The sequence below is a fragment of the Amborella trichopoda genome, chromosome 1, assembly GCF_054954075.1.
Source record: "Amborella trichopoda isolate Santa Cruz 75 chromosome 1, AtrichopodaSantaCruz75HAP2 v2.0, whole genome shotgun sequence".
Taxonomy (NCBI): Eukaryota; Viridiplantae; Streptophyta; class Magnoliopsida; order Amborellales; family Amborellaceae; genus Amborella; species Amborella trichopoda.
Window position 1 is genome coordinate 30,935,718 of NC_142336.1, and position 131,256 is coordinate 31,066,973.

A 131,256-nucleotide genomic window follows, 5' to 3' on the forward strand; every position below is an offset into this window, starting at 1 on the left:
ACTAGAAAAAATATTCGAGGTTATGGAATGTCCTGATGATAGGAAGGTGGCCTTGGCAGTTTTTATGTGAGAAGGTGAAGCACAACACTGGTGGCGAATGGCAAAAGGAGTATTGGTCAAAGAAAATAAAACCTTGACTTGGGAAGTATTTCTAGAGGCATTCAATGAAAAATATTTCCCAGATTTTATTCGAGACCAAAAAGAAATGGAATTTCTAGAATTAATCCAAGGAAATAAGACAGTAGCACAATACGAGGCCAAGTTTACTGAATTGGCCAGGTTTGCACCACATATGATTAATAATGAGGCAAGAAAGGTGAAGAAATTTGAAAGGGGTCTCAGGCCAGCTATTAGAAGCATAATATCAGTCTTGAAATTAAGAACTTATGCTGAAATAGTGGATCGTGCCCAAATTGTCGAAAAAGATTTTGAAGATTACCAAAAGACAAAAAATCAGAACAGTCCTGTTAGACCTACATCATCTAATCGACAACAGTTTGAAAGGCCAAACAAGAAGCCAAGGCCCTCGCCATTTCAAAACCCAATAGAACCATGTAGAAAATGTGGGAAAAATCATGGATCAAGCCCTTGTTATTGGAATACCGGAGCCTGTTTTAAATGTAGAAAATTGGGACACCAGATTAAACAATGTCCTAGCTTACAGACACAACAGCTTCCAAAGCAGGGAGAGATAGGTCCGAAGCCTCAGATGAAGGGAAGAGTATTTGCGATTACCAAGCAAGACGCTCAGGCCTCAAAATCAGTGATCCAAGGTACTCTTACTATCTTCCAAAAAGTAGCTCATGTTTTGATTGATCCTGGATCTACTCATTCATTTGTGTCACAACACTTCGCATGCCACTTAAAGGTAGAACCAGAACAATTAGAATACATTCTAGAGGTAGCCACACCGATGGGAGATTCAATTAACACCAATATAATGTACAAATCATGTGTAATAAAGATAGAAGAAAAGGAACTGTTGGTTGATTTAATACTCTTGGAAATTCAAGATTTTGATGTAATCTTAGGCATGGATTGGCTCTCTGCATACCATGCAAGTATTGATTGTTATAAGAAAATTGTTACCTTTAGTTTTCCGAATCAACCAGTATTTTACTTCAATGGTGTCAAAGAAGACTCCCCATCATATTTAATCTCTTGTATTCGAGCTAATCGCCTCCTTCGAAAAGGGTGTCAAGGCTTTCTTGCCTATATCAAAGAAGATAGGAAGGAAGAAATAAATTTGGATACCACTCCAGTTATCCGAGAATTTCCCGACGTTTTTCCTGAAGAATTGCCAGGATTACCGCCTGACAGGGAAATTGAATTCTCCATTGAATTATTGCCAGGGGTAGCACCAATTTCTAAGGCACCTTACAGAATGGCTCCTGCAGAACTTAAAGAACTGAAACAACAATTGGAAGAATTATTAGATAAAGGTTTTATCAGGCCCAGTGTGTCACCTTGGGGTGCTCCAGTACTGTTTGTCAAAAAGAGAGATGGGACTATGAGATTGTGTATTGATTATAGACAGTTGAACTAAGTGACAGTGAAAAATAAGTATCCATTACCTAGAATTGATGATTTATTTGATCAATTACAAGGATCACAAGTGTTTTAAAAAATTGATCGTAGATCTGGATACCATCAGCTTAAGATTAAAGGTGAGGATATACTCAAGACAGCTTTCAGAACAAGGTATGGCCATTATGAATTTTTAGTTATGCCTTTTGGATTAACTAATGCACCGGCTGCATTTATGGATTTGATGAATCGAATCTTTAGGCCCTTTTTGGATAAATTTATTGTGGTATTCATCGATCATATTTTAATTTATTCCAAGAATCAGAAGGAACATGAGCAGCATGTAAGAATGGTATTGCAAATATTAAGAGAAAATAAATTGTATGCCAAACTTAGTAAATGTGAATTTTGGCTTGAACAAGTGACATTTTTAGAACATGTCATATCAAAAGAAGGTCTATCAGTTGATCCTTCAAATGTTGAAGCCATTGTTAATTGGAAACAACCAAGTAATGTGACTGAAGTTCGAAGCTTTTTGGGATTGGCAGGATATTACAGAAAATTTGTAGAAGGATTTTCTCGAATCGCAATCCCATTGACTCGATTGACACAGAAAAATGTCAAATTTGAGTGGACAAGTGAATGTGAGGAGAGTTTTCAAGAACTAAAAGTTCGATTAACTTCAGCACCTATTTTAACTATTCCTGAGGGGAGTGGGGGATTTGTGATTTATAGTGATGCTTCACATAAAGGTTTGGGCTGTGTATTAATGCAATATGGGAAAGTAGTGGCATATGCATCCAGACAGTTGAAAGAATATGAGAAAAAATATCCAATTCATGATTTGGAGCTAGCTGCAATAGTATTCGCTTTGAAAATATGGAGGCATTATCTATATGGTGAACAATTCGTAATATACACGGATCATAAGAGTTTGAAATACCTTTTCTCTCAGAAGGATTTAAATATGCGGCAGATAAGATGGATGGATTTCTTAAAAGATTATGATTGTACAATCCATTATCATTCCAGAAAAGCTAACGTTGTGGCCGACGCTCTAAGTAGAAAATCTACGGGAGTCTTAGCTCATCTAATGATCCAAGAAATGCGATTGTTAGAGGAAATAGTGGATTGGCATCCAACTCCGTCCATTAATGGTGTGGTAAGTATGATTGCCAACATTAAGGCGGAACCCCAACTAATCCAACAGATTCGATTGGCACAAAAGAAAGACCCTCAGCTTATAACAATTATAGAAGAGGTGAAGCAAGGAAAGAGAGATGAATTCTGTATATGTAGTGAGGATTGCTACGATTCAAAAGTCGGGTTTGTGTCCCGAATGATGAGAGTGTAAAGAAAGCTATCTTAGAAGAAGCACACCATTCTCGTTATACAATACATCCCGGAAGTATTAAAATGTATCAGGACCTGAAGAAAACCTTTTGGTGGAATAATATGAAAAAAGAGGTAGCACTATTTGTGTCTAAATGCCTAACATGCCAGCAAGTAAAAACTGAACATCAAAGGCCCGCTGGGTTGTTGCAGCCTTTACCGGTGCCAGAATGGAAATGGGACCACATCTCTATGGATTTTGTCTCTGGCTTGCCTAGAACAAATTCAGGACATGATAGCATTTGGGTCATTGTGGACCGGTTAACAAAAGCTGCCCACTTTCTACTTATTCGCACGACGTACACTTTGGATCGATTGGCTCAGTTGTACATTAAGGAAATAGTGCGGTTGCATGGAGTTCCTGTCAGTATTGTATCGGACAGGGATACTCGATTTACTTCTAAATTTTGGGCTAGACTACAGTCAGCCATGGGGACGAGACTCACCTTTAGTACTGCCTTTCACCCCCAAACTGATGGACAATCGGAGAGGACCATCCAAACCTTGGAAGATATACTGAGGGCCTGTGTTATTGACCTTACAGGAAGCTGGGATGACCATTTATCCCTGATTGAGTTTGCTTATAATAATAGCTTCCAAGCCAGTATTCAGATGGCACCATATGAAGCCTTGTATGGAAGGAAATGCAGGTCACCCATATGTTGGGACGAGGTTGGTGAAAGAAAGCTTTTGGGGCCCGAAATTGTCCAGGTAACCACAGATAAAATAACATTAATTCGTGAAAGGCTCAAGACAGCTCAGTGTCGGCAAAAGAGTTATGCCGATAACTGAAGGAGAGATCTTGAATTTGAAGAAGGTGATCGAGTTTTCCTAAAAATCTCACCAATAAAGGTATTATGAGATTCGACAAGAAAGGAAAGTTGAGCCCACGTTACATCGAACCATTTGAAATCCTGGAAAGAGTTGGAGGTGTCGCTTATAGACTTGCCTTACCACCCGAATTGGCAAATGTCCATAATGTCTTTCATGTATCTTCACTACGAAAATATCAGCCCGATCCATCCCATATCTTAAAATATGAACCTTTACCGATCAGGAAGGACCTATCCTTCATTGAGCAGCCAATTTTGATACTGGATAGAAGGGTGCAAGTGTTGCGTAACAAGGAGATTCCTTTAGTCCGTGTATTATGGCAGTACCATTCAAGAGAAGAGTCGACTTGGGAACGAGAAGACGAAATCAGAGAAAAATACCCCTATCTTTTTCAGTAATCAGGTACACAAATTTAGAGGACACAATTTCTTTAAGGAGGGAAGAATGTAACAATCCTATAATTTCAAAAAAAAAAAAAAAAAAAAAAAAGAGAAAATATGCTTATAAATAGGTGATGTTCTGTTTGAGTATGATGGTCCTTGGGGACCATCACTATTTTCAAAAACTTTTCCTTCGTTTAACTTTTGCTTGCCTGTTTTGCTTGCCTGCTTTTGCCTCCTGCTGCTTGCAGCTGGCAACGTCTTTTAGCGGACGTGGTTTTTGTACGATAAAAGTCTGCTTTTAACGCGACACCTCAGGTATGAGGTAGAGCGTAAGAAAACAATATAATAATACGTTATAAGAATTTAAATAGGGGATGTGAGCACTCCCACCCTAAAACAAAATTTTGAGATCTCTCTCTGTGGTCAAAACACAGTGAACTTCTCTCTCGAACCGAATTTTTTATCGGAAGCTTCCTCTCAAACATTTGTGGGTAAGTGACATCGTCTTTCTGAAAAATAGTCTGTTTTTAATAAATAGTGATATTTCCGTCCAGGATCTTTATTTTATAAGTTTTGTGTGTAAGTGACCCCATTGTCTCGAAAAATAATCCGTTCTTTTTAAAAATGAAATGAAATAATTATTTCTGCTTAATATCATGAAATTTAGGCACGATAAATTTTATGCGCACGTGACCTCATTATCTTGAAAAATAATCTTTTTAATAAAAATTGTGACATTTTATCTATGTTAGAAATTTTGAATGCTGTAAATTAGAAAAATAAATTTATTTATTTTTCTTGTCTATTGTTAGAAATAAATGTGATATTTATGCTTTTAGTAAAATTGTGATATTTCTTTCTACTGTTTTGAATATTTAGACATTGTAAAATTCATGTGCAAATGACTGCCTTATTATTTAAAAATTGACATTTTTGCAATTGATTATAGTATTGTTGTGAAATGTTTATTTGTGAATTGATATTCCATAAATTGTGATAATTCCGTATTCTTGAATTTTTGTAAGAGTTTTTCTATACATATTAAATTGGCAATTATGCTAGAATGCCTTTACAAACTGCTACCTTTCTAAATTTGAGCCCAAAATATTTGATTGGTTATTTTTGAAATATTATAGAGAGTGACTGTTATTAATGGTTTAAGTGAAATTCATATTAATGGTTTCAGTGATATGTTGAGTACATGATATTGCTGCTTTCGAATGTTTAAAGAGATTTAGAAATAATTTAAGTATGCAAGTGGACTCATCCGGTTCGCCGGTGAGGTATAAGTGGACCTGCAGGGATTAAGTGGACCTATCTGGGACGCCGATAGGGATTAAGTGGACCCATCAAGACGCTGATGGGGTATATAGGTGACCTACTTGGGACGCCAGTAGGGTATTTTGTGAAATCCTTTGAATTATGTACTGCCGTTAAAAGTGTTATAAGCATTTCAATTACTCGGATTATACTTAATTATGCATTTATTGAAAGTGAAACTGTTGATGCATTTCTGTTAATAGATCTCATTTTGGAAAATATTGATATCTTTCAATCATGATTATTTTTAGGATTATGATGATCACTTACTGAGTAGCCAAACTCATCAAACTATGGTAAACATTTTTTCAGGATAACTACGGATTCATTTTGAGTGCTAGTCAAGATCAACCTTGGAAGATACTGTTGTTGTGCTAGCTTTCTTTATTTACTATGTAAGACCTCGCCACTGTAAATTTGTCCTATCAATAGATGTATATATGTTTTGTCCGTCACATCTCAGGAATAATAGTATTGTAAATTCTTGGGGTGTGACATAACTATAAAAATAGTCACCATTAATGGTGACTTAGTGTCGGGAGGGCGCATGGGAATAGGGTGCGACCTACCCTTTTTCAGTGTTTTACCCATAACTTTGTCCTAGCAAGTCTGTTTGAGCCAAAACTTGTCTCATAAGGATTTCCGACCGTGACGGATCCATTGATGATGGGCCCACAGCTGTTTGATGCACTGAAAATAGAGTTCTAGTTACAGGGTCTGTTTCAAGGTGCTAGGGGCTAATTTTTCTGAAATTGTTTCTTTGTTTGCACTGCCTTAAACATGTCGGATTATGAAGAAACTTGGCAGGTGTTCTTTTGAAGTGCTTAAGAAGATTTCCACCCATTCTGGGGAAATTATGAGATTGTTGAGAGTTCCACTATGAACCAAGGCTTTATTGACCGGCTTCCTCTTTATTCCACATCGGGGACCCAAGGTGCTAAAAAATGTGTCCACCGAATGTTGTGCTTCGAGAGAAACGAGAAGGACAACATTCATAAAATTTCCTCGGCTTTATTAGTTTTTTCTTCCTAGTCACATGACCATATGAACTTCGAGGTGATATCCACACAATGCTGTACCTAGGATGCTCAGACGTTTGGATGCAATGTGCAGGTCCATCCGTGGAGTCTTTAGGAGGAGAAGAGACTTTTTTGAGGGATCCTTTCGAATTCCTCACCCTCAAGGAGCTATTTGTGATCCTGAAAATTGATGATTTGGTACGGACCTCGTTGGCCATAATCAGGCATGTTTAGCGGCCAATTGTCATGCTTTAGGGCACTCTTCCCATTTGGTATGGGTTTCTTTGTTTTGTTGTTTGTTTTGGATGGTCTGCTGAAGGGCCTTCGGTAGATGGCCGTCTACTTTGTGCACCAGAATGTCCTTGGTGGGCAGAGTACCTTAGTTTATCGAGGTGACCAGCTTTGGGTAGAACCCCTGCTTACGGCTAGCAGTTTCAACAATCAACATACCTCTCTTCTTCATCTGAGGCATCCCCTGAGGTCTCAATCCTGTTGTTGCATAACAGGTCCAAGATCTGGCTGACCTGTCTTTCTTGGGGCACTTTCAACATCTTGGAGTGCATTACTGACTTCTTGGGAATGGTGCTCTTCTTCATGAGACTTGTCTTGCCTTCTTAGCAAATCTTCTATCCTTCGAGTCCTTTTGCAAATGGACTCAGGCTATTGGAATCTTGCTTGATGCTCATATTTTTGTGTCCTGGTATTGTGAAACTAGGGAATTTTCTTTTGAATGCAAGCTGAAGTTGCCTATAAAGGCAAGCGCTACATCAACCTGCTTATTAGTCCAAACGTCCTTCATGAATTTTCACTTGGACTTGGGAAGTGGCGTTGTAGAAAAGGTTTTCACCAACCTCCTTTTATTAGGGGCTCTTTATCCCTAGACCTTGCGGTCATGTCCACCCTTATTCTTCCATTTTTACTCACAGTGACCTTTCAGGTGTGCCCTGGTTTTTATTTTCACGGTACTCTCTTACTCATGATCTTATGACCACGTCCGTCCGTCATTTTTACTCCTGGCGTTTCCTTATCCAGGTATACACCATTCCCGTTATTCTCTTTTTTTTTTCTTTTTTTTTGTGAGGGCGTGTTTAGGGTCATGCCACCGGGACCTGTGTGAAGCCTTTTATTCTCATGCGCCAAGGATATGCACTATAGTTGAAGGTCATACAACTAGACCATTATGGAGATGGATGGCAGTCTATGGAGGCCATGGAGTGAGTTTGGTGGTGGTTTGAATCACTTTGGGGAGATGGAACGAGGCTGCCTGTGAAGGATAGATGATGTATGGATGGATGGTGGAAAGTGGTGACCTACTAGCTGACGACGAGTATGGATGGCGGGATGGCTCGTCGTTTTGTGAGAGCGGGTAAGACTCACTGGGGGATGATGATGGTAATGAAGAATGATGGATTTAATGGGGGTTTGATGAAGATGGTGTGCACATGATTGGGTCGGTTAGGGAAGACGTGCGTGAAGACGCACATAAAGGGCGTGTTCGCGCATGTCCTAGACCTGTGCAAAGTAGTTTAACGTCATACAACCAGGATGTGTACTCTGGTTTAGGGTCACATCGCTTGGACTGTGGCTATGTAGTTTAGAGTCATGCAGCATGGACCATGCTGTTTAAGGTCATGCAACTAGACCTCCACTACAATTTAAAGTCTTATAGTTTGGACCATGGTATTAAGCCTTTTAACGTCATGTAGCCATGACGTGCACTATAGTTTATGGTCATACAACTGGACCATGGCTATGCAGTTTAAAGTTATACAGCCTAGACCATGCAGTTTAAGATCATGCAACTAGGCCTCTGCTACAGTTTAAGGTCGTATAGTTTGGACCATGGTGCAAAGTCTTTTAATGTCATGCAGCTAGGACGTACACTATAGTTTATGTCCATATAGCTGGACCATGGTTGCGCAGTTTAGAGTCATGTAGCAAGGACCATGCAGTTTAAGGTCGTGCAACTAGACCTCCGCTGCAGTTTAAGTTCGTATAGTTTGGACCATACAGTTTAGGGTCATGCATCTATACCACTGTGTGAGTTGCCATGTAGGTGAAGTTCCATGGGGAGTAGAAGTATGAATGACAATCCGACTCCCTGGGGTTAAAATGGTTAGCAGAGGGCATAGATGGAGATGATAAATGGAAGCAGACTTCACTGGGGATTTAGGGGAAAGTATGACTTCCTGGGTGTGAAAAATGAGGCTCTATAGAGAAAACGTTCATAAAAAGGTAACCCGATTCCTTGAGGATAAGGTAGCAAATGAAGAATGGTTTGGTGTGAAATAGAACCATTGGGGATTGAAAAGGTAAGAGCAACCCTAATTCCACTGGGGATAATGGGCTGCGGTACGAGAGTGACTTCTACTAGGGATGAGGGACAGTGGCCAGCTCCTGACTCCATTGAGGATGACAGGTCACGCCCTGGGTACAACTCTACTGGGGATGACAAGTCATGGCCTAGGTGCAACTTCACTAAGGATAGTGGTAGGACACACACAGTGGTAGGCTTGAACGGTTGCAGCATTAACACGTGTGGTGGCAGCACGAGCGGTGATAACACATGTGGTGCTAACGTGCACAGTGGCGACACACGATGCGGTAAACTTAAAAACACAGTTGGCGCTGGGCATAACCCGTGCTGCGCCATTGAGAACATAGTCGGCACTAGGTCATTGAGAACACAGCCGGTCCTGGGCGATTGAGAACACAGCCGACGCTGGGCGATTGAGAACATAGCTGGTGCTGAGCCATTGAGAAAATAGGCAGTGCTGGGCTAATGGGAACACAGTCGGCACTGGGCCATTGAGAACACAGTTGGCGCTGAGCCATTGAGAACACAGTCGACATTGGGTCTTTGTGAACACAGCTGACACTAGGCACAGGTTACACAGACGGCAGTGGCCTATTCGGGCCTTACACCCGAGCTTGACCGGGTCCTGGTCTCTATTGCTTGAGTTTTCATGGGTGACGATAACTTTCATTCAGGCCTCGGGTCCAAGCCCAACCCGGTCCGACCAATCGTTGTTTGGCATTCAGGGACTTGATTGACAGTCCTGGTTTGTTGGGGGCACTTCAGGGAAGCTTCGCTTATATAAGTGGATGAACCCCATTTTTATTGTTTTCACTGAAGCTTAAACGCTTAGTAGAGAGAGTAACATCCAAGCTTGGGAATTCTGACAGTGTACAGAAATGCAGGTATTCCGGCACCATTAAAGGCTCTAGCAAGGTGTTAGCAGGATTTTGCCGAGAAGTGTCGAGGTTTCTAGTGAAGAAAAGAGAGTTCAGGTGAAGGAGGGAGAACGCTGATGAGCTGCAGAGGTATTGCGGCAGAGGTTCTAGGTCACTTGAGAGGTGGAGAGAGGCTGACGAGGGTTGCGGTGCTTTATTCGTGGGTTTCTGGTCATTTTTCGATAGTTTTTGGTGTTGCGGAGGAAGGAAGAAAGGTCCACCAGCGAGTTTTCGGTGAGTGGAGGGTGGTTTCCCTGTGAGCAACCGCGAGGTCACAAGGAGTGAACGGTTGCTTGGAGACGAAGGGTTACTAGGAATTCGATCCGTTGCAGGAAGACTAGGGGTCTTGGGGAGGTGCACAGTCACCGGGGAGATGAAGAGTCTTAGGCTATCAAATGGTCAGGGGAGCCAAAGAGGCGCGAGGAGACGAAGGGCCTTGAGAAAGCTGGAGGGTCACCGTCACAACTGAACATGCGCGGTAATAAAGGACACAGTCGGTGTTAGCCCCTTGTTAAACACAGTCAATATTAACCCTCAAGAAACGCAACAGGCGCTGGGCTTTAAAAACACAACCGGCGTTAGTCTTTAGAAGACACAGCCGGCGTTGGCCATCGAGAAACACAGCCAGCGATGGGCCTTAGAAACACAACCAGCGTGAGTTTCACACGGTGCTTATCAGTGCCTCAGTTGTGCATAGCCAGCGACATGAGGCGCATGGTGCTAGCCACGTGCAGCGGTTGCCGTTCGCTCATGAATGTTAGCAAGTTATACCCGTCTGTGGTCATGCTTGGCGATGATTTGCATGAGAAGGTTATTGCGCACGATGCTGAGTCATGCACGATGATGTTCATGCACGGCGCTGACTTGGGTAGGCAAAGAGTGGTGACTGGCTTATGACGCCTGTTGAAAGCCAAGTCCTCAAGCACAATTGTGGACTCCATGTTGTTCCTTGGAAGGGCCCTTACTATGAATAGGGTATGCTCTCCATCATAGGCTAGTTCCTTGCCAGAGAAGTTTGCTTTGTATGTCTGATATACTCGATCAAAGCGCTTCCACCTTCTTCTATTGTGAGAGCCACATTTGGCCTATAACCGTCCTCTTCTCCTCGGATGCAAGAGCAGCGTTGTGGTCAGCTGTCCTCTTTTTTTTCTGATGCGAGAGAAATTTTTGGACTGTAAGCTTCCTCTTTTCCTCAGATGCAAGAGCGACGTCGTGGGTCAACTGCTCTCTTTTCCTCAGATGCAAGAGCAACACTTAAAGTCGACTGTCTTCTTTTCCTCAGATGCAAGAGCAACACTTCGACACATCTACTCTCTTTTTCTCTGATGCGAGAGCAATATTACATAATAAATTTGTAACCCCCCTAATAATGGACTTTTTGGCTTGTAACCTCTTCTAATGCAATAAAAGAGTTTAAATTTTGTTCGTACTTTTTTGCTTCTTTTTCTTCCCTTTCTTTTATCCTTAACTCTTTTCGATTGCACATTGGATCCTTTAAGAGCATATTAGGGATAATACTTCTTCAGGTATCACCCATTAATAAGGGGCATCATTCCTCTCCATTAGGATGTGCCAGTATTTGGCGAGACTTTCTTAACTATAAAGGGGCCTTCCCATTTAGGTTCAAACTTCCCTTTGCACCGCCAATGCATAATGATTGGCTTCTTAACAGTTAGAACTAGATCTCCACGAGCAAATGAGCGGACCTTGACTGATTTGTCAGAGGCTCTCTTCATTCTCCCCTAGTTGAGTTTGACATTTTTCTTATCTAATTCTTGATACCGAAGCTTAACTCTCTTGTCTCCGGTCAATCCTTGATGTATAGCAACCTGTAACAAGGGCAGTTGAATCTCAAGGGGCAAAACTGCTTTACTCCCATATACTAGAGAATAAGGAGTGGAATCAGTGGAATTTTACGTGGTAGTACGATAGGCCCACAGTGCTTCAGGAAGATTCTCATGTCAGTTCTTCTTCATCTTTGATACAGATTTTCTTAAAACACTGCACAGGGTCTTATTGAAAGCCTCAACTAGGCCGTTCGCCCGAGGGTGGTACATAGTTGAGTACTTCCACTCGAAACCGAACTGGTCTGATATAATATGATGACTCTGAATTGAGGGCCATTGCCTGATATAATCTGGTCAGGCACCCCAAACTAGTATAAGATGTGATGCTATACAAAATTGGCCACCGTAGCCCCAGGAACTTGCTTGAGTGGGACCGCTTTAGCTCATTTGGAGAAATAATCTGTCACTGTCAGAATAAAGACATGACCCATTGCAAAAGGAGGGTCGAGATGCCCTACAATATCCATACCCCATTGTGAAAAGGGACATGATGCCACTGTAGGGTGTAGAGGCTCTGAAGGTTGATGAATGAGGCTCGAATGCATTTGGCACACCTGACATCTTTTGGCATAGTTTAGGGAATTAGCAACTATCGCAGGTCAATAATACCCGAGTCTGCGTTTCTGTTCATAGAGCTTAGGGCCAAACTGATGCAGTCCACAGATGCCTGAGTGTACTTCTTTCAGCACCTTATTTGTCTCTTATGCATCTACACATCTGAGAAGAATTCCGTCAAAAGATCGACAGAAGAGAGTATCCCCTTCGAGGAGGGTGTACTTGGTAGACATTTGGTGCACATTATTGCGTGCGGTACGATTTCAAGTAGTTTACCATGCTTTATGAAATTAATGATTGTCTCTCTCCAATCTTCCACTTGCTCAACTTCTGCACACATAGGATCGAAGAATTCTGGTTCTAGCTTTTCGGCTCTAGTACTTTGGTTCCGTGCCATTTCATGTTCAGCTTTAATACCTTCTTTGGCTGATATGAGTGCCCCGAATGGGTAAGGAGAGCACTTAGGAAAGAGGATTCTTTCATCATCTGCATCTACCTCGGTTGTTAGGTCAATGTGTCTCCACTCTGCCACCGAGACAAGTGTAAGCCCTGGGGAGGATAACTGAATTGTAGCTCCAAGCTTTGCGAGTGCATCAGCTTGCGAGTTTAATCTCCTAGGGATGTGAGTCAGGGATACATCATCAAACTGAGCCATATATGATTTTGCCATATCGTGATAAGGCTTGAGAGTGTCCTTTCTCATGTCATACATCCCTTAAGTTGTCGCCATAGATTTTGAGCTGCTCCAAGTCTAGATTGAAGGCAATCTCCAACCCAATTATAAGGGCCCAATATTTCACCTCGTTATGGGAACCGGCTTCTGTGAGAGAGAATGATAGTGGAAGTATCCCTTCTTTCGGTGTCATGAACACCACTCCAACACCTCCGTGATCAAATTGGAAGGAACCATCGAAGTACATCTCCCACGGGTGAACAAGTCCTGTACAAATTATCTCTTCATCAGGGAAGGCACTTGATAAAGGAGATTCTGCCGGTACAAGATGTGCTACAAGAAAATCAACCAGGGCTTGACCCTTGACGGCCTTTTGTGGTACATATGTGATGTTGAATTTCATCAGCAATAATGCCAACTTAGGCAGACATCCTGGCAAGCATGAGCATGTCATGAAAAAATTTACAGGGTCAGCTTTTGATATGAGTTTCACTTCATGACCAAGAAAGTAGTGGCAGAGTTTTTGTACTGCAAACATTAGGGCCAGACACTTCTTCTCTATAGGTGGATAATTCTTTTTGGCCCCTTGCATCCTGTGGCTGAGATAGTAAAGTGTAGTTTCTTTCCCCTCATCGTTGTTTTGTGGCAATAGTGCCAAAAGTGACTTATCGAGAGCGATAACGTACAGGATGAGAGGTCTTCCCAACACCGATGTGGAGAGCACTGGAGGGTTGAGCAAATACTGCTTGATGTCATTGAGCGCTGCCTAGCATGCTTTATCCCATATGAATGGGTTATCTTTCTTCAACAGGTGCGTAAAAGGCTAACAACGACCTGAGAGGTTAGAGATGAATCTGCAGATGTACGCCAGCTGCCCTTAAAGATATCGCAACTCTCGCACTGTAGTTGGTGGTGGAATTTTCTTGAATAGCCTTGATCTTGACTAGCTCTAACTTCGAGGCTCCAGTGTCTAATAATGAACCCCAAGAATTTTCCTGAACGCAAGCCAAAAACACAGTTTAGCAGGTACATCTTGAGTTTATGAAGGCGTAACCATTCAAACACCTTTTCAAGATCTCTCATGTGAGCATCTTTCTCTTCGGACTTCACCACCAAGTCATCCACATAACATTCCACCTCCTTGTCCATCATATCCTTGAAGATGTTCATCATGGCTCGCTAGTACGTAGCGCCTGCATTCTTCAACCCAATGGGCATCATTGTGTAGCAAAAGACCCCTTTTGGGGTTAAGAAGGTCGTGGCCTTGTCATCTTTCAGCGCCATCCGTATCTGATTGTATCCAGAGTATCCATCCATGAAGGAGAAGATCTGATAATGAGTCGTGGAGTCGATGAGCATTTCCATAAACGCCAACAGGAAATCATCCTTTGGGCAAGCGGTATTCAAGTCGCGAAAGTCAATGCAGGCCGTTTTTCTTCTTAACTGGTACCACATTCACCAGCCACTTTGGGTATTTGATTTCATGAATGAAGCCTGCTTGCCTGAGTCTGGTCACTTCAGCATCTATCTGCATTTCAATATCAGTCTTGAACCTCCTTGATTGGCTTAACAGATGGATAGATACGAAGATGGTGGACTGCAACTTGAGGATCTAAACCAGGCATTTCATGGTAATGCCAGGCAAAGACGTCCTGGTTTGCTCGCAAGAAGGCAATGAAATTCTCTTTTTCCTCTGACAACATTTTACCGAGATGAAAGTAGGTCTGGGATTAGCCTCATCCCCTAGATTTATCTCTTCGAGTTCATCGGCTGTGGCTTGACCTCCTTCTTCCCATTCTTCTGGGGCCTCCTGTAACTCCTCATCATTGGCTTCAGAGGTCTTCTCATTAACCTCAAATGCAGAGACCAATGATCTCGACATCTCCGCTTCCAGTGGGGCTCCAGTGTAAGACATGATTTCTGTACTTTTCTCGAATTGAGGAACATAAGGGTTAACCTCAAATATGGACATCATATCAAGCTATGGGAGTTTGATCTGATAGTCACAGGGAGGTTGAGGTTCAGTAATTGTGAGGCTAGAGGTGACCTCACAGGAATCACTCAATCCTTGTACGGGTATCTGCAGCGTTTGCCCTGTGCTGGGTGATGCATATGAGATCTGCACCATGTGAGAGGCTTCCTATGAATAGATGTTCTGCCCTCTTGATTATCTCAACCTCTGCTCAAAGTCAGGCTCAGGGAGCTATTGGGGTTTCTTCGGCTTTGTCTTCTTGTGCTTCTTTATGGAAGAAGATGACTCTGACTTGGCTCGAGTTGCCAAGGCGTCAGCAACTGTTAAGAATCCAGCCTCCTGGGCTAGTGTATTTCTTAGCCGCCTCCGATGCGTCCTGCTTATATTGGTTCCTTCGAGTTCTCTGTCTACAGCCTCAAAGTCTGGACATTTCAAGATTATACCTATAGGAGACATAGAAGAAGAAGAGGAAGAAAAAGAAGAAGAAGAAGGGTTAGTAGCTGAGGGAGCTTTAAGGTCATTCCCCTCATTAGACCCATCTGGGTAACTTTTTAGGTTATCGCCTGAATTGGACATTTGCATAGAGTCTTTTAGGTCTTTCCCCTGCCTAGACCATTGTGGGGTGCTTTCAATATCGTCACCCTCATTGGACGTGCCCTAAGCAGAAGATGGCTCAAGATATCCTCTTGAGGAAGTGAAGGAGTAGGACAAATGATTGTGCCAGGGATGAAATCTTGTAAGGTCGGCAAGGGAGGAAGAGGCTTGAGAAACTCTTGCTCGTGCGACGGTTGAGGAGGCTTGTTCCTTCTGCGAGCTGCCCTTGGGGCTCGTCTCCTCCTGAGTACATTTGGAGGTGTTTGGTCCATCTCATTAGGTTTGTGAGCAGCCCTAGCATGACGAATTGCCTCATGTTTTAAGGACTTGAATCTGCTTCTCCCATGATAGATTCTCCATGGTTGGAAAGTTGAGGGTTCAGCAAGATCTGAATCATCATTACTCATGTCTTGTGTCTTGGGGCCCCCTCGCACCGATGAAGCAGTGACTTGGGGATAAGCTTCTTGTCATCCTTATATTTTATTTGCGATTATGCCATGTAAACTGGAGCACTTGCTCAAGTCGTGGCCCCATATCTGATGGTATGGGCACCAATGGTTATCAGTTCCCTGAGCAAGGCGTCGAGGCTGCCTTGCCGGCTTTAGTGTGATGAGGCCATCTTGAAGCATCATGACAAACAAGGCATGAAGGTGGCCGGGCGCTTCATCTTCCTCATGGACCGTCACTATGTGGGAAGCTTCTGCTGCCCCGAATGCCTTCTTTAGCTCTTCGAGTTTTATCTGACCCTTTTAGATCAGAGCCTCGATGATGTCCTTGAGCGTGTAGCATTCCTCTATAGGGTGGTTAATCCTTCGATGGTTCCTATGAGTGTCAAGACCAGCTTGCTCAGAAAACTTGGACTCAAGCAGCTCGATCATGTTTTGTTTTAGTAACAACCGGAGTAGTGTCGGAACCCGTTCTTTTTCTAAATGGTAAACCTTATTCTTATGCCTGGTCCAATAATCATCTCGATTAAGGTTCACAGGTGGAGGTACCCGGTTATATGATTGCTGCTCCTTGCTACCTTGAGGCATTGTCTTTGCTCTGCCTATCCCTTTGGAGAGGTCTAAAGTCTGAGAGGCAGCCTTCTTTGAATCGCTAACGGTGACAGCTACACTGATCACCCCTTTTTGCTGACAGCCCTATATTTACAGTGCAAAATCAGAGAGATCTTCAAAGGAATATCCCTCAGATTTGAACACCACAAACTGATTTTAAAAGAAGATGATAGAGAATGTGGGGAAAATAGAATTCTGATCTGAGGACAAATCCATCGAGAAACGACCGAATCTATTCTCAGATCAGTGGCAGTGCCATCATTGATACAAATATGAAACACGAAATAAAAAGTAATAAAAAAAAATTTAATCTAATTAAAATGAAATAAAAGCATAAAATAAATAATAAAAGAGTAAAAAATGATACCAAACCAGAGCAGATGGCCGAGGACTCCCGAGCCTTCTGGGGCTCGCCCGTATTAGATTTGATCCTCTTTTGTCTCTCTGAGTTGGATGTTCACCAGAAAGTCTCTGGTTGAAGAAGGTTTGAAGAAGGGTGGTTGTGCCCTAAGGGTAGATCTAGGGTGGTTGTGCCATAGGTTTAGGTTTTCTTAGACTTAGGTTTTCTCTCAGGAGGCTTGGGTTCCTGAAGCAGTTTCTAGGGTTTTCTCTTCTCTCGTGTAACTCTCTCTGGTTTTTCTCTCTCTGATCTCTATCTGTTCTCTTCCCTAGGGTTTTGGTCTCTCTAATTTTTTATCTCTATCTGCTCTCTCTTAGGGTTTGGTCTCTTTCTTCTCCCTCCAAATGACCACAAAAATATGGTTTATAAAATCCATTGGGGAGGATATACTCACATAATCTACACGTACTTATCCAAAATGGGTTTACTAAGTTAAGTGTGATCCTAAGGGTTTAGGAAACTACAGAATTTTCAGATTTAAAATTGGGTGTCTACAGTTGCCCCTCTTTGGCATTCGTTGTCTTTCGAGAGACAGGTGAGTGGCAAAGAAGTAGACACTCTGACATTCCCTGTCTTTCGAGGGCCAGGTGAACATCAAAGATTTCTTCCTGAGGTCGCGTGGTCAGAAGGCACACTAACTATCCCTCTAAGTCATTGCGCTCATTAAGCTCACCCACCTGGGGCATTTTTCCTCCTAAGGTTTTCGACGTGAGATGTCGATGAGTTACACAATCTTGAAACTCGAGTTAGATTTTATTGCCATGCCACTTAACTTCAGGGGTTTTACAATTAGAAAATTTATAACCTTGACATCTTCTTTGATCTCCTTAGAGTTTCTTAAGGTTGTCTATAGGAAAGGCTTTCTATAGGTAGAGACTTGTCTGGCGGAATCCGAAGTGAGAGACGAGGTAGCAACACGTCAATCATGGCAAATGCGGTACTCATCATGTACGGGTGTCCAAGCTCTTTCGTTTTAAAAGACGTTTTAGAAATTTTGAAGATAGGGGGAGATTTGAAATAGAACCCGGAGCAGGGACATGTTACGATTTTAACAAAGAAATTAAAGTTTTTGAAAACACAAGACATATAGTGAAAATTTTAAAAGGGGAAGATATTTCAAAAAACAAGGTTGGTTAGCAGTTTAAACTCCTGCAACCATAGAGCGGTCTAAGCAGTTAACGTCATGCAGCGATGGACAGTGTAGTCAACAATTATACTCATATGATCGTGGAGTTATTATTTTTTATATATATATTTCTTGCTGCCCCTGTTGGGGGGTGGTTTTCTTTTAATGTAGGTCTTACAGTTTGACCACTTGTGACCCCTTTGGTGGACCCTATATGAACGTATCGGGTCTTTGCTTGAACTTCGGAACAGGGAATCATCAAGTACTTCTTTATCTTCCAACCTCAGCTCTTGTGTTGCAATTAAAAAAGAGTTCTCTTGAGTTTCGAGCAAAACAGAGTCTTGAAAATACAGGACACTGTCCTTGGGTGTTCAGAATCTCTTTGGATTTCCGATTTCGCTCCTTCACGACCCACCTTTCAAAGTTTCAGGCGCTCTAGGTCCTTAACAATGTTTCGTCAAGCTAATTCTTATTGATTTTCTTTTAACACCACTTTGACTCAGGGGGAGGAAGAGAAGATGTTTAGAGAAAAAAGACTTTGGAGACTAGAAGGAAGGAGATAACTTCTTCTTTTTCATTGCCCCGGGGTCCCTTTCAGGTATTTAGCCCGGTATCTTTTTTTTCAGCGCTTGGGGTTCTTTTTAGATTTTAATCCCAGTAGATTTTTTTTTTTTTGGTTTTATCGCTCCCATGTCCCTTTCGGGTTCTAAATTTAACCAAATCGAGTTCACATTTCTATGAGAACGGGCTACCGTTCTTATTGGGTGCACGAATCCATGTGTAATGGAATTGGGTTCTTCATACAAGTGGAGTTCTGTGATGTAGGTGCTGAGCACTATTGTCCGGAATGTGATCCTACAATACTTGGAGCTCGATCCTAGCCAAATAAGATCGCGGTATTTTTTAGATAGGGGCGAGACTCAACATTAAATAGGACCTCATTCTAGTTGTCGATGGGACCGCAATTCTAATAGACATGGGATCGCGATCCCATTTTACATGGAACACGTTCCCATAAAATAGGGATCTCGATCCCAATATATCAGGATCTCGCTCCCTCTTAAATGGGATCTCACTCCCTATTCAAACAGGATCTCGGTCCGTAACTACATGAAACGCGTTCCGTTAAATAGGGATCTAGATCCCAATGTATCGGGATCTCGCTCCCTGTTCAATCGGAATCTCGATCCGTAACTTCTACCCTCACTAGAACTTGCTCTTGAGCTCCGGAGCTTTGGGTAGCCATCAATCCAATGCTCTCGCTCACAGAACCGGCACCGCTCCTACTCCCGGTAACTATGCTTTGTACAGGCCAACCTAAGCCCACCCACCATTTCCATTTCCATATGATGTAGCACGAAATTACATAAAATTATACTAAAAGCAAAAAATTAAAATAAGTACAGGAAAATTTATATATGGTGTCAAATTTATTGATCATCTTGAGCTCAAGATGTATAAATAAATAAATGATTAAAGTTATAAAAAATAATGCATCTTGTAACACATTTTATAGACATTTCATTTTCAGGATTTTTTTTAGTATTTATCAATCTACTCAATTTGCATCATTTTTTGTTGAGTCGATTAAAAAATTTATGGCTCCAAAACAATATCTTTTAGCAAAATTTATAGGTTCGCCTTACTTTATTTGCTTTATGTGCATCGGTGGACCTCACTTCGATTTTTCTTTTTCTTTCTTTTCCTTTGTTTTTGGGGGGGTCAACTCAGGAGCTCGGCAGGAACGGAGTATTGTATTGTAGAATACGCTTGGTCACACCTTTTTTGTGATTTTTTAAGGGATATCACAATTTTCCGATTTACATAAAGTAAACCAAAAGTCATCTAACAATCATACCATCATTCTCGGTTCATCAATATAAATATTTTAAACAATTGTTCTTTAATCACTTGCTATATTAATAAGTGAATATATTTTTTACTAAATTAGCCCAGTTCTTGGTTCTTCTCCACAACTCTCACCCCATCAGCACATCTCAGCTTGTCCGCCTGTGATCATCACCAACAGAGAAACTTCTCCAATAAAAGAAAAACAAGAGAAATACACAGGAAAGAGAATTAAAAAAAAAAAGGAACGAAATATATTATTTGGATTGCTAAGAAAAGGTACTGCTTTGAGAGTTCAAAACATCTTCAATATATTTCATTTTTCAACTCAAAGAAAATCATAAAAACAAAATCCCATTCCAACAAAATCCCATTCCAAAGAAATTATGACACTATTGGAATTAAAAAGATAAAAGGATTGCATTTTAGTTTTTGGGAAAATAATATCACGTCTTAAAATCACTAAAATAAAAGAAACTAATTTTTTTTGGTAGATCAAGACCTATCTGTGTTTCTTCACATTGCAAAACCAGAAAAATGGAAAAGAACCTAGAAGCATCAATTTTCTTTCTTTCTTTTGAAACCAAACCAAAAAACATATATCAATCCAAAATAAAAATGATCCTTCCATTTTTGCAGTTTTTGAAATTAACAAACTGAATATATACAGTGCTAAAAATAAATAAAAAGAAATGCCTTTTTATTTCCCAGAATAAAAGTGAAAACAGTGAATCAAACTTTACCTGATCACTTGTTAGTTCAGCAGCGAACCCATCAACAATGGCCCATGAGAACCTCTTCTGGTAACTCCCCGGCTCAAATAAGCGCCCGAGCAACATGTCGTGCTTCTTGCTCAGAAAAGAATCCAGCTCTTCCTCCCCTTGCACTGACCTAATAAATGAACATCACCCATATTTTTAAAAATGCTGCTAATAATAAATTTGATCATGAAAACCAAAAACGAAAAAATAGTTATGAAAAATAAAACCCACAACACAAGTAATATAATGGGATAATATTAATCGCCATCCTCATTGTGAGCAAGCCATTTCATCGAGAGTGGAAGGAAATGTAAGAATATATAATTCTTATTTTATGAACTTCTATATTTATGAACTGTGAACCTGATAGCTCGAAGGAGCTCATACTGGGGGTCGTAATCCATGAACACAAAGTAAAGTTCAGAGCAAGAGAAGGGATTAGTGTTTTCGGTTCCCATTTCCCTCTTTTATTTTTCTCTCTCTATCCTTCTGTGCTACTTTATTCGGCAAACCAAATCCCTTTTTATATGAAAAGCTGAAAACACATATGTGTATAGGTGTATAGCGAATCTTCTTAAATTTTTTTCCTTCATATATTTGTATAATCAGGCATTTTTAGTTCCTTTTGGGACTTTTTAGTTCCTTTTGGGTTAATATTTGGATATTTTGGCTAGATGGCCGGTAAAGCTTGGCATTTATTAAGATTTATTTGGATGAATAAAGCATTTACCATAAGTGTTTTAAAGCCTTGATATTCAAAGTACAAATTTATCTATATTCACACGGGTGGTGTATCATACGTATATAGTACATAAGCGTGGCAATGGCGGAGCCCGGGGCAGGCCAGCCATGTCCACATATGGCCGGCCCTAGCCCTGTTAGGGCTTGGCCAGACAGGACTGCCAAAAAATAAAAATAAAATAAAATAAAAACAAAAAAAAGGTTGAGCCAAATCGGGCAGGTACTGGCTCAAACCCGGCCTTCGGGCCACATTTCATAGCCAGACCCTATATTTTCAAGGGCTGTGACCATGGAGTACAGTATTATCATGTATGGTGTAGCACAGTTCACCATTTGGAAATCTTTGAGAGACGTGGAGCAGGAATACTTTCGAATTTACCCCTGAAGCATAGAATCCAAAACCTGCCAAATTGTGTGGCTGAGCAAAGGACGACACGTCTGTTTGGCCTCCCATCCAATCAGTTAACATCATCCCAAGAGATTGATTATTTGGTTATTTTGCAGGCAGGAAGGAACGTACATTGTTGTCATTCTTTTGGTTGCCCAATGCTCTACGTTTATGCTACTGTTCTACAGAAACCTAAAGGCTAGTGACCAATTTGATCAGACTCCTCAATTCAAAAAGGGTGCTTATTTGTATAGAGTTAGGCTATAAATAATAAGAGCCTACCTTCAAATAGTATATAGGTATGTTGTTTTAATATGGGAAATTTTTTTAATAGTTTTAAAATATATTTTTATTTTTTATTTATAAAGTTTTGAGTAATGATCCTGGGAGACCCTCCCTCACAAATGTGTATAGGATCTCAAAAGATCACAATTAAATTTAACACAGATCTCTAAAAAATTATCACATTGATGTGAGACTTGACTTTTCTAGAGACCTGTGTCAAATTTAATAGTAATGATTTGGGGTCCTACACACATTAGTTTCATCGTGGCATTTAGCTTAGTTTTATCATGGCAATTAGTTTAGTGTTCACAAGTATGTTGGCACCTCGACGTGTCGACACTAATTATATATAATGAATAAAATAATTCAATAAAACAATACAAAAGCATATCAATACTTAAAAAATATTTCATTCCCCAAGGGGTGGGATCCGAATAATAGTAACCCTCCCCTGTTTTCTCCGCCACAGAAGATCATGAGATAAAATTTTAAAGAGCAGAAAATGATTTTTCCAAAAAGAGAGAAAATACAATAAATACGGAGAAGCCATTTTACGAAGGAAACAATATTGTTAGATTGAGGCCCTCAGGAACTTTCTTTTGGCCAAATTTTATTGGTCACAATGTTATCACAAAATGAATTTTTTAGTTTTTTTTGAGAATGGGGTTTGGGTAGTGGTCGTAGTACCACTTGTACCCCAGCTAAGATCTAGGCTTTTATTATCATCTAATGCATTTAAAAACCACGAATAATTTAAAAAATAGTCAGGGGGTCGTTATCCTTACTGCATTACCCCAAAAAAATAAAAAGAATAACTTTCTATAAAATAATAACTTTTGAGTTTCTAAATAACTAGATCTAGCTCCCAATGAATTGGATGATCTACACCTATCCAATCCAAAATACTAATTTTTAATTTATTTTTAATTCTTTTTTATCCAATGAGTCCAAGGACAAGTATGTTCGAGGTGAAACAGATGCCCTTGAGGCCCATAAAATGGTGGATGGCAAACCAATCCTGCGCTCCTGTCAGGGGAAGCGAAATAAAAAATGTGGATATTGTGTTGTTACGATTTTATTTGTTTTTTATTTTTTTCAAATAGGCATGAATCGAAATAGTAAGAAAAGATATGTTAACTTTTGGCCTTACTGACAGTATGGTCTTTGTTAGAGAAGAATGGAGAACGTGATTCATATAGCGGATTCCACATAATTAAGATAAAGCTTGGATGATGTTGATACTAATAATTTTAAGTAAAAATGGCCTTTAGTTAAAACTTAAAAATCCTATAATTTCGTTAGTTAAAAATTGGAAAAAGATTTAATTACTTTTAAAATTGAGTGGTTCTTTCCATAAAAGGGCTAGGTCCATTTCTTAATGGCACTGCCCCTGGCTATTGATTAGCTATAATGGATTTCAAGACCATGTTATAACTTACATTTAAAGTCAACCAAAACAGGTATTGTTCTTCCTGTTACGTTATACAAGGATAATGGGCACATCGTATAAATACCAGTTATGAAAAGATACCATGCTTTTTAAAAAGGGTGCGGTTTCTATTAGGATGCAACCTTAAACAATCCAATCAAGGCGCACCTTAAAATTTTATCATAACAAGTAATTTTGTTATAAAAATTTCTTAGTATTATTTTAAAATTTATTTTCATACCTAATTAGAAAATTTTAAATTTCAAAAATGGTTAAAATCAAGTAGATCTATAAATATATGGAAATCTTGAAAATGGACGTTCTAGATAATGGGTTGCAAGATGCACTATTTTCGAGACAACCTTTTTTTTTTTTAATATTCATACATCTTAATATCGAGATGATCGATTAGAAGGTTTTATTAACATTAAAACAATATTTCCGACAGATTTTTGAGGTGCATCTGTGATTCTATATTTTGAGGTTGCAACCTTATATAAACTTTTCCATTTAAAAAAGGGTGTGGTTTGCATAAGGTTGCAACCTTAAAGAATCCAATTAAGGCGCTTCTCTAATATTTTATCATAAATATACTTTTGATAGAAAAAAATATTAGGATTGCTTGAGAATCTATTTTCATCTCTAATTATAAAATTTTAAACTCTAAAAATGGTTCAAATCAACTAGATCTATAAACACATGAAAATCTTGAAAATGGACAGTCTAGATAATGTGTTACAAGACATAGTGTTTCACGGACTTGAAATCCTTTTTTCTTTTCATATTCATACATCTCGATATTGAGATGATCAGGGTTTTCCAACATCTAAAGAACCTTTTATGGTGGATTTTTGTGGTGCATCTTTAATTCTATATTTTAAAGTTGCAACCATATTTAAACTTTTCCCTTTAAAAATTAGTTTTTGTCATGTAGCAGCAGTTAAAATGGGCTGTAGTTTTTGTTTTGTAGCAACAGTTAAAATGGGTTTCAGATATTAAAAACAAAGGTGTAGTTTCTATAAGGTTGCAACTTTAAACAATCCAATTTAGGCGCAGCCGCACCTCTAAATAATTTTGGTGTAAAAACTTATTGTGATTATTTCAAAAATTTTAAACTCTAAAAATTGTTGAAATCAAGTAGATCTATAAAACATATGAAAATCTTGAAAATACACGGTCTAGATAATGTGTTGCAAGATACATTATTTTTTGCACTCAAAATCTTATTTTTTTTTCATATGCTTATACCTCAATATCGAGATGATCAATTAGAAGGTTTTTCAACATTAAAAATACCTTTTCCGATGGACTTTTGAGGTGCAACTGTGATTCTACATTTTATGTTCGCAACTTTATAAAAAGTTTTTCCTAAAAACAATGTTACATAAGTTATGATACACGTTGTGGACCTTTGCTTTTTCAGAATAGCTGTTATTCTATTATGACATCGTTATACTTTACCCGTTATATATTCAAAGGATTATTTTCCAGTCATAACAGTGAAGACCTCTGCCCAATACGATCCGTTTTCTAATGATTCTTGAACCTTGATAAATACTAGAGTTTGAATGTCGTTGTAAACATTATTTGCTTTCGCTGGAGCGTTCTCTTATTCGTTGTCTTGGATAAGACCCAATTCGAGAATAATTGAAGTCCTAAAATTTTGGAATGTAATATATTCAACCTCATTTCTCAAACTCGGCCGAGGAAACTCGGACTTGGCCGAGTAACTCGGCCTCACCCTACCGGCGAGGTGAGTTTTGGGTGACTAGGTGGTATATCGTATTTTTAAGTTTAATTATACTAATACTTCAAAATTTAATCAAATACGTTAAAGTGGTGTTTAGGTTAGTGCTAACCCATAGAGTTCGTGCATGTTAGGGTTCGAATTATTGGGAGTCCCATCCTATGAGGGAGGGACACCGATATAATTGTTCTTTTTATATGAAGGGCAGTTCGGGAATATAGAAAAGGGTGAACTCTTCTACTCATAAGAATAGGATATAGGGAAGATATTCCTCTTATCTCATTCTAAATAGGAGATAGAGATGGACCACCCTTTTGGGTCATCATGTGGATACACTTTCAAATATGGTAGTTATACTTTGGCCCATACATAAAAACCAATTACTTAAGAGGCTATTGTGGGCTCCTGGTTGGTTAAACCAAAGCCACCTCTCTGAGCTATTTTTTGGCGTGAACCTTTCTAGGTCATTTTTTAACGTCCATCTCTCTGGATACAAGAAGCCTTCTTCTTTAGAGAAGAAAGAGATAGAGATTCATTATTCTCTATGAGAGAAGAAGAAAGAGAGAGAGAGTTATCATTCTTTAAGAGAGAAGAAGAAAGAGAGAGAGAGAGTTACCCTTCTTTTTAGAAAGAAGAAGAAGATGAAAGAGAGCAATTGATTCTTGCTCTTAAGGATTTTCTCTATAGAATGAGAAAAGAGAGTGAAGGGAAGAAAAATGAAAGAAAGAGGGAACTTTTTTTAGAGAGAGAAAACATTTAGAAAGAAAAAAAGTCTTTGAGATCAGAGAGGGAAATCTTAGAGAGAGGAGTCTCTAAAAGAAATCGGTGATTCCAAGAAAGTTGTTTCTTGGAAGATTATTATAGCCTTTGAGTTAATAATGGATTCGTCTCTTTCTCCCGTGGACGTAGCCTGAAAAGGTGAACTAGGTAAATATGGTGCCAGTATGATTTATCTCTTTATTTGTACTATTATATGTTTTCTCACTCATACACACACATCGGTTTTGGCATAATTATGTTTCCCATATTTCTTGGTTCCGCAGTGCGCATTCGCAATCATGTGAGAGAGCTCTAACTGGGTGAGCCCAACAAGTGGTATCAGAGCGTGTTTCCCTAGATGCTTTGGTCCTCCCTATCACTATTTGTTCAGTATACTGAACCTAGTGGTCGTAAGACGAGTAAGGAAGAAACAAATCGGGCTCCTTTAATCAATGTCACTGCACCGGGCTTTGCCTCGACTTGACTTTCGATTAATTGAGCTACAGAATTTTTTGGGATTCAAACCCTCATTCTAAAGCTCTGCTAAAATTTTGTGAAAATTTCTGCAAAGGCTTAATAGATGGTATATACTTTAACATTAAGCCGATAGCTGATTGTAACAAACAGGAGATAGCTAACTGCAATGCATGAGCGATAGCTATCTGCAATGCATGAGCGATAGCTAACTGCATTGCATGAGCGATAACTAACTGCAATACATGAGCGATAGCTGATCGCAACACACAAGCGATAGCTGATTGTAACACACGGGGGATAGCTGACCGTAACGTATGAGCGATAGCTAGCCGTAATGCATAGGTAATAGCTTACGATAACGCAGGGGTGATAGCTAACCGTAATGCACAGTCGATAACTAACCGTAACGCACGAGGGATAGACAGTATGTGTAGATAGATGGATTCCAATAGTGGGAGCAGAATTATATTGCTAAATGCGAATACCTGGATGATCTGACAGTCAAAGATAGAGGATCTACTATACTATTAGGATTTGTATGTACCCATTGAAGGGGTAGAACATAAGCTCGAAAGTAAGACAGATAATGAGTGGAAGAGACTGGACCGAAAGGATCTCAGAATAATCTGACAATGGTTGTAAGAAAATGTGTTTCACCATATGTCGATGGAGACATCCTTGAAGTCATTGTGGGATAAGCTACATGACTTGTACGAGAGAAAGACCGACATAAATAAGGTGTTCTTGATCCGGAAGTTAGTAAACATGAAGTTCAGGGACAAAGAATCCATTGCAGGACACCTGAATGAGGTGCAAAACATTGTTAACCAACTCGCCATGATGAAGTTGTTCTTGGAAGAGCTACAAGCTCTGTTTTTGCTCGGTTAACTACCGGACAGTTGGGAGACCCTAGTAGTCTCTGTGAGTAACTCTGCACCAGGTAGGATAGTGACTATGAGTCAGGCCACTAGTAGCTTGCTGAATGAGGAGATGAGAAGAAAAGCCTCTAACACATCGAACTCGCAAGCCCTTGTCACAAATCGAGGAAGGTTTAGGAATAGGGATCAAAACCGATCAAAAATGAGAAATGGGATCAAATGTTTGCATTGTGGTAAGGAAGGGCACATCAAGAAAGATTGCCAGAAGCTCAAAAATGAGGGTTATGAGGACAATGCTATGGATGATGGCAGAGAAACCACTGCAGTAACTACAGTGATGGTGTGGTTGGAAATTGTGATAAATGGTGCATTCATACTGCATCATGCAACTCAGATTGGGTTGTGGATACTAGAGCATCGGATGATACTCCACAAAGATACTATTTTGTTTCTTACAGAGTGGAAGAATTTGGCTCAGTAAAGATAGGGAACAACGGTTCCTCAAAGATTGTGGGTAGGGGATTCACATGCATCTCTAACCCTATGTGACCATTGTTAGCTAGAAAAACAACATAAATTCCCTTTCTCTAGTAAGAGCTCTAAGGAAATCACGGATCTGGTGGATTCAGATGTGTGTGGTCTCATGAATATCAAGTCGTTTGCCATATCAACTTCATTGATGATGCTTCATGAAAGTTATGGATGAAATCGAAAGATCGGGTGTTTGGGATCTTTCAGGATTTCCACGTAAGGTAGAAAGGGAGACACGCGAGTTGCTAAAGTATCTCAGAGTTAGGAGCATGTAATCCACCACTAAGCCCCATTCGGGCGAAAGCAGTCCTCACAATATGCTACCTAATATCGATCCCCATTGGCTCCTCTAAATTGTCAGATCACAGAGAGAGGTGCGACAGGAAAGTATATCTCTTATTCACACTTGATGGTGTTCGAGGCATTGGTGTATGTGTCAAGAAACACCGATCCAAGTTGAATGAGAAAACACTCTTATGCATCTTTTAAGGGTATTCAGATGAAAAGTTCCGTTGTAGGCTGTGGGATGCTGAGTATAGGAAGGTGATCAAGGGTATGGGTGTGGTCTTTCAGGAAGACCTTACTATTGAAGACGTGATGAAGGCAACAAAGCCAAGAATCTTCAATGATTGGGAACCGTTCATAGTTCCTCTACTATGTTAAATGAAGATGAGGGCGAAGTGAAACAAGAGGATGGGTCCAAAGAGTTGACATGTCAGTTTAGGGTAATAAGGAGTAGGGGGGGCATCAAATTTAAGAAGTGCCACACACAGTTGAACAGAGAAGGTCATTTAAGGGACATAAAACCTCTACCAACTACCTCGTAAGCATTGGATTAGAAATCTATCAAGAAGTCAGGCTGACAAACACAAAGGGATGTGGATTACAGCTATGTAAGATGAAATATATCCTTGCATAAGAATCATACCTAAGATATGGTAAAGTTGCCGAAAAGCAAGAAGGCATGAGAGTTAAGTGTCAGGATATCCCTTCAACCAAGAGAAGAAGGAAGAAACACAAAATTTCCCTCTGAATCGGCCATAGGAAGCACACGTATTAGAAGCATGGTGAGCACAGTTAGACACTGTCAGTGAGTGCGCATTGTGCAAAGAAGAACCAGACCAACTGGCCATTAGTCATCACCTTGACCAACAATGAATTGTCATTGTGCAAATAATGCATTGACTAATGGACCGTCACAACAGTGAATTACTTTAACCCGCCAATGACTCTATGGACTGATAGTGACACTGTGAACAGATTCAGGTGTCGATAATCTGGCATGGAATACTAGACAATAGTCAATTTGATATTCAAGTATCTCAAAGGAACATCCAAAGTGTGTTTATACTTTGGGGGAGAAATCATGTGTTACATGGGTACACAAATGAAGACATCATTAGAGAACTAGACTCCGCGAAGTCAATCTCGAAATACTTGATGATTTTTACAAGGGGAGTTGTTGCAACTAGGGAAAATACATATCGACAGGAGTGTGCCGGATATTGATGACGAAGACCTTGGCCACAGATAAGAGTCATTGAGAGGCATGACTGGCATAGGTGCCATTTGAGCACCTAGTTAATTTTCGAAGGGAGACCTCCTTTCTGGGATTGGAGGGGGAGATTGTTGGGCATCCCATCTCATGAGGGAAAGAAAGCAACGTAATTGTTTTAATTTTATGAAGGGCATTTCAAAAATATGAAAAAAAGTGATTTGTTGACTAAGTCTTCTTTCCATAAGAATAGGATATCACGTGATGGATTTTAGTATGAGAAGATATTCCTCTTATCTCATTCTAAAAAGGAGATAGAGATGAACCACCCCTTTAAGTGGTTATAGGATACACTTTTAAATATGGTAGTTATCCTTTGGCTCATTCATAAAAGGGAATAATGTGATAGGCTATTGTGGGCTCTTGGTTGATTAAACCAAAGCCACCTTTCTGAGCCATTTTTTGCCGTGAACCTCTTTGGGTCATTTTTGAGCATGAATCTCTTTGGGCCATTTTTGGGCATGCACCTTCTAGATACTAGAAGCCACTTTCTGTAGAGAAGAAGAAGATAGAGATTCATCATTCTCTGTGAGAGAAGAAAAGAGAGAGTAATCCTTCTCTGAGAGAGATAATTCTTGTTCTTCTTAGAGAGAATAAGAAGATAAAAGAGAGCCAATGATTCTCTTCTTAAGGCATTTCTTTGTAGAGAGAAAAGAGAGAGAAGGGAAGAAAAATGAGAAAAGTGAGAACCTTTTCTTTTAGAGAGAGAAAACCTCTAGAAAGAAAAGAAATCTATGATATCAGATAGGGAAATCCTAAAGAGAGGAGTCTCTAGAAGAAATCGGTAATCCCAAGAAAGTTATTTCTTGGAATACTATTGTAACTTTTGAGTTAATAGTGGATTTCTTTCTTTCTTTCGTGGACGTAGCCTAAAAATGTGAACCACTTACATCTAGTGCCAATAATATTTATCTCTTTATTTGTTTTATCATATGTTTTCCCACTTATACATACACACACATCGGTTATGGCATAATTTTATTTTCCATATTTCTTGGTTCCACTACGCCTATCCGCATTTGTGCGAAAGAGCTCTAATTGGGTGAGCCCTATACGAATCCCATGATAGACCCTTTTTTTTCACAACTTTAAAAGAAGTCCTTATTATTATTTAGTTTAAAACAAAAAAGAAACCGGCAACATCATGGAGCTTGATACCTCTTGTAGAGAGGTATTTTTTGCAAGTAGCGATAAGCACAACACCAATCTGTTGCTACGTGATAAATTGTGATCGCTATAATATATATATATATATTATGGTCTCTCGCTGAAGAAAAATTGGTGTGCCGACTTCTTAGTAACTGAAGTAATGTTTCTCTCCGTTTGGTCCAAGCAGGGTTTTAAAAAATGCTGAGTCGAACTGGACTCGCCCGATTCGACTCGAGAATCACCCAAGGACGTGTCGTTTCAGCACATAAAACAGGAATCACCCGTGTTCAGAGAGAACCGAGCGATTCCCAATAGTAGACTCGATATTCCGTCTGAGTCAGACCTAGTCACCCAGAAGAGCACGGGCTGCACAGTGTTCTTCACGAGATTTCGATTTTTTTTGACATTTTGTGATCGATTTTCAACGTTCTCAGCCTTATGAATGAATCTTATAGGCTTTAATTCAAATTTCGAATCATTTTCACTCAATAAAACGAATTAAAACCACCGTTTGTTATCAACAAATTTGGATCGAAGAGTGAGTTTTAGGGCTTCCGCCATTTTAGTGATTTCAATCGAAATAAAGCTTCATTTTTTGTAAAATTTCAGGCTGAGTGATTGTAAGAGTGTTGGTCAGAAGTTTGTGTTCATAATTTGTGATTATCATGGAGGAATACATATCAATTTTTAGTTTGAAGGCACGGATACACGAAGAATAGGTAAAAACTCTGTTTTTTTTTTTTCCCGCCATGCAATCAAATCCAGTCAATATTTTACAAATCATGTATTAAGTTTATAGTGGTTTTGATTCTTTGTAGTGTTGTTTATCATTAGATATATTCAATTTGATTATATTTATTCAATTTGAGTTGGATTTTATAGAAAATAAGAGTGATGTCTGTTAAAAAAAAAGTGGAGAGTTTTTTTTTTTTTTTTCCGCCATTTGATCAAATCCAATTAATATTTTACAAATCATGTATTAAATTTATAGGGTTTTGATTTTTTGTAGTGTTGTTTATCATTAGATATACTCAATTTGATTATATTTAATCAATTTGAGTTGGATTTTATAGAAAATAAGAGTGATGTCTGTTAAAAACAACGTTGACTGTTTTTTTTTTTTTTTCCGCCATTTGATCAAATCCAGTCAATATTTTACAAATCATGTATTAAATTTATAGGGTTTTGATTCTTTGTAGTGTTGTTTATCATTAGATATATTCAATTTGATTATATTTATTCAATTTGAGTTGGATTTTATAGAAAATAAAAGTGATGCTTGTTAAAAAAAACGTGGACAGTTTTTTTTTCCCACTTTTTGATCAAATCCAGTCAATATTTTACAAATCATGTATTAAATTTATAGGGTTTTGATTCTTTGTAGTGTTTTTTATCATTAGATATATTCAATTTGATTATATTTAATCAATTTGAGTTGGATTTTATAGAAAATAAGAGTGATATCTGTTAAAAAAAATGTAGACTGTTTTTTTTTTTTTTTCCGCCATTTGATCAAATCCCGTCAATATTTTACAAATCATTTTATTAAATTGATAGGGTTTTGATTCTTTGTAGTGTTTTTTATCATTAGATATATTCAATTTGATTATATTTATTCAATTTGAGTTGGATTTTATAGAAAATAAGAGTGATGTCTGTTAAAAAAAAGTGGACTGTTTTTTTTTTTTTTTTTTTTTTTCCGCCATTTGATTAAATCCAGTCAATATTTTACAAATCATGTATTAAATTTATACGGTTTTGATTCTTTGTAGTGTTGCTTATCATCTCATGTATTCAATTTTATCTGATTTATTCAATTTGAGTTGGATTTTATAGAAAATAAGAGTGATGTCTGCTAAAAAAAAAGTGGACTATTTTTTTTTTTTTTTCTGCCATTTGATCAAATCCTGTCAATATTTTATAAATCATGTATTAAATTTATAGGGTTTTGATTCTTTGTAGTGTTGCTTATCATCTCATGTATTCAATTTTATCTGATTTATTCAATTTGAGATTGAATGACTGATGTCTGTGAAGAACTGCGTTTTTTTTTTTTTTTTCCTCAATTCAATCGATTTTATTTAATATTTTGATAATAACGTGTTAATATTATAGGGCTTTGATTCTTTATAATGTTGTTTATCAAAACATGTATTAAATTTGATGTAATTTATTCGATTTGAGGTGGATTTTTGAGTTGGAATGATTGATGTTAGGTTGGTCTGTTAAGAACTGGGTTTTTTTTTTTTCATGATCAACTTTTTTGAGAAATCGTGATTTTTTGTAAAAAAAATTTTGATTATCATGAGGAATTAAAAAATATTTTTAATTTTTATTGTTAAATTCTAGTTCAAAAAATTGCATGTTGATAGATTATTTATGCAAAAAAATACATGTTCCTATATTTTTAATGCAAAACTGTATTTTTTAATTTGTTGTTAATGCAAAAAAATACATTAACAAATACATGCTGTTATTATATTTTTAATGCAGTTTTGCATTAAAAAAGTATTTTTAATTTTTTAAATTTTTAATACAAAAAATACATGTTGTTAAACTGTATTATCATGAGGAATTAAAGTGAATATCATTGTAGAACAAATGTGGCATGTTGTTAGATTTTTAATGCAAAACTGTATTTTTTAATTTGTTGTTAATGCAAAAAAATACATTAACAAATACATGTTGTTAAATTGTATTATATTTTTAATGCAGCTTTGCATTAAATTTTTTTTTTTAATTTTTTAAATTTTTAATACAAAAAATACATGTTGTTAAATTGTATTATCATGAGGAATTAAAGTGAATATCATTGTAAAAAAATCGTGGCATGTTGTTATATTTTTAATGCAAAACTGTATTTTTTAATTTGTTGTTAATGCAAAAAAATACATTAACAAATACATGTTGTTAAACTGTATTATATTTTTAATGTAGTTTTCCATTAAAAAAGTTTTTTTAATTTTTTAAATTTTTAATGCAAAAAATACATGTTGTTAAACTGTATTATCATGAGGAATTAAAGTGAATATCATTGTAAAATATCATGTATGATAATTATATTAGCTTGCAATTATCAATTTTATTATTAAATTTTTAATGCAAAAAATGTATGTTCTTGATAATTGAGTTGTAGGCATGTTTGAAGCTTGCATTTTTTATTATATTCTATTGCATATTTGTAATTGAGATGTCTGAATATTTGGCATGTGTGACTTATAAAGACTTTTTTTTATCTATAATGTTGCATAATTTTTTTTTTTCTCAGTAGGAACTAATTCATATTTGTCGAAATGAAGATTTGTGACAAGTCCATATGTATTGGCATTGTGAATTACTATATCATTGTAAATATATTTTTTATTGATACTATATCAATGTAAATTTATTGGTCTTTATGTAGTGGCTGATATAGGCTAGTTTTATCTATAATGTTGCATAAATAAATTATTTTTCTTAGTAGAAATTAAAATATTTTTGTCAATAGAAGTATTTTGCATTAACTAACAAATATAACTTCATGAACTACCCATACATATTATCACTACACATGGTGATTATTTTTCATGTTCAACTGTCAGGTTAATTTTTAACATTTTACATTTTAAAGTTGAACCATGGCAAGATCTACAGAAGACCTTGCATGGCAACATGGGGTCAGACTTGATCCCAACAAAAAAGACAAAATTATTTGTAATTACTGCCAAAGAGTGATAAGTAGTGGGGTACATAGGTTCAAGCAATACTTGGCAGGGGTTAAGGGAGATGTTTCTGCCTGTAATAGTGTCCCTAATAATGTAAGAAAGAAGATGGCGGCATTTCTCAAGGCTACCAAAAGAAAAAAAATTACAAAGCAAGAGATGGGTGAGGAGATAGCTAGTTTATATACGCCATATAGCGGAAATGATCTAGAAGAGCAATATATTAATGACTTGGAGATGGCCACAAGAATGAGTTTATATGAAACATACCAGAGGGAATGCGGGTTTAGAATTCCTGGTGGTTATGACATGGGCATGCATGGTGGGCCTAGCTCAGATATGCATGGCGGGCCCAGCTCAAGCATGTATGGCGGGCCAATATGTATTGAGGGGTTGGTGACAATATGTATCAAGAAGAATCAGACGTTGAAGAAATTGTGTCTAGGTTACCTAGGAGTGCCAGTATTGCAGGTCATGGTCGTGTAGACCCATTTCTCTCAAAGCCTAAGTCACAATAGATGACCCTAAAAGGCATGGTTAAAGGTACAAGAAACATGTTGGGGAGATATGTTGGTAAATGGTTCTACGATAAAGGGATTCCCTTTGATGCAGCCAATAGCCCATATTATCCACCTATGGTCAGTGCAATCCAGAGAGCTGGGCCCGAGGTAAAACCCCTGACAGCATATGAGCTTAGTGGGCTAATATTAAATGAAGAGGAGGTAGAAGTTACAAAGTGGATTGAAGAATATAAACAGAGTTGGCCAAGGACAGGGCTTAGTCTCATAAGCGATAGTTGGTTGAATAAAGTTAGCAAAAAGGAGTTTTTAAACTTCTTGGCCTATTCCCCAATAGGTACAATTTTTTTGTCTAGCAAAGACGTATCAAGGATAAAGAAGGATGCAAACTTCTAAGTACGACTATATGATCAGATAGTGGAGGAGGTGGGAGATAAGCATGTAGTCCAGTTTATTACGAACAATGCATGTGCATCTGTTTTTGCGGGCAGCAAGTTGATGGATAAGAGGAAGCATCTAGTATGGACCCCGTGTGCTGCACAGAGCATCGATCTATGTTAGAGGAGATCGGTGAGATCAAATTTGTGAAGGAGATTCTAGAGGAAGTAAGGTTGGTGTCGAGATTTATTTATAACCACTCTAAAATTTTACTTCAGTTTAGAGAACACTCTAAGAAAAAAGAGATAATCAATCCTGCCATAACCCGCTTTGCGATCGATTACTTAGCTGTAGACTCCATTCGAGAATCTGAAGGTGCATTAAAGAGATTGTTTACCTGTGAAGAGTGGTTAAATGACTGCCTCTCGAAGTCCAGTACCGGTATAAAAGTGGACGGCATAGTCTCAAATAGGAGGTTCTGGTCTTGATGTTCCAATGTCATAGAGGCCACTGCCCTTTTGGTCACGGTGTTAAGAATGATGGATACTGACAAGAAAGCTACCATGGGCATCTTTTATGAAGGTATCGAGAAGGCGAAATCAGCTATTGGGGATAAGTGTAGTTTTGCTAGCAAAGTGATTAAGATTATAGAAAGGAGGTGGAACACCAAATTTGGACGTCCAATTCATTATGCTGGTAAATATATATTTATATCATTAGAATGTTTTATTTTAAATCATTTTTTTATAAAATTGTAAATTACATTTTTCTATCTATATATGTTCTAGGTTACTACTTCAACCCAAAATTTTTCTATTTGACACCTGAACATCCCTACAAGATTATGGAAGGGGTCCGATACATTATTGCAAGGTTGGAGAGAAGCCATCGAAACCAAGTAGTAGTAATACAAGAGGGTATTATTTAATGTTTGGGTAAGAACTTCAATGAGTTGTTATATTTGTGAGGAATAATGTACTAAAACGAAATCTATTTGTTTTAGCTTGCTATGTATAGGGATGCTATAGGATCCTTCGAAACTAGACTTGCCAAGAATTCTAGAACTAAGATGGATCTAGGTTATCCTCCCGCTAATATTTTCTTCATTCATATATTTAATCTTATGAATTGTTCTTGCTCTTACAATGCTTTTTGTATTTTAATCCCGCTGAATGGTGGGAGATATATGGTACTGATGCACGTCACCTAAAGATGATAGCAATCAAGGTGCTCTCCTAGACATGTTCTGCTACTGGCTGTGAGCACAACTAGAGTACGTTCCAATGGTTGTCCACTACTAGGAGTAATCGACTCGCTTCGGAGAACCTTCATAAACTAGTCTACATTCATTATAACTTAAACCTCTGAGAGCGACAAATAAGAAGGAAGCTTGAAGACTATGGGCTGATAGACCAATATTTGTCACAGACACAGCAGACTAATGGGTAGTAGAAGAGGAGGAGCCAGTGTTGCACAAGAGAGCTTTCCTTGAGGCTTTCGGTGAGGAAGATATTGAAGAAGGTGATGAGCAGCTTGAAAGAGGAAGCAGCCAGCCAAAGTATCCACAATTCGTCGAAGATGTCGGTGATATTGTACTTAATGAGGGAGAGTGTGATGGGGGTCTAAGGGAATATGAGAGAGATGATGATTCTGAGGCCACCCTATCCTAGCCATATTATTCACATATCGAGTCCCAACAGCAACAGTGTAGGGATGAGCACGACAGTGTAGGTGAGCATGAAGGATGGACAAGCTTTGGGGATTTTGGATTGGGAACACAACAGAATACTAACACTCTGGGATTTGGGTATAGTCAGACGCCTGCTAATATCGATGATTTGTTTTTAGATCGAATCAATGAATTGTCAAACGAATTCAATCAATGGCATCAGCGTGACCAAGAAGAAGAACGACGTCGTCTGTAGTTTTATTTTTAGATCGTATGTTACTAATTGTATGCTTTATTGTAGTCCATGTATGTTGATATACTTATTCCATGATAATTCTATGTTTATCCTTTTGTGTGATGTAAATTAATTGATAAATAGTAATTCATGCAGGGAAAGAATATATCAATATTCGCATATTCATGCAAAGAAATGAAAATTCTTAATGGAGTACCCTCATTTTTTATTGAATTCTTAAAAAAAATATTTAGAATGAATTTTAATAATTTTTTCGAATTTTTTTGAAGCTTTAATCTAATCGATTCAGTCGATTCTCGATACGAATCTCCGATCCGAATCGATTTTTGAGGTACCCTATCCGGATCACCGATCCGCTTTTTAAACCATCGGTTCCAAGCCTTTTCAACCCACCAATTTTCAAAAGCGACGCTTAGAACATGTACTTTAGACCCATGGCTGCATGGATTCGCAATTTATGAAAATGCGGGATCAAGGGTATTGAGGTCATTAAAAGGACGAAAATGAGAATGTATAGAGAAAGATGGAGACATGCGTGGGCCACCATGTCATCGTCGTCGCGGCCTCGTGCGAGCAGATTCCTAAGACGACGCCGATTAACATGTTGCGGTCCTCTTTCAATCTTCTTCCCTCGAGATGTGAGCCCCAACTTTTAGCTCTCCAAGGAAATTCCCTCCAAAACTCATATCCCTCAAGATGCCACCCCAACTTATTCTTGTGTTGTCTCCCTCTCAAATTAATTACAAAGATATATTTTTCCATTTAAATTTCAGTGGTCGATAATCTAAACATGATAATAATTTTTAGAATTCTTTTTAAAAAAATATAATATTATTTTTTTGAAAAAATGTATAATGAGACCAGTTACCTTTGGTACAATATGGGTACAATTAATCTTGACCATTAGATGTGAAATTGGGTGACTGCATTTATTTCATTGACCCAATTCAATGTTCAAACGAATTTTTCTCAAATTTTGTGACACACCCAAGCTATGAAATTTCACATCGGATTGTTGTAAGTAATTGTGACCTCTTTATACAAAAGATGAATGGTCTCAATCCTGATTTTTTGAATTTCCTTTTCTATTGTCCATTTAATTTTTAGTGGATGTAACATTTTTTAACATCCATCTTAAGATGGCCGTTTGATAGACAAGGGACCGCACGGTAATAGATGAATCGACAGACTCACCAAAACCGTGTCCTTGACTCTTTTATGAGATTACCAAATTGTAGTTGAACCCCTGTTCCTCTCAAATCACTGTGCGTTTCTTGATCTTGGGTGGCAATTGGGTCAGGTCAACTCGGACCAGGTTTGGGTTCGGATCTAGGTTTTGAACCCAATGTCTAGTTCCAAATTACTTGGACCCGACTCAGGTGGGTCTCGGTTGACCCGATCTGTTGCCACCTCAGATCTACCTAAAAATGTCATTCAGTGATGGGTTTCGAATTTAAAACTTGTTATTTTTACCACCTCAACCATCCATTCAAAGAATATGGATTTCAATGTTAAATTTTAGAAATTGACGGGGTAGCAAGTTTAAGAGTCTAAGAAATACTTTGTGAACAAGGTATCTTTTTTGTTTTAAAGCATACATATTATTATTATTATTGTTATTATTGTTATTATTATTATTATTATTATTATTATTATTATTATTATTATTTTTTAACATTGAGTTTGTTCTATAGAATAAATGCAACAAATCAATTTTACATCTAGGGTTAAGATTAATTATGACCGCCTCGTGCAAAAAGTAAGTAGTCTCGTTATATACTTCACCATATATAAAAAGCAAGAGCAAGTTATATGGCCTCAGCCATAGTAATTGAAAGTGAAAGAACCTGTTCACTTTATAACAAATAGTTCGGAGAACGACTGCAACCTTTTTCGTTTCAAAGTTGAACATTCGTACTTAAAACTGTTAATTACAGTAAAATTTGTTTAACAAACCGGACTTCTTGTGTTCCAAGTTAGACTATTGCACTTAAAATCATTAATTAATTTAAATCAATAATTAATCGTGATATCCACATAGCTAAACAACACCTGGACAATCTTCATTTGTCAGAACAATGCTGTTGGCACTTTGCACTTCCTTCGCACAACCAAACATGTGATAGTAAAGTTGCAAAAGTGCACCTCAAATGCCATTGCAGCCACACACGTTCATAAGTTGCTTGCTCCACAAAGGCCTTCTCTTGTTTCATGACCGATAACAAAAAAGGTAAATTTTAAATACACTTGATTTTCGCTTTCTCATCTACCAATGTGAAACTAAAACTCATTTGTTCTCTCTACAAATATTACAAAATAAGTTTTGCAAAAGGCTATGGTTTTGATAGATATTATTTTCTAACAGCCATAATATTTTTCCTAAAAAAATATCAAAATCAACCTTAAAAATAGACTATTGTAAACTTTTAATTTTTTTTGGCCTTTCATCATTATCCATGTTAATCGCCATAAACTATTTTCTTTGATACAAAATCATCGATTTAAAGTGGAAGGGCATTTAGAGTACCTAATCATAAAAGAATCTCAAGTGCTCGTGCACCATAGGCGCTCACAACACAGGTATTCTCTCTCTGCTTGGGTGCAATATAAGTGAAGAGAATAAATGCATATTTAAATACTTATAATCTTTCAATATATATAATCCGGCAGGTCGGATCATTCAATATATAGGGAAATGTTTCTATACTTCTCCTACAGTATAGAAGATCTATGCTTCCCCTACCATCCAGCCGTCCAATTTTGATCAAGGCAGCCACTCACTATTTGATCTTAGATTCGACGTCTCAAAGTATTTTATTTTTGTTTTTTTTATACAAATTTTATGAATATGAAATTTGGTACGTGCCATCTTCTCATTAGGGCGCACTTATAAAAAATATTAAAAATAAGTTTTTGATAAAATATAATGATCAAAATACCCCTTGAATGTTTCAGGGGTATTTTGGTCATTTTATTTTATTGAAAATATTTTTTAAATTTTTTTTCGCTAGTGCGAGTTTAATAGATAATTGGACCTCCAAAATTTTGTATCAAAATAATTTATAGAAAAAAATAAAAAAAATAGAGTGTAGAGACGTGACATTGTGATTGAGGCAATCTTGGCCTTCCATTCAGAATGGACAATTGGATAAAAGGAAGTATATAAGTTTTATGTGGTAGGGGAAACATATAAAACTTACCCCAATATATATAATCTTCATTTCATTGTCAAAAGAATAAATGCATATTTAAATATAACCTTTCTTGCTTCATTCTTCAATATGAGATAAATATTATACATCGAAAGATATACTAGTTTGATATAACACCTAATATTTTTCATATGAAAATTTATATCAGCAACTTACTAATCTAGAAGACAATACACTCACTGATATCTTTTGAAACTTACATCAATTTATACAACACTAAGACATAAAACGTGATAGTTGTGTGCACTTGACAAAATTGACCACCATAGTCAATAGAGGGAAAATTTTATACTTGGTGCCACCCACATATTGAAAGCATGTGGCCCCTAATCTCAGTCATCTAATTTAAATGGAAGATTGAGATAATTATGGAAGATTCAGATAAGTATATTAGATCATTCATCGGATCTTATTTGTTTTTTATTTTAGAAAACATTGCAGTGAAGTTGGAGCTCGCATACCTCTCGTACGGTTGTACCTAATAACAATGAAATTTATATTTTTATAAAAATAGCCAAAATACTCCTATAACTTGCAGGAATATATTTGGATTTTTTTAATAAAAAAATACTTTATTTTGTTCTTGCTAGGTGCATTGGACACACCCTAAATTTCATGTAAAACTTATTTGAAAAACATTGAAATCAAAGATAAGCATTGTTACGACTGAAGCTATTATATACATAAGATAACTGCAGGGTTTACATATTTTAATATATGAGTGGGGCCACGCGTAAAATTTTCCCTCCAATAAATTGTCACATTGGACCCACGTGTTACAACTGCACATGGAAACATATATTGAAACCTCTGTACTAGTTGGGCATTTATGCCAACCTTGACGAAACAAAAAGCCCAAAATATATAACAATTGGTAAGATAATAAAACTCTATCCCCAACCTGGCCATAGCCAAAACAGTCCATTCGTCAATCAAAAAATTTGACTTGGAGAAATTGAATATTTTAAAAAAAAACCAAAATCATTTGAGCAGAAATTCGAAACGGTCTATCCACTTGTCATATCACAATGCCACTGTATATGGTATTGTTGGATTTATTAATAATAAAAAAATAAAAAAAGAATCCTATAAAATATGAATTACTTTATTTTTGATAAAGTTAATTATGATAGGAAAAATCATTCTCTTGGACTAGGATTATCTCATTAGCTATTACTATATAAAAGGGGTAAGAGAGATGAAAAAATTACTCTCTAAGAGAAAAACAAATGGAATTGAAATACCTCCTACAAAAGGCTTATACTCTCTCTGACTCAACTTTCTTTAAGAATGGGCTTAAGACTGGTGGTCAGGGTGGTGAAGCCCAACAACATGATGTCTTGAGTTCGATTTTTATCATGGTAATAGACAATTTCTCCAATAAATTATACAAAGTAAAAAAAAAAAATTCCCTTTTCTAATTTTTTTCTTTCCAGAAACCCACAAAAAAGGGACCGCAAGAAAATCAAGATCAACTACTAAAAGGCAATTGAATTCGGAAAATGTGTGTAACTTCTATCAAATCCCTGCGGCCGTATGTGCTTTTTGTGTTTCTGAATGAGTCCAACAGAGGTATATTAAAAACCAAAAAAACTAACACATACACCGTGTTTATTCAGAAATTCGCCCATTGAAGTAGGAGGGGCATTTTCCTGCTCGAAACCGAGCGTTTAGTGAAGTAGGGCATTTCCTCGAGTCAAATCAGTTTTATCCATAGGCAGGGCTTGGGTGCGTCCACTGCAGGTCTCCTGCAAAAACATATTTTAGGTCTGAAATTCGGATCCAAAATTTTATATCGGCCACCATGACTATGAATGTGGAAGGAAAATAAATTTTGAATGTTAAAGATTGATGAATTTAGAAGTTTGTTCTTGAACTGTTTATTTCAATCCTTTAAAACAATTAAATTTTAAGAATTCATGAACCTGGTCGTCAGACTATCACCCAATGAAATTTCAGATCCAACATCCATATGCAATGTTGATTTTTAGAAGGGGCCGCATATTAATAGATGCAATAAAACTTTTGCATTGGTTATAGAAATGAATTTGTAGGGTATCCAAACTCACATCAACCCCGTTCCAAAATCTGTCTTAGAGATAATTTTGAATTAAAAAAATTTCGCACTTGATATTCATGGTCTTTGGTCTAAATTATTGATCATCTTAAATTTTGGAAGAAAATTATGTACAATTGGATTTAAGGTGTTTATTATGGTATGGGTCAGACTTTTGAAAAAAATTAGATGAAGACACCGCAACCCCTAGGCTTTTATTGTTTTTATTTTTTAGAATTGCCCACCTGTTCCGCATTTTCAACACCAGACATGTGGGAAGTACTCCAAGATTTCAGCTTATCTCTATTAGTAAGGGCTTGTCCAGTACGACCAAAAACCTAACATACATGTTGTTTAGTGTGTCCAATACTTGACAACTCAATTTCTTAGGAATTAGAAAAATTGGTCTTGATTATTATTAATTAAATTATTATTTAATTAGTAAATTAGAATTTATGTAATATAATTAATTTTATTTATTTTGTGTTTTATTTATTATTATTTGTATTTTATTTTTCAATGGATTTTTCTTTATCTTTTATTTATTATTATTTCTATTTCTATTTTTCAATATATATATATATATATATATATATATATATATATATATATATATAATTTTATATTCTAATTCTAAAATTCTTAAAAACAAATAAAATGTAATTAAATATGTCTATCTATTATATTTCAGGATAGAAAAATATTCTATTTTGCTAAATTATACTTCATTTAAGTATATTGAAAAAAATACATTCTCATACAAACAACAATAAACAAAATAATAAATAAATAAAACTAAATACATTACAATAATCCTATTATATTAATTAAATAGTAAGAATTTAAATTACTGCTAATTGATTTGGTATTTCTAATACGAGACAACTTAAGAAGTTAAACTATTCGACATCAAAAACACTGAATAACAGTGTTGTTTGGAGTTGCAAATGCCGGACTGGCTTTGAGTAATAGATAATTTTTTATATATTGAGCTGTCTCGTGTTACAAACAACCAACAACATGTCAATTCGGACTTGGAAGCACCAAACATTCCCTTACTAGGCCGAAAACTTTGTGGGATTTCCCATCTTTCTGGTTTTGGAAATGCTAGAAAGGGGCACTATTTGCCTTTACTATTTCTGGTTTTGGAAATGCTAGAAAGGGGCACTATTTCCCTTACTACTAGAGAGGCCGAAAACTTTCTGGGATTTCCCATCTTTCTGGTGCACAATTCTTAAAAAAAGTGCCGCTGGTTCGTGGTGGTATCCACAATCTTTACAAAAAAATGTGACCCATACAGTTATTAACGCGTTGAAATCCTGTCAGCGCTTAAATTTTCCTAAATTTTGATGGAAAGATGGATTTCTAAAAGAGATCGCACTTAAACCAAGTGCGTCCGATGAACAGTAAACACGTCCTAATTTCACTGTCGTTAACTCCCTTGGCGCCCTCGATTGCATGAAAGCATTTTACCCCATGGAAACATGGCATTAAAAGCAAGGGCCGTAGTCCTCGTCACTCTCGCTCACTCATTCATAGATGCAGGCAGAGAGGGGGAAGCAAGCATCACTCTGTATCTTTCTCTTTCCTGTCAGAGAGAGATGCTTCCCACAGGCGGGGGTATAGGCAACGTCGTTTTCGTAGCAACGCAATGGTCCTACATCGTCTGCTTGCCTTTTCAATGTACTCAGGACAAGAGCGAGTCTTTTGTAATTACAGAGGTTTTTCACTGTGAGTGTGAGCACTCAAAAGGCCATGAAACCTCCCTTTGTCTTCTCACGTACAGCGCAGATGAATCACTGATTTGGAAAAAAAAATATCCCAATTTTTGTTTTTGGGTTATGAGCGGGTCGAGGTGATTATGACATTTGTCGGTTGGGACTGGTTTCTTTCACACTTTGAGGATTAAAATCAATTTCAAGTCTCAAGATTTCAAACTTTGCTGTGCAGATGTATTGTCGAAGCACATGTGCTTGAAAAGAAAGGATTGGTTGCATGGCTACGGATGGCCCTTCAATTTTTTTGAAGAATGATTGACAATTTCAGTCTCTTAGAGGTTTGGTTAAGATTTTTTTTAAAGGGTGCAGTTTCTTTATAAGGTTGCAACCTTAAACAATCCAGGTGCACCTCCAAATTTTATTGTAACATGGAATTTTGTTGTAAAATTTTTTTTAGTATTATTTTAAGAGTAATGATTTTATGAGACCTTCCCACACCCATGTGTGTAGGACCGCAAAGGATCAGCATTAAATTTGACACAGATCTCTAAAAAAGTCAAGTTTGACACCCATGTGATAACTTTTCTAGAAATCTGTGCCAAATTTACTGATGATCATTTGGGGTCCTACACATATAGGTGTGGGAGGGTCTCATAGGATCATTACATTAAAACAAATAAATAAAAGAAAAATATGGTTCTCACTTGCTTCCACTATTGAATACAATTCTTTAAATCAAATCTTAATTCATTGCTTTATGGGAAGACAAGAGCTCAACAAAAAAATAAAATTTGAAGAAGTAAAATTGACAGAGATTACCTCAATCGGGCTTAATACACCACACCGAGTCTCCTCCTTCCGATGGTGATTAGGATCTATGATCGGTCTCTTGATTCTTCCACTTATGGCAAAACCCTCTCAATGGCATATTTTGAACATTTCTCGGCATGTGACCTCGGGGTAGTCTGTCACAAACTCGTTAAACCAAATAGTGGCGTCTCATGTGAAACTGTGGGCGAACATCGCTTTAAGGGCAATCGGCCTATCATGGATTGCTGGTATAGCAAAAAGGTAGCTGGTTATGTGAAGGCATGGGTCGCCTTTACCACCAAAGAGATTTTGAAATTCAAGGGGTAAGAAATTCATAGGTAGGTTGGCGAATCCATCTAAGTAAGATTCATCATAAGGCTCGGTGAGAGCGGGATCATCGACCCCCAATCTTTGAAGCACAACGTGCATAATTTTCATTTGTCCCTCTAAAGATTGGTATTTCATGTCTGCCGGTGCGTATGATATCCAAGGGTTACTTCCTAAAGTGGCAGGTTGACCAGTTGGATGTAGAGGAGTTAGCTAGTGTGGTGGTGGGTATACAAGTGCCATAGGAGGAGTTCCCTAGGTTGAGGATTGTAAAACTGTTATGATGAGTCCAAGGCAGTTCGGCTCGGGACTATCCCCGGATCGAATTGTGCTTGACCAGACTGAGGGGACCCTAAGTTAGGTTCGACCGAGAAGTTTGCTGCATGCCCTAGGCTAGGGTTCCCCATGGCTTGGAGAACAGCTTGAGATATCCTATTTTGATCAACAAGATTATCTACCACTAGTTGGTTGATCCCTAGTGGAAACTGGGCCACACTAGGGTTGGGTGCTAACCTAATACTAGGTTGAGCGGCCCTAAGAGGAGCTTGGTCAGCCCTACTGCTACTGCAAGCATTAGAAGATCATGTTGCACTAACCCTAGTGGAATGCTCTCTACTGGGTGGACGGGGTGCTATTGGTATAGGAGGATCACCTATGCTTAAATCACCAGATTGACCACCACTCAAAGCGCAAATCCTATCTTGAGATTGGCATCGGGATAGGGGCAACACTGCAACTTGCTGGAGAATCGCACCCAGTCTAATCCCTCGACAGTTTAGGGTGCTTCAAGCGGTACAGACCTGATGATCCCTAGAGCTGGACCGGTGACTGAGTTGATCTCTAGACTGACGACTAGGTGACCTAACTACAGATCCAGACCGAGGCTCAACTCCATAGTCCCATGGGATATCAACAAGCTGATAGCTGCACTCTGTCTCGATGGATGACTGCTCGATGTACCCGACCTCCGGTATGAGTTGGTGGTCAGCTCGGTGTCCGACTCTTCTACCACCATACTTGGGTTGTAGTACATCTCGCTACTTAGGAACACAGTTCAAGCGAAAAGACATGGGTACTTCTAAACCACTAGTAGGTAAGGCTAGGCTTAGATATACTACCTAGGTAAAGACCTAATTTTAAAAATGAGGTCAGGTAACAGGGTACACCCACCTTTGGTTCGGGCCACTCCTATAAGCCACCATGGGTCCAAAGTATTGTGGGGTGCTCTTAGAGGCCAAGTGTAGGGAGAGGGTATTCCCGCTGAGGGCCCACGATCCATACTGCTCTTCCTATAGGGATTAGGTGCCTACTCCGAAAATATGAAGGTCGGATATAGGTTTTTCAAAAACTATATTTGAGAAAGTTTGACCTATGTCAGATCGAGTGCAATAACGCACATATGACAAACAGCACACGTGCACGTGAAAGAGTGTGTCAACCAATCATAATGGTGCTCAAACAAAAATGAACACGAGGCACTTTAATCACACCCAGTGGGATGCGCTGCGCTATGACAAACCAGATCGAGGCATAATGAAACTGTAGGGCTAGGCACCCTAGCAATGAATGAGCGCCAAGCACCTTGGTGCTAGCCAATGTGTGCTTCGGTGTCCGAAGTGCGGTTCAAAAGGAGAGTACGACTTATGTCGACTCAAGCGCGCTTAGAGTCGGGTATGACGCTACTCGAGGCACAAGATAGGGGTGAGGGAAGAGGGTCCCTCACGAACAAAGGTGCGGGGGAGGCATGAAAAAGAAGGAAAGCGATAAAAGCTACGCTACCAACAAAGGAAGGTTGATCCAGGCAACAAAATCCCGGCGCCAACGATAATAAAACCCAAGATCTGTGGTCCCGAGCGGTCACAACGAAGATTAGGGGGTCAGGGTCCTGACGACATTGCAAATGACACCAAACCCTTTTCTCTGAAACTCAGTAGAAAAGATTGAGAAAGGCCAATAGCAAGCCCCTAAGGGCGAAGTGATCTTTTAGAGCTCTGGAGACCTGGTGGCAATGGCAATGGAGCTAGCGATAGTGCCAATGGCGTTAGGCTTCTGAACATCCAAAAAGTACACGGGGTGAGCCGGGATGGGTAAAATCTGTCGTGGGGAGTTTTGACACTTCCTGTGGTAACTTTTGGCGGTTTCTGGCCATGAAGAGAAGCAAGGGCTCACGATGAGCCGGGATGAGTTTTTCGTTGAAAGAGGCCTTTTGAAACAACGGTTCAAGAGTTTGTTTCAATATTTAAGATGGAAGGGAAGCTTGATGGGCCCAAGGTGGGTGCTAGATTTTTTATACTTGAAATTGCTGGTAGGGGACTATGCGCCGTCTTGATTTCAACAGTAAATACATCAACGAGTCAGTAGAGTATGGGTCCTGTTATATTATGCTCCGAGGGAGAATCGGGTCCTAAGACCTTATCCCTCTCAGATCGCTGACAAAGCCGGCTTCCATACTATCTTAACGTTGGAACTCAAACAAGAAAGTTTTGAAAGGGTTTTATAGCTAGAAGGGAGATTTTAAGAAAATAGATATAAAAAGGGAACAAAAGAAGAAAAACACAGATAAGCAACTAAACTAGAAAGAAGTGAGTAAACAGGAGTAAAAAATCTAACTACTAGATGCTGGAAGAACAAGAAATCAAAATGCATGGAAGAAAAATAAGTAAGACTAATCTAAACATGCATAACATAAGATGAAAGAGAAAGATAATATCATGGAGATGCCAGCGTGGTTGTGAAGGAGAAAGAGAATGAGATCCTCCTTGGCGAGACAGAGAGGTGTTAGTATAAAATTCGAATAAAGATAAAAATACAACATGAGGAGAAATAAAATAGATGGAAGGAAAATGAAGAATGACTGATACTAATACATAATATGCAATAGTAGTAATAAGAATAAATAAAGGAAAGAGATGAAAGAAAAAAACATGAGAAAGAAGGTTAAGGTGAAAGAGATAAAGAGAAGTAGGAGATGGTTCATAAATGGGGGAAGAGAAGGGTGGATAGATGTCAATTCTTAATAGAAGATAATGAAGGTCAAGAAGGATAAATAATCAAGAAGAGAAAGAGTGAGACTAAGCTATTGACCAAAATCTAAATAAAAAAGGGAAAAAAATATAAGAGAGGATAGGAGATGAGAGAGGTTGATAAAGACCCAGCTAAAAGGTAGAAAAACAAGCATATCCGGAAGAAACTAAGAAAGACTATTATATGGAACAAAATATGAGGAAAAAGATAAAATAAACATAAAAGAGATTGGAAGTGAGAAGAACGAAGGAGAAGAGATTCAAAATATAAAGTACAAGGAAAAAGAAGAGATGAAAACAAGAAACCCCTAACTAAGACAGAAAAACAAAACCAATAATCCTAACTTTAAGACATATGAGAGATGAGATAGATATGCATTATTATATAAATAAGAAAAGTAAAGGAAGAGTTAACATAAACCAACAAAGAAATGAGTGAAGCAAGGCATGAAAATACTATTAACACATAGAGAAGATGATAGATCAAAGCAAGGATAGGGGATCTATATTAACAAGAGAGGGAAAACAAGAAGAGACATCAATGTAACAAATCAATAATAATGCATTCTATAAAAGGAAAGGAGATCAGTATTTAATGGAGAAGAGAATGAGGGTCAAGGTAAAGAGAGATAATCTATGCTTTAAAGAACGAGGAACAAAGAAAATGGATAAATGTAACCAAACCAAGAGGATCATTTGCTATAAGAGGAAAGAAGATCACCATTTAATAAAAAAAAGAATAAGGGGGAGAATGATCATCATCATTAAATGACAGAAACAAAAGAAGAGTAATAAACACCCAATCAAGAGAAATGAATACACATTCTTTTAAAGGGGAAAATAATGTGAATGAAAAGACAAAAATGGATGGACAAGAGTAAATATAACTAACTCAGTACCATAAATGCTACCTTAAATAAATAAACATAAGAGATCAAGAATGTGAGAAGATAAAGGGAAACAAACAAGCCTAACTAAGAGCAATAAATGCAAAGAAGGGGAAAAGTAAACTATATTCAAGACGTAAAGAAGAAAATGAAAAAGCTCAACATAAATGACAAATGAAAATAAAATTTAGTAAAATAAATAATGATAAAAAAAAAAAGAAGAGAGGGGAAAACAAAATATAGGTAGGGCCCCCAGGCACGTTGTCTAGAGTCGATGCCAATTCAGATAGTAAAGTTGTACAATCAACCTGAACTTTCTTGATTCTTAACATGACAAGTAGAAATAGGAAGACGGGGGTGTTCGAACACATTTTTAGCACCTTGGTCCCTGATGCGGAATAAAGAGGAAGCCAGTCAATAAAGCCTGACAAAACAGTGGAAATTTTGATAGTCTCAAAATAGCCCCAGAATAGGTCAAGATCTTTATAGGAATTCCAAAAGGCCACTTACCAAGTTTCGTCACAATCTGACATGTCTAAGTTAGTGAACACAAAGAAACAATTTCAGGAAAAATCTAGCACTCTGAAACGGACCCTGTAACTGAAATTACTACCTCCAATGGATTTGGTACGGTTGAAAACCCCTATTGGTCAAATTTCGGCTTAATCAGACACTCCAGGATAAAGTTATAAGCAAAACATTGAAACAGGAGGAGTCGCACACTATTCCCGTGTGGCCACCCTACACCAAAACACCATTAAAGGTAACTGTTTTCATAGTCACGGGCAGTGACTTCCCGAGTCGGATTGCGCTCAAATGTTGTGAGCATGTTTGTCTCGTCAAGTCGAGCGTTTTGATATGTCGTACACCTCCGTGAAGACACACGAGCAGGGAGAAAAGCTAGAGAGAAGTTGCTAATCCGTGAAGAAGTTGCAGAACATTCAGTAGCAATATGCCTCGCTTGAGCGGCCAAATCACGGCGCTAGAGCATCGAATCGACCCGATACTAATTCCATCGTGCGCGTAGGTCCAGGGCTACCATTGGTCCAAACCCCGTACATGCTGAACGGTTGGATTTTGTACACAAAGGCAACAAAGTGATGTAAATTTCGGCCGCCGGATTCTAGATTCCGGCCAAAACCCAAAAGTTGTGAAATCTTCGTTCGAGCTCCAAATCGTGGCCTAAAAACATGATTCATGGCTTGAAGTTAGTATAAAATTGGTCCCCATGCCGAGCCCTACAAGAAAACAATCATCTTTCAATCAAGCAGGCATCAAAGTAACCCCGGATCAGTCATAGAAGATCATGCAAGTTCTAGGGCAGCAACATAGACTATTCTAGAATTCCATCTATTGTTAGGCAGGGGCAAAAAAATCATTTTTCACTCTATTTTCTCAATTTTTTTAATTCAATTAAATTGTAATTATCATCAATTTAGGTAGTTTTTTAGTATTCACCTATGTTTGGGCCCAATTCTATATAAACATGTAAAACCTATTTGTAAAGGACTGGGGACCTTTGGTTTATTCTTCAATCATACAATAAAGATTTCAATTCTTGCTTAAGTTCATGGGTGCATCTTAAAGAGAGAGAGGAGAGAGAAGAAAAGGACCGACACCCTTTGATAAGGTAATTTTCTCTCTCCTCCTCTTTCTCTCTCATCTCTATCTCTCTCTTTCTCTCTCTTTTTTTCTCTCTCGTATCTCCTCCTCTTTTCTCTCTCATCTCTATCTCTCGATTTCTCTCTCTTCTTTTCTCTCTCGTCTCTCCCTTTCTCTTTCATGCTCTCATCTTTATCTCTTTCCTGCTCTCATCTTTATCTCTTTCTCTCTTGTCTCTCCATTTCTCTTTCTTGGTTTTATCTTTATCTCTTTCTCTCTCTTCCTCCTCTATTCTATCACGTTTCTTTTTGCCTGCTCTTCTTTTTTTTCTCTATTCACCCATGGTGGACCTCTTATTGAGTGTGATGTCTTTCTGTTTCTGAGACACAAACAGTGAGCCAAGCCTTAACCTGGATGGTGGGTAGGGTCTTTATCAAAGTTCTCTCTCTTTCTTCTCTTCTGTCATAAACGACGCAAGCCTTTCATCACCTATGCTTTCTCTCTCTTTCTTGTCTTTGATCACAGACGCAAGCCTATTGCCACCTGTGTTTTCTCTCTCTTTCATCTTTTCTGTCACAGCTGACGCAAGCTTAGCGCCGCATGTATTTTCCATCCTTGTTCTTCTATCATAGACGGTGGAACCCTATCACCGCCTATGTTCTCTTCCTCTCCTCTTTCTTCTGACACAGTCGGCACAAGCGTATTGCTGCCTGTGTTTTTTGTCTCTCTTTTCTATTACAAACGGCAGAAGCACAACGTCGCTTGTGTTCTTTTTCTCTCTTCTCTCTTTATGTCACAGCCGGCGGAGGACCATCACTGCCTGAGTCTCATATACCTCTTTCTCATGTCACAGCCAGTGGAAGCCTGTTGTCGCCTGTGTTTCCTTCTCACTTTTCTTCCTCACGTCGTAGCTTGCGGAAGCCATCGTCGTCTGAGTCTTCACTCTCCCAATCTCATTATCGTCTATTTCCTCCTTCTCCTTTCCTTCCCTTCCCTTCTCGCTCTTCTTCTTCTCTCATTGTTTTCTCTCTTACTCTGCTTCTTCTTCTTCTTCTCTTTTCTCTTCTTTTCTTCTTATTCTTCTCTTTTCTCTCTCTTTATGTTCTACTTCTTTCCTTCTCTTACCCTTTCGTTTGACCAAGAGAGGTGGAAACTAGCATTCCATGATAGTCCAATTGTCTAGCAATAATATCGTTCTACCGTTCAGAGTTACTGTGCCCACTTTATTGTCATGACAAACTAACCATCCTGTCAAGCTAGTCGGTATTGATACCATCGTCTAGTAGTAATTCTATTGAGCCGGTTTGAGTTACCGAGCCTGTTTTACGGCCACGTTGGGTCAATTACTTACTAGTTTAGTCACTGTATTGGTCTTACCATCTGGTCAAATTCTTTTGACCCTAATATTTCTTCTCTTATTCTTCTCTTCCCCTTTTTGAATGTGCACGCCCGTGTACATTCCCCTAAGGCAAGGTGGGGTCCCTTGACCCACTTGTCTTGTAACATATGTGTGTGATTGTAGAAACAAGAGAATACAAGCCAAGGGAGGCGACTTCGAACTAGTTTTACAACTGAGGGGCTTTCTTTGTGATCTAGGAGGGTGCCCACATGAGCCAGCCCGAGTAAGTCCCAAACCCACCTTAAATTTCTCTCTCATCGGTTGGTCTACCTACCCTTGTTTAAAGGTTCTCGAGAAAGCGATCTCAAGTCTCGGGTTCCCTTGAAACTCGAGACACGTGCCACTCTATCACCCAGATCCGGAGGATGAGATCAAGGCACCTAACCAGCTTGGCGACTCCACTTGGGACTTACTACCCCCTAGTCGGAACGTACTTGTTGAGGTAGTTTCTCCTTTTGTTTTCTGTTTTTCACACTTATGGCTTCTGGGTTCTGTAACCCGTTTATCCGGATCGGGGATATCCTTATCCCCGCATTCATAAGTGTCCCCAGGGAACAAGTTCCTCCAACAACTTTTCCAACCTTCCTTTTAAGTAAAGACCCCACGTGTAGCTCCCTGGTCTTAATCTGGATTGGTGTGAGGTGGGACTTAATGGTCCCTCACTCCCCATCTCCTCGCTCTGGTGTAACCTCTATCAAGGCACCCTGCATAGGAGACACACACGCCACCACTAACAGCATGCACCTTGTAACCAAAAAGTCACTTGTCGATCGTATTGCTGAGGTACGCCGAAAGGCTGCCCAGTCCTCTGCTGAAAAAGGCAAACAAGGTGCCGTTGTTTCTGTGGGTCATTGTAAGGTTTCCCCCCACACTTTTGCACCATCACGAGTCTCTACCCCTAGAGGCTCGACATATCGAGGCGGAGACCCTGGGGCCTCCACCTCTCGCACAAACCCTATGGCTCGTGGGCCTCCCACTCTAGCCACACCTCGAGGCGACTCTCGTATTGCGTCAAGCCAGTTTCTAGAACCGGGCTTCCTTGGGCTAGGTTTTGTACATGCTATGCATGTGCACCTCACCTCTCGGGGTAAAGCCGACGCTGCGCCAACCCATGTCCACAGGGGACGACTTCCTCGTCCTCCTACTCATCACACACTAGCACACCCAGTAAGAGGTAGGCTTCCACCTGTTTCCTTACAGACACCTGCTCGCGATTCTCAGCCTCTTAAGGCCAGTCAATTTTTGTGAGCCCAGGCTGACCTCAAAGTCGCTTGTGATCCTTCTTCAAGGGGCACACACACGTCGCCTCCCCAAACTTCTATTTCCTGCTCTCGAATAGAGCGTCTTCGTGAGTCGATCATTCCACCGTCTGCCCCGTCTCTTTCAGGAAAGCACCTCAAACCTTGGTACTCGAAGACCTTCCCCAAGAGTACCATCTTGGACCAGTCGTATTATCTCAGGCATGCCCCTGGAGCCTATAAGAGAGCTCGGGGCAAAGACCTCATGAGAGACCCTGTCCTTCTTCTCCCTCGACCCAGGCTGACTTCAGTCCCTGGCCCTCATCCTTTGCTGCACCTGATAGAGATAGCTCTCTCTTGCGCGAGACGAGTTGACCGATCACAGTCCCGTTCATAATTCTGGCATGAGATCCATCAAAGTCTCAAAGCCAAGCGTGACAGGGGTCTACGAATTCTGACTAGAGAAGCAGTCAAGATAGTCGAGACACCTAGCTCTAACAACCTTCTTCACCAGAATCCCTTCTACCCTCTTGGGAAGACAAACCTTCAAGAAGAGGAACGTGAATCATGCGTCGTGGTTAATGTCGTTAGAGATGACCTGGCCACCCAGCAGCCACGGTCCCAAGATGGTCGAGAACCAATCCTTACCCGCTCATCATACAAGAGTCGGGTCCAATCAAGGCATGCTGATCCCTTACTGACTGACTTGCCACGTGTGACCCGTCAAGCACAAAAACCTTTGGCCACATCCAAGCCTGACCTCCCTGGAGAAACGGTCAGCGTCATGGTTATAAATGAACTTGCCGACTCTTAGGAGGCTCTTATGGAAAGGTTTGAATAGATGGTCCAAGCTATGATGGAAAAGATCGACCGTATGGAGGTTGTTTGGAACTTAGCTAACCATGAGGCCAATTCCCATCATTCCGAAGATGTACCTCCCCCAGGCAGCGTCCTCCTCTTGCCTCAAAGGACAATTCTGTCCCTCACCCCTTCTCTCAGGCAGACATTGATGTTATGGTGACTCATAGCCTGAAGAATAGGCAGATCCCAGGCATACAGGGCGTGACGCTTTACCACAAGCCGTACCCTTCTTATATTGATCAGGTTCCCTTCCCCTAGGACTATAAGAAAGGGAAGTTTCCTCGCATCGATGAAACAACATCCCCTCGTCAACATATCACCCATTTCCAAGCAGCATGTAGAGAGACAGCGGCTGACGAGAGACCCCTTCTTCGTCAGTTCGTTGAAACCCTTGACGAGCCTGCCTTCCAGTGGTATGCTTGGTTGCCTCCAAACTCAATACGTACTTGGGAGGAGATGGAGAAATTGCTCCATCTGCTTTTCTATGAGGTCGAGAGGGAGGTCCAAACCATTGAACTTCTCACCTTGACCCAAGAGCTAGATGAACCGGTGGATAAATTCATATCAAGGTGGAGAGATCTGACAGCTCGCCATCCCAATCCTATGCCTGAGAAGGAGGCAATTCAAACTTGCGTTCAAAATTTGCGACCTGAGATCGCTCTACATGTTGAGGCCTCTAACTCAACCTCCATGTCAGACCTAATCTCTAAGTCGATTCGCATAGAGAGCTTGTCACGCCATCATAATGGGTCACGACAACAGTCTTCAAATGTGGCAAACAACCGGGGTAATGGTAATTCTCGAGCCAACGCCCGAGGCAACCAACAAAAGGGAGTGATCAGTGCAACTATCACAGTTAATGATCCAAAGAAGGTCACCACCCAAACTTTGGACCTCTCCAAAGCTGTCGACACATTAAAGACAACACCTTAGGCAGGCAAACAACAACAGTCATATAATCGGGTGCCTCCACCCGCGAGCCTTAATCAAAGTGAATATTGGATCACCCATTAGAATAAAGTTTATCCCTTTGAAAAGGAATGGGTGCTTGCATTGCTCCGACTACTCTTGGAATAGAACATGGTTGAATTACCTGAGAGCAAGTTTCCTGACCTAGTTTGTCTTGATACGCATGCAAAATACTATGCCTATCATCAAAGGGTAAATCACCCCATGGAGGACTGTTATACACTTAAAGACCTCATCGAGGCTTTGATCCAGAAGGGTCAGATTAAGCTTTAGGAGCTCAAGAAGGCGTTCGGGGCAACAGAAGCCTCTCACATAGTGACTGTCGATGAAGAAGATGATGCCCTTGATCTCCTTCGAGCCTTCTTTGTAATGATGCTTTAACTGGGCCTCATCTCACCAAAGCCGGCAAGGCAACCCAAACAACTTGCTGAGGGATGGTGCTCGTACCATCAGAAATGGGGACATGATCTGAGCGAATGCTCCAGATTTCCTGAGATAATTGCGAAGAAAATACAGGAATGCAATGAATCTTGTAACCTTCCACAAGGGGGCCCCCAGATCACGACTCCACTGGTGCAAGAGGACCTCCCTACACAAGTCCTAGTTAATGATGATTCGTGTTCTGCTAAACCCTTAACTTCCCAACCATGAATAGTCTATCACCGGCGAAGCAGACTTAAGTCGTTAAGATGAGAGGCTATCCGTCAAGCTAAGGCTGTTCACAAACCTAGTGAGATGAATCAAGCACCTCCAAACGCACTCAAGAGGAGACGGGCCCCAAGAAGGGCTCGCAGAAGGAACAAGCCTCCTCGAACGCCGGTTGAGCAAGAGTTCATCAGACCTCTTCCTCCCTTGCCGACTTTGCAGGATTTTATCCCTGACGCAATCATCCTTCCCCTTTCATCTTATAAGGAGGACGCCCCGAGGTCGTCCCTCACTCAACACATGTCCATGAGGGCGATGACGTTAAAAGTACTCCCCAACAGTCTAAGCAGGAGAAAGACCTAAAAGACTCCCTGCACATGTCCAATTCTGATGATGAAGTAAAAAGCTACTCAGATAGGTCCTAAGAGGGGAATGACCTTAAATCCCCCTCACCTACTAACTCTTCTTCTTTCCCCTCCTCCTCTTCGATGTCTCCTGTAGGTACAACCTTGCAATGTCCAGAATTCGACGCCCTTGATAGAGAATTTGAAGGAATCAACATAAGGAGGATGCAACAGAGGTCACTGAGAAAGATGTTAGCTCAGACGACTGGATTCTTAACAGTTGCTGACGCCCTGGTTACTTGATGTCACACCCCAAGAATTTACAGTACTGTTATTCCTGAGATGTGACAGACAAGACATATATATATATCTATTGATAGAACAAATTTACAGTGGCGAGGTCTTACAAAGTAAATAAAAGAAAGTTTAAATAAAACTACAATATCTTCCCAAAGTTGATCTTGACGAGGACACAAATGAAACCGCAGTTATCCTGAAAAATGTTTACCATAGTTTGATGAGTTTGGCTACTCAGTAAGTGATCATCATAATCCTAAAAATAATCATGGTTGAAAGATATCAATATTTTCCAAAATGAGATCTATTAACAGAAATACATTAACAGGTTCACTTTAAAAAAAATGCATAATTAAGTATAATCCGAATAATTGAAATGCACATAACACTTTAACGCGTCAATGCATAATTCAAAAGATTTCATAAAACACCCTACTGGAGTCCCAAGTAGGTCACCTATATACCCCATCAGCGTCTTGATAGGTCCACTTAATCCCTATCGGCGTCCCAGATAGGTCCACTTAATCCCTGCAGGTCCACTTATACCTCACCGGCGTACCGGATAAGTCCACTTAATCCCTACCGGCGTCCCGGATAGGTCCACTTATACCTCACCGGCGAACCGGATGAGTCCACTTGCATACTTAAATTATTTCTAAATCTCTTTAAACATTCGAAAGCAGCAAATATCATGTACTCAACATATCACTGAAATCACTAATATGAATTTCACTAAAACCATTAATAATGGTCACTTTCAATAACATTTCAAAAATAACCAATCAAATATTTTGGGCTCAAATTTAGAAAGGTAGCAGTTTGTAAAGGCATTCTAGCATAATTGCCAATTTAATATGTATAGAAAAACTCTTATAAAAATTCAAGAATACAGAATTATCACAATTTAAGGGATGTTAATTTGTAAATAAACATTTCACAACGATACTATAATCAATTGCAAAATGTCAATTTTTAAATAATAAGGCAGTCATTTGCACAGGAATTTTACAATGTCTAAATATTCAAAACAGTAGAAAGAAATATCACAATTTTACTAAAAGCAAAAATATCACATTTATTTCCAACAATAGACAAGAAAAATAAATAAATTTATTTTTCTAATTTACAGCATTCAAAATTTCTAACATAGATAAAATATCACAATATTTATTAAAAAGATTATTTTTCAAGATAATGAGGTCACGTGCGCATAAAATTTATCGCGCCTAAAATTCATGATAATAAGCAGAAATAATTATTTCATTTTATTTTTAAAAAGAATGGATTATTTTTCGAGACAATGAGGTCACTTACACATAAAACTGATAAAATAAAGATTCTAGATGGAAATATCACTATTTATTAAAAATAGACTATTTTTCAGGAAGACGATGTCACTTACCCACAATTATTTGAGAGGGAGCTTCCGATAAAATTTCGGTTCGAGAGAGAAGTTCACTGTGCTTCGACCAGAGAGAGAGATCTCAAAATTTTGTTTTAGGGTGGGAGTGCTCACATCCCCTATTTAAATTCTTATAACATAATATTATATTGTTTTCTCACGCTCTACCTCATACCTGAGGTGTCGCGTTAAAAGCAGACTTTTATCGTACGAAAACCACGTCCGCTAAAGGACGCTACCAGCTGCAAGCAGCAGGAGGCAAATGCGGGCAAAGGAAAAAAGTAAAGGCAAAGCAAAAGTTAATCCAAAGCAAAAGTTTTTTAAAACAGTGATGGTCCCCAAGGACCATCATACTCAAACAGAACATCACCTATTTATAAGCATATTTTCTCTTTTCTTTTTCTTTTTTTTTGAAATTTTAGGATTGTTACACTTGAGCTCGATCTTAGCCATCTTCCTCTACTGGAAAGCGCAGGAGGTTCAAGCTAAAGAAACCCCAGTGGCCTCCTGAGCCCGACTTCGAGCTGAGGTTGAGTGAATCTAGAGGGGATAGTTCTTATTCTCGTGAACTTATTGAATGATACAAATCTTAGAGGCCTCACCCACCATGGGGAAAATGAGCTTGAGTTCAGGAAAGACGCTGCAACCCCCACCTCAGAAGCCAGGCGTCCCCAAATCTCCTAGTCTGCCACTTTTCCCTAGTCCAAACACAAATAGCTTACCCATTCTCTAGCTCCCTGGGCTCTTTCCTCCCCCAAATACTCCAAACAATCCACCTATTCTCCAATTTCCCTGGAAGCTTCTGATCCCATATACGCAATCACTTCCTAGGTCTCAACCTAACAATTCCCTATCCCGATTAACCAAATTACCCAAGCTAAGCTGACTTCCCAACCAAGCTATTCATCTGACCAAAATAAACCTTGCCCTCTCAAACCTGCTCCTCGACCCAGCATACCACCCAAACCAAGGGCAGGACTAGAAGCACAAAGCCTTGACCGAGAAAAGGTGAAATATGATGTGATAAGGCATCTGAGGAAGCTTCAATCCCTTCTCAGCATCTACGATGCCCTCATGCTCCGAATGATTATCGGATGGCTTTGCTTCAGGATCTCTCTAATCCAGAGGTGTACGAGACCGAAGTGGAACCTATTGAAGTGGGCCTGGCAATTTTAGGAGGATGTACGCCAATCACTTTTTCAGAGGACGATCTGCAATTGAGGGAAAAGTTTCATAATCGCCCCCTCTTTGTGATTGGTGAATTACATGCATGCCCAATCAACCGAATTATGTTAGATGGAGGATCAACAATCAGCCTTATACTAAGAAGGATCCTCACTCAATTGCAATTAAGGTTTGAAGAGCTCACTCCGATGCACATCACAGTTTAGAGGTGCAACCATTCAGGAGAGGAGCCAGCTGGCACAGTCCGCCTTCGTCTTAAGATCGGTGAGCTAAATGATTACGCTGAATTTCATGAAATCGACACCGATACTTCCTATAACATTCCCTTCGGCTGGCTATGGCTCCATGACCAAGGAGTAGTTCCGTTGATGTTGCACCAGTGCTTCAAGTATAGTCAATATGAGAGACAACATATGGTCTTTGCTAACAAAAGACCGTTTCCTGTAGCCGAGACTCACTACGCTGATGCTAAATATTATTTCACAGATCTGGTGTCACCTCCTAAACTGAATGATGGGGATCACAAGTCCACAATTAAGATAGGATCTTTGCCTCATGAAGATGTTGAAGACGTGGGTAAAACATTGGTAAACATGTTTAAAGAGGAAGAAAGGCAAGATAGAATTCTCCCTCTAACCCCTATTCATTCTAGCATCCGGACAACCATTCTTGAAGAAATTCCACCTTCACCTGAAGAGGAGGCCACGCCCTCTTCTGAGCCACCTTCGCAAGAAGATGGACCAGAAATCCCTCTCGAGATTCAGGAGGTCAGGGAGATAGAACTCTCAGTTCTAAAGGTTACTTACATACCAGACTATCAAAAGGTCCTACATATCCCTATAGCGCTCTTGAAAGCTGAATTGGCATCCCAGCCACCGCAAAAGGTGCTTCAAAACTTGGTTACTAAGGATATTCCTCAAGTCTTGCATTTCTCGGATTCTATAGTGGGGGAGCAGTTGAGGACAGGGCATCTTGCTTGTCCTCAGGAACAAGACCCCCTGGCAGACTTAAGAAGCGAAGTTCACAATCTCTAGAGCCAATTGATGGTCATGCGTAACGCTTCAAAATATCTGAAGGAGTTCATACATGAGACCAAGAGTTATGATGAACATGAAGTAAAAATGCTGTGAATAGAAGCCAAAACCCCTTCTGACTGGACTCTCTATAGCGAGCAGGCTCATCAAATGATGAGAAAATGAATTATGAACCCTTGTCCAATCAAACTTTAAAATGAGAAGAAGCAACTGCTCCTCCATTTTGAGGTTATCAGAGCTACAACAGTTTGTCACAAGACAAAGCAAGGCCTAGGGTTTCCCTTGGTGAAAAGACAGAAGCAGTAAAAGCCCTGAGGCAGGGACTACTTAGGAGCAGGATATGAGATCCATCATAACAGAATGAAGAATGAAATTTTGCGGCAAAATGAGACAGAAAGCAAAAGGAATTTTGATTCACAAGCTAAAATTTTACAATTGCTGGTGTATAGAGAAAGAAATGAGAAGCATAAGAGAGGACATTTTAAAAAATGATCAAGTAGCCTATTGATCTCTGCTCTGCATGCTGCGGAAGAAGCCTCGGTGTCTTGAATATGTTCCTTCAGTTCAGTCATCATTTGAGTCTCCTCCTCCACCACCACAGTTTCAGACTCAATGGTGTGAGTGAGTTTTGATAAATCCGCAGCAAGAGAAGCCTCCATGGCTCTTCATTGAATCATCTCCTTCTTGAGTTCATCAAATTCCTTCCTGAATATCTGCTTCTCCTCTCTTATTTCAACCATCCTTCTGAAGCAAGCTCGTCCCTCCCTTTTGAGATTGAGCAGATGTGTAGTCATAGTGGCCTTCTTCTCAGTGCAAGAATCTATTCCCTCACGGTAACCTGAGATCGACGCCTCCAAGGAAGCTAGCCTCTTGGTTTCTGCCTCATGGTGTAGTCTTCCCGACCGTCAGCTCTCCAACTTACTTAGGGTAGCATCAAAATGGGAAAGGATTCTGGTACATTCCCATCAATAGTAGTCGCGACAACAATTCCCTGAGTTTGGTCAAAGCTATGCCCAGCTCATTGAAAGGAAGTTCCCTTAAACCTTGAAGGCCTGCATGAAGCATGCCTGCAATTATACCAGAAACCCTGCTGTAAATGGGCCGAGATGATACCACTCCTGAAGAGACTTCGGTTTCAAGGACCGGGCTTGTACAAGTGATAGCCATCTGAGCCACCCGCTCTTCCGAAACGATGACAAAGTTTGGAGTTTAATGCACATCAGACCTAGAGGCAGACCCCGCTTCAACCTACCTTGATTCTTCGATATCAGCCTCGACACCTTGACCTTCGCTTATGGGGGTCACCACTGTTGTCATAGCATCCTCCAAAGAAATTTTTTCTCCTTGTTTCTCACCCTCTTGAGCCGTCATGACAGTATTGGCAGGTTCAGGAACTGCCTCTTCCCTTTAGCTTTCATTGATCATTGATTCAGCCTCAGCCATGGCCCCTTCTGTCTGCTTTGCATCATCAACAATTAGCACTTCGGCTACAAAAAGTTCAACCCGTTCCTCTTCATGGTCTGTGCACTTGGGGGCAGCAGCCCCTTGATATTCTGGAGCCTCACTAACCATAGACTCTTCCTCTTGAATTGTGGCCCCTGTCTTTGTCGAGGCACTAAACTCCAAAAGCACAGAGGCCACATCAGTATCAGATTCCCTTCCCGGAACAATACCTCCAGGGCCTTCAGCCTCATTGGTCTCCATGGGAATTGAATCTAATTCAGGAACTACCCTCAGACTTAAGGATGCCTCCCCATGTTCCAGAGTCATTTCCCGATCAGTAGCGATAACAATAGGCTCGAGAGGGCCGGAGTCACTCACCTCAGTCTCTGACGAAGAAGAAAACAATTAAGGAGAAACAAAAGATGGTGGAGAAAGTACAGAAGGTGACACTAGAATCAGAAGAGGAGAGCTACCTCTTGACTCCAAAATCACAGGAAGTTTGACACCCCTATGTCTTCAAGTATGTATACCAGCTTGAGCCGGTGCATGAGTGTCGATAGCAGTAGATTGTTTCCTTTTCTTTCCCCCTGCCGGAGGAGGAGCAGCTACTTTAGAACTTCCTCCTTGAGAAAGGCCCACAACCAATTTACTGTGAGGACCACCCCCAATCAGTGCGTTCAAGTCCTGAATGGACACCCGTCATGACCTGAGACCTTTTGTCCCTCACTCCATTCAAAGATGGAACCGAGTTTATCAAAGATGCTCCCAGTTTTCTTCTTCATGGCAAGAACTTGGGGCGAACTGTAGCAAAGGTCTAGCCGCATGACCTTAAACTACATGGTCCAAACTATATGACCCTAAACTATAGTACACGTCCTAGCTGCATGACGTTAAAAGGCTCAGCACCCTGATCTCGCCCTCTAGATCTGGAAGATCAGGGGGCATGCGTCTCGGGTTCCAGGGGAGACCCAGGACATTTTGAGATCGCTCTCTCGAGAACCTAGTTTGAGAACAAGGGCAGGTATTACCAACTGATGAGAGAAGAATTTAAGGAGGGATCGGGACTTACTCGGCTTGACTCGAGTGGGCGCCTTCTTAGATCACGAAGAAAGTCCCCCCAGTCATAAACCTGATTCGAAATTGCCTCCCTTGGCTTGTATTCTCCTATTTTCTACAATTACACATATATGGAAAATGCTATAAGACAGGTGGGTCAACAGACCTCACCTTGCCTCATTGGTGAATGTACACAAGCGTGCACATTCATAAGAAGAAGAGAAGAATAAGAGAAGGAAGATGGGGGAGAGAAGAATTTGACTAAGCGGGGAGATCAACAAAGTGACTAAGCTGGTAGGTAATTGATTTTACGTGGCAGTAAAATGGGCTCGGTAACTCAGACCCGCTCGATAGAGTTACTACTAGACGTTAATACCGATACTAACTAGCTAGACGCGATGTGGCAATAAAGCGGGCACATTAATTCTGGCACAACAATATTACAGCTAGACGACAGGGCTACCATAAGAGGCTAATCTCAACCCCCCTTAGTCAAACAAAAGAATGATGTTTGAACGTGTTTTTCAACACCTTGGTCCTTGGTAGGAAGCTGATCAATAAAAGACTACAAAACAGTGGAAAATTCTCAACAGTCTTAGAATTATCCCAGAACTGGTCAAGATCTTCATCATCACTTGAAAAGACCACCTGCCAAGTTTCATCACGATCAGACATGTCTAAGCCAGTGAACACAAAGTAACAATTTCAGCAAAATTGGTCTCTTGCACCCTGAAATGGACCCTGTAGCTAGAGCCATACTTTTGGTGCATCAAACAGTTGTGCGACTATCGCTATTAGATCCGGTACGGTCGAAAACCCCTATGGGTCAAGTTTTGGCTCAATCGGGCACTCCAAGACAAAGTTATGGGTGAAATACCGAAAAGGGTTAGGCCGCACACTATTCCCGTGTGGCCACCCTGCACTAGAACACCATTAAAGGTGGTTGTTTTCACAGTCATAGGCAGTCATTTTCAGGGTCTATATCTCACTTGTTCCAAGTCGGATTGCTCCCAAATTTGCTGAGCGTGTTTGTCTCATCAAGACGAACAATTCGATATGTGGTACGCCCGTGACGATGCTCGAGCAGAGAGAAAAACTCAATAAAATTCGCTGATCCGTGAACGAAGTTTTAAAAAATTTAACAGCAGCACGCCTTGTTAAAGTAGCCAGATCAAGATGCTCACTTACTCGATCGACACGAAACCAATTGTATTACATGCGTGAGGTCCGAGGGTATCTCTGGTCCCAACCTCGCATCTGATGAACAGTTGGATTTCACACACAAAGGCATCAAAGATGTTGTAAATGCCAGCCGCTGGATTTCAAGATTCTTGCCAAAAACTCAAGACGCCAAATCTTCATCCGGACACGAAATCAAGCTGCGATTGTCGCAACGTGATCTTGATGGCATGCTTAGTGTGATTCAATGAAGAAATCATGTAAAATATCAAGGAACAAGCATACAATCGATCCAAAGTTTTCAAGATTCATCTAAGATTCAAGTCTCATGATCATGGCTCAGAAACATGATTCATGACTCGAAGTTAGCATCAAAATGATCGCCATGCCGAGGGCTATAAGAAACACTAATCTTTCTATCAGAGGGGCATCAGAACTACCTCAGGTCAGCTACGAAAGATCACGCAAGTTCTCGGGCAGCAGCAGAGACTGTTATGGAATTCCACACATTGTTAAGTAGGGGCAAAACAATCATTTTGCATCAATTTTTAGAATTTCTTTAAATTCAATTAAATTGTAATTATATTCAATTCTAGGTAGTTTTTTGGTGTATACCCACGTTTTAGCCCAATTCTATAAAAACATGCAAAGCTAAATTGTAAAGACCTTCAGTTCATTTTTCATTGATTCAATAAATTTTTCATTCTTGCTTAAGTTCTTGGGTACGTCTTGGAGAGAAAGACAGAGGAGAGCGAATAAAAAGGCTGATACCCTTGGGTAAGCTAATTTTCTCTCTCCTCATCTATCTTCCTTTCTTTTTTCTCTCTTCTCATCTCTATCTCTCTTATTTTTCTCTCTTCTCGTCACTATCTATTTCTCTCTATTATTTTCATCTCTCTCTTCTTTTCTCTCTCTTCTGTCTCTCTTTTTCTCTCTTTTTTTCTCTTTCTTCTCATCTCTATCCCTCCTCTCTCTTTTTCTCTCTCTTCTCATGTCTATCTCTCTTTCTCTCTCTTCTTGTCTCTCTTCCTGTATCTATCTCTTTCTCTCTTCTTTTCATCTCTATCTCTTTTTCTCTCTTCTTCTCATCTCTATCTCTTTCTCACTCTTCTTCTCATCGCTATCTCTTTCTCGCTCTTCTCTTCTTCTCATCTCTATCTCCATCCGTCCTCTTCTCTTGCAACAGGTAAACCCTAGCGCCGGTTGATTTTCTCTTTCTTCTATTACAATCGATGAAGCTTAGCGTCGGTTGGTTCTCTCTCCTCTTCTATCAATCGTTGAAGCTTAACGGCGATTGATTTTCTCTCTCCTCTTTTGTCAATCGGTGAAGCTCAGCACCGACTGAAATTCTCTCTCCTCTTCTATCAGTCGATGAAACTTAGCACCGACTGGTTTTCTCTCTCATCTTCTGTCAGTCGATGAAACCTAATGCTAACTGATTTTCTCTCTCCTCTTTTATCAGTCGATGAAGCATAGCATCGACTGGTTTTCTCTCTCATCTTCTATCATTCAATGAAACTTAATGCTAACTGATTTTCTCTCTCCTCTTCTATCAATCGGTGAAGCTTAGCGTCAACTGGTTTTCTCACTCCTCTTTTGTCAGTCGATGAAGCCTAACGTCGACTGGTTTTCTCTCCTCTCTTTGTCCATCGATGAAGCTTAGCGTCGACTAGTTTTCTCTCTCCTCTTCTGTCAGTCGGTGAAGCTTAGTGTCGACTGATTTTCTCTCTCTTCTTCTGTTAGTTAGTGAAGCCTAACGTCGATTGGTTTTCTCTCTCTTCTTCTGTCACAGCCGGCGAAGCCTAACACCGAATGTTTTTTCCCTCTCTTCTCCTCCGTACAACACAGTTAGTGAAGTCTAGTGCCAACTGCATTTTCTCTCTCTACCTTCTAACACAATCCGCAATGCTTAGCATCAACTGCGCCTTCCTTCTCTCTCTCTCTCCTTTATCCTCTCGCCTCTCATACTCTTCTCTTTCTTTCTTCTCCCTCCTTCCTTCTTTCCCTTCTTTCCCTTCTTCTCTTCTTATTCTTTCCTCATACCCTTAATTCTACTACTCCTTTGATCGACTAATGGGGATTGAGGTTAGCCTCTTATGATAGTCTTATTGTTTAGCCATAATGTTGTTGTTCCAAGATTACTTGGCTCGCTTTATTACCACGACAGACTGACCATCATGCCTAGCTAGTCGGTATTGGTAATGACATCTAGTAGTAATCATTTGAGCTGGTCTTAGTTACCATGCCCGTTTTCCTACCATGTCAGGCCAATTATTTATTTGCCAGCCAAGTCAACGCTCTGATCCTCTCGTTTAGCCGAATTCTTCTCTCCCCCATCTTTCTTCTCTTCATCTTTTTGAATGCTCGTGCTTGTGTACTTTCATCAAAGAGGAAAAGGGTGAGGTCTAGCCTACCTGTCTTATAACCTTTGCCATATATGTGTGTGCTTGTAGAAAATAAGAAGAATACAAGCCAAGGGAGGCGATTCCGAACCAGTTTTATTACTGAGGGGCTTTCTTCGTGATTTAAGAGGGCGCCCATGCAAGTCAGCCTGAGTAAGTCCCAAACCCACCTTAAATTCCTCTCTCATCGGTTAGTAACACCTGCCCCCGTTCTCGAATGAGGTTCCCGAGAGAGCGATCTCAAAAAAAGGCCTGGGTCTTCCCTCGAAACCCGAGACGCATGCCACCCCCCAAAAGGATCTGGAGCGTAAGATCGAGGCACTGAACCAGCTTGGTAACTCCACTGGGTAGTTACTACCCCTTAGTCGGATCGTTCTTGTTTGGATAGTTTCTTCTTTTATTATCTTCTTTCATTGTCTTTTCACATGTTATTATGGCTTACGGGTTCTGTAACCCATTTATCCGGATTGGGGATTTTTTTATCCCCATATTCGAGAGTGTTCTTAGGGAACAAGTTCCTTCAACTTCATTCCCAACCATCATTTCAAGCAAAGTCCCCTTGTCTTGCTCCCAGGTCTTAACTTGGATCGGTGTGAGGCGGGACCAAAAAATCCCTCACTCCCCATCTCCTGGCTTTGACGGAAATTCCACCAAGGTACCTTGCATCTGCAACACTTCTGTTGGCCCCCACAGCATTCACCCAGCCACCGGCAATTCACTTGCCGGTCGTATTCTTATGGTATGCCGGAAGGCTGCCCAGTCCCTTTCTGTAAGAGGCAAACAACTTGCCATTGCTTATGTGGGTCGCCATAGGGCTACGCCCCACATTTCTGCATCATTGTTCTCTATCCTTAGAGGCTCAACACATCTAGGCGGAAACCCCACGGTCTCCATCCCTCACACACACCACAAGGCTCATAGGTCACCCACTCGAGCCACACCTCAGGGCAACCCTTATGTTCCCTCGAGACAGTGTCTAGGATCAAACCTTTCAAAGCCAGGTCCTATGCACACTACTCATATGCATCTCACTGCTTGGGGCAATGCAATTGCCATGCCAACTCGAGTACATAGGAGATGACCTTCTCGTCCTCTTACTCTGCACACACAAGCGCACCCTGTAAGGGACAGGCCTACACCTGCTCTCTTGCAGACACTTGCCATACCACTTGGGCGAGCCAGGGTTGACCCCCAGGTCACCCGTGTCCCTTCTTCAAGGGGTGCACATGCGTCGCCATCACAAACGCCCTCTCGCCCTCGAATTAGGCCTCCTTATGAGTCAACTATGCTCCAACCCACTCCTTCTTCATCGAGTAAGGACCTTTAGCTTGGTACTCGAAGGTTTTCCCTAAGAGTACCAAAGGTTTTCCCTAAGAGTACCATCCTGAACCGACCCTGTCATTTTGGTCATGTCTCTAGAGCGCACAAGAGAGCTCAGGGAATTGACCTGATGGAAGATTGAGTCCTTCATTCACCCCGGCCCAAGATGACTCCAGTTCCTGATCCTCATCCTTTGCCGCACCTAATGGAGACAACTCTCTCCTGTGCAAGAAGAGCTGACCAGTCGCGACTTAGATCATAGTTTTGCCGTGAGGTCCATCAAAACCTCAAGACTAGATGCGATAGAGGTCTACAAAGTTTGGCTAGGGAGGCGACCAAGGTAGTCGAAACGACCAACTCTGACGACCCTCTTCCCCTGAATCCCTTCTACCCCCTTCGGACAATGAAGCCTGAAGAAGAGCTCCATGAGTCCTGTGCTATGGTTACTATCTTAGAGAAAGACCCAGCCGCTCAGCAACCACGGTCCCAAGATCGTCGAGAACCGACCCAAAGTCGATCAGCATATAAGAGTTGAGTTCAATCAGGGCACGCTGGCCCCTTGCTGACTGACTTACCACATACGGCTCAAGTTTACAAGCCCTCAGTTGCCACTAACGTCGACCCCCATAGAGAAACGGTCGGCGTAATGGTCGTAAGCGAGCCCAGTGATGCGCAGGAAGAGCGCATGAACAATTTTGAGGATATGGTGCGCACGATGATGGAAAAGATTGATCGTATCGATCTCGCACGCCAGTCGGCTAACCATGAGATCACTTCCCATCACTCAGATGGTGCACCTCCATGGTAGCCCCATCCTTCTTCCTCACAGGACAATTTTGTCCCTAATCCCGTCTCTCAGACAAACATTGATGCTATGGTCACCCATAGCCTAAAGAACAGACAAATCCCAGGGATACAGGGTGCAACACCTTATCAAAGGCCATACCCCTCGTATATTGATCAGGTCCCGTTTCCCTCAAATTATAAGAAAGGGAATTTTCCTTTATTTAATTGAACCACGTCTCCAAACCAGCATATTGCCCACTTTCTGGCAGCATGTCGAGAAATAGCGGCTGATGGGAGACTTCTTCTTTGACAGTTCGTTGAGACCCTCGATGGCCTAGCATTTCAATGGTATGCCCGACTTCCTCCAAACTTAGTGCATATGTGGGAGGAGGTGGAGAAACTATTCTATCAACGCTTCTATGAGGTCGAGAGAGAGGTTCAAACTATCGAACTTCTCACCCTGACCCAAGACCCTGATGAGCCCGTAGATCAATTCATATTAAGATGGAGAAAGTTGGCTTCATGCCACCATGGTGTGACACGACAACCTTCTACAAGTTTAGTAAACAACCGGGGTAATGGTAACTCTTGGAATAACACATGAGGCAGCCAACATAAAGGGGTAATCAGTGCAGCCGTCATGGTCACTGATTCAAAGAAGGCTCCCTCCCAAACTTTGGACCTCTCTAAAGGGATAAGCACAGTAAAGGTAACACCCTAGGCTGGTGAGGAACAACAGTCGTACAATCGGGTACGCACCAGCCAACCTTGATTGGGGTGATTATTTTACCAGGCATAGGAACAAGGTCTACCCCTTTGAGAAGGAAGTGAAGGGACTCAAGCTGTCGAAATCTTTTCCTTCAAGCTCGTATTTTTTAGGTCTTGGTATTGTGACACCAAGGATTTTTATTTTTGAGTGTGGGCTAAAGCTGATTGTTGAGGTGAGTGCTGCATGAACCTGTTTATTGGTCTGAGCATCCTTTGCAGATTTTCACTTGGACTTGGGAGCGGTGTCGTAGAGACGGGTTTCACCAACTTCCTTTTATTTGGGGCTCTTTTACCCATGACCTTTTGGCTATATCCACCCTTATTTTCCTTTTTTACTCACGATGCCCTTTGGATCTTTTCACCGTGCCCACTTTTTTTTTTTCATTTTTTATTTTGTGAAGGCTTGTTTAAGGTCATTTCTTCAGAACCTGTGCGAAGCAGTTTAACGTCGTACCGCCAGGACGTGCACTACAGTTGAAGGTCATACAGCTAGACCATGGTGGGGATTGATGGCAGTCTGTGAAGGTCATGGAGTGAGTATAATGATGGTTTTGACTCACTTTGGGGAGATGGCACGAGACTACCTATGAAAGAAGGATTATGTATGAATGGTGGAGGAAAAGTGGTGACCCGATAACTGACGACAAATATGGATGGCGGAATGGCTCGTCATCCTGTGAGCATGGGCGAGACTCACTGAGGAATGATGGATGATGGCAATGAAGAACGGTGGACTCACTGAGGAATGATGGATGATGGCAATGAAGAAAGGTGGACTCACTAGGGAATCGATGAAGATGGTGCACACACGAACGGGTCGGTTAGGAAAGGCTTGCATGAAGATGCACGTAAGGGGCCAGTGCATGTATGTGGTGGGGTGTATTTAAGGTCATGCCTCCTGGACTTGTGCTAAGTAGTTTAGCGTCATGCAGCCAAGATGTGCACTATGGTTTTAGGTCATATAGCTTGGACTTTGGCTATCCGGTTTAGAGTCCTGCAGCTTGGACCATGCAGTTTAAGGTCGTGCAACTAGACCTTCACTATAGTTTAAAGTCATATAGTTCGGACCAGGGTGCTGATCCTTTTAACCTCATACGGCTAGGATGTGTACTATAGCTTAAGGTCATATAGTTTGGACCGTGGCTATACAGTTTAGAGTCCTGCAGCTTGAACCATGTAGTTTAAGGTCGTGCAATTAGACCTCCACTGCAGTTTAAGGTCATATAGTTCAGACTAGGGTGCTAAGCCTTTTAACATCATGCGATTAGGATGTGTAATATAGTTTAGGTTCATATAGTTTAGACCATGCAGTTTAAGGTCGTGCAGTTAGACCTCCACTACAGTTTATAGTCGTATAGTTTGGACCTCGCAGTTTAGGGTCATGCACCTACACCGAGGTTATGCAGTTTAAGATCATGCAACGCGGACTGAGGTTGTGCAGTTTAGGGTCGTGCAGCATGGACCGAGGCTTGGGTCACCATGTGTGTGAAGCTGCACGGAGAATAGGTCTGTAGATGGGAATTTGACTCCTTGGGGATGAAATAGTTTAGGCCAAGAAGGGGTTCAGACGTGAAGACCAACTTCATTACGGATAAGGGGAACAAGTGTGGGTCCCTTATAGGTGAAAAATGGTACTCGACTTCAGGATAACTAGGTGTGAGGTAAATCCACTGAGGGCTGCAATGGCAAAAATGACCTTAACTCCACTAGAGATAATGGGCTGCAATACGAGTATGACTCTTACTAGGGATGAGAAGTCATGGCCGGAGTTGAATGTCCTTGGTACAACTCCACTAGGGATAATAAGTCACGATCAGGGTGTAAGTCTACTGGGGATGAGAATAGTAGGACACACATGGCTTTAGCATGGGGCATGCGACAATGATCATTTCTCGAACACTCAGCCGGCACTGGGTCTTTTGAAAATGCAGCCAGCGATGAGGTCGGCCAATACTATTTCTTGAATACCCAGACGGCACTGAGGTTTAAAAAAACATAGCCGGCACTGAGGGCAGTCATGCTAGCTCTAGAAAATAGCCGGCACTGAGTTCCTAGGAACACAGCCGGCGTTGAAGTTACTAAAAACACAACCGGCACTAAGTAGTTTTGACAACATAGCCAGCGCTAGGTGTAGGTTAATGTTCGGGCCCTGATCCAAGCCCGACCCTGTCCTAGTCTTTGTTGCATGGAATTTCATCAGCAGCGATGAAACTTTGCTCGGGCCTTGGGTCAAGGCTCAACCCGATCCGGCCCATTATCGTTTGGCCTTCTCTAGACATGGCTGAAATTTTTAGTTTGCGAAGGGTATTTGAGGAATGCTTCAGCTATATAAAGGGGTTAGTCTCCATTTTCACTGTTTCACCGAAGGATAAAAACTTAAGGTACAAAGTTTTTACAGTGAGAGCTTCGGCAAACACATAGGGTATTCCAGCAAGGGTAACAAGAGGTTGTCGGCTTACAAGGGAGGTTCAGACTGAGCAAGGAGATGCCAGCAAAAAAAGAGGAGGGATTAGTTGGTTACAGGAGTTTCCCAGCCAGCACTAGACGTCTTCCGGGGAAACAGAGAACTCCGACCGTGATTTTGAAGGTTCCGATGAAGGAAAGAAGGGGCATAAATTGTACCAGTGGGCTGGCCAGGGCTTTCCTATAATTTTAGCAGTTTTCCAGCAGGTGCATGGTGGTTTCCCGACGACATTGAGAAAGTCGAAGAGGGTTTCCAGCTGCGGAAGGGAGTTTCCTGGTAGGAATCTGAAGGGTGCAAGGAGACGGACGGTCGCTGGAGGTCGACTGTTGCCAGAAGGCGAACAATCATCATTCCATGCGTGTTAGGCCAGGATGTGGTGACAGTTGTCAGGCGGCACAACAGGGCGCATGCAGAATCTTTAGTATGTGAAGAAGATTTGAACCCGAGCAACAATTGTCTTTTGAAGACACAGTCGACAATAGATGTTGGCATACATAGCCAGCGCTAAGCATTTGGTGAACATAGCCGGCGGTAGGTGTTGGTAAACATAGCTGGCGCTAAGCATTTAGCAGACACGGTCGGTGCTAAGCTTGGAGTGCACAACCGACGTTGGATTCTTAAAAACACAGTCGGCGCTAAACTTTTGAAATCACAGTCGATACTTGACCTACGTAAACACAATCAGTGCTAGGCTTCTGGAAGCATAGCCGGCACTAAACCTCTGACAGTACAGCCGGTACTTGGTCACTGAAGACACAGCTGACGCTTATCCAGTGCCTTAGCAATTTCCATTCGGGAGTGAATCCTTGAGCCCTCTTACAATGACTGAGTCTTCTTACCAAATTCCTGACATAAAGAACCTTCTCAGAGAAGGGGAGATCTACACCAATGAATTTACCGGTGAGACTCAAGTAAGGGGTGAGCCCATTTGGCTGACAGAGCCAGTATGCAAGTCAGAGTGGCCTCTTAGTGTCACTTTTATCACTGACCCAGTTCATTTTGAAGTTCAATAGTACAATGACGGCAATGTTAGCATTGACGAAAGGGTGGCACTCCTTCATTGTATGCACAAGAATATAGCTTCTAGGGAGAACTTGTCCACCCTAGGAAAGCGAATGGTGCAAATAAAGGGACTAATGTGGTCAGGAAAAGGTCTTCAAGTACAAGGGGAGCACCAATACTTAAAGGGATACTCTTCCTGGACCACCAGAGTGTTGGTATCACACAGAAGCATTCTTGAACGTGCTTCTTTGTTAGCAACGGTTTAATGCTTAGCCAGCTACTATGATCGGTGCTTCGATACTTTCAAGGTACTTCTCGAGACATGGAGCCACATTAGTAATACTTAGCTTCTGGCATGGAGAAACAGGAATCTCCTTATTAGATCTTCATTTCATCGGGGCCTTCCGCTGATCGGGGCCATGTGTGATGAGTTCGTACCCCAGAACTCAATCATCTTTGGTGGTGCTAGCTTGGGAAGAGAAGAGCCACCTGCTAATCTTCGAAAGGTTTTCGAGGTTTACTAATTACTCCATGCCCAATCTAACAATGGTCGAGTAACCTTCATCGAATGAGTGAAATTCTTTCGTGGAGACTATCCTGAAGGTGCTCGAGGTACTCCAAGAGGAAAAGGGAAGGCAGTTGCAAAGGGGACATCTCCCATGTATCAATCTAAGACCACCGATAATTGTGTCTTCTTGGCCGCATATTTGGCCTTATTTTTATGTAAGTTCGTGCTCCCTGGAGGGGCAGATGACATTCATCTAGGCACCTTCGATGTTGCCTGCGACATGGCAAGAGGGCGTGAGTATGCCCTTGCTCAACCAGTTTGGTGCAATATTTACCATGGCTTGGGGGCCATCTCTCGTGGAAAGGCTTACAAAGGCAAGGAGGCAGGGAATGGCATTGTCGAAGGAGAAGCGTTCCCTAGAGATTTTAAGACTCCATTCCCCATCCATTCTGTATATGGGTGGCTAGGGGCTTATTTCCCTGCCACCTATGTTAGGAGCCCAGACTCAGAAGATAAGATATGCCCCTTCTTGAGGAGGATTGTTGGCCAAAAGGTTATCTTTCACAGCCCAAGGAAGGCTCAGAGCTTGTTCAGGGCATGACTTCTCAAATATGCGTTTGGTCCCATTCCAGGTTGGAAGCTTCACCGATCATGCTTTCATTGATGAATTGGGGAAGGAGCTAGACGGTGCTCCTACCACCATCAGGGAGCTGATGTTCATCTTGAGAATTAGAGGAGGAGTATAACCTTATCGGACCCCACACAGTGTCAGATTGGAAGGGTATTTCACTCATCGCTTTGCCCCTCAGCATGGGCTTGATCAGAGATGCCCCTTCTTTGTGTCTTTCGAAACGGCAGAATAAACACGAGGAAGACAGAAGAGCTTGGGACTCTTTGAGAGTGCTGGTTTCTCGAGCACATATGGACCGCGTGGTCCACACGTCTAGTGATGACAAAGATTAGCAAGTATGTATTACCTCATTTTGGCAGAAGGCTCCGGGTGACCAAGGCCTATGAAAACTGGTGGAGAATCACCAGTCCAGGATACTGGGATGCAGATAACCCTTGAAAAGGGGAAAATGGCAACTGGTGTCAGGAGACTAGTGGATACTCCTGGTCTTGGCGAGATCTTTGTCTTAGGATATCCTTTGAACTAAGAGGCTCTTGGGCTTCCTCGGGAGATAGTGGTCAATGAAACTTCGCCGCAATTTCTTGCCATGAAGAAGAAAACTAAGAGCATCTTTGATAAACTCGGTTCCATCTTCGAATGGAGTGAGGGTCGAAAGGTCCCAGGTCATGAGAGGTGTCCCATTCAGGACTTGAATGCACTGATCGGGAGTGGTCCTCATAGTAAATTGGCTGCGGGCCCTTCTCAAGGACGGAGTTCTGAAGCGACTGCTCCTCCTCCGACATGGGGAAAGAAAAGAAAAGGAAACGCCCCCCCCCCCCCCCCCCCCCCCCCCCTCCCCCAACCGATACTCATGCACCGACTCAAGCTAGCAGACATACTTGAAGATGTATGGGTGCCAAAATTCCTGTGATTTTGGAGTCAGGAGGTAGCTCTCCTTCTTTTAATTCATTAGTAACTCCATCAATGTCAGCTTCCGTACTTTCTCCACCATCTTCTCTCTCACCTGAACTATTCCCTTCTTCTTCAGAGACTGAGGTGAATGACTCCGGCCTATTGATATTGCTTCTGATTGGGAAATGACTCCGAAACTTGGAGAGGCACCTCTAAGTCTAGGGGTAGTTCCTAGGTCAGCTATGTTTTACATGGAGACTAATGAGATTGAAAGCTCTAGAGGTATTGCTCTAGGAAGGGAACCGGCTACTGACATGGCCTATGTGCTTCAGGAATTTAGTGCCCCGACAGAGGCAAGGGCCATGATTCAAGAGGAAGGGCCTATGGTTAATGATGCCCCTAAGTACCAAGACGTTGCTGCCCTTGAGGGCACAGATCATGACGACGAAGGGGTTGAGCTTTTTGTGGCCGAGGTTCTGGCTGTTGCAGGCGCAGACCAGATAGAAGGGGCCATGACTGAAGCTGAATCGACATTTGATGAGTGGCCAAAGGGAAGAGGCAGCTCTTGAACTTGCCAATACTGTCGCGACAGCTCAAGAGGGTGAAAAGCAAGGGGAAAAAACTTATTTGGAGGATGCTGGGACAACAGTGGTGATCTGCATAGGTGAAGGTCAAGGAGACGAGGATGGTATCAAAGAATCAAGGCAAGTTGAGGTGGGGGCTGCCTCTAGGACTGATGCGAACGAAGCTCCAGACTCCGCCATCGCCATCGTTCCAGGAGAGCCAGTGGCTCAGGTGGCTATCACTTTTACAAGCCCAGTCCTTGAAACTGAAGCCTCTCCAGCAGTGGCAATCCCAGCAGCATCATCTAGGCCCACTTTCAGCAGGGTTTCTGGTATGATTGCAGGCATGCTTTGTGCAGGCCTTCAGAGTTTAAGGGAGCTACCTTTCAATGAGCTGGGTGAGGCTTAAGCAAACTAAGGGAATTTTCTGTCACGACCGCTGTTGTTGGGAATGCACCAAAAGTCCTTTCCCATTTTTATGCTACCCAAAGTGAGTTGGAGAGCTAGCGGTCGGAAAGACGACACTATGAGGAACAAACAAGGAGGCTAGCTTCCTTGGAGGCGTCGATCTCGCGTCGCAGCGAGGGAATAGGTTCTTGCACTGAGAAGAAGGCCACTATGACTGCACATCAACTTGATCTCAAAAGGGAGGGATGAGCTTGCTTCAAAAGGATGATTGAAATAAGAGAGGAAACGCAAATATTAAGATAGGAATTCGTTAAGCTTGAGAAAGAGATGATTCAGAGAAGGGCCATGGAGACTTCTCTGGTCACGGATTTATTAGAACTCAGACACACCATTGCGTTCGAACCAGTGGTGATGGGAATGGAGATTCAAATGGTGGCCGAACTGAAGGAACGTATTCAAGACACCGAGGCTTCTTCCGCAGCATGCAAAGCAGAGATCAATAAGATAATTGATCATTTTTTAAAATGTCCTCTCTTTTGCTTCTTATTTCCTTCTCTGTACACCGTCAATTGTCAAATTTGAGCTTGTGAATGAAAATGCCATTGGCTTTCTGTCTCATTTTGTTGCATAATTCTATTATTCATTGTGTTTTGCAAGATCTGATATCCCGCTCCTAGGTAGTCCCCAACTCAATGCTTTTACTACTTCTGTCTTTTCACCAAGGGAACCCTAGGCCTTGCTTTGTCTTGCAACAAACTGTTGTGGTTCCGATAACCTCAAACAGAGGAGCAGTTGCTTCTTTTCCTTTTAAAGTTTGATAGGATAGGGGCTCATAATTCATTTTTCTCATCATTTGATGAGCCTAGTTGCTATAGATAGTCCAGTCAGGAGGGGTTTTGGCTTCTATTCACGACATTTTAAATTCTTATTCATCATAACTCTTGGTCTCAGGCAAGAACTCCTTCAGATATTTTGAAGCGGTACACATGACCTTCAATTGGCTCTAGAGACTGAGAAACTCGCTTCTTAACTCTGTCAGAGGGTCTTGTTCCTGAGGACAAGCAGGATGCCCTGTCCCCAACTACTCTCCCTCTATAGAATCCGGGAAACGCGAGACTTGAGGAATATCCTCAGTAACCGAGGTTTGAATCACCTTCTGTGGCAGCTGGGATGCCAATTCGGCTCTCAAGAGCGCAATGGGGATATGCAGGACCTTTTGATAGTCTAGTGTGTAAGTAATCTTTGGAATCGAGAGTTCTGTCGCCATGGCCTCCTCAATTTCAAGTGGGATTTCTAGTTCATCTTCTTGTGAAGGTGGCTCAAAAGAGAGTGAGGACTCTTCTTCAAGTGAAGGTGGAATTTCTTCAGGAACAGTTGTCGGGATGCTAAACTGAATAGTGGTTAGAGGGAGAATTCTGCCTTGCCTTTCTTCCTCTTTGAACAGGTTTACCAATGTTTTCCCCACGTCTTCAACATCTTCATGAGGCGTAGATCTTATCTTAATCGCTGACTTGTGATCCCCATCATTCAGTTTTTTAGGTGACACCAGATCTGTAAAATAAGATTTAGCATTATCATAGTAAGTCTCGGCTATAGGAAATGGTCTTTTGTTAGCATAGACCGTATGTTGTCTTCCATCTCGACTATACTTGAAGCACTGGTGTAGTGTCGTTGGAACCACCCCCTGGTCATGGAGCCATGGCTGACCGAGGATAATGTTGTAGGAAGTGTCAGTGTCGATTACATAAAACTGAGCGTAATCATTCAGATCACCGATCTTAAGACGAAGGCGGACTGTAACAGCCGACTTCTCTCCTGACTGATTGAATCCTTGAACTATGATGTGCGTTAGAGTAAGGTCTTCTGACCCTAATCCCAATCGGATAAGGATTCTCCTTGGGATAAGGTTGACTGCTGACCCTTCATCCAACATAATTCGGTAGATTGAACATGCATGTAATTCGCCAGTCACAAAGAGAGGGCAATTGTGAAACTTTTCCCCCAATTACAATTTGTCCTCTGAAAAAGTGATTGGCATACATCCTCCTAAAATCATCGGGTCCACTTCAATAGGTTCTACTTCGGTCTTGTACACCTTTGGATTAGAGAGAGCTTGAAGCAAAGCTATCTGATAATCCTTCGAGAGCATGAGGGCGTCGTAGATGCTAAGAAGGCCTGGAAGCTTTTTCATATGCCCTATCACATCGTATTTCACCTTTTCTTAGTCAAGGCTTTGTGGACTTAGTTCTGCCACTGGTTTGGGTGGTATGCTGGGTTGAGGAACAGGTTTGAGCGGGCAAGGTTTATTTTGGTCAGCTGACTGGCTTGGTTGAGCAGCTGGCTTAGCTTGAGTAGTTTGATTAACAGGGATAGGGATTTGTTTAGGAAGAGCGGGTATTCTAGGTTGAGGCTTAGAAAGCAATTGAGTATATGGGATCAGAGGCATCCCGGGGAATTGGAGAATAGATGGATTGTTTGGGGTATTTGGGAGAGGAAGGAGCCCAGGGAGCTGGAGGATGGGTAAGCTATTTATGTTTGGATTAGGGAGAAGCAGTAGATTAGGAGTTTTTGAGGCTTCTGGCTTCCGAGGTGGTGGTTGTAGCGTCTTTTCTGACCTCAAGATCATTTACCCCATGGTGGATGAGGCCTCTGAGATTTGTACCATGCGACAAGCTTCTTGAGAATAGAGGGTCTGCCCTCATGATTCAATCAACCTCTGCTAAAAGTCCGGCTTCGGGGGGCACTGAGGTTTCTTTGGCTTTAACTTCATGTGCTTCCCAATAGAGGAAGATGGCTGTGACTAGGCTCCCGTTGTCAAGACATCAACTACTATTACGAACCCAGCCGCCTCCGTTGCATCCTGCTTATGTTTATTCCTACAAATTCTAGATCAAGGGCATCGAAGTCTGGACATTGCAAGGCTATACCTGCAGGAGACACCGAAGAGGAGGAGGGGGAAGAAGAAGAGTTAGTAAGTGAGGGGGAATTAAGGTCATTCCCTTCGTTGGACCTATCTAGGTAGCTTTTTACGTCATCACCAGAATTAGACATGTGCAAGGAGTCTTTTAGAAATTTCTCCTACTTAGACCATTGGGGAGTGCTTTTAACATCATCGCCCTCATCAGAAGCGTGTTGAGTGAGGGATGACCCTGGGGTGTCCTCCTTATAAGGTGAATGGGGAAGGATGATTGTGTTAGGGATGAAATCCGACAAAGTAGGCAAGGGAGGAAGAGGCCTGAGAAACTCTTGCTCGACCGGCGTTTGAGGAGGCTTGTTCCTTCTGCGAGCCCTTCTTGTGGCCCATCTCCTCTTGGGTGCGTTTGGAAGTGCTTGATTCATCTTACTAGGTTTGTGAACAACCCTAGCTTGACGGATATCCTCTCATCTTAACGACTTAAGTCTGCTTCACCCGTGATAGACTATCCATGATTGGGAAGTTGAGAGTTTAGCAGGACCCAAGTCATCATTAACTAGGTCTTATCTCGGGAGGTCCTCTTACACCGGTGGAGCTGTGATCTGGGGCTCCCCTTCGCGAAGATTACAGGATTCATTGCATTCCTGTATTTTCTTCGCAATTAGCTCATGAAAACTGGAGCAATTGCTCAGATCATGTCTCATATCTGATGGTACGAGCACCACTGATTCTCTGTTCCCTTAGCAAAGCACTTGGGTTGCCTTGCTGGCCTTAGTGTGATAAGGCTTAGTTGGAGCATCCTGAAAAGGAAGGCTCCATGGAGATCAGACACATTGTCTTCTTCATCGACGGTCACTATGTGAGGGGCTTCTATTGCCCCGAATGCCTTCTTGAGCTCCTCAAGCTTAATTTGACCCTTCTGGATCAAATCCTTGATGAGGTCTTTAAGTGTATAACAGTCCGCCGTGGGGTGATTTACCCTTCGATGATAAGCACAGTACCTTGCATGCGTATCAAGACCAGTTTTGTCAGGAAACTTGTTCTCAGGTAATTCAACCATGTTCTATTCCAACAGTAGTCGGAGCAATGCAGGCATCCATTCCTTTTCAAAGAGATAAATTTTATTCTGATGGGCGATCCAATATTCACTTCGATTAAGGCTCGCAGGTGGTGGCACCCGATTATATGACTGTTGTTGTTTGCCTACCTGAGGTGCTGTCTTTGCTGTGCCGACAGCTTTGGAGTGGTCCAAAGTATGGGAGGTGACCTTCTTCAGATCATTAACTGTGACAGCTGCACTGATCACTCCTTTTTGTTGGTTGCCCCGGGCGTTGGCTCGAGAGTTACCATTGCCCCTGTTGTTTGCCAAATTTGAAGATTGTTGTCGTGACCCATTATGATGGTGTGACAAGATCTCTATTATACAAACTGACTTAGAGATTAGATCTGACATGGAGGTTGGGATAGAAGCGGGTAAAGATAGACACAGGCGGCAATGAGAGAAGGAGAGAGAAAACTTAGATGGTGCTGGGTCCCCGCCGACTGTGACGAGTAGGGAGAAGAAAGAAGAGATGCAGGTGGTGATGAAATGGGGAGAAAGAAGACTCAAACAATGATTGCTTCTGGTGGCTGTGACGTGAGGAAGAAAAGTGAGGAGGAAACACAGGCAGCAATAGGCTTGTATCGGCTGTGACATGAGAAAGAGGTAGAGGAGACTCTGACGGCGATTGTCCTCCACTAGCTATGACATAAAGAGAGAAGAGAGAAAAAGAACACAAGCGACAATATGCTTCCACCGTCTGTGACAGAAGAGAGAGAGAGAGAGAGAGAGAGAGAGAGAAGAGAGAGAGAGAGAGAAGGAACACAGACAGCAATAGGCTTGTGTCAATTGTGTTAAGCAAAAGAGGAGAGGGAGAGAACACAAGCGACAATAGGCTTCCATCGTCTCAAGAATAAGAAGGCATTACAATAGAAGATAGGTTCGTCATGCGTGAATAGAGAAAGAAAGAAAAACGGGGAAAGAGAGACATGATAGACCAGAGGAGGAAAAAAGAGAATTAGATAAAGATGAAAGCATGAAAGAGAAATGGAGAGATAAGAGAGAAAATATGAGAGAGAAAAAAAGAGATAGTGATGAGAGAGAAAATATGAAATAGAAAGAGAGAGATAAAGATGAGAGAGAAAAGAGGAGCGAGAAAGAGAGAGATGGAGATGAGAGAGAAAATAGAAAAGAGAATGAAAGAGATAAAGATGAGAGAGAAAAGAGGAGGAGAGAGAAAATATCTCATCGAGGGGTACTGACCCTTTTATTCTCTCTCCTTTCTCTCTCTCCAAGATGCACCCACGAACTTAAACAAGAATTGAAATCTTTATTGAATGGTTGAAAAATGAACAAAACGTCCTTTTACAATTAGGCATTGCATGTTTATATATAATTGGGCCCAAACAAGGGTGGATACCCAAAAATAGCTAAATTGATGATAATTAAAATTTAATTGAATTAAAAGAAATTAAGAAAATAGGGTGCAAAAGGATTGTTTTGCCCCTGCCTAACAATAAATGAAATTCCAGAACAGTCCCTGCTGCTGCTCGAGAACTTGCGTGATCTTCCGTGACTGATCCGAGGTTGCTTTAATGCTCGTTCGATCAAAAGATAATTTTTTTCTTGTAGAGATTGTCTTGGTGATCAATTTGATACCAACTTCGAGCTGTGAATCATGCTTTTAGGCCATGATCATGAGACTTGAAATTTGCATGAATATTGAAAACTTCATATCGATAGTGTGCTCGTTCCTAAATGTTTTTCCCTAATTTCTTCATTGTAGTGCACAGTTCATGCCGTCACAATCGTGTGGCAACAAACGAGATGTGATTTGGAGCTCGAATGAAGATTTTAATACTTTTGGGTTTTGGTCAGAATCTAGAATTTGACAGCCAGAATTTATACTCAATTCGTCACCTTCGTGTGTGAAATCCATCCGTTCATCATGTATGAAGTTTAGATCAATGGTAGCCCTGAACCTTATGCACATGATGGCATTAGTTTCGCATCGGTCCAATGCCCGAGCATCGTGATTTGGCCGCTCGAGCGAGGTGTGTTACTGCTGAATTTTCCGCAACTTCTTCACAGATCAGCAAGTTCTCTCTAGCTTTTATCCCTGCTCGGGCGTTGTCACGCAGTATACCATATATTGAAATGCTTGTCTTGACGAGGCGAACACACTCAGAAAATTTGAGTATGATCCGACTCGAAACACGTGAGATATTGGCATCAAAAGTCACTGCTTGAGACTATAAAAACAGCCACGTTTAATGGTGTTTGGTGCAGAGTGCCCACACGAGAATAGTGTGCGGCATATCGTTTTTTGGTATTATACCCATAACTTTGTTCTGGAGTGCCTGATTAAGCTGAAACTTGACCCATAGTTTCGCCCATTCTGGGTCCAATGGCAGTGGTCCCAGAGCTGTTTGACGCACCAAAGATATAGTTTTAGTTATAGGGTCAATTTTAGGGTGCTAGATTCCAATATTTCTATTTCTTTGTGTTCACTACCTTAGATATGTCTGATTGAGATGAAACTTGGCAGGTTGCCTTTTGGAATGCATATGAAGATCTTGACCAGTTCTGAAGCAATTCTGAGAATATCATGAATTCCACTATATGTTAAGGCTTCATTGACCTGCTTCCTCTTTATTCCGCATCAGGGACCAAGGTGCTGAAAAATGTGTTCAAACAATTCAGCCTAGCCGCCCGAGAACAAGGAGTGGATCAGTTTCCCCTAATCAACCTCTCGTGCTCACCCGACAAGATCAGGTACCCGCGAGCAATGAGTCGAATCTGACTCTGACTAACCGAGTCGAGATAATGAAGGAAGAGGAGATGGAAACAAAGGAAGATGTTCCCCTTAAATTGCACCCTCCCCACTACCAGGCTTCGTCTCAGAATCCCACGGAATCCCCAACCAGACAAGCACATGGAGCGACCCTTCGCTGGAGACTGTGGCAATGCCTAGATGGGACTTGTAAGGACCTAAGGCCCATCAAATTATGAGGAAAATGGACTATGAGCCGTCCAGTAATCAAGGTATGAACAACGATAAAGGGATGCTAGCCCCCTTCGCAGTAATGAAAGCTATGTCAGCACGACACCGCCAGAAGCTGGGCCTTGGCTACTAGGGGTAGCCAAACCCACCGTATCTGCCATTCCCTCTCAGGTCAGGAATCCCCAAGGACGACGGGAAGGTAAAGTTCAAAACTAAATCGCAAAAAGGAAAGAGAACCTCGGCACAATAGACAGAGTAAACAAAATAAGAGGGGCTCCACTTTATTCACATGTGTAAGAAGGCTCATCGAAACTGAAACCGTAGGACCATTCCCTCCCTATTCCAGTTTCGACGAGCCCTCATAGCAGCTGCACGAGCTTGAAGCGGGGCGATCTTACTCTCCACCCTCGCTATCTCACGAGAAAGCTCAATCTCTTCCCGTGTTGACTGGATGCCCCTGACAATGAGTCGCTTTCTCTGCTCTTCATATTCCCGTAGGAAGGAGTGTTTCTTTGCCATTACCTGCGTAAGGAAGCTGTGCGCTAGTCAAGGAGCCTGGGCGTCGTGACCCCGTGGAGGATAACCCCCGACCCCCAGTCCAAGAGATCCCTCAGTAGGTCCTTCAACTGACTAAGCATCCTATCTCCAGGATACGTGGCCCCCAAGCCTACTGTGCAGGCCTTGACAGCCTCAAGCTCTCACCTGAGGTCAAAAGGGGACATTCGTGCAAACTCTGGAGGCTGGCACAAATCATTCACCCCAGGATCAAGCCCCTAGACCTTGGCATTGATAACGCTAAAATCGCAAGTCCAGCAGAGCAGAAGGGTTCAGCGTTAAGTCTCGGCTCAGCATCCAGATGAGTCACACAATGTTCGTGAAAAGACCCTCCTATCTCGACCTTCGAAACCCCGGAGTTCGATGACAATGGTGGCACCGCCAGGCGAAGAAACAAGGTCGGTGAACCTTCCGCCTTCACACACTTGGCTACACACAAAAAAAAGAAGCCAAAGGGTCAGGTCATAAATGGTGCACCAACCATTTGATCAATCCAAAGCAAGCTGGAGGTCTGCTGCCAGCCATGGTCCTTACTCGAAAGTGCTGCTTCGGAAAGAGGCGAAATCCAAAAAGGAGGCCTGAGCAAAAGGCACAAAGGGTGTTTGCTCTTACTGGGGATGCAGACCATGGGTAAGAGGGAAAAGCAAACAACCCTCCTTTTATAAAGCCCGACAGCATAAGAGCCAATCAATGGGCGACCCACCCCCCTCGATCGCAGAGGAATGCTAGTGGCACGTGAAGCAAAGAATCAAAGGCAGGACACTAAAGCACTACCGACGTACAAATCGAAGCGTCGTACAAGCAGGCATCAGGTGCCTCGAAGGTACGGCCGTACAAACAGCACGCGAAGCGATGTGCCACACTTGCGAAAGATTACGCTCCATCCTGTGGAAGCACTAAGGGAACGTAATCGAACCGTCATACGACATCAACGCCGCCTCTCTCGCCCAGCATTAACTGCTTTGCATGCACAACATGGCCCATCAGAAACAGCACGCTTACCACCGCTCAACCATGCAACCCAACCGCACTTGGCCTACCTACAACACGGGTCCACTCAGAGCTCCTGGGGCATGTCTATGCACGACTATTCTTCACGGGCAAGTGAACCTCATTCCTTGTCTCCCTCAAAAAAAAAATTATGGGGACTTGAGAAAATCGGCAATGACACATTCCCTAAGGGTTGGGATGAAAACCCACGAGGGCATCCCAACCATCACGCAGCAAACGCCCCACGAGAACTCCATCAGCCATTCCTTATCCCCACCATCAGAAGGGATAAGGACAGCACCGGCCCAAAACAAAAAAAAGAGAAAGCGGCACACAGCGGCACAAGGTAAAGAAGGAGATATTAACACAACGGAGGGTTTTTATTATGTGAACAAAAATATTACAGAATTGAGGTTACAACAAACAAATAACTATAAGGAAGTACATTAAACCGTAACCCATTCAAGGGTCCACCACTTTCTCAAAGCGGTGGTGACTACCAAGAGGTTACATCCATCTCTTAAAGTAAGACTTGGAGAAGATGGGGAGCACCTCCTCCTTCAACTCATCCTTCGATGAGGATGGCACACCCTCAACACCTTATACATGGTTGCAGGCTTCATGTCATGGGTCCTGCACAAATAGAGGAGCTCTAGAGCAACAAGCTCACCCTCTGTCATGGGTTCATCATTGTTTCTGCATGGGCAAATACCTTCGCAAATACTCCCAACACCCGGGCACGCCCCAAAGGCCGGTGCAAAGTAGTCAGCCCCCACAGCGGGCATCGCTCACTGGTTAAGTTCTTAAAAAAAAAAATTTTAAGTCTCTACGCTACCTCCACACAAAGGAGCATCAAGAAAAGGAACTTAGTTACAAAAAGAGGAAAAATCTGCCCTCATGCTCTCCTGCCTAGCCCCTTTTTAAAGGACTTAGGCTCATCAAACCTTGTTGCTTCCCGAGAACCATGCCGCCCGGCTGCTTAGCCACGTGTCACCACGACGGCACCTTGTTGACTGCGACATTTAAACCTTTTCACGCCTCACCTGTCAAGCATTGCCCATGAAGCAACACGGTAACATTTCACGCTGTCATAATGGCAGCCATGCATCCTCAGCATATCACATAAAAAGATCTCGAGCAATGCATCACCATCCCGGTAGCACTCCCCATCTGACCTCGCCTCTGCATGTAGGTTCCTCATCAATCGAGTGTCGCCTCTCTAAGCACGCTTTCTTTAGCGCAACCCATCACTCCACCCCCCGCGGGTACCATCTTCACTCCACCCCCCGTGGGTACCATCTTCATTACACCCCCCGCGGGTGCCACTCCATCCCCCTCCCCCCCCGTGGGTACGATCTTCATTACACCCCCCACGGGTTGCTTCTCCATCCCCACCCCCCTGTTGCCTCCTTTGTTCCAACCACTGCGGGTACCATCTTCACAATGCCTCCATCCCCACCCCCCTGTTGCCTCCTTTGTTCCATCCACTGCGGGTACCATCTTCACAATGCCTCCATCATTTCCCCCCCCACGGGTGCCATCTTCACACCTTCCCCCCGCAGGTACCGTCTTCATTACACCCCCCGCGGGTGCCATCTTTACACGACCCCCTACGTGTGCTTCTTTCACTCCACCCCCTACAGGTACCATCTTCACTCCACCCCCCGCGGGTGCCGTTCCATTTCACCCCTCACGGGTACCATATTCACACCATCCCCCATGGGTGCCTCCTTCATTTCACCCCCCGCGGGTGCCCCCATCATTCCACCACCCCTCGTGGGTGCCACTCCCTCTCACCCCCTGCGAGTGGCATCTTTATTCCGCCCCGCCCCCAGGTGCCTCCCTCATGCCACTACCACAAGTGCCATCTAACACCTCCCGTGGGCACCACCATCACTGACCCCATTTGGGCACAAACCGCCCGGATCACAATAAAGCTACTCTTCGAGGCAACACGCCAAAAGGCAAAAAGACCCCCGGCCTCGACCACCAGCCACCGCAATCAGCCCGAGGCAAGACCATGCCCTCAAGATTCTCAAGACTCCTCCGTCAAGACTCACTACATTAATGATCGCCAAGAGAGAAGTCAGGCACGATGGCAACCATCGCAAGTAAAAGTCAAAGCGCTTCAGGTGGACGTAGCCCCAAGGAAAAAGAGGGGGCTATAAGTAAAATCGCCTAATAAAAAAAAAAAAACAGGGACATGGTGAATACCTGCAAAGGGCACCATGAGTAAAAATGACAAGTGGGCATGGCCATGAGTAAAAGAGTCCTGAGAAAAAAAAAAAAAAAGTAGGACATGGCCAAAAACCAAAAAGGGCGCCACGAGTAAATGAGGAAATCAATCGGTGGACGTGACCTCGAAGTCACGGGTAAAAGAGCTCCAACAAAGGATATGGAGAAAACCACTCTTTGACACCATACCCATTCGGTTCAAGTGAATAACCACAAAGGGCGCCTGAACTGAGCCTCCTCCTTCCGGCCTTCAGGAAAACTTTCTAAAATTTGGGCGCTAGTACCCTTCCAAAAACATTCCAGCCCCTGTGCCATTCAAAAAAATTCCGACCCCTGTGCCTTCTAAAAAAAATTCTGGCACCAGTGCCTTCCAAAAAATGTCGGCCCCTATGCCTTCCAAAAACATTTCGGCCCATGTGCCTTTCAATAAAATTCCGGCCCCTGTGCCTTCCAGCCCCTGTGCCTTCCAAAAAACATTCCGGCCCCAGTGCCTTCCAAAAATTTCGGCCCTAGCGCCTTCCAAAAACTTCCTGCCCCAGTCCCATCCAAAAGAATCGGGGCTTAGTGCCCTTCCAAAAAACTTTCAGCCCCTGTGCCCTCCGAAAAAAATTCCGACCCCAGTGCCTTCCAAAAATACGGGCCCCAATGCCTTCCAAAAATTCCGACCCCACTGCCTTCCAAAAAGAATTCAGGCCCCAGTGCCTTCCAAAAACATTCTAGCCCCAATGCCCTCCAAAACAATTTGGGCCCCAGTGCCTTCCAAAACTTCAGCCCCCAATGCCTTTCAAAAACAATTTTGGCCCCAGTACCTTCCAATAAATGTTACGGGCCCCAGTGCCTTAAAAAATTATCCGGCCTTCGGGCCAAGTTTATCCCGGGCCTTTGTGTCGCCTTCCTATTTTCGACACCGGAGCCTCAGCGCCCCGGTGCCACAATTTTATCTAGGGCCTTTGTGCTGCCTTCCTATTTTCGGCACCGGAGCCTTAGTGCCCCAGTGCCACCTTTTTATTTCAGACCTTTGTGCTGCCTTCTTATTTTCGGCACCAGAGCCTCAGCGCCCTAGTGCCACAATTTTATCCTGGGCCTTTGTGCGACCTTCCTATTTTCGGCACTAGAGCCTCAGTGCCCCAGTGCCAGCCTTTTTTCCCATGCCTTAGTGCCACCAAGTCAAAAAAAAAAAAAAATCTTATCCTCCTCTTCTCCTCCATCAAACTCTTGCAGCTAGGGTGAAGTCCCCCAAAATGGGACCACCTCAGAAGCCATCCTCCTATCAAGTGTAAGTAATTCGAGCAATCCCCAACTGGACCATTAGGACGTAAGCCAAAGAGGTACCTTACCTGTCGTTCTTCTCCTCAAACTCCAACATCCAGGGTGAAGTCCCCTAAAATGGAACCGCCTCAGAGGCCATCCTCCTATCAAGTCTAGTAATTCGGGCGACCACCAACTAAACTAGTAGGACGTAAGCCGAAGAGGTACCTTGCCTGCCTTTTCTTCCTCCATCAAATTTCAAGCATCCAGAGTGAAGTCCCCTAAAATGGGACTACCTCAAAGGCCATCCTCCTATCAAGTCTGGGTAATTCGAGAAACCCCCAACTGTACCAGAACGACGTAAGCCATGAGGTACCTTGTTTGCTCCTGGCGTTTCTATTTGGATGGGGATAAAGCTCACAAGAAGGGCCCCCGCCAACTCGAATGCTAGGACCTCCCTAGCCAGAATGGGATAAAGCTCACAAGAAGGCCCCCCCACTGGTTGGAATATCAGGAGTTCGCGTTGAGAAAAAAAGTCATAAGCCCGCTGAAGGCAGACCATCAGCGTGACCTCCCAAAAAAAACGGATTCTGGCAAAACCCACAGGGCCACTAGAAGCCACTTGGTCACCCCTCAGTCAAGGGAAAATCTCAGCAAGGTCTACCCATCGAGGATTGCGTTGTGGCAGTGAACAAGAAATAAAAAATATCGATCGAGACAATAAACATATCTTGGCAAGGATTCGCCAGAGGAGCTACGACATTAAATTTTACCGAATGTCTCACTTCTCGCTTCTCTCGAAGCACAACATTTGGAGGAGTAAGTTGTTGTACGTCATTTTTGACGTACCTTCATAAGCTCATGCGAATAAGGAGTGAGTCGATGATAGTCTGGTTTAGCACGTTCATAAAATATTCACAGACCAAGATTGTGTCAAAAATAAAGCCTTCAGCCTAGTAACCTGGGTCCGGTGCCCTCTCACCAAAGAAGGACCCTTTACTGTAGCCCTATGCTAACATTGCAGTAGGGCACCAGACCACTGCCATCGTGCTCAGAAAGTCAAAATACCCCCGAGGACCAAATTTGGGCTCAATCGGACCTCCCTAGAGGGGTCTACGCTCATGAGGCCTCGAAACTCATGGTTTTACCATAGCGCGGTGTGGCTTCACTAAACCAGTCCCGAAAATGGGGATTGCAATAATGTTTTTCGACAGTGACTTTGCCAACCCACGACGCCTTTCTCTGAAATCAGACCAAGCTCAAACATTAACATGTTCTAGATCACACTAGCCCCGTCATTTTGACCTAAGGAGCACACTGTGGTGTGACCGAGAACCCCCATTGCTTCGAAGCGGAAAGTGACTGGAGAAACCAAGAAAAACAAGGGGTTCAGCAAGCTCTGAATTCGATGAAGCAGAGCTCAACGTCCAAGCCTTGGATTAACGCGGGGAAGAGTTAAATAGAATTACCTCGCAAAGAGCTACATTTTGGTACAACTCTTGCATTCAACCCGTGGATTGATGAATGTAAGTCCCTAGATCGCCAAAGAAGCAAATCCAGCCAGTTGCCCAAATCCCTTTCTTCGACAACCTTCCAAATTAGGCAAATGAGCAAATCGACACCAAATCAGCCCAAACTTTGCGTAAAACAACTGCAACATCCTCCTCTTTTACTTGCAAGCAGAGCCTGGAGCTGAAATGACACAGCTCGAAGATGCATTGGTAAACAAAGTTCACAAAACTGGCCGAACTGTCACCCCAAGGGAAATGGCCACCACTGCACGATTAAAGGGCATCAAAATGCTCACAATCGAGGGAAGAACGAAGGTATGTTGCTAAAATAGCTGAACAATTGCCACAAGTTGCAGGACCAGCTTCCAAGGACTTCCCATGGCAGAGCAACCTGCATACAGGGAAGGTCTCGCCATTCGGGCAAAAGATCATAAGGGCATTTTGATCATTTGTGCCTAATTTTTGGATTTGTTTTGACTTTCTTTAATTGTATTTAAGCTTGAACTTTGAGCATCCACCCTCGTTTGTTGAATCCTCTATATAAGCAAGCTTAACTCACTTGTAAAAGGGACCCCTTTTTACAAGCTCCAATACCCCAAAAGGATGGGAAGAATCAAGGCCAGATTTTTGCTTGTTAGCTTTTCTTTCTTTGTGAGCCCCTAGTCTTTGAGTGAGAGGAGAGGGAGAGAGAGAAAACTTTGAGAGAAAAGGGATACCCCTAAGTGCATGGTCCCGCGGGCGCCCCGGTCGCGATGGTCACCCACCCCCCCCCCACCTCTCCTAAGCTGAGTTGTCCTTTCTCTCTCTCTCTCTCTCTCTCTCTCTCTCTCTCTCTCTGTGTCTGTCTTACTCTCACGTCTGTGTGTGCAACCCCGCCTACACGACAAACTGCGGATGTGAGCAAACCCGTGGGTCTCGACTCCCGAGTTTCTCTATACCCCCTTTAGCAGTCAACAAGCCCTCCGAGAGGGCGACCAATGAGGAAGGACATTCGGATTCCACCACAATCGCATAGAGAGAGTGAGAGGAGAGAGGTTGTGAGCTTGAAGAGGGCACCCATCCAAACTGCACTAATGACCAGCTGAAGGGCTTCGTAATTGCTCTAAGAGGGCCATCCGCCCGGGCGTGTCCCCGAACCCCCAAAGCGGCGTAATAGCATTTGCGCTCCAATGGCAAAAATCTCTCTCACTGTCAGCCTCCCATCCGCTAGCACGAGGGCCCGCGCATGCACCACACGCCGGAGCTCTGCGGTTGCTCGAGGGTTTTCGCCTCCCCACCGAGAGGGAAACCAGGACCCCACCGACATCATAAAATAGAGAAGATACAATAAAGAAGAGGCTAATAATACCTACAAAGAGAAACACGAGAGGTAGGAGCGATCTACATTATTGAATGAGCAAGAGGGGAAAAGAGAAACATACAACAAATTAATCGAAGAATCAAAAGAGAGAAATAACCACATAATAAAAGATGAAAGGTTGGGATGAGAAGAGAGAGATTGCTTATGTTATCAAAGAGAGAGAACTATGAGGAAGCATTAATGTAGTAAACCAAGGGAATATATGTTTATGCGAGATAACGAAGGCAAATCTATATTAAAGAAGAGGGGAGAAAAGGAGGACCTATATCATAAAAGAAGAAAATGGGAAAATGATATAAACATCACATTCATCAAGAAATGGAGATTACTATGAGAAGAGAAGAACCTATTTAACAAAGAGAATAGAAGACAATGATCAGAAGAGAAGATCTACATTGCCACGTCAAGAAAATAAGAACGAGAAGTAAATGCTACAAATCAAAAATAATAAACACAACAAGAAAAGGAACAGTAATCATATACTGAGGGAGATAAGAGGAGAAAGAAAATAATAAACCTACACTATGAGATAAACACAAGGAGAAAGTGGAATAAACGCCAACCAAAATAGAAGATGGAGAGAAGATTAAATGCTAATCAATAAGAACCCTATATAAGAGACTTGAGAGAGAGGGAGAAAAAGAAATAACCATAACTAAATAAAGACAATAAATACTACATTAAAAGGAAAAGCAAGAATAGGCTAATGGATCATAAATAAAGAAAAATACGATAAAAATCATAAATGTGAATAAAAAGCAATAAATGCGAGAAATAGTAAGAAAAATAAAAGAAATTTATGCTTTAGGCAGGACCCCCATGCCCGACGCCCAAAGTCGGTGTCGATTCAGATCATATGGATCCATAATCAATGCCAAACTTTCTCAATTTGTTAACGTGACAAATAGAAATAAGAAGAAGGGGCCCAAAAGGTCTGATTATCCAGACCGCCGTCGGTTTGATATGTAACTTGAAGGAGTTTGTAGTTGCAGTTTTGGATTGTAGGGTTTGATAGGATGGGGGTTGCTCAAATGGGCTCACCTTGGGGCTTTTCTCTCAAGCTCAAACTTAGGGATCAAGACTAGAGGAATTTGGGCATAACCTAGGCTCAAAATCCTTGAAAATTCGAACCTTTTGGATGAGGTAAAAGCGGCTATTTATAGGCAAAATGGACTCGTGACAACTTGTACGTCCGTTTTGTGCGATTTTTGGGCCATTAGAACTTCGACGATACTTAGTTTGGCACCGGCGCTGGATGGAATCGCGCCACGTCATTAATGTTGTAATAATGACGGTCATTAAATATTAATTACTCAATAATGTGGCGTCCATACGACCTGAGAAGATCTGAAGCCATTAGTAAGGACACCGGTGGCATTCCGACTGCCTTCATATATGTTTTTGGACACGTGTTGCACTCTGGTGACTCTGATCTGGTTCAGATGGACCAATCGCTGCTTGAAGCTATTCTGACTTGCACCGGCGGAGATACCAACTGGCCCACCATCTTGGTTGTACCTTCGTCTAATTATCATTCAATAAGAGTTCGACAACCTTGAGCGTACTGACATTTGACATGACAGTATGGGCCTACCATGTCAACTGATACAAATTGCCATGTCAGCTCGTCAATTCAGTCATATTGGTTAGGTTGTTTCCTGCCTGGTGGAGATCTCGGGACCTGGCACTGATTGAAATGGCGCTGGCAGCATGGGTACTGTCACCAGGCTTTTGTCATGTTGTAGCTCAAGAGTTAGGCCAAGGGCTTGGTGCTGTTTGGACTGGCACTAGCGCCAGTGGGAATGGCATCAGGATTCTAATCCTTTGGGTTGCCCGTGTGATGATTGAAGTGGCGTTGGTATCTTGCCATCAGACTTTTGGTGGGGCTTTAGTTCTCATTGAGGTAACATCAGAGCTTTTGCTTCTGATTGCTTCATGGTCAAATTGTTATGAGTCTATGTCACCTTGTTTTGCCTCTTGACGCCTTTGGTCCCACTGGAACAATAAGAGTTTGATGGAGGCCAAGTTTACGAAGAAGGGGTCCAGGTGGGGTGAATAGTTTAAAATATCCGGGTGATCTACCTAGGACATTTCAACCAATCCATAACTTTTTCAGTCGATATCAGGGTCTCTACGAGAGAAAAACTACATGAAATTGTTTAGAAAGAGAAACTATCTCAAAAATTTTATAGAGAGAAACTATTTCAAAATTTTAATAAAGGGAAACTATCTAAAATTTTAAGTTTTAGAGAGAGAAAGTATTTAAAAATTTAGAGAGAGAAACTATATCAAATTTTAGAGAGAGTATCTAAAATTTTTAAAGAGAAAAACTATCTCAAAATTTTTAGAGAGATAAAATATCTTAAAATTGTATAGAGAGAAATATTATCAAATTTTGAATAGAGAATGTACCTAAAATTTTTAGAGAGAGAAACTACTTCAAAAAATTTAGATAGAGAAACTATCTCAAATTTTAAGTTCTAGAGATAGAAAGTATAGTAAAATTCTTGAGAAAAAACTATCTGAAAATTTTAGGGAGAAACTAACTCAAAACTAAAATTTTAAAGAGAGAAAGCATCTTCATATTTTAAAGAGAGTGACTATATCAAATTTTAGAGTGAGAAAGTACCTAAAATTTTTTAAAGAAACAAACTATCTCAAAAAATTTATCTCAAATTTGATGTTTTTGATGGAGAAAGTACATTAAAACTTTTAGAGAGAGAAATGATATCATATTTTCAAGAGAGAAACTACATAAATTGTTTAGAGAGAGAAACTATCTAAAAAATTTTATAGAGAGAAACTATCTCAAATTTTAAGTTTTAGAAAGAGAAAGTATTACAAAATTTTAGAGAGAGAAACTATATCAAATTTTAGATAGAGAAACGACCTCAAATTTTAAGGATTTGAATGAGACTGTATTAAAATTTTAGAGAAAAACCATATCAAATTTTAGAGAGAGAAATTATATCAAAAATTTTAAAGAGAGAGGACTTGCCTTTCTAGGAAAAAAATATTCCAGGTAATTCAAATAGGGAATTTGTATTTTCTTGATTTCTACTGGATGCAATCCAAACAACACATACCATATTCCAGAAAATATCAATCCCAGGAAATCTCAATTCTAAGATTGACTTTTCCAAGGAGTAAAAAATCAAGGGATCCAAACAGACGGCATTTTGATTGGTGGAAGAGGGGATTGTTTCCACAAATCATGGAACCGCAGCTTCCTAGAACAACATTGTTTCTAAAAGCGCTTGGAATGTCCTGCTTTCATACTAGGCTTCCACACTCCCTCAACAAACACGAGAGATGTTTTGGTGTAATTTGGGTCTCCAACTGCCCAAAATTTCCACCAAAACGAATATGTCATAAGTCATTATCCCAATACTATTTAGAGCCCATTTTTGGCTCCTTGGATTCAGATTTCTAGGAGTCACTTTTTTTGGAAAAGGCTAGGCCAATCATGTTTGGCTAGCTTAGATTTGACATTTTTATTAGAATTGAGATTTCCGTGGGATTCCTAAATGGTCATTTTAAGCCTAAATTTTGGAAATCTCAATTCCACCAAAATAGATGGAATTGACATTCATGGAAACAACCTATTTTATCATAGACTCATATTAAAATTTTAGAGAGGGAAACTATATCAAATTTTAGAGGGAGAAAATACATGACACTTTTAGAGCGAAAACACAGACAATATTTTAGAGAGAAAAACTATCTCAAATTTTTAGAGAGAGAAACTATCTCAAATTTAAAGTTTAGAGAGAGCATCTTAAAATTTTAATGAGTGAAACTTCTCAAATCTTAAGTTTCAAAGAGAAAATATCTTAAAATTTTAGAGAGAGAAACTACATTAAAATTTATAGAGAGGAACTTAATTTTTTTAGAGAGAAATATCTCAAAGCATTTAGAGAGAGAAACTATCTCAAATCATAAGTTTTAGAGAGATAAAATATTTAAAAAGTTTAGAGAGAGAAACTACATTAAAAAAATTTACAAACAGGAAATACTTAAAAACATTTTGAGAGAAAATTCTCAAAAATTTTAAAAAGAGAACCTACCTCAAATTTTAAGTTTTAGAGAGAGAGTTTCTTAAAATTTTAGAGATAGAAACTATAGCAAATTTTAGATAGAGAAACTACCTAAAAATTTTTAGAGAGAAACTATATCAAATTTTATGTTTTAGAGAGATAAAATATCTTAAAACTTTAGACAGAAACTATATCAAATTTTGGATAGAGAAAGTACCTAAAATTTTTAAAGAGAGAAACTATTTCAAAACTATTTCAAATTTTAAGTTTTAGAGAGAGAAAGAACATTAGAATTTTAGAAAAACAAATTACCTGAACATTTTTTAGATAGAAAATTTTAGAGAATGAAACTATCTGAAAATTTTTTAGAGAGAAACCATCTCAAAACATCTTAAAATTTTAAAGAGAGTAACTATCTCAAATTTGAGTGAGAAAGTACCTAAAATTTCTTAGAGGGGGAAACTATGTAAAAATTTTCAACAAGAAAATGTTTATTTAAGGTTGCAACCTTAAAATGTTGAATTAAAGATGGACCACAAAAATCCATCGTAAAATGTTGTTTTAATGTTGAAAAACCCTCTAATTGATCATCTCGATTGACATGAATGAATATGAAAAAAAAAAAATTGAGTCCTAAAAATATTAATCTTGCAATACATTATCTAGACTGTTCATTTTCAAAACTTTCATATGTTTATAGATCTACTTGTTTTAACTATTTTTGGGGTCTAAAATGTCATAATTAAATAATAAAATAGATTTTCAGATTTTTATGCCGAAGTTCTATGTTATGATATAATTTGAAGGTACGCCTTAATTGGATTCTTTAAGGTTGCTACCTTATAGAAACCACACCCTTTTCAGAAACAAACTATCTCAAATTTTAAGTTTTAGATAGAGAAAGTACCTTAAAATTTTAGAGAGAGACGCTATATCATATTTTAGAGAGAGAAACTACCTAAAATTTTTTAGAGAGATAAACTATCTCGAAATTTTTATAGAGAGAAACTTTCTCAAATTTTAACTCTTAAGAGAGAGAAAGAATCTCAAATTTCTAGAGAGAGACACTATGTCAAATTTAGGAAGATAAAGTATCTAAAATTTTCATTTCTAGGAAAATGATATTCCAAGCAATCCAAACAGTGAATTTCCATTTTCCAGGTTTCTACCACATGCAATCTGAAGAGCATACACCTGAAAGTTGGACTTATGTGATCTAGCCGGTGTATATATTTTTGTTTCTTTTTCTTTTTCTTGTGGGCTTAAATCACTCACAAGTAGTCAAATACAATAAATTGACTTGAAAAGAAAATAAAAAGAAACATATCTATGATCTAAAAGTTGATGTCATTAAAAACTTTATTTTAATAACCAAAGAAAATCACATTGCTATGTTTGGGAATAACAAAAGGCATAAGAAGTAAATATGGCAAGAAACAAAAAAGAGAGTACTAGAGATTACCTCAATCAAGCTTATTACACCCCCGCACCGAATCACCACTTTCCAATTGCGTGGGATCAATGGTCAACCTTCAATCTCAAACATGAGAAAGCAATTAGGCCAACCGTCCAATGCAACAATAACTACTTTCAAACTTATATATCAAACCCCTTGGTAACCTAATTGAGAGAGATAGCATCCCATTACTAAAACCGTAACCCTAACCCTAACCCTAACCCTTTAGGCCATTAGAGGTGGGAGATGAGATATAAACAAAATAAGTGGAGCGTGCCCCTTATGGATCATGAGAGAGAGAGAGAGAGAGAGAGAGAGAGAGAGAGAGCTTCTCAGGAGGTTGGGACGTGCCCCTTTATAAAACTAGAGAGAAAAAGCTACTATGTGGGGTGTGCCCCCTATTTTTTATGAGAGAGAGGAGAAAGTTTAGGTGTGAGAGATATGGGAGAGGGCACCCCTTTATATAGGGCTTGAATGAGTTTAGGGTTTCTTAGAGCTTTTCATGGTTTGTCTCTTCTTTTGAGATTGAATATGTACCATTGATCTTGGTTGACTTATGGGGTGAGAGATATGAGCCCTACATTCTATAGATTAGCCATCAAGATCATATAAAAGGTGCTAGAACATTTATCCCCCATTTCCTAAACTATTTTTCTATCAAATAATTTAAATAAGAAATTATCTATAATAATATTGTGCTTTCTTATTTTCATATACAAGTCTCCTCACACTTTATTTATTTAATTTCAAAGCTTCCTTCAAAACACAAGTTACTAAAACACAAGCTTTCTTCACCCTTTAGCCTCAAGGCTTGAACTCATAAAGGAATGCCCACAAGGTGGGGCGTGCCACCCTAAGTGGTACGTCATGAGTCCCACCAAATTGTCATGGTGGACCCATATATATATTTGGGCCTTCCATGTACTATTATAAATATTTAAAATAATTTATGATTTTTAGAAATTTTTAAAATCCAATTTGAATAATAAAAGTGATGTAAAATCATTGTCATTGTTTTTATAAACCCAAATTGCATAAATAAAATAACCAGCTATTCAAAAAAAATTTAAATAACAATTCTAATAATTATATAATATTAAAAAATATAATTAAATACTTTTGATGAAAAAATGATCCATATGGTCTAGGATTAAATAAATAAACATTGAGGCTACGGTTTACACTTGCTTTCTCAAACTAACCCAATGTTTCTCATGACCCACAGTCAATCACAGGGGCTCATTAGTGGGTCACCAAAGTCAACTAATAGGCAAGGGGTAGTAATCTCTGTCTGTGGATTTCATGTACTCCCTTAGAGACGTACCAAGCTCACCTAGACTCGATGCAACCACAATTCTATCATGCATAAGAGTAATCTCTTGCACATGCACATGCACAAGCGTCACCCTGAAAAATGGTTCGCTTTCGTGAAACGACTATCATATGTGCATGCCGTGAGATGGTACACGGATGAGGCTTTGGCCCCCGTCTCTGAAGGTCTCTATCCAATACAAAGGTCACACAGTCCTTTATCTCACTCATCCGGGCATTCTCTGACCTCATCAAGAGATGAATCATTATAACCCTTATTAGTTTAATCTTTATGCCCATGCAACTTGAATTTTTCCCAAACGATTGGCCTAGCTCGTTAAGCTCAATCTGATATCAGCAAACATCATTTGCTTAATATGATCCATACAGGACAAGATTCCTATTGAGTTCATGTTCCATTATATCAAAAGTTTAGTTACAAACGCTTACAAGGCCTTTAATGCCCACATATACCGAACAACACTACATTCCAATAAATGCCAATTCTAGTAAATACCAATTCTGGGATATACTTTCCCACATGATTGAAAATCCTAGAGAACCAAACGTGCCCTTAGATAATTACGAAATATTCTTACTTCCAAGTGAGACATGATGTATCAACCAAATTACCTACTGATTTCATATTGACAATTCATTAGTTCATTAGAACTAGTGTTTTAAATGCCAGACTGGTGGGGTACATCGTTCACCTTCACATCAGTATCGAATGGTCTAATCGACAATCTAAACAATTTAACGATTGGTCGGAATTAGCAATCCAAAAAATATTAAAAATAAAAAACTTTAAATAAATTTAAATAGGAGTTTTTGGATTGGGGCATAAGGGGACCTTTACAAAAAAAAAAGCACAAAAACAAAAATAAAAGGGCAAGCTTTCTATGCTTCCCCTACAGCATAAAACTTATATACTCCCCCTTATCCCACCCTCCATACTGAATGGAGGGCTAAGATTGCCCCAATCACAATGTCACATCTCTACACCATTTTATTTTTAATTTTTTTTCTATAAATTATTTTAACACCAAATTTTGGATGTCCATTCCTCTATTAAACTCGCACTAGCAAAAAATATAAAAAACATATTTTCAATAAAATAAAATGACCAAAATACTCCTAAAAATTTCAAAGGGTATTTTGGTTCTTATATTTTATTGAAAAACTATTTTTAATATTTTTTATAAGTGTGCCCCAATGAGAAGATGGCACGTACCAAATTTCATATTCATACAATTTGTATAAAAAAATTAAAAATAAAATACTTTGAAACGTCGGATCTAAGATCAAACGGTGAGTGGCTCTCTTGATCAAAATTGGACTGCTAGATGGTAAGGGGAGGATAGAACTTCTATATTGTAGAGGAAGTATAGAAACCTTTCTCAAAACAAAAAACAAAAAACAAAAAACAAAAGTGAATTACGCGTGACTAGCGGTCATCGGTTTCTTGACTCAAAGCCCAAATTGGAGCCACATGTGCATCACGCGTAGTGAGAGACTTGACTCCCACAAGTGCATCACGCGTAATGAGAGAGAGATTTCTCATAAACGACAGCGATTTTTTAAAAAAATCGGAGTTTTATGGGAGAATAAATGGAGTTCGGATTCTAGTCGCCTGCTAACCTTGAGAGAGAGAGAGAGAGGATGAAGACACCATTGAAGTACGTTGTGTGTGCTGCACTTGCAGCCTTCATTCTGTGTGCTTGTCTAATTCCCTTGGTGTCGTCAAGGCATGTTCCCGAGCCGCCTCCTCGATTCAGAAGGATTCATTTTCTCTTGAAGTTCCTTCATTTACAATTCAATTATCAGTAAATCATCGTCATTATTAACATCATCCGAGTCTTCTCCCTTTGTCAGTAAATAATAGTGGAAATTTTAAACTCATGACGTTTAAGAGCTTGTAGAAAACTAATTAAGAGAATTTCATATTATTAACAATATTGAGATTGAAAAGAAAAGGAAATCATGATAGAGGTGTTGTACACTATGATCCGTTTGTTAATTTTTATACTTTATGGCACTAGTCATCACTATCCAATCCTTAGATCCGATGGTAATGGAGGGGGAGGAGGATATCCAGTTGAATTAGTGATATATTTACCAGATGCTCTCTCCGTCCATCGCGGTCCATCCTACCAATTTACGATGATTACTCCAATGACCACTACTTTGTTTTATGCGAAAACTTCTTTGAATAAACCATCCAATGTGGAAACAAGTATTTCCAAGAAGTAACAAAGATTGAAATGGTCAAAAATTCATTTATTGCAAATACAATTTACACACATATATACTCATAAAATCTATGAGATATGAGTTGGTTCAAGTGAAAAGCTAAACAAGAATAAGTGATAGGGCTAAAAAGGTATGGTTGGAAGTAGTGACATAATGTATTCGAACTGCCAATCAAACGATCCCTAAGTCTTCCGTGTTGGTCTGATTTGCAGTCAACCTGGTAACGCCGAGTTTTTGGTCAGTCTCGAGCATCATTAAAAAAGACGAGGGATATTCTCAGGCCCGAACTGCTTCAAAAATTTGGCCTTGAATTATACCCCAGTCTAGCTATAGATTTTCTAGACACGCTAGGCCCATGTTGGCCAAGCTTGAGCCAGACCAGTTGCCAGCCATACCTCTCGTTTACAATTGCCATTTCAAAGTACCACGCGTGAGGTTGCACTTCGACTACGTCTCTTGTAAATGTACACCATGTGATCTGTTACCGACACAAACATGTGCTCTGTTACCGACACAAACATGTGCTCTTTTATCTCTAACGAGAGGGAGGTATGGCATTACTCGTATCATTAGAAGGTCCTCACTTTATTGTGAGTGTATTCCAAATTTGTACAAATAAAAGTCAGAAAGTGACAAACTACGGCAATTTAGGTGCTCGACCACTATGCTTACTGCTTTTGGCTTTAAAAATAAGGAGAAGTTCAAATGCGGTCCTCTTTAAATGCGGTCCCTTTCTAAAAATCTATCTTAGAGATAGATTTAGGATGTGAAACACATTCTAAGCTACATTAGATGTATTTTTGCTGTAGATTCATGATTTTGCAGCTTAAAAAACAGTACAAAATGTGATGATTTACTGATAAGTAAAATGAATGGCGAAGAGCAATCCAAAAGCAAATAATATAGTTTGTTTTAAAGGTTTAAAATTTATTTTCTTTGTATTCATCATTGCGGTAGTTGAGATTATTTACTTGAAGAATGTTAGGCTCAAGCTCATCTCGAAGATGGACTTTAGAAAAAAAGACTACATATGAAAAAGTGGGTATGGAGACATTCAAAAAACTCATTGCAAACAAAAGAAGAAAAAAAAACTTTTTAAGTGAAGTCATCTTGTTGCAAAAAAATTCATCATAGAGAGGAATTTAGCATCAAACACTGTTGGGTTTATGTGGTCATTAAAGGTTTTATGAGTGATTGTAATAAAAACATTTGATATAGTGGGAGTGTGGTCCAGCGTGGACCATACTATGTAAACAATGTGATAGAGGCCTACAAAGACGGCGCCCAAAGCCTCATCCATGTATCATCACACGGCATGCATATTTATAGACCGTTTCAAAAAAGCAAGTCATTTTTCAGGCTGAAACGTATGCATGTGCGAGAGAAATCCCTATGCACCGTAGGAGTTATGGTCGCATCAAGTCTAGGTGATCTTGACCCGTCTCTAAGGGGGACCTGTAATCCATAAATTGGGATTGCGACTCCTTAGCTCATGGATCAGACTTTGGTGACTTGTTAATGAGCCCCTGCTTAGATTGTAAGTCATAGAAAACACTGAGTCGGTTTCATAAGTAAATGTGGTCTGTAGTCCATAGTAGAAAATGGAGAATCCCCATTATTATTGATTTAATTCCTAAACTATATAGATCTTTTTCCCATCAAATTTATTTAAATATTTTTTTTTATGATAAAAATTATTTTACAATTATTATTTGAATTTTTATAAACCTTTAGATATTTTATTTATAATTTTTGAATTTATTAATATAATGATATTGATTTTACAATGATTTAAATATTCAAATAATACTTTTAAAAAAAAAATTATTGATTTTAAATATATAGAAAAATTCATGGGGGCCCATTGTGCACATGGGCCAACTATTTTCCTAGAAGTTGGGGCTCATGATTGCCTCCTTGGGTGGTGTGCCCCAACCTTTATTCACTTACTATCTTTTGTGATATAGCATGTGGCCATATGGTTGGATATATGTTGACCATAACTTAATATATTTTGAAAGATTTTGTGAAAGTATAAGAAGTCTTGCATTATTTATGGTATGCACAATATTTTGATTGGGTTTAATTTATTTAATTTCTATTGATGGAAAAATCATTTAGAAAAGAGAGATAAGGGTTCATGCACCGTCCATAATGTTGATGGCCCATCTATGGAGTGGATGGCTCAAATCTCTACCCTACAAGTCACTCTTGATCGACGGTTGATATTCAATCTTTCTTACGAGGCAAGCAATGGAAAAACCCTTAGAAACCCTAAACCCCATTTTGCATTATAAATAGGGGTGCACCCCCCTTATTCAAAACATGATAGAGAGCCTTCCTCTCTCTCTCATCACTCTCTCTCCTCCTGAAGGGCACACCCCACCTCTCTCATCTCTTTCTTCATAAGGGGCACACCCCTCTACTTCACTCTTCTCTCTCTAACCTACCCATATTCTCTCTCATAGCCTAATCAAAGGGGCATGCCCCACTTAGAGATAAATCACCTCTCTCATCTCTCTCTTATTTGATGTAAGCCTAGGGTTGAGAAAGTTGTGAAGGAGAAGTTTTGAAGTAGTATTGGGGTATTGAAGCACACGATTTATATTGAAGAGCTTGGCCTAAACTTACTTTCTCAGTTGAGATTGAAATTAGATCGTCGATCTCGTGTCATCGAATGGTGGTGACTCGATGTGGGGTGTAATAGGCTCGGTTGAGGTAATCTTCGGTACTCTCTACTTTTATTTCTTGAAATTTCATCTTTATATTCCGAAGCATAATAAAGAGTTATTTCAATGGCATCAAGTTTCAAGATCTTAGTTTTATTATTTTGTTGATTTTATTTTGAAGTATATGTTATTGTGATAAGATCACTTGTACGTTACCTTTTGCCACAACATAAAAAGGAGAAAAGAAATAAAATATATTATTCCCCGATAAAAGATCACATTGGTCTTTCTTTCATTGATATCAGAGCGTAGTTTCTAGATATCCATTAGAAATTTTTCTAATTTTTTGCTTGAGAATAAAAGATATGGCCGCTCGTACCTTCAACTGTGTGATCCTGAAAAACGAAAGATTTGATAGGATCAATTATGCCTCTTGGAGAAGAAATATTTGATGTGTTATTAATGAGAAAACCTTATATGAGATGCTCTATGAGCGTCGTCCTCATCATCCAAGTGACGACTCATCTCAAGCAATCAAATATGAGTATGCCACTTGAAAGAGGAGAACTTGAGATGTAAGAACATTCTTTTGTGCGCCATGACTGATTCGTATACTTTTGAATATGAGTCAATATATATTGCAAGAGAAATCTTTTATAGACTTGAGAGAGAGTATAATGGCCCCTCTCTCATAAAGCGAGTTATGGCTATTAAAAAATATAATGAATTAAAGATGGCAGAGGGTACTAAGTTCGTGGATCATGTGCACATCTTTCATGCACTAGTCAGAGAGATGGAAGACAACGATAGGAAACCGACTGAACCCATGCAAGTGATTCATCTCATGAATTCACTTCCTAACTCATAAGAAACTTTTGTGTCCTCACACTCGGTCAGAAGAGAAATTACCTCAAATGTTAACTTTTAGAAAGATAAAATATATTAGAATTATGGAGAATGAAACTACCTGAACATTTTTTAGAGAGAAAATTTTAGAGAAAGAAACTACTTGAAAATTTTTTATGAAAAAAACTATCTCAAAATTTAAGTTTTAGAGATAGAAAGCATCCTAAAATTTTAAAGAGAGTAACTATATCAAATTTTAGAGTGAGAAAGTACCTAAAATTTTTCAAAGGGAGAAATTATTTCAAAATTTTCAGTAGGAAGAAGTTTATTTAAGGTTGCAACCTTAAAATGTAGAAATAAAGATGCACCTCAAAAATCCATTGGAAAATGTTGTTTTAATGTTGAAAAACCCTTTAATTGATCATCTTGACATTGACATGTATGAATATGAAAAAAATAAAAAATTAAGTCTTAAAAATAGTGCATCTTGTAATAAAATAGACTGCCCATTTTCACAATTTTCATATGTTTATAGATCTACTTGATTTTAACTATTTTGGGGGTTTAAAATTTTATAATTAGATAATAAAATAGATTTTCAGATAATTCTAAGAATTTTTTACACCAAAGTTACATGTTATGATAGAATTTGAAGGTGCGCCTTAATTGGATTCTTTAAGGGATCTATCTTATAGAAACCGCACCCAGTACTTGGAAATTTTAAAGAGCTATACTATATCATATTTTAGAGAGAGAAAATATTTGAAATTTTTTAGAGAGAGATACTATCTCCAAATTTTTATAGGGAAAAACTATCTCAAATTTTAAGTCTAAGAGAGAGAAAGAATCTCAAATTTCTAGAGAGAGAAACTATATCAGATTTTAGAGAGAGAAAGTATCTAAAATTTTCATTTCCAAGAAAACGATATTCCAGGCAATCCAAACAGTGAATATCCATTGTCATGGTTTCTACCACATGCAATCCAAAGAGTATACACCTGAAAGTTAGACTTATATGATCTAGCTGGTGTATATATTCTTTTTTTTTAGTTTCTTCTTCTCTTTTTAGTTATTTTTCTTATGGCCTTTGATCAATCACAAGTAGTCCAACATAATAAATTGACTTAAAAAGAAAATAAAAAGAAATAAATCTAGGATCAAGAACTTGATGCTACTAAAAACTTTCTTTTAATAACCAAAGAAAATCACATTGCTATGCTTGGGAATAACAAAAGACGTAAGAAGTAAATATGGCAAAAAACAAGAAAGTACTGGAAATTACCTCAATCAAGCTTATTACACCCCACACCGAGTCACCACCTTCTAATGGTGCGGAATCAATGGTTAACCTTCAATCTCAAACCAGAGAAAGCAATTAGGCCAAACGTCCAATGGATCAAGAATTCATTTTAAACTTAGATATCAAACTAAGGCTTAACCCCTTGATAACATAGTTGAAAGAGATAGCATCTCATTACTAAAACCCTAACCCTTTAGGACATGAGAGATGGGAGATGAGATATAATCAAAATAAGTGGGGCATGCCCCTTATGGATCATGAGAGACAGAGAGAGCATCTCAAGAGGTTGGGGCATGCCTCTTCATAAATCTAGAGAGAGAAAGTTACTATGTGGGGTGTGCCCCCTATTTCTTATGAGAGAGAGAGGACAAATTTTAGGTGTGAAAGATATGGAAGAGGGCACCCCTTTATAGAGTGCTTGAATGGGTTTAGGGTTTTTTAGGCTTTTCCATTATTTGTCTCTTATTGTGATATTGAATATAGCAACAACAACTCTATGGTGCGTAGAGATAATATTCGTATATGTACAAATATCATCCTGAAAGGTGGTTTGCTTTCTCGAAATGGCAATCATATGTGCATATCTTGTGATGGTATACGGATGAGACTTTGACCCCATTTTTTAAGGTCTTCATCACACACAAGGGTCACACAGTCCCTCGGCTCACTCGTCTTGGCATACTCTAACCTCATCAGTGGATGACCCCATTATAACCCTTGTTAGTTTAATCTCTCTATCCATGTAACATCATTTACCTAGTATGATCCACACAAGACCACACTTCCACCGAGTTCATGTTCCGTTATATCAAAAGTTTATTTACAAGCACTCATAAGGCCTTTAATAGCAATATATACCCAACAACACCACATTCCAAGATATGCCAATTCTAGTAAATACCAATTCCAGGACATACTTTCCCACATGATTGAAAAATCCAGAGAACCAAATGCCCCCTTCGAGAATTAAGAGTATAAAACTAAACCAAATATTCCTACTTCCAAGTGAGACACAATGTATCAACCAAATTACATACTGCTTTCAGATTGACAATTCATTAGTTTATTGGAACTATTGATTAAAAGCCAAATTGGTGGGGCACATCGTCCACCCTCACATCGGTATTGAATCGTTGGATCGACAATCTAGACAATGTTTCGATTGGTAGGAATTAACAATAAAAAAAAGTGAAAATAAAAAACTTAAAAAAAATTTAAAAAGGAGTTTTTGGGTTGAGACATAAGGGGGCCCTAAAAAAATAAAAAAAATAAATCAATAAGAAAAAAGAAAAAAAAGGAAAAAAAAAAGTGGGGTCGTAATGAGGAGCATGCAGAGACCTAAACTGTCCCCAAACCAATTTAGTTGTGACCGATTCCCAATTAAATTAATGATTCATAGAACCAATGGTTCAAAAAGCAGATCGGTGACCCAGATCGGGCACCTCAAAAACCGATCCGGATTGGCGAATCGACTATTCGGATCGATGAATCGGCGATCCAGATCGGGAATCGGCTGAATTGGTCGGATTAAAGCTTCAAAAAAAATCCTAAAAAAATTTTAAAATTCATTATAAATATTGTTTTTTAGGAATCCAATAAGAAATGAGGGTACTACATTATTAACTATCATTTTTTTCATCAATTTGTGAATATCGATATGCTCTTTCCCTGTATAAACTTATTGAATTTACATCACATAAAAGAAAAATCTTGTTTTGACGAAAAACCCTAATCCGCTAAAAAAACCCAAATTATTACAACCTAACATACTATAAGCCAAAATTATTACAACCTAACTAATTATAATATTATATACTGAAATTATAATTATTAGTTTATATTTTATAATTATGTTATTAGATAAATAATAACAAATTTAAAATATTTTATAATATTATCTAATTTAAAATGTATTATTGACATTTGTAAGAAAAATAGTACATTACATAATTTTTAATGTAAAAATTAATAAATAAAATAAAAGATTTGGTTATTAATGTAAAAATTAATAAAATGCGTACAAATTGTGGAAATAACACTTTAATTTATTATATGCCCAAAGGAGAACAAAAATTAGCTCAAGGGTATAAATTATTATATGGCCCAAGGGGGGATTCGAACTTGAGAAGTCAAAGCAAATAACATTAGTGATAACCATCATATCTCCTTAACATATGTGTTTAAAAGTACCTATTAATAGCATATATTTACATTTTGTTTTCATTTAATGATGTTTGGAAATTATTCCACATTGAAGGATGAGTATTCAAATATGCTATATTAATAACTATGTAATTAGAAGATAAATACTAGTGTGCAAACACTAGGGCATCCGTGCACGTGTGGCACATGTGGGAGTGGTGTGTCTCGCACGTGTAACGTGCACACACATGTGAATGTGTTTTTTAAGCCAGAACCAGTGCATACGTGCATCTGCGTGGGAGTGTGTGGCACGTGTAGGAGTGTGTATCGCTCGTGTCACACGTACACACGTGTGGGAGTAGTGCGTCAACCGGTGCATACGTGCACGCGTGCATGTACGTGGGAGTGTGTGTGGCACGTGTGGGAGTGTGTATCGCTCGTGTCACACGTACACACGTGTGGGAGTGTTGCGTGTCACGCACGTGACGCATACACACGTGTGAAGGTACTTTAAGGTTAGAACCGGGAGGGAAACGGACAGAACAAGGTGGGAACCGCCGGTTCTGCTCTAGAACCGGACGATTCCCGCTTTTGTGCTGAAATCGATAAGGGGCCGATTCTCGAGTCGAACCAGATGAGTCCAGTTCGACTCGCCGTGTTTTAAATCATTGCATAGAACAGTTATGTTGACTCACTGGCTTTTATGACTAGCGGTCATCTTTCCTTTCTCGACTCAAAGCCCAAATTGGAGCCACTAGTGCATCAAGAGAGAGATTTCTCATAGAGGAGAGCGAGAGGAGAGAGAAAGAGAGTCTTGAGTGAATGGCACTGCCCCACACGCTATGACTAGCGGTCATCTTTCCTTTCTTGACCCAAAGCCCAAATTGGAGCCACAAGTGCATCAAGTGAGAGATTTCTCATAGAGGAGAGCAAGAGGAGAGAGAAAGAGAGTCTTGAGTGAATGGCACTGCCCCACACGGTCTACTGATAATGACAGGCCACATTCTTGTAAGAAACTTATGGGATTATAAATGGAGCTCGGATTCTAGTCCCCTGCTCACCTTGAGTGAGAGAGAGAGAAAGGATGCAGACAACATTGAAGTACGTCTTGTGTGCTGCATTTGCAGCCTTCATTCTGTATGCTTCTCTAATTCCCTTGGTGGCGTCAAGGCATGTTCCCGAGCCGCCGCCTCAATCCGGTAGGATTCGTTTTCTCTTGAAGTTCCTTCATTTACAATTCAATCGTAGCCTAATCATCAGTAAATCATCGTCATCATTATCATCATTCGAGTCTTCTTCCAACTAATTGTCAGTAAATAATAATAGAAATTTAAAACTCGTGACGTTTAAGAGCTTGTAGAAAACTAATTAAGAGAATTTCATATTATTAACAATATTGATATTGAAAAGAAAAGGAAATCATGATAGAGGTGTTGTACACTACGATCCGTTTGTTAATTTTTATACTTTATGGTAGGAGTCATCACTATCCAATCCGTAGATCTGATGGTGATGGTGATGGAGGGGGAGGGGGATATCCAGTTGAATTAGTGATATATTTACCAGATGCACTCTCCGTCCATCACTGTCCAACCTACCAATTTACGATGATTACTCCAATGACCACTACTTTGTTTTAGGGGTATACTTCTTTGAATACACCATCCAATGTGGAAACAAGTATTTCCTAGAAGTAACAAAGATTGAAATGGTCAAAAATCCATTTATTACAACCCACATTCCATAGGCATTAGCAGTGGAGTTTTCTATGAGCTTGATTGTTAAGGGAAAAATTACCAGATAGCAGAGAGCCAAATCCACAGATGGTATAATATCCATCCGAAGATACAATTGCGTCGAAATCTTCTACTGTTATCAAATGGCTGTAGGAACTGAAATCTCAGGCCACTTGACAAGCCAACAGAGAAGAGAGGAGCGTTTGTTGGACCTTCAATCGGAGAGAGAGAACTTGTTGGACCTCGAACCCATATGAATAACAACTTATAAAGGTCCACTTGAGCTCTCTGCCATCCACAATTATTGAAACATTGCCCCATGATGGAGTTGACATATAATGACAAAATAATAATAATGGAGTGATTCACCTTGCATATAATGACAATAATAATAATGGAGTTGGCAGGCTCGGAACAAAATAGGTGATGCACCTTGCATCAATGGACAAAATAGGTGACGCACCTGGATAGGGGCTTTGGACCATCATGGATCTATAATAAATGCTTCACAGATCTAATTGGTATGTAAATTCCCCTGGTACATGGCTTTAGACCACCATAAACATATTAGGTCTGTAATGGTGCTTCAAGGATCTAACAGGTCCATGATGCCTTGTGGTACCTAGCTTTGGACCACCACGAAACCATAGGAATTAATAGGTTGGTGAAGCCCTATAATGCTTCCTCAACATCAAGGAAGAACTTGATGGGGGTTTTTAGTCTGTGATGGTACTTCATAGATCTAGAATACTTCTGATGGGCATTTTTTAGATTAAACATGTTGAAAAAATATGAATGGCTGTAAAAAAAATAAAAATAAGAATAAAAAGAAGGTATATTTTGAATTTCTTAAAAGAAGGGGAAAGTTTTGATAATTTGCCTTTACATCATCACCAAAAAATTGATAGAATTGGATATGGTGAATCTGAACCTTAAAATGATGTCTCCCACAGGAATGATCTTAATAGGGATTAGGAATGGGCTCAAGGCTAGGTGGTCATGGTCACGGGTTACAACGACGACGACTTGAATTAGTAGGTAAGAAATCCCTTCCCCACTTCCAACTGCACTACCAACAAAAAAAAATAAGAGAAAAAAAAACAAAGAGAGAGAGAGGGAGGGAGGGAGGGAGGGAGGGAGAGAGAGAGACAGAGCGAGAGAGAGAGAGACAGAGAGAGAGAGAGAGGGGTTTAACAAATGCCTGAGTAAAGGTAGTATGTGTTTGATAATATTAATATGGGTTTCTTTTGGAAGAGACCATACGCAATTTACATCTCTTCGACATGAGGAAAATTAAAAAGCATAGCTGAGCAAAACGAAAAAAGTTCACTTGAAGAAAAGCAACATTTTCTACATGGTCATGGGAATACATATACAAGCAGACTTTTATCAGCAACAACTTCAATAACAAAGTACATATAAGTAGAGTATTTAAGAGGAGATGAGAATCCAACCCTCTGAGGAATTGTCGTATGATTACAAACAACTCAGTTTCTTTTCAACACCAAGCCTTCATGTAGCCAATTTCTCATAATCACAAATGCATCCTCCGCATCTTCATCTTCTTCTGGCGAAGCAGGTCGATGCGCAAACGCATGTCCCCGTCCAGAATAGGCCACCACCCTCGATCCATTAATTCTCTTCTCCATTTCGCGTAAAGTCTCAACTGGACAAAGTGTATCCTTCTCCCCAACCACAAAGAAAACAGGTATCTTTATGTTATAGGCGAGAGATGGATCAAGTCTAGTTCCATAGAAGCATATAGCTGTGCTAAAGTAGCCATTTTCATCTCTTGCAAGAGTCTCAAGAAGGCGACCTCCACCAAAACAAAACCCAATGATACCCAACTTCTCAGAGATCCCCGCTGCTGAGAATTCATCCATCATCCATTTTGTCGAGGTTGTGATATCCATGGCAACCCTGTCAAGGGAGTGTGTGACTCTCCATATCTCAAACTCTTCTTTCGGTCTATCTTTAGACCATGGATCCCCTCTAAACAAATCAGGGACTAAGACACTGCATTTTTTTGACAAGGACATTCATAAGAGTCATAATAAGGACCTACAGATTGCAACAAGTTGATCCATGCTGCCATTTTACAAATTTCAATATGAAAAGGTTCCTTCCATAAATTGTGTTTGGAATTTTCATGTTTTGAGCATGACGAAAAATACCAAAATCATAATTAATGATTTGGCCAATCATTGAACTAGGAATTCATGAGAGCAGGACACTAAGAATCAGTGATGACTAATTTATTTTGTTTTTCATGGTTTTAAAGGCATAAGGCAATGCGTAGGAAGGTCCCTCGTACCCATTTTTAGTCAGAGATAGAGAAAGGACTAGTTAGAGAGAGAGGAGATTGGTTGAACAGATAATAATGACACCCACAAACCCAACACCCAACACCCTTGCCCCCAGCCATTTTTAAGAGAGAGAAGTGGTTCAGAATAGGGAGAATGATTGGAGAGAGAGAGAGGAATAAAACACACTACGTAATGAGGGGATTATTTGGAGGGAGAGAGAGAGAGAGGGGGGAGACAGAGAAAGAAGAAGAAGAACAACAACAACAACAAAACATACACAACACAACAAACACATGCAAAACATAATCTCTCTCTCTCTCTCTCTCTCTCTCTCTCTCTCTCTCTCATACACACACACACAAACACACCATAACAGGCATATATAAAATAACCCCCCTCTCCCTCTCACATGCAAATACACAGAGCACTACAGAGATGTGCGCAGGAGCATGCAGGCACAATTACTCACACAAAACATCCTATCCAGTCGCCATGACCAATACTCTAGACAGCACCTAAGCAAGCTAGGTACCTGCTGAGTAATCCCCACCCAGGCAGCTCAACCTGGACCTAGGAGGGTGCCGAGGCCCTTCGGTGCCGCAACGCACCATCTAGGAATCCAAGGCAGGCACCTTTTACTACACTGACATGTTTTTCCTCATTAGATTCGGGGATTGTCTCTAAGACTTTTTATATCAAATGCTAGATATTACTTACAACAATTAAAGATCAAGGCCAGATCTAAAGAATCATGACATTGTAGATACAGAAGACATAGAACAAGATTAGCTTTTCCGTAGTAATATTCAGAATTTCATATTACTCTTTTCAAATAATAGATTTTCATATCACTCTTTGAAATACTAAATGAAATAGCCGAAGATATGGTCTTTGCTGGTGGATTTACCATGAACATTTCCAATTTCACAGTCATCATCAAAGTTGTTGAAACCATGTTGAAGATAGTAATCATGTTTTTATGCTTGCTTATCAGAATCCAGGCTGGATCTTGAGATGCACATGAAAATGAAAGCCCGAAAGAAAGGTCAATCTAATCTGGAATCTATCATCAGGATTTGGACCATGTCGATGTGAATTTGTTTTGGGTGAAATATGTTATTCAAATGAATGATTTCTCAATTCCACGTCAAAAGATTGCACAAGAAATAGGTCATATTCCAATGCACTCGATATGTATATATATAAATATATATATATATATATATATATATCTGAAAAACTCTTCTCAATGCCTATAGGGGAAAATGAATATGATTTCTCCTACCCTCATGACCATCCAAACTTCATCGCACAGTCCCAGTTATCCGATAGTGTTTCAATTTTCATTTTTTTTCTACAAATCCAAATTACTTGAAATTTGGAGCATACGTACATCTTAGTGAGGCGCACCTAATAAAAATATGAAAAAACTAATTCGCAAAATATAAATTAACCAAAATACCCCCATAATTTTTTGGAGGTATTTTGGTAAATTTATATTTTACGAATTATTTTTTTCATATTTTTATTAAGTACGCCTCACTAAGATGTACACACGATCCAAATTTTAGATCATTCCTATTAGTAAAAAAAAAAAAAAAAGAAAATTGAAACCCTACTGAAAAACTGTGATTGTGCGATGAAGTTTGGATGGTGATGAAGGTAGGCGAAATCACTGTTCATTTTCGCCTATAGGTGTTTTGTAGTATCTTCCTATATATATATATATATATATATATATATATATATATGGAAAAAGATAAAGTGCACAGCCTAACTTAGATAAGCTAAATGCGCCAACGGCCCAGATTGAATCTGGGCCGATCTGGCGATCACGGATGTCTGGTAGTGTTTGAATTTTAATTTTTTTTCCTACAAATCCAAATCACTGAAAATTTTAGGCGTGTGTTCATAAAAAATAGGTGAACATTCAAAAAATATTAAAAAAATATTTTACATGAAAAAAATTGACCAAAATACCCCTGTAAAGTTTCGGAGGTATTTTGGTCAATGTTGTTTTTGGGGATAATTTTTTTTATTTTTTTATTAGGTGGGCCTTGATGAGAAGAACACGCACCTAAAATTTCAAGTCATTTGGATTTGTAAAAAAATAATTAAAATTCAAACACTACTGGACACTACCGGCCATCCGTGATCGTCAGATCGGCCAAGATTCAATCTGTGCCGTTGGAGCATTTCGCTTTTCTAAGCTAGGCTGCACACCATATCTTTTTCCTATATATATATATATATATATATATATATATATATATATATATATATATATATATATATAAAGGTGCAGTTTGTATAAACCTTAAAAAATCAAGTAAGACGCACCTCCAAAGCTTGCCGGAAGATGCAGTTTTCCAGTGCTAGAAAACCCTAGATGGCCTTAAAGGTCTATTGTCACCCCTAATGATAAAAGTCTTAAAAACATGGTGCAGATCAAGCAGATCTATAAACACTTAAAAAATATTGAAAATGGAATGTCCAAATAATACATTAGAAGATGCACTATTTTTAAGACTTGAAAAGCTTGTCTTTTTCATATCCATACATCTTAAGGTCAAGGTAATCAATCAAAGAGTTTTCAAACATTCTAACAACATTTCCAGCTCGGTTTTTGAAGTATGCCTTAATTTTATAGTATAAGGTTGATACTATGAAAAAGGTTTATATAAGGTTGCAAACCTCAGATGTAGAATTAAGGTGCATCTCAAAAATCCATCATAAAAGGTTGTTTTGATGTTGGAAAATCGTCTAATTGATCATCTAGACATCGAGATGTATGAATATGAAAAGAACAAAAGATTTCGAGACCCAAAAATAGGGTATCTTGCAAAACTTTATCTGGACAGTCCATTTTCAAGATTTTCATGTGTTATAGATCTACTTGATTTGAACAATTTTTAGAGTTTAAAATTTTATAACTAGTGATGAAAATAGATTCTCAAGCCATCATAAGAATTTTTTATACCAAAATTACATTTATGATAAAATTTGAGGTGCGCCTTAATTGGAAGGTTGCAACCTTATTCCAACCACACTCTACACACACATACACAATAGGTTATTATCTAAAACGAATAGTAATTTAGGTCATGCCCCTAGCCATCAGATCTTTGATTGGATGGTTGAAAATACATGCTACTACTTCAACTTTATTATTTCTTCTCCAAATCTAATCACGATGAAATTTTGTACATGTGTAACACAAGAAGAAAAGTATAAAACAATTATTTTACAAAGTTTAAAACTACCCTTGAAAATTGACAGGGGTAATTTGTTCATTTTAAATTTTGAAAATTATGTTTTTGAATTCAAGTTCATATGGCTAAATTTTTTTATTAAACTGATTCATAGAAAGAAGATTAAAATTCAAGTAGCAAAATGTATTTTCAACCATCTGATCAAGATCTGATAGTTTAGAACATGGTCGAAACTACCTATTGTTAGCTATGTAGCTTTATCCTTTATGTATATATATGTGTGTGTGTATGTGCGTGTGTGTGTGTGTGTGTGAAATATATATAATGGGATTGTATACAATGAGACCATTTACCTTTAGTACAAGGAGGTCACAATTACTTATAACCATCCGATGTAAAATCTAATAGGTTGGGTGTCACAAATTTCGAGAAATTTCCTTTTGAACTTTGAGTTTGGTCAATGGAATAAATGCAACCACCCAATTTCACATTCAATAGTCAACATTAATTGTGACCATCTTATACCAAAGAGAAATGGTCTCATTGTATAATCTTCTATATATAATGGTGCAAGTGTTATGAGTTCGAGTGGTGTAGTAATAGAGGGAGAAAATGCTTCAATAAGAGAGGGGAGAGATACCAACATACTACCCATATCTAAATGTCAAAGGAACCATGGAACAATCAAGGGACAATTGGAAGTTGAATATTCAAAAGAACAAGGAAATGACATTTCGTTGTCTTATGTACAAAGAAGGCCATCAGAAGTCATCCTGATGAACCCCAAGGAGCATTAGCATCACTCACTAAAGAACCAATACCAAGCTGCAGCTCATGTAGCTGGAAATCTTCCCCCATTGAAAGCATCCTCTATTCTCAACCTCCACTTAATGAGGCAACATAATACACCAAGTTACCAATTTCTGAACACCATCAAGCCAATCACACTGTGGTCCTGAGGACTCTAGATCATATCAGAGGTTATCAAATCCAGTAACCCAACATCTCATTACCTGGAATATATGGGCGCTGAAAGACCCTGAAAAATCCCCTTAGTCAGAAAACTAATTAGTAAACATTCACACTCCAAGTGACTAACCTATAAACTAAAGATTGGGGTCCAAGCCATTCAAGCTTTTTCTCCATGCAGTATGACTATCCAGACTAAGAGAAAATAGTTAAGAGTGCTGAGCACAAAACTTCAAAGTCGTATGCCAGAAGTGATCATTGACTAAGACAGCCTTGAAAGAATAGTCACCTATGGGTTGGATCACACCAGAATTAATGAGCAGGAGGGTAAACTTATAACCTTCAAATTGAGCTTGAAAATGACCCAGGGTCCAAAACATAAGCAACAAATCTGAGGTATGAATCAACTATCCCAAGTTCTGTTGAATGAGGTATCCGTTTGGAAACAAAAAAACAGATAAAATAGGCTCAGTCCAAGGGATTCAAGCTCAAACTTCTTTTTCACCAAAATCACTGCCAGAAGACGCATTTCTACCATCTTTAGGCTTAAAAAGAAGGGAAAATATCTCCATGCACCATATTTTTAGGTTTCCTTTCTTTCTAGACCAGGGGTTTTAAAACCTATCTTCTAATCCCCTAGACCAATTTTAAATTTTTACCCATCTTTTTTGTCCAAACAAATTAGAAAAAGACCTCTTTTCTAAACCCTCTCTCTACGCACGTTTCTTTTTCTAAACCCCCTCTCTCTCTCCTCATGAATCTCCAAACCCTCTTTCTCTCTCTCCCCATGAATCTCCAAACCCTCTTTCTCTCTCCCCGTGAATCTCCAACCTCTCTCTCTAGTACTTCCCCCAAATCTTGGGAAGCAAGGCTTCTTTCTCTCTGTCCATTGCAACATGGACCAGCAGAGCTCATTCCATTGTGTCGGCCTCTTTTTGGGATACAAGAGAAGGGCTCTATCTTCGCTGTACAGTATGAATTTGCGGCAAGGTCAGAGCGGCTAGGGAGTTTGTGAGCCAACTAGGGAGAGAGAGAGAGAGAGAGAGAGATGGTATTTTGCTTTCTTAGAGAAGAGAGATATGGTATTTTGAATTTTGGTAGAGGGAGAATGGTATATTCCTTTTCTGGAGAAAGAGTGAGTGATTGCTCTATTGAAGAGAGAAAGAAAGTTGGGGAAGTACGGATAGAGGGAGGGGTTTGGCGATTTAAGGAGAGAGAGACACACAAGGAGAGAGAGTAGGGGTTTAGACTTTATAAAAGGATGTAATTTTTAAATTTCTTTGGGCGAAATAGATGAATTAAAAATGGGTAAAATTGATCCAGGGGGTTAGAAGATATGATAGATAAAATCTCTATGCCCGAAGATAGATTTTGAAACTTTGGGTCTATGAAGAAATGAAACTTAAAAATAAGATCTATAGAGATATTTTCCCTAAAAAGAATGATGGTTCTATCATTAGATCTGATGACAATACCATCTATCAGAACCTAGAAGGAATGCCCCTCGACAACCACCCTATAAATGCAAAAACCCTATGGATATTAAAGAGAACAGCAAACTTGAAAGAGCAATAAAATGTGAAGATATATTTGCTCCTATCAAGACTCTCCTCAAATAAATAACCTCAACCAGATGGTTCCCTGGCAAGTTCCTTCCATAAATGTTGGACAATACTCAAGAAATATGTCCTGTGTCATGACCATCTTATACAAGGGTGTTACTCAAAAAGTACTTGGGTTCTATATTCTCTTTTTGGTTCTCCTAGCCCTGGCCAAACACACCAACCATGAGGCACACTCATAACCATAGTCATGACTTGGAGGTGACCCTCACACCTCTGCAAGAGATTTCTCTCTCTCATTCATTGCCTCATGTACTCGGGGTACATGATTCTAGGCCCCAGTGCGCCAAGCATCCAGAATCATTCTTTCTCACTCACTCCCACTGAGCGAGAGAATCTTAGCTTTAAGGCCTTGAAAGGCCATAAATCCAACCTGATACCTTTCCCGCTTCGAGTTTGAACACAACTGAACAAGAGGGAATATGTCCAAGTACATATGGCTTCTACTTATCTAAAGTACCAAGCATGACTGCAAAATTCTTTTCTTTCTATTTAATATCTGGTTTCTCATTGAAACAGAAGAGTGTCACTCTATCCTTAGACCTTAGGACATAGTTCCAATCTTATTACACTTAACTTTCCTTGGTGATTGAAACACGGATGGGACCCCTGCTAGGATAAAGAAAAAGGTCTGCTATTAAAATATTTCTCATATAAGTTCCAATTTCACATAAATACACCCATGATGAACAATGTTTCAATGAACAAAGTCTCAGACATCACAGAAGCTTATGTTGCAGATATGATAATATTTTGGTAAGCTGGTCAATACGCTATAACAAAGTGAGATTAAGATGTTGAAGTCCACTAGATCATGTTTACATTATAACTATCGCATAGTGAATAAACACACTCATTGACCCAAGGATCAACGTTTTAGTATATGTAATCGAGTGCAGACAGGTTTACCTGGTTTATAGAGATCCTATATGCTCACAACTAGAAAAAAATGCAATTAAAATTGTATAGCATAAATGCCAATGACAGCAAGCATCAATAATGCAATGGTTGTGTAAGATCACAGCCAAGATTTGATATTGTCAAGTCAAATAAATAACATTGGGTATAAGGGACAGCCAACAATAAACTCCATAATTTTCAAGGTGAAAGAGCATACTTGTATCCACTGCAGGAGACACGATATGCAAAATCTCGTGTTGATGAATCTTCAAACCCAAAAACATCAGTCAAAAGGAGCACCCCCATGCCATTGTTGTTTTTCACAGCTTTCAACAAATAAGCACTAAAACTATTTGTACCTTCCCCTAAAAGAAGCTCAACTCCACTCACTAGTTCACATGCATCATCTTCAAGAGCCTCCGATTTTACTTGGTTCTGAGAAACATTACTTGTCGAATTTGTTTTGAAGGATAACGGGGGAGTACAGTACAATCTGGAACTAATCTGAATATCAGCTGCTTAATTAATCAGTCAAAATAAGCATTTTTAGGCGAATCCGTATATACAAAAAAAAGAATCAAAAGAAGAGTACAAAAACATAAATCAATTACAAAAATAATTAGGTTACGAGTTAAACATAAAAAGAACCTCAGATAAATTACATCCCATAGTTCACAAGATTCTATAATACCACTTCTTGCAGAAGTAAGTTCAGCCCAGAACATAAGAATAGATACAAGAAATACATCCAATTTGTGTGACAAATCAATGAGAATTTCAATTTAGATTGCATTAGATAAACTTGATAGCTTCCAGGAGCAGTATTTGCATGCATAGGGAAAGTTATGGTTACTACTCAATGTAATATTATTGATGCTATTATAGAAAACCTCCAATAGCCGATCCCAAATAGTTGGGATAAGGCTCGGATGATAATGATATAAAACCTCCAATAGCTGTTAAATAGATTAAATTCAGCAGCATTTAATTCATTTTACAAATGAGTGTATTATTGTAATGTCTCACACCAAATATTGAGTATGGCTTAATTCAATCTTAGCCGCAACGATTACCATCTACTCAAAAAATGATAAAGATTTGACTCTCTACTCCAAAAATGATAAAGATTTGACTCCAAGACATTTATTTTAATCTAACCCACTGAAATCGCACATCCTAAAACGTTCCAACCTATGTTAGAAGGACACGAATATGAGAATCTGTCTATCTCGAATTTGAAGAATAGACTCACCTACCTATATTTTACCAAGTCCAGTCCGGCATGTCCATTCAAGTCCGGACAATGCATATGTATCTATATATATTTCATGTATATAAAGATAATTCAACAAGTGGATCCAGATCAAAGACATGAGGGTCTACCTCATACGATACGTCTGCCCATGTATGTTTTATGAAATGGACATGTATTGTAAAGCGGACAAACATGGACATGCGGTCCTCTTCACCCAATCCGTGGATTCGGATATCCACATAGCTGACACACAAGTCAAAGACATCGATTTTTTGTGTCAATATGCATGTAGCATGTATTGCATGTCAACACAAGTGTCTAGTGCATTCAAGTGTTTAATTCGCCTAAATGCAGGTGACACACCGGTCGTTGTTACATGGGTTTCAACTGGGAGATCACCTTCAAATATTTATGTTTTTATTTTTGCAATTTTTCCCCAAAAAATAGTGTATTTTATCGTATGTGTATAATTATTAGCGTTTGAAATGGATTCTATCAATCACTCCAAGAATTATGATTGTCCCCTTCATATGCATTTAATTTCCGAACTACAGCATTTGTTTAGTCTCCTTTTCTTTTCTTATTTTTTGTTTAAATATTTTCAAGAAAAATCCAGCCATCACTTACTTAAAAGAACAAAATTTCATATGGATTTCCATGAAAAATTGAAAACCGTTTACCATTTCTTCTTAGGCGGGCATGAGCTGAGGCGAGATGGGAATCTGGGTGGAACAGGGTAGAGAGATACCCCATTGAAACATGAAAACGCAAGCAATTGAAAGGACACATTGAGATAGAAATAACGTAGCCGTACTTTTGTTAACTGCATACATAGCGCGAAATCATGACTACATAAAAGGTTGCACTCCTATGAGTAATCAGATGTGCCATTATGATTTTGAGCTTTGAAAATCAGTTGCTGCAACCAACATTATCCTTGACGGGGAAAAATTCAAACAATATATGCATGCTCCACCATGATTGCACTTCGACAAGGATCTAAACCAGCAACCATCATCTTTTTCGAAGCAAGCAATTACGTTTACTATGCATGCCATACAACACATAATTCACAATTTTTCTAAGACAAGCCCATGATTCTTTCCAAAACTAGCCCACAAGATAAAGGGACCATCCTGTCACAGATTTTACTTCACCAGTAAGCATCAAATTTAAGATTCAGAAAAGACAATTGAATTCCTCTAATGGTTTCTGCATGACGCAACATCTAAGTCGTTATAAAAAATTAACCGAAACAAAATGGTAGTCCAAATCTCTAGGTTTAATTCAGACCTTGCTCAAACATAAATTGTACATCTACAGGTCTATACCATTCATCAAGTTGACCTCAACACACTTCTTAAATCGTGATAGATATTGAAGATATACGAGAAGAAACATAAACAGGGAAACAGATGATTTTCTGTTAGCTGAAAAACATGAAATAGACCCCACTGGATTTTAAATTCCTGGAAATTTTCATCAGAGAAAAAAAAGAAGTAACCCATTTGTTAAAACAGTTTGTTACAAGTAAACATAATAGAATTCAGAGCAAAATGCAAGGAAGTAAGACGCTTACAGAGGGTAGAGAGAGATTAACCGGAAGAGAGTAGAAGAATGAGGAGAGAGGAGGGTCTCTGGCAGTAGTGAGGTGGAGGAGGTTATTGAAGGGGGAGAGCAACGCCATTTCGGTTGACAGCGGAGCGAAAGAGAGGGGCGGGGAAGGGGGCGGAGGAAGATATTTTATATGACCCGCCATTGTTTTGGGGTAATCTCAACCTCAACCTCAACCTCTAACTCGTGATAAAAATCCAATTGGGATGAGGTTTTCATAAGTCCTAGCCTTTATAAAACCAAAATAGAGCCTCACCTCAAATCATTGTATGGAAGGTGCTTGTGGCAAGGAAATCTTCATAACTGCTCTAAAATCAATTTTAACACTGACTATAAAATATAAAACTAAAAAAATGGTACAGAACTTGAGAATTAATAACACTTATTATTTTGGCCAAAATAGACGATCTGGATAATTTGTTATAGGAAAAAGTTTATATAAGGTTACAAACTTAAAATGTAGAAGTACAGATGCATCTCAAAAATCCATTGAAAAATGTTGTTTTAATGTTGAAAAACTAATTGATCATATCTACAATAAGATGTATGAATATGAAAAAAAAAAAAGATTTTGAGTCTCAGAAATAATGCATTTTGCAGCACATTATCTAGACCATCCATTTTCAAGATAGTCATATTTTTATAGATCTATTTGATTTTAATCATTTTTGTAGTTTAAAATTTTATAATTAAATATAAAAATAGATTTTGGTATAATCCTAAGAATGCTTTATCCCAAAATTACACATTACGATAAAATTTGAAGGTGTGCCTTAATTGGATTGTTGAAGGTTACAACCTTATAGAAACCGCACCCTTTATTATAACGTACACAACATTTAGAGCTTGAAATCCTAAATTTTTTCACAACCATAATGTTCAAGCAGAGACGATTGATGTGAAGGTTTTTTAATGCTTGAATTGTAATTTTCGATGAGTTATGAGGTATGGCTTCACTTAATTTGCTTGGGCTGCAGCCCTATCAAACAATTTTCCTCTTTATATTGATGGTCTCCACTTGAACATTATGGTGTGAAGCAAATTAGGATTTCAAGCACTAAAAAGAACATATATTGTAATAAATTATCTAGACAGTCTATTTTGCTATAAAATCAAGTGTTCACAAATCCGCAAGATCTATACTATTTTTTGAGTTTCAAATTTTATTGTCAATGTCCGAAATTGATTTTAAAGCCATTATAAAGATTTTCGTCACCAAAAGTACTTTCTAGCTGAAGATTTGAGGTGTTTTCATAAAGCTTAAGCCTTATAGAAACTTCCGCTTTTATTTATTATTTTTATTTCATTTGTTTTTTGCCAAGCCCCGTCTTAGCCCTACAGGGTGTGGGGAGGACAAGGCTGACCCGGCCCGTTCTAAAAAAAGTGGCTTAAAATCGTCGTCCTCCTTATCAGGTTCTGCTTTGGATTACAAGAATTGGGCATGAGATATGGAAACCAAAAAAGTGGTGTGGAATTTTCTTATTTTTCGGCAAACAGATGATTTCAGACCGAGCCATTGGAAGTACATTAATTTTTTTTTAGGAAAAGGTTTCTATACTTCCCCTACAGCATAGAAGAACTATGCTTCCCCTACCATCCAACCGTCCAATTTTGATTAAGAGAGCCACTCACCATTTGATCTTAAATTTGACATCTCCAAGTATTTAATTTTTAATTTTTTTATACAAATTTAATGAACATAAAATTTAGTACGTACCATCTTCTCATTGGGGCTCACCTATAAAAAATATTAAAAATAATTTTTCGATAAAATATAATGACCAAAATACCCCTTGAATCTTATAGGGGTATTTTGGTCATTTTATTTTATTGAATTTTTTTTTATATTTTTTTCACTAGTGCGAGTTTAATAGAGGATTGGACGTCCAAAATTTGGGGTCAAAATAATTTATAAAAAAAATTTAAAAACAAATAGTGTAGAGACGTGACATTGTGATTGGGACAATCTTAACCCTCCATTCAGAATGGACTGTTGGATAAGGGGAAGTATATAAGTTTTATGTCGTAGGGGAGGCTCTTTTCTTTGTTGAGCCTCCATCCACTGTTTTTTTGTTTCTTTGCTCTTGTTTTTATTTATTTATTTTCAATTGCAAGTGCTTTATATCCACCGAAATTGATAAACCAAAATTTGGTGGTTTCTCTCATTTTGAGCTGGGTGCAATTGATAATCCATCGTTTCTTTGGGGCTTAATATTTGTAAAATACTCTAAAGCAAATATTTCACTTTGATTTGTTTGAGTTTCAAAATTTCAAGTACGTCTTCTATCTTTGACAAAAAAAAAACAGTTTTGAATATGTAACGATGCCTTATTTGGATGAGAATAGGGCATTTTAATGCTAGAACGAGTTGTTATATACTGATGAACTGATAGATAATGTATTTTAACTGACTTATACATTTTTCATCTGAAAAGTTGAGGAATATGTCAATTTTTAATTTTAGCATGGATTTTTTTTTCCAATTTACATTTCCTTTATTATTAATATTAATATTAATATTAATAATAATAATAACATTATTATTATTATTATTATTATTATTAATTTCATGCTTGTTCTTATTTTTTTATATAAATTATCCATGATTTACCAAGAAATATTGTTTTTTGTGTTATTTATTTGCGCTATATTGAGCATCTTCTAATGTTCTATGTGTGCTATCTGTTGTTTTACTATTAATCTCCCTTATTTATTCCATATTTTTTTAAAAAAAAATTTGTATTTTGAGGATTATTTGCAAAAAGCAACCTTGTTATAAAACTTGTAGTGGAATAGAAATGCTCAAAATGTAGAACAATATGAAAGTGCTGACAAACCATCAACATCATTATTGTCAAAACCTTTTTCCAACTAATTAGGGTCAACTACGCAAATCATGGTCAGACATTCTGCTCTATTAATGGTCATGCCTTCAGTGAGGCCATAAAGTCCCATTATATTTTTCACTACTTTCAACCATATCCTTGTAGGCCTACCCCTTGCTTTTTTTGACAAATTGGTGACAAAAGAAGGTGAAAGAGATGTTTTCAAACTAGTAAAAATTAGAGAGACATGGTCATCAAAAAGTAGAGAATTTATTTTCAAAATTGTTAAATGATGACTACAATGAGAGACCTTTGACATAAATAAAGTCAGAGGTTATAGAGATATCTGTAGGATCAGGATATCTAAAGTGAAAGAAGCTTTGAGAAAAATGAAGACAAAAAAGACCTTAAAATCAGATTGTATCCTAACAGATGATTAAAAGTGCATAGGAGAGATTGACATATTTTGGTTAACCAAACTATTTAACAAGATGTTGAGAATAAAGAAAGTACCATATGAGTTGAGAAAAAGTATTGTGGTATATTTATTAAAACAAAGCAAAAATATAGAATAATACAAACTATCGAGGGATCAACTTAGAATCCATACTATGAAGCTATGAGAGAGAGTAATTGAGCAATGACTATGACATAAAATGATAGCATAATTTTTTTTTTATATGGAAGTCAACAAATGGGGTTATTTCCCTACTTAGACAATTGATTAAGAAGGTTAGCGAGAAGAGAAACAACTTACACATAGCATTTATTGATTTAGAGAAAAAATATGATAGGGTACCTAGAGATTTAATTTGATGGATGTTAGAAAGAAATGAATCTCTAGATGATATATTGACATGTTTATTCTCCTAACGTTTGTGTTGTCAAGGTTTCAAATCTAATCTCTACGTTATTAGTCAAAGCCATCAATTGGCCCCAAGGCTATAGAAGAGGTCAATTACTTTGTCGAAATATTTGAGAGTAAGTAGATTCAAAGCTAAGAGCATCAATTGTCTATGAAGAACTTTCCTTCATTTTGTGAAACTTTTCTCTCTTAGCTTCTTTATAAACGGATGCACTAGGGACATTTGCAACTCTTAAAGTCTTCCTTATGCATCATTTCTCATTTTTGTAGTTTTAATAATGGAAAAAGTTTTTATAAGGATGCAACCTTATAATGTAGAACTACGGATGCACCTCAAAAATCCATCGAAAAAGGTAGTTTTAATGTTGAAAAACCCTTTGGCTAATCATCTCGACATCGAGATGTTTGACCATGAAAAATAAAAAGATTTTAAGTCTCATAAATAGTCCATTTTACAACATATTATCTACACCGTCCATTTTCAAGATTTTCATATGTTTATAGATCTACTTGATTTTAACCATTTTTGAAATTTAAAATTTTATAATAGATATAAAAATAGATTTTGAGATAATCCTAATGACATTTTACATCAAAATTATATACCATGATAAAATTTGAAGGTGCACCTTACCTCTATAGCTATGGATGCATCCATATGTCAATTGCACCCTTTAATAATACTTATTAGGAGCCTTATTTGAGTGATTTGTTATTTCATTCAACTAAATGGTTGGAGTGACATAGTATTGAGGCTTACAAAAGCATATCGAATAAGATGCTTACTCAAACTTGTTTTCCTATGAGTTGTGAGTGGAATGGAGTATATTCTAATTGATTTGCTCATCAAAGAAAAGCTAGTTGACTTCATCACAATTTGAATCTCCAAGAGCAACAATTGAGGAGGCGAATCGAGGACTACAAACCAATCAACATAAATTGCATGTTTTTTAAGGATCCAATTGTTGAGTGGTTGATGAAGTGGAGTTCGTACACAACAACAAGAGGAGAAGCAAAGGGTTGTTGGTACATGTGGGTGGCCATGTGCTCTTAAACGTGCCATATTTCTCTCTCTTTATCTTCATCATATAGTTTAATATTTATCAATAAAAAAGTCTTTCTTAGAGAGAGAAGATGCTACTATCTAATGGGTTGAAAATAACTACCTACTTCCCAAGATTAGATGGCCACGTTTATCAAAGATTCCAGGATGAAGCCGAATGTTAGCGAATGGCTTCCTCCCATCTCTCTTTAAGAAATAAAAAATTCATGGTCATAGAGAGGAACACAAAAAATCACAGAGTTCTCATTGTTCTGATAAAGTCCGATCTCTGCAATCCTTAGTCTCACGACATTGTCATCAATTCTTGGGAGTTTGGTGGGTATCTCTTCTAACAAAAGTCCAACATTGGTATCAAAGAGATGTTTCAGTAGTGATTTATTTATTATCCTTGCTATCTTGATATTATTTTCATGTTTAATTTATGAGCATCGGTTATCCTATTTTGATCGATGAGACTTTTTGAACCTAATTACGCAAAGACAAAGAGAATAAAATGAATTGTTCTTTCTCTCATCATCAAGAGAAACAATATATATAGGGAATGGTTTCTATACTTCCCTTACAACATAGAAGAACTATCCTCCCCTTACCATCCAGCCGTCTAATTTTGATCAAGAGAGCCACTCACCGTTTGATCTTAAATCAGACATCTCAAAGTATTTTATTTTTAGTTTATTTTATACAAATTGTATGAATATGAAATTTGGTACGTGCCATCTTCTCATTGGGGCGCACCTATAAAACATATTAAAAATAACTTTTCGATAAAATATAATGATCAAAATACCCATTGAAAATTTTAGGGGTATTTTGGTCATTTTTTATTGGAAATATGTTTTTATATTTTTTGCTAGTGCGAGATTAATAAAGGATTGGACATCCAAAATTTGGTGTTAAAATAGTTTACAGAAAAAAATTAAAAATAAAATAGTGTAGAAATGTGACATTATGATTGGGGCAATCTTAGCCCTCCATTCAGAATAGACGGTTGGATAAGGAGAAGTATATCAGTTTTATGTTGTAGGAAAAGCCTAGAAAGCTTGCTCATATATATGTGGGTGTAGTTTGTATAGAGCCTGGGCTCTAAACGATCAAATTAGAGCCTACCTTCAAATAGTGTCGAGAAATATGGTTTCAGTACTGAAATCATTGTAATAGCCTTAAAATATATTTTCATTTTTATTTATAAAGTTTAAAGTTTCAAAAATAGTATAGATTGATAGATATATGAAAATTTGAAAATCTTGAAAATTGACGGTCCAAAAATGCATTACGAAATATACTATTTTCAAAACTTGAAATCCATTTCTTTCTCTTGTCCATGCAACTTGATGTTGAGATTATCAATTTGAGGATATTTGAGCATCAAAACAACCTCTTCTAGTGAAATTTTTGGGGTAGGCTCTAATTTGATAGTTTAGAGCTTTGGCTCTATATAAACTTTTTCTCAAGTACATGGATTATTAAATGTTTTGAAGTACAAAAGTTACCGCAATAGTGGAATTGTTTCTCTCTGCTCATTGTTTTTTCCACATATATAAAGTAAGATTATCTTTTTCTTTCTTTTTTTTTGAGGTTCGTTGTTGACCCTGTTTTATTCCATGTTTTCGTTGGCTTCGTTATTTTGTCTCTTTTTTGTTACATTTTATTTTCACGCATCTTGTTAATCATTCTAAATTGAGCAATTAATAATTGAAGCCCAATGCTTACTTTTATTCGGTCTCAAGAATCTAAATGTCTACCAAGCCTTTATCAATATTTCTGCCTGTTTAGTTTTTTTTATGCGATTTGTCATCCGTTGATGTAACTCTTTACTGATCATGGATTGCTCAAAATCGGTCGACTTGCATATCTTCTTTCGTCCACCTTTTGTTGCTTAAAATTAGTGCATATATTTTTTTTGAAAATTATTATGCACACAACAATTCTATTGGAGTAAAGGTCGACATATCAATCGCTTGCATTTTTTTGTGGCTTATAATTTAGGGATTTTCTACATACTTTTTTTGCACAATAACTTCCATTGCATCGCATAAATATCCTATGCTTTGGTCTCTTTAAGTAAGAAAATTTCATGATCTTGATTTTGTGAATTCATTTCTTGTGATTATGTTATGCCATATTTTTGTTGAAAATATCAAATATCATTGCAGACTCTCTCTTCTGTGCTAAAACATATTCATATATTTATGAAACTTAGTCTTGTGCAAGAATTAACATAAAGTAGTTTGTTGCCTTACTTTGTTAATTTTTTGTTGCATCACAACAGTGCAAACATAAACTGTTCGAGAGAATTCATCATTGAAATCACTGCCCATATAGAGTTGGCAACGTATTGATTTGACTAGCAAACAACCCTATTCTTAAACAAAATTAAATTTTTTGAACATTTAGGTATCATCTAAAATTTAAAATGGCATCTAGGCTAGTTATGTCAAAACTATCAAAACTTGAAAAACTCAATGAAGCTAATTTTTCAGTGGAAAAAAAAAATTGAATATATTATATTCCAAGATATGGTAGACTATATTCTAGATATAGAACCACCAATTTTAGAGCCTAATGCCAATGGTCAAGTCAGAAGACGACTTGAAAAATGGTCAGAAGACGACTTGAAAAATGGTTAGAAGATGACAAAGTAGCTAGGACTACTATGTTGAATTTTATGGGAGATGATTTAATTAGAGGTATTTGAAGATCACACTACAACTCAAAGTATGATGTGTGCTCTATCTGAAAAGTATGAGACCACTTCTGAAACCCATGTGCAATTATTATTTGAAAAATATAATTTTTGCAAAATTAAAGAATCGGACTCAGTGCCTGAGCATGTCAATGAAAAACAATGCTCGCAAAGGACCTTGCTGTGGTCAGGAATCCAATACTTGATCGCATGCAAGCGTCCATTGTCCTTAACAGTCTCCCTCTATCTTGTAATTGCATTAAACTATTATGCACAAGGGATAACTATGTTGAATCTTCCAATGCTCCTTAGTATTGAAGTTGAGAGGAGAATGATGAAGAAATCAAATGAGCTTTACTTTGTCCAAAGTTCATCTTATCAGATCCCTAAGAAAACCTTACAATAATCAAAACAATAATAGGTATAAAAGAAATCAGAGAAATTTTAAAAATCAAAAGAATAAGCTTGAGAAGACCTGTTTTTATTGTAAGGAAATTGAGCACATCAAGGTTAATTTTCTAAGCTGAAAAATAAAAATAGGAACCATAATAACTATCATACTCAAAATAATCAAAATAAATGAAAGGATTTGATCTGCATAGTCCTAGAATCTTTAGTTGCCGACTATAATCTCCTGAATTGGTGAGTCGACTTAGCCTCCACTCGACATGTCTTGAGGACTAAAGACAGATTCATGGAGTTGAAGGAGATCGCAGCCTGTAACCAACGGATTTATTTGGGGAATAACACCTATTGTGATGTACTTGGTGTCGGTACTTTCAAGCTGTGTTTATCGGGAGTAACAAATCTCCTATTGACTGATACTTTGTATGCGCGCCCAATATGAGACACAATTTGATTCTTGTCCCGAGGCTAGATGACAAGGGTTATGAAATATGGTTCAGGTTTGGTCGGGTCATCAGTGGGAAGCATTCTAAAGTTGACAATTTGTACCGATTGAATATTTATGAAAGATCGTTTTTTCTGGTTATTCGGATGCCTCTTTTGATGCCTTTGTATGTGTGGATGATTCATTTTTATGGCACTTAAGATTAGGACATATAAATAAAGACAAAATGAATCAAATGGTTAAAAGAGGCTTACTCCCCAATTTAGGAGAAATTGTGTTCCAAATATGCAAACCATGTATTTCTGGTAAATTAACTAAGAAGCATTTCTCTATGGAATAGGTCTAGTAAACTATTTAGTATTGTTCACTTTGATATATGTGGCCTATTAAATGTAAAAACACATAAAGGTATGGAATATTTCATAACATTTATAGATAGTTATTTATGTTATGAATATATATACCTAATTAGTAAAAAATCAAATGCTTTAGAAACATTTAAATAATATAAAGCAGAGGTAAAAAATCAGTTAAGCAGACATATTAAAATTCTTCGAACAGATAGAGGAGGTGAATATTGCTCCACCTTATTTACCGAATTTTGTAAGGAGCATGATATAATTGACCAAACAACCATGCCATATACAAAACAACAAAATGGTATAACGGAAAGAAGTAATAGAACTCTAATGAACATGGTTAGGTCTATGATGAACCATTCAAATTTGTCTCCTCATTTTTTGGGTGAGGCTTTCAACACTGCAATGTATACTATTAATCGTGTTCCAACCAAATCTATAAACTTGACCCCATATGAATTATGGACAGGTAGGAAACCTAACCTTACTATATTGAAAGTTTGGGGTTTTTAGGCACATATGCTTATATCACTACGAAATAGAGATAAGTTACAAAGCAAAACTATAAAATGCTCATTTATTGGTTATTCAGAAAATTCTAAGGGCTATAGATTCTATAACCATGAGACTAGATCCTTAGCAGAGAGCTGTGATGCTCATTTTTAAGAAAATATAGATGAAGAATATACTTTAAATAATCATATTGACTTACACAAAATTGATAAAGATAAGGGTATCTAATACCCTATTTCACAGTCTCCCTCTACAATTGGTGAGAATGATTCAATTGAATCAAGTATACCAGATAGGCCCAAAAGATCTAGAACCCCACCTACGAATTTAGAAGAATTTTATGTATTTATAAATGAAGATAATTATTCTTCAATGAGTGAGTATTCAATAGATGAACCTCAAAGCTACAGTGAAGTTATTAGTTCACATGACTCAGCTAAGTGGACTCAAGCCATGGATGATGAACTTGACTCTATTAAAAGAACTCAAGTTTGAGAGTTGGTTGATCTCCTTAAAGATAGAAAAGCCATTGATTGCAAATAGGTCCTAAATTTTTTTTTAATGTAAATGGATCCATTGATAACTATATAGCTAAGTTGGTAGCTAAATGATTTATCCAAAAGGAGAGCATAGATTATGTAGAAACTTATTCTCTAGGAGCCAAATTTTCATCTATTAAGATTATCCTAGTATTAGTTGCATATTATGATCTAGAATTATTCCAGATGGAAGTCAAAACAACTTTCTTAAATAGATAATTAAAAAAACACACACACACACACACATATATATATAAATAAATAAATATATATATATATATATATATATATATATATATATATATATATATATAACAACTAGAAGGATATGCAATTTAAGGACAAGAAGACAAAATATACAAACTTAAGAAATCTTTATATGGTCTAAACAGTCTTCTAGGCAGTGGTATTTTACTTTTCATAATGCAATCATTGAAATTGGTATGTAGCCAATAGGTTAGACCATTGTGTATATGTCTGGAATAGTGAGAGCAATTTTGTTATATTATCACTGTATGTGGATGATATTTTGATAGCCGATAATGATATTGGCATGATTAACCATACCAAATTATGGCTAAATTCCCATTTTGAGATGAAAGTTATGTGAGAAGTCTCATATGTATTGGATATTAAAATAACAAGAGATAAAAGTTCGAGACTTCTATGTTTATCTCAAGAAAATTATTTAAAAAGTATTTTAAAGAAATTTAAGATAGAAATATCAAGTCTATAGATACACCCGTTTGTAAAGGCTTGAAATTGTCAAAAAAAATGTGTCCATTAAATAATAGTGACAAAGCTGAAAAAGAAAGAATTCCATATGTTCAAGCTATGGGATGTATAAATTATGCCATGTTGTGTACAAGACCTAATTCGAGTCATGCATATGGTCTTGTATGTAGATTTCAGAGTAATCTTGGGATGGCTCATTGGCAAGCCGTAAAAAAGATACTCAGATATATTCAAAAAACTAAAAATTACAAGTTGTGCTTTCAAGCTGATTACTTAGAGGTTACTGAGTACTCTGATGCATATTTTGCAGGAGACCCAAGTGATAGAAAATCAACCTCAGGATCTGTATTCCTCTTTGGAGGTGGATGTGTTTATTGGTCTAACAAGAAAAAAGGTTGTATAGCGCGGTATACTATGGAAGTCGAGTATATTGCTTGTAGCATTGCTACAACTTATGCCATCTGGATTAAATGCTTCATAAATGATTTGATGCTGGATATAGCTGACAGACCTGTTAAATATTTTTATGATAATCAAGTTGTTATCTCATCAATTAGAAATGGAGCTTATAGTTCCAATGGTAAGCACAATGAAATTGATTATCATTATATTTATGATGGAATGAGATAACTGTCATCTTCAGATATGATTGCATACCCTTTAACAAAGGGATTGAATGCAGAAATATTATCAAACATGTAGCTTTGATGAGACTTGGAAATATCTAAGTCAGAAACTCCCAAATGGGATATATTTTTTTTCTTTGATGTATTAGTCATGAGAGGAAAAGCCGTATTAGCGTGAAAAACCCCATGATATGACTTTGGATCTTTTTTGTTATGAGAAGTATGATCGCACTAGCGTTAAAAACCTCATGACAAAGATATGCTCATAAATATTAAACCC

At 39.3% G+C, this 131,256-nt stretch overlaps 3 protein-coding genes and 2 long non-coding RNA genes across 55 annotated transcripts; 1 reads left to right on the forward strand and 4 right to left on the reverse strand.

Annotated features, from left to right (window-relative positions):
* Positions 1-13,118: 13,118 nt before the first annotated feature.
* On the reverse strand, positions 13,119-18,342 carry LOC148783777 (uncharacterized). The gene is made up of 2 exons (XR_016052283.1): positions 16,776-18,342; positions 13,119-16,492 (listed from the first exon to the last, which is right to left on the reverse strand). It is a non-coding gene; the product is annotated as an uncharacterized LOC148783777 (long non-coding RNA).
* Positions 18,343-19,671: 1,329 nt separating this feature from the next.
* LOC18428372 (subtilisin-like protease SBT2.5) lies at positions 19,672-21,039 on the reverse strand. Its single transcript, XM_006837407.4, has 3 exons — positions 20,907-21,039; positions 20,526-20,673; positions 19,672-19,944 (listed from the first exon to the last, which is right to left on the reverse strand). The coding sequence occupies exons 1-3, from the start codon at positions 20,999-21,001 to the stop codon at positions 19,882-19,884; spliced, it is 306 nt and encodes a 101-aa protein (XP_006837470.1). The 5' UTR covers positions 21,002-21,039; the 3' UTR covers positions 19,672-19,881.
* A 20,387-nt stretch (positions 21,040-41,426) lies between these two features.
* On the reverse strand, positions 41,427-108,863 carry LOC105420199 (uncharacterized). 50 transcript variants are annotated; one of them, XR_016052344.1, is made up of 7 exons: positions 108,102-108,291; positions 107,366-107,529; positions 104,145-104,211; positions 98,736-98,897; positions 95,790-95,857; positions 44,810-45,045; positions 41,427-41,964 (listed from the first exon to the last, which is right to left on the reverse strand). XR_016052344.1 is itself a non-coding variant. In XM_020663723.2 (4 exons), the coding sequence occupies exons 1-4, from the start codon at positions 108,359-108,361 to the stop codon at positions 99,764-99,766; spliced, it is 405 nt and encodes a 134-aa protein (XP_020519382.1). In that variant the 5' UTR covers positions 108,362-108,863; the 3' UTR covers positions 99,352-99,763. The 50 variants fall into 50 exon arrangements, 1 of the variants encoding a protein (XP_020519382.1); XR_016052368.1 differs by having other exon boundaries at positions 104,145-104,218; XR_016052339.1 differs by having other exon boundaries at positions 107,000-107,529.
* On the forward strand, positions 107,363-111,499 carry LOC110006747 (uncharacterized). Of its 2 annotated transcripts, XR_002279992.2 has the most exons (3): positions 107,363-107,503; positions 108,994-109,078; positions 111,341-111,499. It is a non-coding gene; the product is annotated as an uncharacterized LOC110006747 (long non-coding RNA). The 2 variants fall into 2 exon arrangements; XR_016052387.1 differs by lacking the exon at positions 111,341-111,499 and having other exon boundaries at positions 108,994-110,647.
* LOC18428367 (alpha/beta-Hydrolases superfamily protein) lies at positions 109,348-117,542 on the reverse strand. The gene is made up of 2 exons (XM_006837402.4): positions 117,267-117,542; positions 109,348-110,056 (listed from the first exon to the last, which is right to left on the reverse strand). Exons 1-2 carry the CDS (start codon positions 117,353-117,355, stop codon positions 109,528-109,530), a joined length of 618 nt encoding a protein of 205 aa, XP_006837465.2. The 5' UTR covers positions 117,356-117,542; the 3' UTR covers positions 109,348-109,527.
* Positions 117,543-131,256: the final 13,714 nt, after the last annotated feature.

Bases quoted from the DNA above. Each gene is read 5' to 3' on its own strand.
- LOC18428372 (XM_006837407.4), bottom strand. From the start codon at position 21,001: ATGGGAACCGAAAACACTAATCCCTTCTCTTGCTCTGAACTTTACTTT. The intron at 20,674-20,906 runs GTTCACAGTTCA...TTCATTTATTAG, and splicing joins GAGCTCCTTCGAGCTATCAG to GTCAGTGCAAGGGGAGGAAG. The intron at 19,945-20,525 runs GTAAAGTTTGAT...TGATGATCACAG, and splicing joins CTGAACTAACAAGTGATCAG to GCGGACAAGCTGAGATGTGC.
- LOC105420199 (XM_020663723.2), bottom strand. From the start codon at position 108,361: ATGGGGCAATGTTTCAATAATTGTGGATGGCAGAGAGCTCAAGTGGAC. The intron at 104,212-108,101 runs GTAATTTTTCCC...TTGAGATTGAAG, and splicing joins ATTTGGCTCTCTGCTATCTG to GTTAACCATTGATTCCGCAC.
- LOC18428367 (XM_006837402.4), bottom strand. From the start codon at position 117,355: ATGGGGGTGCTCCTTTTGACTGATGTTTTTGGGTTTGAAGATTCATCA. The intron at 110,057-117,266 runs GTATGCTCTTTC...AAAAAAATGCAG, and splicing joins GTCTCCTGCAGTGGATACAA to TGTCTTAGTCCCTGATTTGT.